Source organism: Castor canadensis, chromosome 10 (assembly GCF_047511655.1).
Source record: "Castor canadensis chromosome 10, mCasCan1.hap1v2, whole genome shotgun sequence".
NCBI lineage: Eukaryota > Metazoa > Chordata > Mammalia > Rodentia > Castoridae > Castor > Castor canadensis.
The window spans coordinates 106,687,528-106,809,423 of NC_133395.1; the positions used below are offsets into that span (position 1 = coordinate 106,687,528).

At 40.4% G+C, this 121,896-nt stretch overlaps 2 protein-coding genes and 1 pseudogene across 6 annotated transcripts; 2 read left to right on the forward strand and 1 right to left on the reverse strand.

Annotated features, from left to right (window-relative positions):
* The first annotated feature begins 264 nt into the window (after nucleotides 1-264).
* Sgo1 (shugoshin 1) lies at nucleotides 265-17,197 on the forward strand. 5 transcript variants are annotated; one of them, XM_074043833.1, is made up of 9 exons: nucleotides 265-541; nucleotides 2,617-2,698; nucleotides 2,886-3,033; nucleotides 3,117-3,313; nucleotides 8,492-8,568; nucleotides 11,100-11,158; nucleotides 13,049-13,864; nucleotides 15,832-16,018; nucleotides 16,235-17,197. In XM_074043833.1, the coding sequence occupies exons 3-9, from the start codon at nucleotides 2,892-2,894 to the stop codon at nucleotides 16,344-16,346; spliced, it is 1,590 nt and encodes a 529-aa protein (XP_073899934.1). In that variant the 5' UTR covers nucleotides 265-541; nucleotides 2,617-2,698; nucleotides 2,886-2,891; the 3' UTR covers nucleotides 16,347-17,197. The 5 variants fall into 5 exon arrangements, with proteins under 5 accessions (XP_073899934.1, XP_073899932.1, XP_073899931.1 ...); XM_074043831.1 differs by having other exon boundaries at nucleotides 265-432; XM_074043830.1 differs by lacking the exon at nucleotides 2,617-2,698.
* A 3,803-nt stretch (nucleotides 17,198-21,000) lies between these two features.
* Kat2b (lysine acetyltransferase 2B) lies at nucleotides 21,001-114,083 on the reverse strand. Its single transcript, XM_074043829.1, has 18 exons — nucleotides 113,772-114,083; nucleotides 89,666-89,792; nucleotides 75,442-75,587; nucleotides 70,398-70,490; nucleotides 68,232-68,413; nucleotides 58,698-58,889; nucleotides 52,687-52,793; nucleotides 48,293-48,418; nucleotides 45,249-45,385; nucleotides 41,854-42,062; nucleotides 40,751-40,877; nucleotides 36,190-36,300; nucleotides 32,736-32,879; nucleotides 28,501-28,615; nucleotides 26,900-26,936; nucleotides 26,602-26,665; nucleotides 26,413-26,497; nucleotides 21,001-23,086 (listed from the first exon to the last, which is right to left on the reverse strand). The coding sequence occupies exons 1-18, from the start codon at nucleotides 114,066-114,068 to the stop codon at nucleotides 22,893-22,895; spliced, it is 2,493 nt and encodes an 830-aa protein (XP_073899930.1). The 5' UTR covers nucleotides 114,069-114,083; the 3' UTR covers nucleotides 21,001-22,892.
* On the forward strand, nucleotides 56,072-56,476 carry LOC109683216 (small ribosomal subunit protein eS25 pseudogene; annotated as a pseudogene).
* Nucleotides 114,084-121,896: the final 7,813 nt, after the last annotated feature.

Consider the following 121,896-nt stretch of genomic DNA (forward strand, 5'->3'; position numbering starts at 1 on the left):
AGATGGCCCGCTTTCAGTCTATTGAAAGTATATTCTCTTCCTAATAAGTTATCACTTTCACTAAAAAAAATAAAAATAAAAAAAATAAGAAGTTACAGTGGCTCCAAGCAGAAAAGTCCTGGCAGCACCAGAAGCAGCTCCACCCGGAGGCGAAAAGTTGGGACTCAGTGAGGGCATCACCTGACACCGCCTAGTGGGCGGGACTCTGCGTCGTGACGGAGTCTGCGTGGTCGTGTCACATGACCGCCTGCAACCAGCCAATAGGCGTGCGCGGCGGCAAATTTCGAATGTGACGGCGGTAATTACGAGCCACAGAGACAGTTTGGCGGAGCTGAAGGGCCGGGAGCTCCGGGCTAGCGCAGGCTGAATAACTTTGCGGAGTCTTAGGATGTGAGGAGGAAGGCGAGAACTGCGGCAGGAGTGGTGGCCAAGGTACCATTTTGGACGCGCCAGTGGGAGGAGAGTCGCCGGGCCCACTTCCGGTACCCCGTACCTTAGGCATTTCCAGAGTCCTTGCGAGACAAAAGCTGCAGGTTTTCAGGTGTGGAACGGGGGCGGAAGGTTGGTCCTTACTCGGGGTCTCTGTAGCCCTCTAAATTCGGTGGCCAGAAGCCCAAACTGTGCAGTCGGGCTGACCGGGTGCCTCCTTCTCAGCACCGTATCTGCGCATTCCGTGTCCTCCTAAATAAATGGGGATCCGAGCTTCCCACCCTGCAGAATTGTTTGGGTGAAGTGATGTGCAATTAAAGAGTTTACAGTAGTTGGGAGTCAGGATCAACGTCAGGACACAAAAAAGTTCGCAGCTATTCTAAGTGGCCCAGGCCTTTTGCTCCCGTGATTCTCTCGGGCCAGCGACACTGGCCGGTCTAGGACTAGGCCGGACTAGGGCACAGGGCAGGCAGCAAGTAGTGTAGGTTCTTTGCAATAGGGTCCCCTCGCTCGAATGTTATACAGACCGAGATCCTCATCCCACATTTTCACTCCTGCCACACCCCCTGTTCATACCATCCTCCTGGACAAGAAGCAGATTTCTTCTATGAATTTATCTTGCTAACGTGTAATAACGAACACTTTTAGATAAGCCTTTTGTTTTAAACCTTCATTAGTGGCCAGACGCGGGTGTCTTATGTCTGTAATCCTAGCTACTTGGGAGGCTGAGGTCAGGAGGATCCCGTTTGGAGGCCAGCCCAGGCAAATAGTTGGAGAGACCCATCTCCAAAATAACCAAGCAAAATGGACTAGAGGTGTGGTTCAAGCAGTAGAGCGCCTACTTTGTGAGCACTAAGCCCTGAGTTCACAACCCAGTTTCACACCCTCCAAAAAATTAATTACTTAATCTGTATGGCTTCCAAACACTTGTTCAAACTTCAGGAACTTCATTGCAGGTTTCATACAACTCAACTACTATCAGTGCTTTAAGAAGAATAGTTGCATTTGTCCTACTGGAAACCTCCCCAAATTTATATACATGTTGATAGAAATAAAATATTTAAATGAGATCTACCATATCTGTTTTACACCCTAGGCACTACCTAGAAGGAAATAAGAGAAAATACTTAAGAAAATACAAGGTTTAAGAAAATATTTGACTAAGAAGAGATGAAGCTATCCTTTATGGTGAATTGTATGCATAGATTATAGGAAACAAGAATTTGTTTGCAGTTTTAAGGTCCGCAAAGTAGACTCTAGGATGAAAATTGCGCATGGAAAGCAGTTTGGCACACTTACCATGGCATGTTGAACCATGTTAATTTGCACACTGAAAGACTAATTACACTTAGGTTTTAATATACTCAATAGCATAGTTTACTGCGTATTTTGCTGCTTTTGACTACATGTCAAACAACATTTAATGTCCCATTTGTTCATTTCTTAACTTACTTGAAATTAACAGTCTTGAGTTTTAGCATTAACTTTGAGAATACTAGCATGTTTCTCTGCCCAAGTTCCTGCTCTTTCCAGCTCTATAACTGTTACTATCTATTGAAATGGTACATAGTGCTACATGGTTAAAGTGTCTGAGGATCACCTTGACTTTCTTGAGTATGTGTGCTTATCTTAAGTGATACTGGGTTAAAAGTACAATAGAGAGACAAGAAATTGAGTGAACTAATCTAATAAATTAATGATTAAAGGAAAGCTGGAAAGCAAAACCCAGATGTATATATAATTGGTTCTGAACTAATGCTATAAGCCTAAGCACTAAAACTTGACCATAAACATTGTCAAAAACTTAAATAATAATGGAATCAAAATGTAATTATAAGTCAAGTGTGGTGGGTGGCATATACATATAGTCCCAGCTACTCAGGAAGCTGAGGCAGAAGCATTTGTGTCCACGAGTTTAAGACCAACCCAGGTAACATAAGAAGCTCCCATCTCAAAAAATTAAAGTGTAGTATTTCCCATAGTGTCCAGAATATAGTAAGCCCCAATGAGAATTTATTAAAAAATGAATAAGTGACATACGGAATCTGGCTTAGACATTAGTGCTTGATAAAGCTTTCCTATAAAGTGACAGAGGAGGATAAGATTATTCAAAAACATTGATGAGATTTGATAGTTTTTCTTTTTTGTGCCTGATTCTAACATTTTGTTGTTTTTGTTTGTTTTGAGATGGGGATTTCATTATGTTGCTGAGGGTAGCCTCAAATTCATGATCCTTTTGCCTCAGCCTCTGGAGTAGCTGGAATCACAGGTATGCACTCCAGCATTAAACTATTAATGAGATTTTAAAGCTGCAAAATCTAAGTAATTATCAGGTTAGGTATCTCTACCTATTTTGAGATAATTCTACAGTTCATGAACAACTTGTGTTTTCAGTCTTAAACTTTATATTTGATATTATCTCAAGAATAATTATTTTTTTTGGTTTAAATTCATAGGCAGAGATGGCCAAGGAAAGGTGCCAGAAAAAGTCCTTTCAAGATAGTCTTGAAGACATAAAGAAGCGAATGAAAGAGAAAAGAAATAAAAACTTGGCAGAGGCTGGCAAACGCAAGTCCTTCGTAACTGCACCCTGCCAAGTAATCAGTAAGAGAATTTTATGTGATCCCTTCACAACACTTTCTCAGTTTAGATTTAATAACTGGTAAATTTCTTTTATCTTCTTTTAGCCAACACTTCTACATTGCTGAAAAATTACCAAGACAACAACAGAATGTTAGTTTTAGCTTTGGAAAATGAAAAATCCAAACTGAGAGAAACCCAAGACATCATCCTACAGCTGAGAAAACAGTGTTACTACCTGACATGTCAACTATATGCATTGCAAAGAAAACTTACTTCACAACAAACAAAAGAAACTATTCAGGTATTTTCATTACAAAGACTAAATGTCTTAAGGGCAAAAAGTTAACCCGTGAATAAGTACTTCAGATCAATTAATTTTTAAATTAATTTGCCAGTACCTCCGTTATTAGTGAGTTGATTAAGACACCCTTCTTCCAGCCTCCAGCACAGGTTTGCTGGCCAGTTAGAAAGCTTCAAGCAGTCTTGTTCCTGCCTGACTTGGTTCTACTAGTAGAGCGAAACAATGTGCAGAAGAAATAGCTTAGCATTTTGCACTGGTCCCTTTTGAATGCTCAACTAAGTGAGTAAAAGATAAGGCAACTAAAGGTCTGAAAGTGGTAGTTGAGGTAAACTAGTCCAAAATTTAAATGAAGGCTACTTAGGTTTTATGCTTTCTGTGGAGTTTTGTTATATCCACTGAGATTTTATAGGAGCTCTTATTTAGAACATGGAACATTTAAGTGCTTTTTGGGCAATTGTTTTTAACCTACTACTTGGCTAAATAAGGAAGAATACACATAAACTCCCAGAATGTGTAGTAGAAATATCCTGAACATTTTGCTAGCCAGATTTTTAATTTGATTCTGTCTGTGTCCAAGGTCATATGAAAGACACTCAAATGTGATCCTGTCAAGCCAAAATATAATGGTCATAAAGTTTGCTCTAGAATCTTCTCTGTATCTCATTGTTTGATAATCCTAAAAAGAATAATGATGATGAGCCAGTTTCTCCTTCCCTTTTCTCAGATGCTACTGCCAGGGAAATTACATGGGGCAGAGAAAGAAAAGCAGTGGTGAGGGTTGAGTGTTAACAGAACAGTTTTCTTTCTTCCCAGTGGCCATCTGTTTGCTCCACTAGCAAGTTCATTTGCATGGGCACTTAAGCCTAGAACCCAGATAAAAAAGCCAGACCATAGGGGGAATTTGAGAAAGGAATTAAAGTCACCACACTGTTGATAGGAGAGGTCAGTGAATGTTCTTCCTTTCTGGTAACTAAGACAATTCCTTACTTTTTTTTTTTTTTTTTTTTTTCACTAGTTATTTTTTTTTTCTTTTATTATTCATATGTGCATACAAGGCTTGGGTCATTTCTCCCCCCTGCCCCCACATTTCTCCCCCCTGCCCCCACCCCCTCCCTTACCACCCACTCCGCCCCCTCCCTCTCCCCCCACCACTACCCAGCAGAAACTATTTTGCCCTTATTTCTAATTTTGTTGTAGAGAGAGTATAAGCAATAATAGGAAGGAACAAGGGTTTTTGCTGGTTGAGATAAGGATAGCTATACAGGGAGTTGACTCACATTAATTTCCTGTGCGTGTGTGTTACCTTCTAGGTTAATTCTTTTTGATCTAACCTTTTCTCTAGTTCCTGGTCCCCTTTTCCTATTGGCCTCAGTTGCTTTAAGGTATCTGCTTTAGTTTCTCTGCGTTAAGGGCAACAAATGCTAGCTAATTTTTTAGGTGTCTTACCTATCCTCACCCCTCCCTTGTGTGCTCTTGCTTTTATCATGTGCTCAAAGTCCAATCCCATTGTTGTGTTTGCCCTTGATCTAGACAATTCCTTACTTTAACAATGTGCTATATAGACACATATATATAGTATATACGTAATACAGTATAGATGAGAATTGCCTTTATAAAGATTAGATATAACTTTTTCACTTTTCTACATTCCTTCAGAATGTAATCATTTTTTTTCTTCTTGTTCAGTCAACTAGTAGAGGAAAACCATCCCTCCAAAGGCATATGAATCTTCCTGCTCTCTTTCCAAAGTTATTCCTAACATCACACAGAAATGCTATGGAATGAATGTTCAATAGTATAATCACAAAACAATAGGGAGAAAATTCTGTTATTGTAGGCCCTTCAACATTTATCATGATTTTTAAATATTTTTTGAGCAGATGTATTCTCAGCATTTAAAGCATCGGTTTATTTTCTTTCACCTACTTATTGCTTGTCACTCACTCTGAACCATCTACACTTAGGCTTCAATGTTTAAGTCAGTGTTGAAATAACAGGTAAGCTTAAAATGTTTTAATATAAGAATCTTTTTCTTGCCTATTAGTAGTTAGCTTACCAATATTTTCTAATGGTGTTTTGTTCCCTAAGTTTTATAATGCATCCTTTCAATAATACTATGTAGTTAAGTGTTCCTTTCTCCTTTATTTACCTTAAAGAATAATACTATTTTAAAACATTAGCTATTTGATATCAAATTGAAAACTTTCTATACACATTAATTTCTGGTTATTTTATTTCCAGTCAACAGTTTTAGCCTATTCTTTGTAAAGTCAATATTTTATAATTGTTTTACTGCAGGATCTATAGTGATATTTTTCATTCCTAATATTGTTAATTCTTGCCTTTTTTTTTTTTTTTTTCATTTTTCTTTTATTATTCATATGTGCATACAAGGCTTGGGTCATTTCTCCCCCCTGCCCCCACCCCCTCCCTTACCACCCACTCCACCCCCTCCCGCTCCCCCCCTCAATACCCAGCAGAAACTATTTTGCCCTTATCTCTAATTTTGTTGTAGAGAGAGTATAAGCAATAATAGGAAGGAACAAGGGGTTTTGCTGGTTGAGATAAGGATAGCTATACAGGGAGTTGACTCACATTGATTTCCTGTGCGTGGGTGTTACCTTCTAGGTTAATTCTTTTTGATCTAACCTTTTCTCTAGTTCCTGGTCCCCTTTTCCTATTGGCCTCAGTTGCTTTAAGGTATCTGCTTTAGTTTCTCTGCATTAAGGGCAACAAATGCTAGCTAGTTTTTTAGGTGTCTTACCTATCCTCACCCCTCCCTTGTGTGCTCTCGCTTTTATCATGTGCTCATAGTCCAATCCCCTTGTTGTGTTTGCCCTTGATCTAATGTCCACATATGAGGGAGAACATACGATTTTTGGTCTTTGTCAGTCTTGCCGGAGTTTGACTTTTTCAAATAGTCAGTTCTTTGTTTCACTAATTTTCTCATGGTTTTTATTGATTTCTATTGCTTCCTTCCTTCTTGATTTGAGCTCATTTTGCTCTTATTTCTCTAAATTCTTTATGACAGGACAGATTATTGATTTGGAACATTCATCTTTTGGAAATTAATTCATCTCAGCATGGTTTTGTCTACTTGCCATCAGTTTTGACATTATGTTTTAATTTCAGTTATGTGAAATGTTCTATTTTCCTTTAGACATCCACATTGACTCGTGGCTTATTTAGAAGTATAATGTTTCGTTTTCAAGCGTTTGGAAATTTCCTTGCTACCTCTGATTCATTTCCACTTTGATTCCATTTTGGTTAAAAAGCACCCCATAGTTTTTGTTAAATTTGTCAGATTTATTTCATTACACAGGATATAATTTAACTTCATAAATAGTCCATAAGTCCTTGAAAAAAAACATGTATCCTACTGCTGTTGGGAATAATGTTCAACTAAATGTTCATTAAATCCCGTTGGTTAATAGTAGTGTGTGTGTGTACATGTGCCACATATCTGTCTCCTCGTTTCTCTGCTTTTCACAGCAGAATTTAAAACAAAACAAAAATACATTCACTGTCTTCACTTCCTCAGCTTCCATTCACATCTCCAACCACTCTTACGTGACTTCTCTTTCTACCATTCTTTGTGTGTTAAGATCACCAAAACCGCCACACTTCCAAATTCAGTGGTCACTCCTTTTTTGGGGGGCAGTGTTAGGGTTTGAACTGGGCCTACCACTTGATAGGCAGGCACTCTACCACTTGAGCTCCCAGCTGTTTGTTCTTGACCTTGCAGTAACATGCAGCAGAATAGTCTTTTCTTGAAAACTTTTATCTATATCAGACTCCCCTCCTAGTTTTCCTTCTAACTTCCTGACTCTGTCATGTCAGTCTTCTTTGCTGGAAGCTTCTTTATTTTTAAATGCCTGTTGTCTGAGACTCATCCCTTCCCATCACTTTATGTACTGTCAATCTGCTGGCAACTTTGAAATTAATAGCTCAAGACCCACATACACACACAGAGCTACTATTTGATATTGCCATGTAAATATTTAAAAAGCATCTCAAACATACTTTGTACAAAGCACAACTCTTTGCTTTTCCTCTCCCAAACATATTGTGAACTTCTGTCTCCCTCTGTAATTCTTACCCATCTAAGTAAAGGAGCCTACTCACACTCAGGCCAAAACCATAAGAGGTTTCCTCCTCTCATTGTCCTCAATTCCAACCCTTTTATCCTTGTGTACAATTTATTATGGCAAGGCCTTCACCTCTATAGCCATAGCTCTACTCCCAACTAATGTCATATCTTGCTTGATTTGCTGTGATGATCTCCCAAGTCCTTTTACCTTTGGCCCTTTTTAATCCATGCTTCAAACAGTGGCCAAACTGATCTTTTTAAAGTTTATTATTTTACTTCCCTGCTTAGGGTGACTTTCTATCACACAGACTAAATTCCACACTCATGGCTCTCAAGACTCTTCATTATGCAGCCTCCATCTCCCACTATTCTCCATTACTGTGTTTTTCTTAACTTGGTAGGTTTTTCCCTAATCATGAATTCTGTATTTACTATTTTCCACTTCTTTTTCTTCCTCCTGCTCATTCAGTGGCTGACTCCTTTCCATGCTAGATCTCAGATCTAAAAGATCTCTCCAAGGGCTGGTGGAGTGGCGCCAGTAGTAGAGCACCTGCCTAGCCAGCGTGAGGCCCTGAGTTCAAACCCCAGTAACCACTGGGGAAAAAAAAAAAAAAACCTACCTCAATTAGACTCTGACTTCACTGACTCCCCTCTGGTATTTCCTTCTTAGCACTTACCAGTATCTAAAATCATACACAGTAGGCCCTTGTTTCCAAGCCGTTAAGGAAAAACCATGCACGCTCAAGGAACCTACAGTTCAGTACTGTACTACAATTGCTTGATTCATTTTTCCCAAAAATACTGTATCTATCCTTTTTTTTCTTCCTTTCTTTCTCTTTCTTTCCTTCTTCCTTTCTTTTTCTTTCCCTATACTAGAATATAAGATTTAGGAGGGTAGGATTTGATCTACTTTTCAGCTGTCATAATCTCGGTTCCTAGAACTGCGTGGTACCATAGTGAACTGCTAATAAATGTGTATCATTGTTATGAACGTGTATTTCTTCAGTGATATACACTGTAACAGTGTGTTCATACACTTGAGCAACAGTAGGCAGTTTAACTGTTTTCTCGTCTTAATATATTTACAGAACCAAAAAACATGTCCCTCAGGAATACACCCTAATGGTGATGACTACACCAGGGATTTATCTGTGAAGGATTTCCTGTGAGTATCAAATTCATTATTGTGGTTATTAATACCAAGAAAAATTTAATTCTGTGATCCATTTACAAAAGGAGGTTTGTGTCATAAAGTCTGATGCCCTGCTCAGAATATATTTAAGAAAATTTGATGTGTTAAATTCTCTCATAGTAAACCTAGAGCTTTCTTTTTCTCATATTTAGTTACTTTGATTTCTAGAAATAAGAAGCTTCACTTGAATTTTTATGAGGTTTTTGTTGTTGTTTCTTATTTGTTTTTGTTGTGGTGAGCTTTTTTGGCAAGCAGTATTGGGGTTTGAACTCAGCACCTCCTGCTTGTTAGGCAGGTATTCTACCACTTGAGCCATGCCCCCATCTTTTTGGGTTTTTTCTTAATTTTTTCAGATAGTATCTTGCATTTTTTGCCTTAGGCTGACCTCAAACCACAATTCTACCTATGCTTCCCACATAGCTAGGATCACAGGTACAGCCACCACACCCGGCTTATTGATGAAATGGAATCTTGCTAACGTTTTTCCCCAGGCTAACACCAAAACATGATCCTCTTGATCTTTGCCTCTCAAATAACTGGGATTACAGGCATGAGCCATTGTGCCTGTTTGTATTTTGAGACAGGGTCTCACTCTGTTTTCTAAGCTGGCCTTGAATAAATAGCCCACCCTCCTGCCTCATCCACCCCAATTTCTGGTATTATAGGCATGTGCCCCCTTGGGCAGCTCAGAATTTTGTTTATTTCTTTATTTTTGGTACTGGGGTTTGAACTCAAGGCCATGTACTTGGTAGGCAGTTGCTCTACCACTTGAGCCACACCCCCAGCCCTTTTTGCTTTGGTAATTTTTCAGATAACTCTAATCCTTTTTATCTGGATTGACCTTGAACTGCAGTCCTCTCTCCACCTCCCAAGTAGCTGGGATTATAGCTGTAAGCCACTGTGCCCAGCTCAAAATTTTTAAACTTATTTTCTTTCAGTCAGTTTTTTTCCTTTATATTATGTTTTTTGGTCTAAGAAGGATTTATTATTAAAATGATAAAATTTTGGAGTTTTAAAATAATCGTTTTAGGAAAACCTATATAATAAAACATCGTATTGAACATCGCTGTCACACTTTTTCCATCAGACCCCACATAGCCTCTTCTCTTCATCAAATGTATTTTATGTTTGTTTATGAATTACTGAGATATAATTATCTATAGTAAAATGCAAAGATCATAATTACGTAGCTAAATGAGTTTGACTAAGGTATATACCTGTAGAACCCAAATCTCAGTTAAGATGCAGAACATTAAATTGGGCCTGTAATCCCAACACTCAGGAGGCTGCAGCAGGAGCATCATGAGGTTGTGATGGACTACGTATTGTGTCCAGGCCACTCTGGGCTTTATAGCAAGACCCTGTCTCAAAAATAAAAACAAGAAAATACAACATTGCCCTCAGACTAGCCCAGGCTTCCTTAGTCTTGGTGCTGCTAACATTGTGAACCAGGTAATTTCTTTGTCTGCACACTGTGGGATGTTACAGCATTTTTAGCTTCTGCCTACTCAACCCCTCCCCAGTTGTGGAAACCAAAAATGACTCCAAATATTGGCCAATGTCCTCTGGGAAGTATTATCGCCTCAGGTAAGGACTACTGTGATAGACATTCCCCTTCTGTCTGTTCTCACAGAAATAACCACAAATATGATTTCTATCCCCATAGATTACTTTTATTTGGGGAGGGGGGGTAATGAGGCAGGGTATCACTATATTACCTAGGCTGGATTTAGACTCACTATTCTCCTGCCTCAGAGAGGGCTGGGATTATTAGCATGCACCACCACGCCCAGCTTCCATTGATTACTTTTAATCATTACTAGTTTTTAAACTCTTGAATTTTAAGATGTGGAAAAATATCTTATGGGGGAAAAGTTAAGATAAGGTAGTCAAGTTTTTATAAGATTTCTAAAGTAATTATTAGTTACTACTGCTATATGTCCATTACCTAAACCTGTATTTTAATTTTTAATAATCTAGAGTGGAAAATTGTCTATACAGAATAAAGAACAAACTTTCCATAAGAAAACTGCCAGTGACAGGTTGTGAATTTGTCTCATGGGCCAAAGAAGAATGATATTTTTAAAGAAAACGAAGTGTTAAATGATTTCAGAAGAGTTCAGTAGTTGATACCAATAAAGCATTTATTACCAACAAATCACAGATCTGCTAATGATAAAGCAGGCTTTTAAAGAGTTGAGTGACCACACTGCATTAAAAGAAGCGTATCAGTTTGGACTGGCTGTTCCTTCAGGTAATGAAGTGAATTGCGGTGTATGTGCAGGTGGAACTCCTGAGAGTTGAATGTCGGTCCTAACAAACCAGCCTTCTCCATGTAATCAGCAAAAACATTTTTTGTTTTCTTTGATACAGAACAGATCTACTAATCTGAAATGGAATGAAAAAAGAAAAAAATGTAATTTAGGAAAATTTTTTTATTTGATTTTTTTTTTTTTTTTTTACAAAATTACTAAACAAATTTCTATTTTTCATTATTTTCTAAGGCAAGTTCCTCTTGAAGAAACTGACCTTCCAGGACAAGGAGAATCGTTCCAAGTAGAAGGTAATTCAAGTAAAATCTAATTAAGAGCACTGTCTTTGAGAACAAATAACATAATTAAATTTCTCTTAATTCTTTTTTTAACTTTTAAATCTGCTTATCCGGTATTCTGCTCAAAGTGAATCCGTTTGTTTTACATGCTTACAGGCTTAAAATGCATCCATCCTGGGCAGGTGGAGTGGCTGAAGTGGTAGAGTGCCTGCCCAGCAAACATGAGGCCCTGAGTTCAAACCCCAGTGCTGCCAAAAAAAAAAAAAAATTAAAAAAACATGCATCCATCCAAACTAGACCTGGTGTAATCTCAGCCTTCAGGAGGTAGAGGCAGGAGGACCTTGAGTTCAAGGCCAGGCTGGGCTACATAGCAATACCCTATCTCAGAAAACAAATCAAAAATATACACCCATCATTGCCAAAACTACTCAGAAACGTTGGCTATAATGATGACTGCAACTTACTAAACCCTACAAAGTGCTGAGCTCTGAGTTCTGTACTGTACTGTATATACATTGTCTTACCTAAACTAACAACAGCCTCGGAATATAGGTACATTTGGTTCCAGTTTTATATAAACTCAAAGGACTAAGTCATTGAACAAAAAAGTAATCCAGATAGTAACAGGCTCACAAAGCCAGCCCAGGCAGAAAGTTAACATGATCCCATCTCAACAAAAAGCTGGGTATTGTGCTGCGTTTCTATAATCCCAGCTACATGAGAGGCATAGGTAAGAGGACTGAAGTTCAAGACTGGCCCCAGGCAAAAATATGAGACTCTCCAAAAAGTAATTAAAGCAAAAAGGGCTGGCAGAGTGGCTCAAGTGGTATAGTGCCTGCCTAGCAAGCGCAAGGCCTTGAGGTCAAACCCCAGTACCACCAAAAAAGAAAAAAGAAAAACTCCTTAAATTCAGGACTGAACTCCAAAGCTATGCCCTTCTTTTAAATTGATGTCCTAGTTCTAAAATATCAATCCCTCTACTTGTATTAAGCTTGAAGAAGGGATTGTTTGGCTCTGTCCTGTGATGCCCTAGACTGCCTGCGGACTCTGCAGAGTTCCCAACAGCAAGAAGGCCCTTGCCTGAGGCCTCAAGACATGACCCCTCAACCTGGGACTTCCTTGCCTCCGAAACTGCTGAAGACACCAAGATTAACATGATTAAGACAACCTGCAGTTTCGGGCCACTGGAGCTGCACCCGGAAGTCTCCAGTCACCAACTCTTCTTGCTTATTGGTACTCTGCTCCTCCTATCCCTCCCTATAAAGCCCTTCTGCCTACCCGAATCCCTTAAGATTGGCAATGGCCTATCTTTGGTTTGCTACCTTTCCAAATTAATCTTTTTCTTTGCTTTCCCTCCAAAAAAAATAGGATAGTTTTGGATTAAGCAAAACCACATGGACATTCCTAGTTTTCCTATGAGCGCAGGTTGTATTTCTTACCTGAGAGGCCTTCCAGTTATCCAAATCTTCCACACTTTTCAAAGAACAACTCAGCTTCCACTTTCTTATTATGTTTATCCCACTTTGGAATATGAAGTTCTGTTTCTCTGACTCCATACTCCCAGATCTTTTCTTAGTCCTTTATTGTTTTGTTTTTGACTTTTTGGTAGTACTGGGATTTGAACTCCGGACCTTACCAGGCATGTGCTCTACCACTTGAGTCACTCCACCAGCCCTCATCTTGGAATATTTTTAAAAATTAAGATTCTTTCACAGGTCAAATATAAGGCATCAGTTGATCAGTGACAGTAAATAGATGGTGATGCTGTTTTCCAGATTATTTGTGTACAATAAATGTAGGAAAACTGTAGACTGATTTCACTGTACCTTTGACTTCTAAGATTCTTAAAATTCAAATTTCCAAGGTATAAAACCCTTTCTCGTTTATATTTCAAATTTTCAGAGCTAATACCTCCTATTCCTCAAAACTCACTGGGATGTGACTTTGATTCAGGTAGAGCTGAGTCTACTGAGAATGTCTTACCCAGAACAGTATCTGTCCGTCAGCATTTAAAGAAACATTTTAATAGTCAAAGTGAATTTGATCCCGTGGAGGATTTTGAAGCCAGTCATTTGGCAGGGCAGTCTTTTGAACTGGAAAGAATCGGATATGTTGAAAACCCAACTGCCAACATGCATGTGCTTGAAAATGTAGAGCAAAATGTCTGTCGATGGAACAAGCACCAAATTAACTTCTCACCAAGGCTGATTCAGCCAGAAAAGTTTACTAAATCAGAAGTCATTTTAGAGTCCAAACCTGAGCACACTAAAAGTAAATATAAAAATGCACAAAGAAGAAAAAGAGAAGAGAAAAGAAAAGCTAACAGAAGGAGAAAGTCAAAACCTATATTGAAGCATAAAGGGAAGAAAAGTAAAAATAAACAAACTGTTTCACCCCCAAAACTGGGTGAATCTGTCAGTTCCTGTGATGCTTACAATTTTAATTTGGAAGAGGGGGTTCACCTTACTCCTTTCCGACAGAAACCAAGCATTGATTCTAATAGAGAAGAAAACAGCAGCAGATCTGAGGTGAGCATCTGTGAATCCAGCGGCTCTGGAGATGATTCCGATGACCTCTATCTGCCCCCTTGCAAGTACACGCAAAGCCTTACCCGCAGATCAGACCAGAGACCTGTCACCAGACCTCGATCTAAGAGAGCACTAAATTACACACCTGAAAAAGAGGCAGAAGAGTCTCAGCCAACAAAAACCCCTACCAGTAAGTAATGTACTTGTTGGCCTACATTTTAACGTGTATGATACACGATCATTCTTGATGCTTATATATCATCCTTGCCATCTGCTTCTCTGGCAGGGGTTAGGAACTCACCATCTGTCTCTCTGGGGGAACCTGTAGTCTGACTAAATAGTGGGGGGCAGAAGGTGGAAATCACAGTTGCCTTGCTTTGACCTAATTTAAGCAAATCAAAATCTTTTAACAACTATTGTCATGACATAGCATTTTAACTATCAGTAAATGAGACCTCCCAAAGGCAGGGAAGAGGGGTAATTTTGGGGGGAATTTGGTTGAATTATAAGATCTTTTATACACTCAAGTAAAATATCCCCTTGAAAATGAAATCAAACTTTAATCTGGTGATTTGTCATTTTAATGACTTGCTTTACATTTAATATGGTAGGAACCATGATTTAAAATAATTTTTTAGTTAATGAAAGTGGACTAATGAGACCAAGGAAGTTTTTCCTTATTTGATAAGCTTAATATTCTTTTGTAAGACAAATAAAAGCCATAGTTCAAAAAGTCTTGCTTTTCTTAGGTCAAAATGTAGGTATGGTTCAAATATTGGTGACACTGACTGGACCTGCCAACAGATTCTCATCTGGCTTTTAGTACATAGTGAGTTTGTGTCACTCTCAAAATAGTGTCACGTTATTTCATTTGGTCCTCAGAGCAACTCTTGAGTCATCATGCTGATTTTGTTCAGAAGGATAATAAAGTCTAAAAAGCTAAATCAACTTTCCTAGTCAACCAGTTAGACAGTGGTAGCTTGCAGGAGTCTTTTTTTAAAAGATATGCTATAATGATAGAATAAATCAAACAAGATGGCAAGATGTTGATAATTATTGAAGTTGAGTAACTTTGGGTCCGTTATACTACTGTTGCCATCTTTTGTGTAGATTTGAAAATGTCTATAATATAAAGTTTTGAAAAGAAAATAATACTTTCTAAAATAGTTGGGAGACTTACCAGCATCAGCAGTATCTGGAATTTTTTTTAAAATGCAGACTCACAGGTTATATTCCATGCTTTCAATTAGAATTTGCATCTCTGTGGATTTATAAACACATTAAAGTTTAAGAAGCATTATTCTGGAATATAACAACTAAACTGATATTGTTGCTTAGAACTTACTCAAACTGAATGTTGGAATGACTAATGTATGTTTATGGTGCAAAAAAAGACAATTTGAAACTCAGATAACTTTAGAGGACATAGTTGCTTAGTATAGTCATTTCAGTGAAAAGTTAGTATTTCTTGGGATGCAATTTGCTTTTTATATCTATTTAAGATTTTTTGTCTTGCAGTATCCTTACTGTGTGCTGGGTGCCTGCCTCTGATGGTAGATGTCACTCCAACGTACAATAAGTTGGATGTTTATGATAGGTAAAAAACTGACTAACCTTTTTAAAAGTTAGCTTGACTAGAGGGAACACATTTGATCTTGGTTTTCACAGGCCGTGATTTATAATTCTTATTTATTTAATAGAATGACTTTAAGTGGTGATAAACTTGGTATTGGAAAAGCTAGAGAGGCTTCGATGATTTTTTTTTTTCTTTTGGCAGTCCTCGGCACCTCATACTTGCTAGGCAGCCACTCTACCATTGTGCCACACCACAGCCCAAGAGGCTTTGCTAATTGTAAATAGCAAGGTGTGACTAAAATAAAATTTCATAGTTTAAAGTATCTAAGTATGCACAAGATATCAGAAGAGAATGCTAAATTTTAGTAAAATGTCCTATTACTAGTAATTCACATCTACCATAATTAATATTTCAACGTTATCTGGCTTGAAAGGAAAAATACTGAAAATGCTTTTAAAATCTTAATATAAAATGCCTAATTTTGTGTACATTTAGAATATATAACTGAGAACAGTTTTATTGCTGTGATTTTTTTTATTCCCCCCCCTTGGAACCATATTCAGTAAAAGTCATTTTCATAGGTGGACCTCCTGAGGCTCACCAGTCACCTCATTGTAGTCTGAAGGATATCACCAATGTCCCCTCGTATCCTGCAGTGAAAATCAGGAGACTTTCTCTTTCTCCAAAAAGGAATAAAGAAAGCACAACATCTCTGCCTAAGCGCAGATGCACAACCATCGTGAACTATAAGGAACCAACACTAGCTTCGTAAGTATCTGATTTGTAGGGCTCATTAGTAATGACTCACATGGGAAAAGTGAAACCACTGAGCTTTGTTCAGTAATGAGTCTTATTTGAAATAGAAAACTCAACAAAAAACAAAAGTGGGAACACTAAAACCGGCCTGTTTTTATAATAATTTTATGCTGAAGAGTAAGTTAACACTGTTGTAATTGCACCTGACATTTCTTTTTACCCTTTCAGGAAGCTAAGAAGAGGGGACCCTTTTACAGATTTGTGTTTCTTGAATTCTCCTATTTTCAAGCAGAAAAAGGACCGGAGACATTCCAAAAAAAGTACACAGCAAGTGCAATGAATCTTGGATGCTATTTACATTTATCCTACACCTTTTTTTATTGCTCTGTTGAAAATGTGAGGCCATACACAAGTGGATGGATACTGCCATAGGATACTCGGTGGTGGGACCTAGACTGTGAATGTTTCTTCAGAACTACACTTTAATCTTCATGCTGCCTAGACCTCTACGTTTTATTCATAATGTATCTTGGCACCAATATCTTGAAAATTACATAATCTTCTGGCATCTTTTTATTTACATTTTTCCAATAACTAGGGCTACTAGAAATGAAGAACTTCTTAAGACATGATGAAAATGTTTTGAAATTCGTATCATTTTTGAGTAAAGTAGATTCCTTGTCATTCACAGCAAGACACACCGTAAGTTGTGGATTCCTTATGCCAAATTTGGGTTTGGGGGCAGGTTTTGTTTTGTTTTTTGAAATAGGGTCTTCCTATGTGGTCCAGGCTGGTCTCAGCCTCCCCCAGGTGCTGGAATAGCAGGATGCACCACTGTGCCCAAGCAATGTTAACTCCTCAGGAAATGTGTATGGGACCGTGATTAAAAAATCAGGGACTAGGTGATAAGTTACGAACCCCACTTCATATTGTTCAGTGATTCCTCAATAAAATCATGTTATTGTGGGGGTGGGAGGGTTAGCATAGCTCCTTAGTGAATTTATTTAACTCCTTCCTCTTAACACTTGGTGTCAAAAGTGTAAATAGTGAGAGCTTTTATCTATTTCTGATCAGTGAGAGGTAATTAGTTCAGTTCAGAAAGCCTGACATCAATCTATACTTGTATATACCTATTTAAACTTAAATCACTGGTGGTCCATTTTTAAAGAACAATAAAATTTGTCAAAGATACCACTTGTGTATTCCTTCTGTTCCTTAAATATCAGGTAGAGTATCTGGTTGTCTTACTTTCTGATCTTCAATATTCTCATCCTTGGACCTTTCCTCTCCCCTCCCCTTGCTATTCTCTTGTCACAACCAAGAAACTCTTAGCTTCCCTTCCACACTAACATTTCTCTTTTCGAACTTCTCATTGTATAGTGTCCAGGTCAAAAACAGAAACTTTAATTTAGAGCTGGGGTTATAGCTCAGTGGTGGAGAGCTTGCCTGCAAGACCCCAGGTTAAATCCCCAGCACTGCAAAAAAAAAAAAAAAAAAAATATATATATATATATATATATATATATATATACACATAGATAAAATTTTACTAGATGAGACTTCTGATTCATCTCTGTCCTTATGCATTCTGTATTGGTCACACTCAGAATGCTTCTCATCACCCAAAATGTCTGTACAGTCACTGACCTGCACAGCCTATTCTTTCATCACAGTCTTATTTTTCTAATTTTTCAACCACTCCTTTTATACCCATTCTTTTATTTCATGAAAATTCAAGAGGCTATTTTAACTAGGAAAAAGTACCATTCAAAATTCATCTTGTCAGTCACAATAGCCATGTGCCTGTGGTTACCATATTTGCAGACTGTGTACATATAGACCATTTCTGTAATAATGGAAAGTTTAGCCAGACAGGCTATGGACTATGTATGGACCAAGCCCTGCATACTGGCCTGTTTTGGGATAGTTTGCAAGCTAAGAATGTTTAAATATTTAGAATCAATTTTGGTGACAGGATATACTAAGTTTAAACCCCAATGAAGTATCTACATAATATCTCAGTTTTCCATTTGACCTGCAAAGCCAAAAATATTTACTTTCTGGCCTTTTATCAAGTTTCCCAGGTTGGTTGCACAAACCTGTAATCCCGCACTTAGGTGGTAGAGACAGAAGTGTAAGTCGAGCCTAAACTATACCGCAAGACCTTGTCTCAAAGAAGTTTGCCATGTCCTGTTCTAGACCATTGACTGCCTTTACTTTTACAGTACAGATCATTCTCTTCTGACACTTACTGATGTAGCTTTGATCCTCACCCACTGTTCATGCCCCAAGTCAACCATTATCCTAAAAATTGGTGGTTTTGTATTTTTCATGTTTCTGTATTCTTTCTGTAGTTTGTCCATAGACTGTTAAGTATTGTTTTGTGTTCTGACATTTTACATGAGCTTTATTGTGCTTATCTTGCAACTGACTTTGAACACTGTTTTGGGGATTTATCTATGTTAGCAGATGTATTTTCATTGTTGTACAGTAGGACATAAATAAATCATGCTTAGTTAATGCTTCTTTTGAGAGACAGTTTTCTGCCACTTTTTCACTATTTTCAAATTAATGCCGCAGGAGCTAGCCTGTTACCAGAAAGTTCAGACACGTTTTTTAGCAAGGTGTTTCACGACCCTGTCCAACCTCATCCCCAACCTCACAAGAACATCCTACCTCTGCATTCTTACATAACTTCTTCTGTAACAGACTTTAGCCTTAAAAGCTAGCATTTAACTTTCCTAGTTTATTGCAGCATAAAAGCGGTTGAGAAGTTAGCAATTGTGCAAGAAGTGCCTTCTTTAAATAAAGTAAAAGACAAAACAAAGATGAATCTAAAATTTATTCCAACTTCATTTTTATAGAAAAGATGAACAAATGTGGATTCAATGGGCATTTGTTAGTGGGTTCACATACAGTCGTATGGTCACACACAAGGTATTCTGATCTTGGAATCAGAAGTTGGTGTCTAGCATCATAAAGGAAAATGTCAGCCTTTCATTCATCCTGTTCAATAATTATTATTAATAACATGAGTATCAGCTGGAGGTGTAGAGTGTGAGCCTATGTGAAGACCTGCATTTGATCCCCAGCACCACAGAAAAGTAAACAACAATAATAGTAATGGATATAGGAAAAATTTATGTGATTTATAAATAATCATAATACATAAATGTAAAATCTATAAGGAGCAGGTAACAGTGAATACTGGAACTGGAACCAAAAAAGCTTCAGGAAGCCAGGCTCAGTGATGCATGTCTATAATCCCAGCACTAGGAAGGTTAAGGCAGGAGGATCACCTGTTGGAGGCCAACCAGGCTACAAAAGTGAAACCCTGTCTCAAACACACACTCACATATACACAACAACAACAAAGTTCATAGTTTAATGTCCAAAAAAAAAGTGCATAAGTAATTACCTATAAAATTAAGTCCTTACCTATTTTGCAACCTAACAATTTTCTTAGGTGTTTACAAAAAAATAAAAGTGTTTTGATAAAGACCTGTACAAAGTGATTACAGCAGCCTTATGGAAACTACCAAAATGTCTATTAAAGTTGAGTGGACAAACTGTATATTCCAACAATAGAGTACCACTCAGCAGTAAAAAGGAATGCACTACTGACACAGATGAACTGAACTACAAATTGCATGACTCCACTTACATGAAATCAAAGAGCAGATAAAAATGCAGAAGTGGCTGCCCAGAGCAGTGCAGCGGTTCTGACTGAAGACGGAACTTTCCTTCGGTGATAAGAACAGTCTTTAGAGTAATTGATATGCAGGTGAATACAACTGTCAGAATCATCCAACTCAACGTCTAAGATCTGTGTATACGTTAATTAGCTTCAATTTCTAAAAGTGTTCTAAAATGTAGATGGGATGTTGAGTTGTACACAGATTGCAAATGTGGAAGTGTGCTTGACTGTGTTGAGAGTAGAGACAGTTGGCATACTTACCAGCACTCTGGGAAAAGATTTGAATTGCGGCTTGGTTACAAACTTGTATCAATGAGGATATGTTCTACTCAAAAAACAGCTGCTGGCTTTAACCCAACTTAAGGGCCTTATTACAACCCTTTGCCTATTCAATGCTGCTCTGTTGCATATAAAGGCAAATTCCCTGCTCTTAGATGTTTTTTAGCTAAAACTCAATGGCCACCTGTCAGATGCAGAAGACTGGAGGTTGACAGAGAAGAAAAATTCTTCTACTGCTTCCTTAGGAAGATCCAGGACAAAGGGAAGGGACATACAGAAAGTGCAGATGTGAACATGTACAAAATTTGGGAAGATCCTTAGCCTCTAATAAGTTCTCCAAGATTTGTTTTTAAAAACTTCAAACCCAGATAAACTGAAACTGGGAAAGCTTCATTAAATTTCACAGCCACCCAACACACATTATGTCCACAGATACAAATACATGCATAAATTACATGTTTCTCATCTTTTTTTACCTCCTGATCCTGCTGGGGTAGCAAATAGCAGGAAGCCTGACTTTTGTTTTCTTTGCTTTGTTGAAATCATACTGTTTTCAATAATGTATAGCTTTGTCACTCATTGCTAGCTTCCTTTTCCCATAATGTTCTCAGAAAGAAATCACAGTCAGCTACTTAGGAGGCAGAGACTGATTGGGTTGTTTGAGGTTCATGACCAGCCCAGGCAGGAAGTTAGCAAGACCCCATCTCAACAATAAATCTGGGCATGGGAGACTGTATCTGCCATTCCAGCTACATGGGAGGTATGAGTAGAATTGTGGTCCAGGTTGGCCTGGACAAAAAATACAAGACCCTACCTGAAAAATATTTAAAGCAAAAAGGGCTGGGAGCATGGCTCAAAAGGCAGAGTGTCTTCCTAGCAAGTACAAGGCCCAACAGTTCTAAATAACTTCACCAACAGCTTAAGAGCTAAGGATTAAGAATGCAGTTGGTGGCCATACCAGATCATACATATGAACTGTTAACCTCAGGTCACTAGAAGAAGAAAACACAACACCAGATTGGGAGCTTCTCAAAATATAATTTAAAACTATTTTGTACCAGTACAATATATTAATTTTACAAATGTAAAATTTTATGAGCTGTTAAAGCATTTACAAAAACCACACATTCTACTTTAGCTTTATTGCACAATATCTATAAGAAAATATTAATTTTTAAATTAGAAAACATAAAAATGCTTTCAATATAGAAGAGACAATCTGATTTTAAAGACAATACTCTATAAGAATGTCTACCCAGAAAATAACAAACTTTCACAGGATACCAAGCTGGACAGAGGCTTTGGCAAATCCGGTACAAAGCTCTGTTTAAAACCAGTCCAAGATACTTAATCCAAACTCCATCATCATCTTCATTAAAAGCCTACATACCCCTGAAGGTGGTTTCTTACTCTTTAAAAAGCTGAGACATTTTTCAGTGAGTGAGCATTCTGAAAATCTCTTACATATCAAAACAACGCTTCCAACTTAATAGCCATTTTGCAGGTTGTTGGTTTTGTTTTGTTTTTCCTTCATGTGGATTATCTCTGGCAACTATTTTAATGACTATTAGTGATCCATTTTAATTTATCCTGATAGAAAACATAAGTTAAATACATTTTTTAAAACCTCATCCTTTACAAAAATCAGTTTATAAATTTGCATCATATAAATTAGTGTCAAGACCATCAAGATGGTCTTCGTTTGTATGGTTGTATGTGTATCAGTTGGTTTTCCCACAGGTGGGGTGGCAGATGTCCCACTTTTCTATGTAGTGTAATCAGGATATAAACCCAAGTACTTGGAATCCCAAGATAGTTCAGTTAATAAGACTGTGTGACAGGTTTTAGTGCGATCAACCCCGGACCTATATAGCAATATTGGTGTTAAAATACTGACGGCAAACCTTGGTGGGAATTTAATTCGCCTCAGACAATAAACATCAGGAGATGCAAAAGGAAAAATGTTCACACACACATTACTAATGGGGTTGTAGATATAGAAAAGGGAAAAACTCCTCATTCATTAGAACAAGGATTTACCACATTGATAACACGTTTAAAAAACTACAGGTCTTTTCTTATTAAAGCATGTTGACTCAATCGCAAGTGTTTTCAAGTTGATGCCTTTATGGCCTAGGAAGTTATCTTTTTGGAACTTATGGCCTGCATAAGCAAAATCAAATATGCCATCACACCTTTGTGTCAAGAATTATTAAAATAGTGGTCATACAATCACAAGTTTGTTGTAGATAGAATTATCAAAACCCCAGATGATTATATAAAAAGTTTGCATTATTTAGAATCTCTTCCTTAGGAATCAAAGCAGTCGCTGGGTGGAACTGCATTTTTCAGAACTGCTCAAAGCACCTCATCTAGATGAGTGTTTTTAAAAATATATATATATAAAGTCCACAACAAGACTTCAAACATCACATATCTCACCTTTTATGTGCTTTTTATCATGAATCCCTTCCTTAAAGTCCTTCAGAAGAAAATAAAAATACATCTCACATTCCATTAGAAAAAAAATGGAAACATTCACGGTCTCAAAATTTTCTAGATTCCCCCAATCTCGGTGCTATGTACGGCTTCCTCACGTACAGGTTTTGAGGGAACCCCTGCTCATCTATCATGGAATAATCAGCTAATGGACATGCCATAGAAAATTTACATAGTAGCAGTAAATAGATGAAAATCTGTTCCATAAAATAAAAATGTTCTATGACTTCAATTTAAATACATATCTGAAAAACTAAAAGGAGGTTTTCTTGTTTTTCAAAAGTGCTAATTATTATATTTACAAGTCTCTTCAACAAGATTATGTCCAATTCTTTAAAAACAAAAACAAACTAAACCACCTTGCTTTAGGCACACTGCTGATGAGTTTCTAAGAAGCAGAGGGAAAAGATATTACTTGTCAATTAATCCAGCTTCCTTAATTTTGCTGAAGAAGAATTTCTCCAGAATATTGGCACATTTGTAGTATTCACTCTCAGGGGCGTTGTACTCTTTGCAATTGGTAAAGACTCGCTGTAAATCTGCCATAAATAATTTCTTAGACACGTAGTACCTATTCTTGAGGCGTTCACTCATGGTTTTCAGATCTGCACAGGAAAAAAAAAATACTAGTAATCTTTGACTCTTCTTAAGTACTAGGTGACAAAAGTAAGACTAGTAAAGAAATCTATGTTGTTGGTTTGATTACATTATTATCCCAGTCTTTAAGAGAAATTCTCATGATCAAGTAAAACAGTTCTTAAATCTTACTTCATTCTTTTGAGAGGTTTTTTTTTTTCTTTTTTAAACATAAAACCACAGCAATTTTAACATTAAAGGGACCATTATTGGTCATCTGGCCCAATCCCCTATTAAGCACATGGAAGCTAAGTAGATTAGCAATGGCTAAGTATACTAAACAGACTATTGTTAGCTATTCATTCAGAATTATACAGAAGAGGCTCTATCTTCATGGAATAGAGCAGGTGGAACATTTGTATTGAGTCATTTAATTTTAATTTCAATTAAAGCAATCAGACTGAGTTTGTTTCCCTAAATTCGCAATTGTTTCTGGAATTATCTATAGAATAAAGTAGAGAAAATGATCATAAATATACCAGTGACTTGCACATAACATAGTAAAAATGAATTTTGTTTCATGCTCCATTAATAAGATTAAAATGACCAACTTTACTTAAGAATATTTTTCTAAAGTAAATAAGCTCTGTGAGACTTGTAAAAAAACATTTTCCAATATAGCTACTTGCTTTATATTGTATTCCACAAGTGAAACTTCTAAGAATACAATGGAGTTTCTTCAATCCCCACTCTGAAGACCAATTTAAAGAAATCCATGCAGACTAGATGTGAACATTTGGGAGCCTGTTTATCTTAAAGTCTGGTTCAATTATTGAAAATTATAATTGTAGGGCTAGCAAAGTGACTCAAGTGGTAGAGCACCTGCCTAGCCCTGAATTCAAACCCCAGTACCACCAAAAAAAAAAAAAAATTATAGAAACTGCATGGAAAGAGTCAAAACTGCTAAAGAAATACTTCTGATTATCTATACCTCAAATTCCTAGTATATTATCAAATTTTCCAAGGGAAAGAAATTTACAACCAAATACACAGGCATTCTCACTTAACAAACTTAGTAATCTATGTACAACATCCCTAAGTGGGAAAAAATTCATTTGCATCATAATCTTAAATCCACCACAAAACACCAAAGAAGAAAGCAGAAAATATGTTTCTGCTTATCTCTTATTAAAATCTCTATCTCTGTGACAGTGTTATATCTGGGAGTTCAACTTTCAGTTTTTCATTCTTCTCTAACTGAAAAATTTTATTGAGGGAAAAATCTAAAAGTCTGAAGATAAACAAAGATTCAGCAAATCCTCCACTAAATATCTCAACCAAGTGTAACTACGCATATTAACATGTTCTCTTGCTTAAGGAAGAAAGAACTAAAACTGTGCCTCCTTAAATAAAATCAGTTGGTTACATCCCTTCTACCTCAATACCTAATACTTAGGATATACTGTCCACTATATTTATAATGTTTAGAAGGAAGAAACATGGAGTGGAAAATATCCACAACCAAAGTCATGAGAAAAAAAGGGCAAAAAAAGAATAAAATATAACATAGAAAAGCTGATGCAAAAGCTTTTCAAATTTTTTTGGGGGGGATGAGGAGTTGGTAAGAAGAGACAGGGAAAGCGCAAAAGGCAGCAGACACAAGGCTAGAATTACAGAAGTAATTAGAACTTCCTGACCATATGAGGGGCAGGACTATCGTTTTGCTCAGCATATATAAGGATCTCAAGGAAAAAATATGATTCCTGCACTAAAAAGCATCATTTTCAATTTTGATTTTGTCTGGCACACATCTCAGCCATCACTGGCCTTGTCCTATGGGGTCAATTTTCTCTTCATAATCAGCAACTGGAGAAACTCAAACCCTTCTCAGACTACAGCAAGAAACTTTCCTGAAGCAGAATGAGCTCAAGTGGTAGAACACCTGCCTAGCAAGTACAAGACCCCAAGTTCAAACTCCAGTACCTCCAAAAATGAAAAACTTAGTATTATCAGTATTTGCTGAAAATATGATAATACCAAAATAAATAAATTCTTTAAAAAAAAAATGAGGCCAAGAGTAGGTTATGAAAGACAGGATCCCCTATACATACTACTGCAGGTTTTTATAGAGTACATGTTGACAGGGGCTGAAAGGAAATTACTCTCCCCAAACTCGCACAACTTCCTATGAGAACATCCCAAAAGAAGCTGAGATAGGGCTGGAAGGATAGCTCAGTGGTAACAAACACGTAGTTGATATGGTCCAGAGAATGAGGATGAAAAACCAGTTAACTTAAGGTTGGAAATGAACACAAAGTGTTTTTAATGTATTTTTCATATAGTGGGAAAAACTGATTGCTAAATCACCCTTCCATTCAGAATTCTAGACTGAGTCAAACCTTCCTTTGGTTTTCTTGCACAAAAAAATATAGTAGCAAGACAAAGAGAAGAGGGAAAGAAAAGCATATAGAGGTATAAGAAGTACTGGCCACCGAAATCATACAACAATACATGACACTGGTGTGGAAATGGATGCCACAGGAAATATATGTAAGTAACCAAGTCACCAAGGAACTGATGGATCTCCTTCATTCTTGCTTTCACATCTTAACTTGTGACAACGTAGAAAAGCAACAGAAGACTCTAGCTCTTGTTTCAGCTAGTTGTCATCTCTGCACATTGCCCAACTGGTTTAATTTGGGGCATTCTCAACTGATTCAATTAATCATTTTAGCAGAGCACAGGCACAGCATCAAAGTCTTCAGTTCTGCATTTCTGAAGGCACCTTTTTTGGTTTTTGGATGAGGTCAGTGGTAACATTTAACAATATCCGTCAAAAGCTTTGGAAAAACCAAGAACTTACATTAACTGCAGTTTTCCCCTCTGAAAGTACAGCGGTAAAGCAGTTTAATCTACCTTCTTTCACATTACCTTTAAAATTCTTAAAAGGAATAGCTATTCATTTAAGATAAACAGATACATCAAAATGACAGCACTGGTATCTTTCTATTTGTAACCAAGCAGGAAAATATAAGCAAGGTTATATCCTTGCCAGTTTCTATCCATACCTAGAGCTGTCTGAAGTTCACCTGGAATCTGTGTCTCGTGTGTTGAGTATGCAAGAGCCCTAAAAGACAGCTGTGGAATGCCTCTAATGAGAAGTGCCACCCACCTCCCCTTTGTCATTCTACTCTGGCATCACAGCCTATCTACAGGTTCAGGGACCCCACCACCTGCCACATATTTCCTATCCTACCACAGAGCCGACCAAATCAACCTAAGTACCCGTTTATCTTCCACACCACCATCCAGAGAGTTTTTTTAATCTATACTTAAGAAAGTTTAATGGCATTACCCATGGGGAACCTTATAACTTCATAATATCCGGGAGCTTCTGTTCTCTTCACAGGTTCCATGAAGGGCCAAGCACTTTGATGGCTCTTGGGTAGAGAAAAAAGTGTAAGGTATCTAATATGGAAATTCCATGTGGGAAACCATTTCAAAATATTTGCATGAAGTAAACAAACAAACAAAAAACACCCACTTTCACTTGCTGAAGGATGCTCTTGAGTGTGCTGTAAAGCTGGTCAGGGTCTTTGGGTTCTTTACTTGAAAAGAGCGAACAACAAGGAGCAAAGATTAGTTTTTACCCTCTTGCCAGCTGATTCCTATTCAGTTCATTCTTACAAAAACCTAAAATTGGAACCATTCCAGAACTTATAAAAATTGAAACCCACCAACTGTGTGTATCGTCAGTTACAGTCAGTTTGCCCTTTTTTCCTCTAAGTGGCTGGCAGGGGAGAAATCACTTCCATTAGCATTCTCTGGCCCATCCTACTTACCTTTTCTCTTTTCCACTCGGTTTCCAGCCTGTCTCTCCTATATGTCAACAAAATTAAACACTAAATGAGAACTGCTTTTGGTCAAGAGAGTAACATACTTAATAGTTATGAAGAGCATAATAAATTAAAGCCATGCCTCAATAAAAGTCTATTTGGGGAACACGCTGAAATTAATACTATTTATTTACTTTCTTACACAGCTCACAATACAAAACATTTCCCAGACTGACTACTATAGAGTAGTGTTTTAAAAGCCAGAACTCCATCTTTTCAGAGGAAAACATCCAGTACCATACTTTTTAAAGTGAAGTTGTTGTAATTACCATGTGAAAGAATGAAGCTATCATTTTAAGTGAGAACAAACTGTTCTGGTCTCTACTTTATTTGCTTATACTGGGAGATGGTTCAATGTAGAAAAGCTGTAGTGTGAGAAATCTACACTTGATTTCCTGCTCACTCTTTGCAAGCTAATTTACCCTAAGTAAATCACTTAACCTCTTACCTCTCAGCTTATCAATCATAATACAGAAACCCAAAACATAGGTGATATTATCCCTTTAAGATTAGTTGATGTATGCTTTATTTTTAAAAAAAATAGAATACCTAGCATAAGAAAGCATTCGATGATATGCTAGCTACTGTGCTGTTAACAGGAATAATACAAGAAAGTAGGTTGAGCAGTAGAAGTGAAACCTGTTGTAGAGAAGATGCAATGAGGTACTTATCTTGCCCAAATAACATCTTGGTTTTTCTGGAGAATTTTGTTTTATTTTCTTTAGTTATAATCCTCAATATACTTATGAGAAGCTGGATTTGGACCACATAAAATGGATAAATAATATTTAATAACTTTTGATCTACAAAAACAGCTATTTTGGATAGTTTAACCCACTATGACTCATTTCTAGCATACAGACAAGAACTCTTAGGAAAACTACTGTAAAATAAGGAACTTGAAGAAAATTATAGGGTTTCCATCACATATGGCAAATAATCTTAATTGAAATTTTAGGAAACTAATTATTCAAGCATAGATCTATGCGGGTTGCAAGCATGACAACAGTAAGACTTGGTCCAAACAGGGAGCTGTATGAGGAAAGCAAAACTGGACTGGTTCTCATTCTGACCCACTATGTGCTATGTGCCATTTAACGCTGAATGACATAATCATTCTGAGATCCATTTCCCCATTTCGAATATAAAGTTCTACCATTTTCCATGTTACATATGGTAGTGCCTATACTGTGCCACAAATGGTGGGTATAATAACAATAACAAGAAGGCATTCTCTTTGATGTGTCTGAATTGGGAGGAAGAAGAAAAGACTTTGAAAAGACAGTATTTGTGACTTTGATTTTTGTTTTTTAGATAGGGTCTGACTGTATAGTCCAGACTGGCCATAAATTCACAGTCCTCCTGCCTCAGTCTCCCAAGTGCTAGAATTACAGATGTGCACCACCATGCCCAGCTTACTGCCTTCTTAAAAGATCATGCAAATGGAGATAGGAAGGACAATAAATAATAAACCTTTTCAAATTACTTCAAACACATCTCATGGCATTACCGAAAGGTTTTGCTTTTTAAAAAAGGTCTATACATACTAATTCCAGGAATGCTTTCTATAGGAATCTGTCGAACTCCGTCTTTAAAGCATGAAAGTCCAGGGTACACTTTTCGAATCTGGGCCTGTTTTCGTTCTATCAGCTTTTTAATTATCTGTAAAGCACAAGAGGAAAATGCACTTGATGAAAGAAGTCTGTGCAGCAACACAGTTCAAGTCAGCCAACCCAAGGGAACGTTTTCCCAGCAGCAAGTCTTCTTTTAAAGAAACAAAATGGGAGGAAAAGATGAATGCTATTTAGCAGCTGAGAAATGAAAACATTCTTTTATACTACACCCATTTAGTGATGTGAAACGACATGTCCTTCATCTAGAAAAGTAGTGTTAGGGAAGGAGACTGGGATGAAGCGGGGGGGGGGGGGGGGGGGGGGGGGGGGGGAGGAAGGAAAAGAGGATAGAAGGGAGAATGGGCATGATCCAACCATGATAAATGCATGTGTGGAAGTGTCACAGTGACACCCACTGATCTGGACTTTCAATATGTGTCAATTATAATCTGAAACATTTAAAAACCCAGTAAAGCCAATGCTAAGAGAACCCATTGCCCCTGAGGCCCACTTGTCATTACTGGCTTAAGAGCCAATTACTTTGCCCTTATTTCTGAGGAGCCTCTGCCAGGTGACAGGAGAGCGGCCCTGAGCCCAGTCAGAGTACAGAACTTCTTCACATCCCAGACTGGAGGGACAGATGAAAAGGCCTCAAAAAGTCCCAAAGTCCTGGAACATTTACAGCCTTCCTATTTATTTAAAATTCTCAAGGTGGAGCTCAGTCTATGCTGCCTGCACCAAAGTGCTATGCATGAAGTACACACTATGACCAACACAGCCAGGGCTGATTCAGGAATTGTGAGGTATTTTCTTTATTTTATAAAATAATTCTGCTTTACTTTTTTTTTTTTAATCTGGGGGGAATTTTTTTGGTGGTTCCGGGTATTTTATAAAATCATCCTAATGCAACTAAGGTAACTAATTCCAAGGCACTGAAGCTTTCCTTTGAAACCAAAACACCAACACTCGGCAGGATAGGGCAGGAGGATGGTAAGATCAAGGCCACCCTATCCCAAATAAATTAACTAGTTAAATCAAAACAAAAACAAAACCCCTCAAAAGATACCGTCCTCTGCTTTGTGAGCACCTGCTTTGCAAGTGCAAAGTACTGAGTTCAAACCCTAGTCCCACCAAAAAAATTACCTTCCTGAAATGGACATCACAACTGAATTTTGAAAAAGAAAAACAGTAGAAGTCACTGAGTTCACAACAGAAAACAAGAAAATTCTAGTTCTTAACTGCTTTATTCCACACATATGGCTGGTAATTACTGTAGCATGAATATGCAATCCTAACAATTAAACAGAGAACTTCATAAAATGAATGGGACTAGTAGAAGTATATTCCTGGTATAACTTGGCCAATACTGTCCAATAAGAAATATATATAATGTAAGCCAACTATGTTAACTTAAATTTCTCTAGTAAACCAAATTTTTAAAGGTTAAAAAGCGAGCAGCTGAAATTTATTTTAATAAAACATCTCACTTAACTCACTCTACTGTATGCAAAATATTATTGCAATATAGTCAATAGGGAATAATGAATAGACATTGTACATTCCTTTACTCATAATGAGTCTACAGAAATTGGTGTGTTTTATGCTGACAGTACTAGTCACACAGCAAATTCTCACTAGCCACATGTGGCTAGTGGCTACCACTTTGAGCAGGGCTGACCTAGGTGCCCTTATTTACAATTAAGTACAAGTCAGTCTCTCTCTCCCTCTCTCTCTCCCTTTCTGTTGTGTATGTGTGCGCGTGTGTATTGCTGAGAATCTAACCCGGGCCTTGTTCATACTAGGAAAATAGTCTACCACTGAATTATACTCCACTCCTTGGGTTTCTTTGGTTTTTGTGTTTTGTTCTGTTGTCAACTGGGATTTGAACTCAGGGCTTCACATTTGCAAAGCAGGTCCTCTACACTTGAGCCACACCTCCAGTCCATTTTGCTTTGATTATTTTGTACATGGGTTCTCCTGAACTATTTGCCCAGGTACTCTTGATCCACAATCCTCCTGCTCTCAGCCTCCCAAGTAGCTAGTATTACAGGTGTAAGCTGGGCTCCTGGTCCAGACCTTGGTATTTTGAAACAGGGTCTAGCTATGAAGCCAAGGTTGACCTTAAACTCATGATCCTTCAGCCACTGTCTCTCAAGTGCTAGGGTTACAAGAGTTCACTACCATGCTCAGCTTACTCAAGAGGTTTTTCACAGTTAAGTTTTGGATTTTAGAGCATTTGAGATTTTGAATTTTCAGATGAGGATTGCTCAAAGGGTAAAGTCAATGCAAGTATTCCAAAATATGAAATACTTTTTCATCATAAGCATTTCAGATAAGGGATATTCAACCTGTCTGTACATCCAAACATTTTGTAATGGTGACTTCAGATCTCTTTTAAAAGAACTAGGTTAACAGCCCCAAACCTCCATCTACCACTCAATGATATGTGTGAGAAAAGACTACAGGCAAAGAGGGAGGGTGAAGAGAGAGGAAGAAGGGGGCTGAGAGAGGAGAGACAGAAAAGGGAGGGAGCCTTGTCCTCTTAAAAGTTGACTGCTTCCTTAGCCATCTAAAATAACTCTGGGCTCTGACTTTCCCTTAGGTAGGAAGCACAGATCAGATTTGTCACCAATGCAAATTTGCAGACTCTGCCAGGGGGATCCTGCGGTCGGCTATGGGGGGTGGGGGGGATTAACTCGTGTTGGGGGTAGAGAGAGGATGGGAGGAGTGAGGAAAGAGCAGCTGACAGCACAGGGAGAGCTCTAGTTGGCCTGCAGCCTCTACCACTAAACAATATGCTCAGCATCAAGCCCAGCTCAGCAAGCCCCAGCGAACAATGAGGAAAGGCAGCTCTTCAGAGGAAGCAGGGAGAGAGGAGGAGCCTGACTTGTTTTATTAATTATTCCCATAACTCTGTTTGGAATTTTCTCTCAGTCTGATTATCTTTGACCAAGAAGCAAAAACAAAAAAGTTGTTTTTATTCTCTAATTTAAACCCAAACACCTTTTGCTCCTTCTGTGGAAGCATAAGAACAAGTCTGAGCCACTTTAAGTCAAAGAGGAAAAAAACTCAATGTATCAGATACTGTAAGGAGCTTCATGGTTGTAACCTGTCAGGTGGGCAACACCTGACAATGACTAATTGGGATTAAGGAGGTTAGTAGAAGCCAGAAAACAAAGATGGGTATAAAACAGAAGTCTTTGTCTAGTGATTTGTTAGAGAACAGTACATTGCACAGCTGCAAACTCTTAGGTTTCTGAACTCCATTAAAGTCTTGGTCCTGGGCTTAACCCACAGGTTCATTCACTTAATAAGCATCCTTTGTAGACTCCCCAGTTACAGTCTTTTTATGTCGTTTTTTATTTTTAGTTCTTCCTTTGGGAAATTTAAAATTACTATGTACTCAAACCTACCAACCCAATATCAGATAAGTCAATACTCAGAAGGAGATGCTTTTGAAACTTGCAATGTCAACTAAATGCTAATATACACTAGATAAACACCTATGTAAGATGAGTAATTAAAACTGAAACACAGGTGGGTCAAACCAGTGCTAGAGAAGGATCTGGAGCAGAGGCCGAACAGGTTTAACTTGCATGTGTGGGGATGAAGGGTCTGGGTAATGGCCAAGCAAGAGGTTTGAGCCTCAGCAATTGCTGTTAAGGGAATTCACTTTGGATAAAAAAAGAAGAGAAGATTGAGAAGGATGACTAAGGCCAGAACATAAAAGGCTTTGGAAGGTGACATTAAAATATGTCACTGTAGGCCAGGTGCCAGTGGCTCACACCTGTAATCCTAGCTACTCAGGGGGCAAAGATTATAAGAATCACAGTTGGAAGGCAGCCCAGGCTCTCAAAATTAACCAACACACACAAAAAAGAGCTGCGGAGTGGCTCAAGTGGTAGAGTACTGCCTAGCAAGTGTGAGGTCCTGAGTTCAAACCCCAGTACTGACCTCCCCTCAAATATATATAATTGTACACTACACATTTTGTATCTTACACCAATTTAACAAGTACTGGTCCTTTTAGGAATGGTGACCTAAAAAGGAGAGAGAGGACTCACAGTGAACTGAGAGTACATCAGTATACCCAAACACACAAACCCAGTGAAATTCACCCCAATCCAACCAAGGCAAGTCTGGAAAGGAACCTGAGCAGACCCTCTTACCTCCTTCTGCTTTTTAATGATGACAGAGAATTCCGTGTATGGTATTCGTGGATTTAGCTCACATCCCATTAAAGTGGCTCCTTCATAGTCTTTGATGTAGCCAACATATTTGGTTTTAGGTATTTTAATTTCTTTGGAGAAACCCTACAATGCAAATCAATTCATTCATATAGACACCACACAAACATATCTACTGAGTGCTGTATGGATCAGGACATGAAAAGCAAAATTATTAGAAATCAAAAAGTGCAAGTAGGAAACCAGACAGTATTTAAAAAGTGACCCTAATAAGACATAAATTTAAAAATTTCAGGGCTGGAAGTGTGGCTCAAGTGGTAGAGCTCTTGTCTAGCAAGTGCAAGGCCCTGAGTTCAAACTCCAATAATACCCAAAAAAAGTTGCAAATGGCAAAGGGTACTAATTGAAAATTAGGTTTAATTTTGCATACGATTATATAATAAACATAACTGATCTAATGTTTTGCAGAGTAGTAAGGGGGTCCTTAGGGTTCTTAACAATTAATAGCCAGCACACATCTAAATTCTGAAAGGACTGCTTGTCAAAAACACAGCAATAAGAACCTGGATACTGAAGAAATGAGATCCCTTGTTTTCAGATGAAAACCTTCCAGACTGTCACACTGTGCAGCTGTTTCCATGCCATTTGGGGGTTTTGATACATTCACTTGCACACTTTAAGTTGTGGCCACAGAGTATTGCTGGTGATATACTCCAAACTACAAATAATGCTTATAATATAAACATAATTTTCCTTAACATGTCTATTTCAGTTATTTGGAGAAAATTACTTGGCCTTCACAACTATCCCCAGTGGCTTCCTGCCTCACTTTTCAGCAAAAACTTATTTTCCAAGTAATTATAGCTATCATCCTCACAGAGGAGGACAGAGAAGTGTTTTAAGATCTGTAGCTGTTTTGTGCTTTGCAATATAGCTACAGCCTAGAAAAGTCAATGTTCAACCCCCTAGTAAACACTCCCATTGAGTTTTGGGGTTTGTTGGGGGGTTTTTTTGCTTTTTGTTTTTTGTCTTGGGGTTTGAACTCAGGGCTTCACATTTGGCAAGGCAGATGTGCTCTACCACTTGAGCCATGCCTCCAGCCCTCCACTGAGTTTTCTTTTCTTTCCTTTTTTAATTTTTGGCAGTACTGGGGTTTGAACTCAGGAACTTATGCTTGCTAAGAAGGTGCTCCACCACGTGAGCCACTGCACCAGCCCCCCACTAAGTTTTCTTTTTCTTTTATTTAGAGACTCTCTTATTTATTCTCTTTTATCATTTATGTTTCAGATAGTTAATATGATTTTTTTTATTGTACTGTGGGTATGTTGTGCATTTACAAAAGTCTTACAATATATCATAGTTGAATTCACCCTCTGTCATTCTCCTCTACCCCCTTCCCCCATTACACTGAATTTTCTTAAGTGAGTTTTATCATGAAAATCTCAAACCCATCCCAAAGAACTAAAAGGAAATGGGAGACTAATTATCTGCCATCACAAGAGGAAAAGAAGTTAATAGATTACATGTAATTAAATCCTTTAAATTATATAGATTAAAAATAAAAGGCTATAACTGGGTATGATGGTGCACATCTGTAATCCCAGCATTTGGGAGAATGAAACAGAAAGGTTAAGAGTTAAAGGTTGGGTGGGGGGGAGGGGGAGGAAGTAGGGGTGCAGGGGGAGAAATGGCCCAAACAATGTATGCATATGTAATAATATTATAATTTTTAAAAAGTTAAAGGCCAAGCATAGACTATATAGCGAAACCTTATCCAAAAACATAAATAACTTTTTATTTAAAAAAAAAAAGAACACATGCAATGTTGAAATATAAAAGATTAACATAATTATATATAAATATTTCTCATAAATCAATGTAAAACTATGTTTTAATACAAAAAGAGACAAATGTAATAAATTCATAATCAAGAAAGTCACTAAATAATCAAAAGGATCAATAAACATGGAAAACTAAATCAAACCTCACAATGACCAAATAAATTCAAACAAATACAATTTGTTATCTGGAAAAGGATAATTTTAAATAAATGTTTTTAAATTATCCATGCCTTTCTGGAGTTTCCTTATATGTTATGCTGGCAAAAGTAGAAACTGTTACAGTATTTGCCAATATATAACAAAAACCCTAAAAACTCCTGAATTCTACCTCAAGACATTTATTCTAAGCAAACTGCCATTAACGAAAGCAAAACATGCACACAAACATGTTTGTTACCTATATACAAGCAGCACCGGAATATCCCAAAATATTTCAAAATACGGTTTTGGTTAAACAAATTAAGAAAACCCCAGCAAAACAAAATTATATGAAAGAGGATCATAAGGTTAAGTGAAAAGGTAAGCAACTATACACAGTGGGAGCCTATTTATATGTATGTGCACACACATGCATACAGAAAAAGCATTAGAAGAGTACATAACAAAGTATTAACAGTAAATTTCTCTGAGCTGAAGAATTATAAGACTTTTCCTTCATTCTTTACCACATTTTCTAAAATTTCTACAATGGCTATATAATAGTTACATAGTTAGAAAAGAAAATTTAAAATGTTTAGCAATTATAAATCACTATTAAAAATAATACACAACCAAAGAAAACTCCTCATAAAAGTGAGCAGAAAGCTTCTAATAAGAGTAATAAAATGACCGGGCAAGGGTACACACCAATAATTCCATCACTCAGGAGGTTGAGGCAGGAAGAGTGCAAGATCAAGGCCAGCATGAGCTATATAGCAAGATGCTGTCCCAGAAAACTGAACAAGTGTCACTACTCAAGTGACAGTCAAGCTCCTGGCCTGTTCTATGCTACAAGAGCAGGATTATCCACAATCTTCTATAAACTTCAGGACTTCTTCTCTCCTATCATAAATGGAAGCCATTGCTGCCTATGGAGCTCATGACTTGAAACTGAAACCCCAGTACTGGCAATAATAATAATAATAATAATAAATAAATGGAAGCCATCCAGAAACTGAATTTCCTTTATTCATGGAGAACTCTATATTCCCAGGACTAGGAATTTCTCCTTAGTCTAGGGATATCATATTTTAGAGTGTCTAGCTGGGTGCTGGTGGCTCATGCCTGTAATCCAGCTACTCAGAAGGCAGAGATCAGGAGGATCATGGTTCAAAGACAACCCAGGCAAATTAAGTTCCATGAGACCTTATCTCAAAAAACCCTTCCCAAAAATAGGGCTGATTGAGTGGCTCAAGATAAAGGCCCTGAGTTCAAGTCCCAACACCTCAAGAAAAAAAAAGAATGTCTAGATGCAATATTATACTTCACCTATGGTTGATATTCACTCATTCACTCAGCAAGTAGTCATTTAGCACTTACTAGGTTATACCCTTTAATCTCGTCTAACGCTTATTTCTAGTGTAAGGCTTGCTCACAAAATAAATGTGGGAACCTACCTGTTTCTTGAAGTATCCAATTGCATACTCATCTGCATAAGTGAGAAAGTTCAGGATGTCGTGTTTGATATGATATTCCTTCAAATGATTCATCAAGTGTGTTCCATAGCCCTAGCCAGGAGTATTCAGACAAATATATTAGATTCTGTAGAAAAAGCATTCCTACAAACTTGTGCTTTGATCTATCTTACCAACAAGAGCCTTTCCTGAAGGAAAAAGTATAATATTAACAACCCTTTCTTGGATTTATGAACTTTGAAAATGAGCTACAGAACTAAAAATTCAAAATTCTTGCTTTGAGATAAAAATCATTACTGGAAAATACAAGTATCTGCCTAGAAAGTGTGAGCCCTGAGTTCAAACCCCAATATCAAATAATAATAATTAAAAAAAAAAAACAGTGAATAAGTTAAATAAATCAGTGGTTTAAATATTTTTAAAAATGCAATAAATTTTATCAGCAGCTACATACAAAGTTTAGAGAAAATCTAAAAACTTAATGTGATTACTTCAGAACCTCATAAAAAGAGACAAAGATTAAATACAAATATCCATAGAGAATATCTTCACATAAAAGAACCCCAGCATGCTCACAAGTATGATCTCTCGGAATCATAGCACCTTGAGGGGAAGATCTTTAGCGCAGTCATTTAGTCTAACTCCCTATTTCAGGTAAAACTAGAAGTCCTTTACTATCATTAAAAAACAGACAATCTGGCCACATGTGGTAGGGCACATGCTTATGCATGTGCATATAGGAGGTAGAGGGAGGAGGATTAAGAGTTCAAGGGCAGCCAGGTGCTGGTGCCTCATACCTGTCTGTAATCCTAACTACTTGGGAGGCTGAAGGTTTGAAGCCAGCCCGGGCAAACAGTTCACAAAACCCCATCTCCAAAAAAACCAGAGCAACATGGACTGGCTCAGGTGGTAGAGTACCTGCTTTGCAAGTGTGAAGCCCTGAGTTCAAACCTCAGTCCCACCAAAAAAAAAAAAAAAAAACAGAATTCAAGGGCAGCTTGATAGTGAGATTCTGTCTCAAAAAACCAAGGACCAGCCAAGTGCTGGTGGCTCACACCTATAATCCTAGCTACTCAGAAGCCAGAGATCAGGAAGATCAGTTCAAAGCCAGCCCCAGGCAAATAGTTCACAAGACCCTATCTTGAAAAAACCCAACACACCCACACACACACACAAAAAAAAAGGGCTCAGTATGTAGCTTGGTGGTACAGTGCCTGCATAGCAAGGCCCTGGGTTCCACCCCAACACTGAAAAAAAAGGTAGATGTATCTGCTAATCTCCAATGTCAGGCAATCCCTTGTCCACTTATTTGGGGCACTGCATAGTTGGGAAATTCTTTCTCAGATTCACCTGAGATCTGGTACCCCATTTCCACATTTTGACCTTAGGCCTACTCTTAGTTACAAAGCCTCATTTCTGCTTTTAACAGCTCTTCCAACCCTGAAGATTATATTCCTCCAGCCATGCCCACCTCTGCCCACCAAGTCCCAAGCGAAGCATCATCCAGGCTACAGTCCTTCCTTGCATGGCACCTTTTCCAGGACTTTCTCCAATTTGACAATGCTTTTCTAAAGCATGGATGCTAGGACCGTAATGATAAGGTGGTGCCCTGTCTTCTAAATAAGAGGACAGGACATCACCCCTCCAATTATTCTTCCACTGATGTTCCTCATGGGCACTTTGGCTTTTTCCAGTGTGAGTTTGTTGCTTTTTTGTGGGGATAGGGGTTGAGATAGGGTCTCACTATGGAGTTCAGGCTGGCCTGGAACTCAAGATACTCCTGCCTCCATCTCCAGAGTGCTGAGATACAGGCATGAGCCACTAACACTGTGAATTTGAATAAAACTTAGATAAAAGAAAAATGAAATCTCTCTCCCTGCATGAAGAGAAGAAAATGGGAAGAAAACATAAACACATAATTACAATGTTCAATATGGTAGTAAACAGCCTCACACGGCTATCAAACAAGTGAAATGTGACTATAAGTATAAAATACAGACCAGGAAAGAAAATTCTTATTATTCATACTTATCACATGTTGGTATAAAGAGTATAACATTTCACTTGTTTGTTTTTACTCTTTATAATATACTACTAGAAAAATTTAAATTACATGTGACTTGCACTTGAGTCTCTCACTATTATTTCTATTCTGCAGCACTGATACAAAGCAATGTGTTTGTAAGCTACCACAGTGAAAAAGTCCATAAAATAATTAAGGGGGTGGAAGGAGAGGGACAGAAGATGTTCAAGGTGTGAAAGAATTTGACAAATGGAAAACATGGGAAGGCCAGGCGTAGCTGTACATGCCTATAATCCAACTACTTGGGAATTGGAAATGGGAGGGTTGTGGTCAGAGGCTGGCCCCAGGCAAAACCAAGACCCTATATGAAAAACAAATTGAAGCAAAAAGGACACGGACTTGGCTCAAGTAGTAGAGCACCTGACTAGCAACCACAAGGCCCTGGAGGTCAAACCATAAAGAAAGAAAAGTTGGGTGAGGAGGGGAGAAGAGGAGGGAGGGAGGGAGGGAGAGAGAGAGAGAGAGAGAGAGAGAGAGACACTTACAAGAAAAAAAAATATATTTTCTAGTCCCTACTGAGTTTGTGATGTTTGGCCACCTTCCCTCAACTCCTTAGAAAATTACATGGTTTGGAGAAAAAAAAATAAATTGCCCTTCTGGGAAGTAATAAGCAAAGCATCCAATTCATATTAAATACCTTCAGTTTCCCTCTAGTGTCCCTGAAAGTGCCCAAGTCAATCTTAATCAACCTTTCCAACCAAGGTGCTTGGTATTGCTACCTTAGAAAACAAAATTTATAGACTGTGTGTGGTGGTGCACACTTGAAAGAAAAAAAATGAAACAAAAATTATAAAATCTCTCTGAAATTAAAAACCTGAAGGCTTACTTTCTAGGTCCTCTCTCTGTGAACAGTTAAAGAAAAATTTTCCTTTAAGTTAAGTCATAAGTCTGGACATTTAGAAACATCTGAATATCTGGACATTTCTCACTTTGGCTAGGGGGGAAATGATGAAGATAGCAATAGCATCATCTAAAGACATTATTGTCAGAATTCCTTGAAAAAGCACCAGAGAATAGTTTCCAGCAAGTTTGCTTCTTTACTTTCCCCAGACAGAATGGTGAAGGTAAGAGTGTTGAATTATATCTGCCCTTTGATGCTCGGTGCTCAGAGTCAAAGATAAAAAGCTCCACTCATGCTCTATGAGAATAAATACACTACAGCAACTATCACTGGCAGTGACCAGAGAGGAAAGCTATTAGTGAAAGCAAAAGGACCCAACACTGACTACACTCATATGCAGAGAATGAGCTCTTCCTGTGACTCATTTTTTATTTTTGCAAATGGCGTAGCTTCTTTGAGGCTGAAGTGATGTCCATAGTCCTGCAATGCCCAACAAAGGTCACGTGTGCCTCTGAGCACTTGAAATGTGATTAGTCCAAATTGAGACGTGTAAAATATATGCTTGATTTCAAAGACTTAAATACAAAACAAAGAATGCAAATGCCTCAATAATTCCTAACACTGAATACTGAGTAAAATAAAATATTTTAAAATTTTAATCAACTATTTCCACTTTTTTTTTTAATGTAGCTTCTAGAAATTTTAATGGCTCATATATGAGTCACATATACTGCAAGCTACAATATACTTCTATTGAACAACCATGATAGTTTTTCATATTTAAACAATATAAATATAAACATAACCTTAGGGCTCCTAAATACCAAGTGCATAATCTAAGGATAAATTTCTGGTTCCCCTTTCCTAAGAGCAGCAGAGTAGAATATGCCAATCTTGCCAAATGAGAGTCTGGGTTATTCCAGTCAGACAAACTTTAACAACAAAAAAGTGAGGGAAAAAAACCACCAGGAAGGAAGGGATGGATCCATGCCAAAGATAAGGGTAAAGATACATGAGCAATATGGGGGGAAAAAACTCAGATGCATTTCAAATCCTCCATGAAGACTACTTCACTCAAATTCTCCATGACTTCCGTTATAGAATTTCTTAAAGTCTTGTTCTCTCTTAGGGACAAGGCCAGAAGAATTTCTCTCAAACCACCTAAACCATATTCCTAATCCATACCAACCACATGCTTTCTGGTGGTCCAGAGCCACCAGTTATGTTTGTGTGACTGTATGTATGTGTTGTGTAAGTTAAAAATGAACACTGAAATTTACTTTTCAAATCTCCTTCATTGTACTTCAGTTGCACATTGGGTTGTGCAGTATCCCTGCAATTTACCTGAAGATCCAGCAAAGCCTTGGTGCAACTCTACCTGTTGGTAACAGGGTCAGTTTACCTTCCACACACATATACACACGCATATGTGCATGCACACATACACACATACATACATACATACATACACGCACACACGCAAGTGAGTGGTCTCCTCAGAAAGTCCTGAATTCTACTTAACTTCTCTGGACACAACAACAGAGAGACATTCAAAAACTTTGAAGCTTTAATGAGAAGCCCCACTTTTGCTTTTCTTTTAAGACCTAGATTTCACTTACCTTGACTTGCTCATTTGAGGTTACAGCACAGAAAACAATCTCTGTGAATCCTTGGGATGGGAACATACGGAAACAGATACCACCAATAACACGGCCATCTTTAATTAAAGCAAGGGTTTTGTGTTTCCTGAAAGAATAAGATTATGTCAAAGTTTTACCTGTCATAGTTGTATAAATACACTTTGGGGAATGTTCCTTATTAAGTAACCAAGAAGGGGGATGAGTCTTGAGTTTCTACAGAACTTCTGTCAACCTAGACCATCCATTTACCTGGGCTTTTTACAGCAAGCCTTGTGACTGCACAAGACTTCATTAGAACAAACTACACATCACTGACAAGGGTCTGAGGTCTACAAGCAGAAGCATGGAGGACTCTGGAACTGGTACACCCAATGCCCAGAGACCCTTGATAGGGATCAAGAGGAAAGCTCAAAGTCATGTGGCATACAATTCTTGTATGAAGAATTGTTTGAGTAAGAAGTTTATTCTTATCAAAAACATTACAGAAACATTATGGAAACAAAATCCATACGAACAACCTTTCTCTTTGTGTAAAGCATCACTCTTGAATTGTCGTGTGCATGGATCATGGATCACAGTACATATAGACTGTTAAGTTAAAACATATCCAATAAGAGCAGTTTGGGGCAGGGTGTTGTTGCTGTTGGTTCTTATGACTTTTTTAAGCAATGGATTTCCAAAACTAACTATCTTATATCCCAAAAATTTCCCCAGTGTTCACACACCTGGGCAACAATGGCTCCAGGTAAGACACTAAAAACTAAGAATCTGTTGCCTACAAAAAGGCGGTACATCTTCCTGGTGTTTATATTCTCTCATTGCTAAAATGAATGAACCAGAGGAAAACCACCAGCAATTTAAAATATAAAGCTTCATTAATATTAACAAGAACATCTACAAATTGTTGGAAAAGATAATCCTAGTGCTTTCTTGATGTGAAAATTAGCTTGATGTAGCTCTGCATCCATAGTGTGACAGGAGACAATAGGATTCTGTGGGTGGCAAGGCTGGCTTTCACTATGTAAGTAGTTCCTCCTTCGTTTATTTAACATGGAATTAAGGCAGAGCAAAACTCAGCTTACGGGTCAAAGACAAGCCGTGTGATGTACTCTTTAGGCATTCGGGGCAGCTGATGAGAGAACACATTCTGTAGGCCGACCAGCCACATCAGGATCTTCTTGTTTGGTTTCTGGTTCAGGGAATTGCCGACCACATGAAATTCAATTACACCCCTTCGCTCTTCCAGCCTTGCCGCCTCATCCCTGGCTGAATGTGCTGACAGAAAATTGGTCTGGAATACAGAAGACAGGAAAAGATTACACAGCTATTCTCCTAACACACAGGAGCTGGGACACATCAAAGCCTCTCTTCTTTCCAATTAAGATACACATTTGGGGATTTTCAGGATTCTAAACACATGCACATACAGCACATGTGCACGCACACCCCTTCAATCTTCCCTGCCCCTGTCAAGTTATTAAGATAAAATAGAAAAGGAAGGTAAAGCACTGTGAGAAATCTGAGTAGCACACAGATACATGCAGGAGGTATCAGCAGACTTTTCTGTAAGACGCTGGATAGATAATACTTTTTTTTTTTTTTTTTGATTCATAAGGCTCTGACTTTACTCCATAGCTACTGTAGTACAAAAGCAGATGTTGACACCATATTAAAGAATAAATGTAGGAGTGTTTCAATAAAACTTTATTTAAAACGCAAAACAAAACAGAGCCGATCAGTTTTGGCCTGTGGGCCAGTTTGCGAATACCTTGTTTGAAGGGATCTCATCCATTTTTTGAGGGGGGATGGGGCTGGGGTTTGAACTCAGGGCTTCACACTTGCAAAGCAAGCGCTCTACCACTTAAGCCACACCTCCAGTCCATGATGGAATCTCATGAAGTATCTGCCCAGGTTGGCCTCAAATCACCATCCTCGTAATGTCAGACTCCCAAATAGCTAGAATTGCAGGCATGAGCCACCCACATCCAGCTCTACTTAACCTCTAAAAGACCCAAATTCTCCTTATGAGCCAAAGAGTAGCAGTCATGTTTATATTCTTAGCACCTCTTTTTGGAGGCCAGTTTTCTTTCCAGAGGCGTATCTGTTGACCCACACTTAAGCACAGCTGGCAGCACAACAGGGAGCCAGTACTTGATATTCCCCATCTTATTTAATCCACCCTACAGTACAGGGAAATGTTCCAAGAACAGCTCTTCAGGGAGGAAAAGTCCTAACTGGTAACAATTGCTCATTTCATTGGTCTATAGCTGGTTGACCAGGTGACCAGGTCACACTACCACAATATTTCACAACCAGTTTACAAAACCCCTGAAAATTTAAGCTTTCTTTTGTGCGCCAGCACAAGCCAACTCAGCACACTTCAAAACCCACTTAACAAATTTTGAAATGACTGGCTGCATTCCCACTTTATAGCTGAAAGAAACTAAGCTCATCTAATCTATAAAGGCACTAAATCCCTAAATGATATGAATACAAAAGGAGCTACAGTTTTAAGTCTCCACAGACTAGATAGCTAGAAGGAACTGGAAAGGTCAATTTACGATGAGATTTTTTTTTCCTCTTTTTTTTCTTTTTTTTTGGTGGTGCTCAGGCAAACACTCTACTACTGAACTATATCCTTAGGCCATGATATATTTCTATTGCAACATTCCAGCTCTCTGAATTATCCTCCAGGTCATAAAATAAATACTTAAGAAAATATGGCAAATTAAAAATTAATACTTTAGTTTACCAGAGCCACACTAAACAGATACAAAAAGTTGTTTAGAAAATAATATCCAGAGGCTGGTGAAGTGGCTCAAACAGTAAGAGCACCTACCTAGCAAGCATGAGGCCCAGAGTTCAAATACCAGGGCTGCAAAAAATAATAATAATAATAATAATAACAGTAATAGTAATAATAATATCCAGGCCCTTTCTTCATTTCCTGGAAGCTGTAAGAAATGTCTTAAACCACCTCTTAGATGGTAAGTCACCAGTACTTTTACCAAAAACGCTTCATTTTAATCTATCTAATAACTGGTAAGCAAGTAAACAGATCCAAATAGAAATTATTCAAAACTAGTGACTAAGACTCATCAACAATAGCAGCACTGCCAAATACCAAAAACAGGCTGGACAATTGTTTTAAAGAAGACAAAAGAGGCTGCGAACGTTGCTGCACTTGCCTACTATATGCAAGGCCCTGTGTTCAATTCCTAACATCACAAAAAATTGTATTAAAAAGGGGGCCACTAGGACTGGAGGCATAGCTCAAGCAGTAGAGGGCCTGCATAACAATCGCAAGCCCTGAGTTCAAACACCTGAGTACTGCCAAAAAAAAAAATAAATAAAAGAGAGGGCTCTTCAACAAAATTAGAAATAAGGGCAAAATAGTTTCTGCTGGGTATTGAGGGGGGTGGGGGGTAGAGGGAGGGGGCAGAGTGAGTGGTAAGGGAGGGGGTGGGGGCAGGGGGGAGCAATGACCCAAGCATTGTATGTACATATGAATAATAAAAAAATAAAAATTTTTAAAAAAAGGGAGAGGGTAAAGTAATGAAGAAATAAAAACAATATGCAATGTTCTATCCCTAATTATTCCTTCAACAACAGCAATAAATGTTATAAAGGATACAATCTGATTGGATGGGAAATTCCATCACACATATAGGTTGTATAGTATGCCAGAGTCAGAAACTTTTCAATAGAAGGTCAGATAGATGATCCCCTGTCTCAGTCATTCAAATCTGCTATTGTATGCAAAGGCAGCCAGAGATAAATATGTTTTTATAGGAATGTAGTCACAAGCTAAGCATTATGGAACATGCCTATAATCCCAGCTACTCGGGAGTATAAGGTGACACAAACCTTTTGAGCCCACCAGTTTGAGCCCAACCTGCACAACAAATTGAGACCCTGCCTCAAAAAACAATAATAATAATAATAATAATTAGTTACAAAAATAGTGCAGATCCAGCTTATAGGCTGTAGTTTGCCAAGCCTATGTTAGAAAATATTGTAGCCATGCTAAATTTTCTAAGAGTGCTAACTGCATTGTAATTACACAGGAGAATAGCCTCACTCTTAGGTGATACATGTAAAAAGAGTTAGGGGTGAAGCACTATGACATCTATGTTTAACTCTGAAATAGTTCTAAATGGTTCACAAGACAGAAAGGGAAAGAAGAAAGTTAATTGTTACATAATGTAAACAACTACTGAATCTGGAGGTTAAAGTCTTTTGCGACATTGATGAGGGATTGAATTATTTGTATGTGGCCATGTAATGTCATATTCACCAAGGAGATCACCTCTTCACCAGCCATTCCTGCCCTCCGCACCTTGACCAATAGGTTACACATAAACCCGGGCAGCACGCTAACTCTCTGCTGAGAGCAGAGCACTCCATTTCTGAAAGCTGGAGTGGCCAGGAGACCAGAAGGGGCCTCCCAGCTGGCTGCCCAGTCTGCCCTGCTGACCTCTGGCCCAAGCATCGTTGCAGGGTCTGTGATGGTGGACATGACCTCGTTGATCAATTCCATTGGAATATCCCCCATAACTCGGGGTCTCTTGGCCTCCTCCACAACATGAGACTCATTCATTTTCCTCTTCTCTCCTGTGACGATCAAAACAAAAGGAAAACAACGGATGGTTTTAAACAGAAAACACATGACAGGTGATCCAGCTAATTTTCTAATAGCACTGATGGGCATGGAGATCACCCCCCTCTTTACCAGGGAAAAGGGTGGGAATGGAAGGTGGGAAAGAGAAGGGAGGAGGTCACAGTAACTGCCAATCCCAGATCCATTTTGAATTATTTTCTATGCTAATTAACCTGCTATATAAGTTATTAAAGCATGTTTCCTCACCTGCAAAGGCAAAGGCTGGTTCTAGTTATTATTATTTAGTAACTTTACAACTGTCCATTTGATACCAAAAGGTAGAAAGGTTTTGAAACTTGCTTTAAGGCCTAACATAATATCTTTTTCTCACAAATCTGCAGTGTCTTTGTGGAAATAATGAGTATTTTCCAATTTTGAGAAGCAATAATCTCTATAAACCCTTTAGTCAAGCTGGTTCACCATGTTTTTAGGGCTTCTAGATCTAGATATTTTTGTCTGCCTTGTCTATGGATTGCTCAGAGATGTTTGTAACAGCCTTCAACTGTTGACTGAATTATTTCTCCTTTTAGTTCTGCTAATTCCCCCACACACAAACATAGAATCATGTCCATGTATGTATATTAGGTTTATTTAGCTTCATATGTATTTGAAATATACTAGTGAATTATTTTTAATAAACAAAATGGTGAATTAAATTTTTTCATCACAAAATGACCCACTTATTACTCACAATGCCTTGTGTGTGTATGTGACTTAAAATACCTCACAAAGTAAGCAGGGTTCCTGGCCTACAAAGTACATATATTCAACATGCCACATACTGGGAAGGTCCTGCGAAAGCAGAGGACTTTCTCTCACTTTACTCATGAAAAAGACATGGTGGCTTTTTCTCCTTTGTTTTTCATACTTGGGTTTTCTCAGATTTTTACTTTTATAACATGTATTTATTTTTGTAATTAAATTTTTGAAATTTCACTGGGTGCCTGTGGCTCACACCTATGATCCTAGCTGCTTGGGAGGTTGAGATCGGGAGGATCATGGTTCAAGACCACCTGGGCAAATAATCCTTGACACCCTCATGTCCAAAAAATATCCAGAGCAAAATGGTCTGGAGGTGTGGTTCAAGCAGTAGAGCATCATCTGCTCTGTAAGCACAAAGTCCTGAATTTTTTTTTAATTTCTAGATGTAGCTGACAGAGTGACTCAAGTGCTAGAGCACCTGGCTATCAAGTATGAGGCCCTGAGTTCAAGCCCCTGCATCAACAACAAAAAATTTCTAGATGTAATCTACTTCTCAGGTATTAACCCTACCAAGCATACTTCCATATAGCATTCTCACTAACTTAGTTTAAAAGAAACAATGTAGTGCAAAGTACTTCATTTACAGAAAGTGCTTTCCATAAATGTGTTATATTACTTACTAAATGGCTTTGGTTGAGCGTGTAACTATATTAACTACTTTGTTGTTGTTTTTAGAGATAAGTAAAAATGTTTTCAGACATTACCAAGAGTAATGCAACAAGTCATTTTATAGCAGAGGATTATATCTCTAAGGACCCAAACCTGATAGACTAAACATGTTACAAGAAAACATCAAAGTTTGCATCAAGCTCACTGGCAGAGACTCCATTGGTCAGTGATACCTGCCTTAGAAGTGGGAGAAAAAAATGGCACAAGCCAAATATTTGGTATTCATCAAAGGGCCTCTTCTCTCCCTTTTTCATAGGACTTCTTTTATTTTAAAAGTCATATCCAAGATTTGTTTGATGTCAAGTCTATGGACAGAAAGGCAACCTTCAAAACATTATGCAAAACACTTCTAGGGTTAAAAGATGGTTTTGCCCATATGGGAGATTAACTTAGTGACCAAACACTTTACCTTCCTGCTGCCCACATTCTTTGCGATAAGACTTTGCAGTTTTTCCTATAAAAGGAGTTGACCACATCTCTCCACTTCTTCAGCCCTTTGATTCTGAGTTCAATCATGTGACTTGCTTTGGATACCATAATGAGACAAGGATTCTTGGCTCCAGAAGACTGAACATTTTTGCTTGTTCCCTGAGGCTTCTGCCACTGTCACAAGAAGGACATGCTCTCTGAAGCCCAGTGGTCTCAGGAGGAGGATGAGAAATGTGTGGGGAGCTGCCACTTAAGTGCCAAAACCAAATCAAGCCCAAAACAGAGGCCCCAGACCATGGGTAGCCTCGTGAGTAAGCCTAGCCAGGACTGAGTGAGACTAGCTGAACTGCCAACTGCCAGAAGACACCAAGTAAGTGAGCTATGACAATAACAATAAGTTATTATGGTTTTAAAACTGAATTCTGGCTAGTGGAGTGGCTCAAGTGGTAGAAAGCCTGCCTAGCAAGCATAAGGACCTATGTTCAAGCCCCAGTACTGCCAAAAAAAGAAAAAGCCCTCACACAATGTCTTAGACTAGTGTTTCACCATCAGGGTACAATGCTTACATAACTAACATAGAAAATTAATCTCACACCTCCTATGCTACTTTGCTAGGCAATGGTGGCTCATGCCTATAATCTTAGCTACTCAGGAGACAGAAAGCAGGAAGACTGAGGTTCAAAGCTGGCCTGGCAAACAGTATGCAACACCCTATCTTGGAAAAAAAAAAAATCGCCAAAAAGGGCTGGTGGAGCAGCTCAAGGTGTAAGCCTTGAGTTTAAACCCCAGTACCAAAAAAAAAAAAAAAAAAAAACCCTGCATTCTGGGTTGATTTGTTACACAGCAATAACTAACCAGTATAGGCCAAAGCCTAACAGAAAATTATTTCCAGCCATTAAAATCCTAGATATGCACAATCTGTCTTTGGTATAAATCTACCTTTGCCACAGTGGAGCCCCTAGGGCAAGTCACAGCCTTCAGTTACCCCTGTAAGAGCTTACCTGGGTTTGCCTCAAGCCCAGAAGAGGCTTTGCAGGCAGGACTGGTGCTCCCTCCATTTGGCTGCTCAATGGAAGATGAGTTTCCATTGTATGAAACTGTTCCAGCTACAGGAGGGGGACTGATAACTGCCCCAAGAAAAGGAAAAGACGGCATTAGATCACTCCTTTCTTAGCCAACAAGGAACCAAGTACACATGAGACCATCCTATTACTGCCAACACCACAAAAACAGGGCATCAAGACAAAAAAAGACAATAATGGAATGTAACTCAATGAGTATAATAAAGATATTCTGAGTCCACATTAATAAAATAATACCTAAATAAATAAGGAGAAGGCAAAGTTCTCTCTTACAGAAGAACACTAACAAATAAGAAAAGAAGGTTAGAAGTTAGCCCAAAAAAAAATCACCATTTGATAGCAGTCATGTAATAACCAATAAATTAAACTTTATGAGTACCAATTTTTTTTTTGAGATACGGTCTCACTATGTAGTCCAGGTTAGCCTTGACCTCATGATCCTCATGCCTCCACCTTCTGAGTACTGGGATTATAGGAATATGGCACCATGCCTGGCTTGTGAATACAATTTTGATGAAGGCAGGATACAAAGGTACTTTTTGACTACAAAAAGAGAAGTAGTTATATTTCAGTGGACAGAGCCAGTGGATACCATCTTAATCAAGTAATCAAACCCAATAGCAGTGACAGCTGTATTCCTGCAGCTCCTACAGTGACGGGAAAATTGCTATAAATTGCCTTACGGAGACAAAAGGTAAAAACAGAAGCCAGCCTATAGATCAGATAACAATAGCATACCACGTTACAGTGGCTCATTTTTAATAACCACACTGCTCACGCCCATTTAAGTCAGTAAGTGGAGCTTAATGTTCACACTTGAAGCTAATTTATGAGAAAATATGTAATGTTGGAGGACAGGAATTATACAGAGAGGCAGAAAGCTGAGCTTTGTGGCATATACATGTAATCCCAACCCTTAGGAGGTTGGGGTAGAAAGATCCTGAGTTGAGATCAACCTGGGCATATGGAGACCTTGTCTCAAAAAGAAAAAAAAAAACACTGTACAATTAATATGTGCTAATAAAAAATGTGGAAAAAAAGAATGGGTAGGAGGGGGACAATAATCAGTATAGCAAAATGTTAATAATTGGTAAATTTGGAATTTCTTTATCCTAGTCCTATGACTCTTCAGTATGAAGAGTATTTCCAAGTAAGTTTTGTTAGATTTTTGAAAGCCGTTAAACACAGTAGTATGCCTCTTTACTAGGTGTGCCGATTCGTAGCTGAGTCTCGTTAACACTGGTCACACAGTGCACAGCACAGATACCTAGAAAGAGTGTGTGTTCCCATGCAGTCACCATTCATTCTTCAGAGAACATTCCCAGCAGCCAAGAAGGTAACAGACTAAGTAAACCAACCAACCCACTGCACATCTAACTGAATAGCAAATGGCATGTGAAGAGTCAAAATAAAGCCAGGTAGTGGCATCTGTCATTCCATCTACTCAGGTGGCTGAGGAAGGAGGATCACGTCAGCCCAACAGCTCAAGACCATGTCTCAAAAAAAAAAAAAAAATGGAATCAGAAAACACTAAAGTGTCATGCTATCTGTTTTTTTCTCCCAGAACATAGGTCTTCTGAATTTCAAGTACATTGGAGTGGTTCTAAACAAAGAGGAAGCTCTGGTGATTCAGAAGACATTTGAGTATTGTGCAAAACTTTAAAGCCATCATTATGAATGTCGTTTCTCACAGCTGCATGAAGGTGCAGACATGCCAATTGAGAACATGGCAACATGCTTCCTCCCCTAAAGAGAATACATTGCAATTACAGCAGGAAAGAAAAGATAGCTCCCTTCTGACAGCCACAGGTAAGACTGAAGAGTACCATCCAGCTTCACTGGGGATAACCTGAGCCATAAAATAAACATTTCCACAGAGTCTCTCTCTTCTTTATTCTGCACTATGGGAGAGAACTTGTGGCCAGAAGTTGAGCAGACAGGGAGGACTTTGAGCAGGCAACAGTCAAAGTGAGTTTTCAGTCAGGAAAGTTCTTTCCAGAGCTCCTTCATAAGAGAACTAAGTTGACCCTGTTGAACAACTTTGACATCTCTGCCTGAGGGAGAAACAGCACTTCATTCATTACCTCCCCCTGCCTGCGGTGCACCTTAGTGTTCACCACAACAAAGAACATAGTACTCTGGCTCCTAATGTCCTATGGGAGTTAGGAATTAGACAGAACTGGGAGTGAAACCCGGTGTCATCCCTTAGAAGTTCTGATCTGGGAAACTTGTGACTCTTCTTCAAGTTCCTATTTTCCCAACTATGTAAAAGAGGTAACCAGTTTCCCAAGGTTTGTGAGAAGACTTAAAGACATAAAGCAATTTTCACAGACAAGCACTGAATAAAAATATCAATTATTATTGTGGTAAAACTGAGTTTCTGATCATCCAAGAGTTGCATTAGTAGAGAAAAGATATATTGAATAATAAGTGGGATTAGGATAATGTAAGATGTGTATTAAATGACACAGCAGTTCCCAAATGCTGCACAGGTTGCAGTGTAGCTCAGTGGTAGAGCACCTGCCTAGCCTGCACAAAGCCATGAGTTTGCAAGAAGAAGGACTCAAATGTTGTTAAACATTAGAATCATCTGGGGAGCCTTTAAAAGTCCCAATGTCCAGGCAACAACCCAAGGAAATAACATCACATGCTCTTGGGATAGCAAGATTTACATTCATAATCAGTATATTAAAATCATCATTGATGGTTCCATTGTGCAGCCGTGTTTGACAATCAACATACATTCAAGATCTAATGAAAGTCTGGAAGGAAGGAGACCCAGTCCTTGCCAGGGGAAAAGTGAGGGAAGAGTATGCAGGAGGGATGCCATTTGAAAGCTAGAGAAGAGCAGGACAAAGATCGAATGAATAGCAAAGTAGAGAAAGAAAGCAATGCAGGGGATGTGTCCAGTAACCACAGAGCATATGTACAATAAATACTGACTGGGCAGATCTGCAGGGAGCAGGTAGTATGTACAGATAAGCCTTAGAACACCACAGGTTTTGAACCAGAGAAACATGAAATTATGACTTGGATGAAACAAAAATGACACAAAGATATTTTGACATGTTTTGGTAACAATAATTCAAACAAAAATGTTTTGACCCAAATCAAAATACCTCATTCCCTAAGCACTCAGCATTGTAGGGATTTAATTACATTTATATCCAAACTGAAGTGCTGGATTTAAAAAAGAAATTAAAGAGCCTTCTCAAATGCATTTTGGTAACTAAAAATCATCAGATTCAAAAGCCATATACTACATGATTTCTTCCACCCAACATTCTGGAAAAGACAAAACTAGAGGAACAAAAATCAGGTCAGTGTTTACCAGGGCTGGGGTAGGACAATGGATGCACCACAAACGAGTACAAGGGACTTTTTCCAGAGCGTTGCAACTGTTCCATAATTTGATGGTAGTGATGGTTACCCAACTGTACATGTTTGTCAAAACTCAAGGTGCACTAAAAATGCTGAACTTTATGTAAATCATACCTCAAATTTTTTAAAGCAAGAATAAAATTACACTCACAAGCCCATATACTAACAACGAGCTAGAATTCTAAAAAAAACCTGGACATCAAAGTCCAGCAGACAGTCATTCCCCACAGCCAGACATCAACCAATGTTCTGGACTTTTTTGCCAAACTTCTTCATTGAGTTTTCCTAGTGTCAAAGGTAGGAATCCAGATCCCCTTTCTGGGATCACTGACACCAAAAGGGTATCAGTCTTCCTTCCTCACAAATGCCAACTGACACCAGAGCCAAGTGAAGATAATGGCTGGAATACCCTGGCCCTGGAGAGAAGTACCTCACATCCTGAGACCCAGGACCACCCTCTTCCACTCACTATCCCACCATTATCCTGCTGATAAATTAATACATAAAACAGAATCATAGATTTAAAAGCCAGAGTGGGACTTCATTCCTACCATATCTAGCCAGTGACTGGGACTGTAAATATCTTCAAAAAGACCCAACATCTGACTACAAAGTTCAGCTGTCTGGTATTTTACACCTCCCATTAAATTGCAATGTGCAAGCTAAGCCTTCCTGTAGTTATTCTTGTTATATCTATTTGGTTTGCACCTGCACTCCTTATCAACAAAGACACAGTTGTGAGATTTTGGTTTGTACCCGCTTTCTCCTCGTTAATAGGGATGCAAATGCAAGATTTGTCAATGTTTACTTTTTTGTTGGGTCTAGTCTTCAGTTTCCTAATGAAAAACACAAATAAATGCAGAGTGAGCTGCAACGAACACTTCAGGTTGGCTGTTCTGGTTGCTCTCTGATTTATGTAAAAAGAAATTTACCTGTTTGGATTCCTAGCTGGCTAGTTCTGGAAGAGGCTGAGAGAAAATCCTGATCCCAGATGGGAGAGTTTTGACTATACACTTCTTCTTCCAACATGGACAGAAATCTAGACAGAAAAACAGAACCAATAATAAAATTTTTTTAAAAAACCACTAATGTATAACTAGAGCAAAAAAGCCTAATCACCTTTGGTAATCCCTTTAACATCAAGGTGTCATCTTCAACTCAAAAATGAACTAGAGACCTCTTATGAGTCAAGTGGTGATTCACTTGGGCAGCCTTATTCTATTCAAACACAGAAATGCTAACACTGCATAGCTTGATGCAAGACAGGACACACAGTGAGAATGCATTGGTCTTTGACTCAGAGCAAAATTTCAGGTCTCACAGTCACCACAAAAATTGTCTAATATTCATTAAGTGCCTTCTTTGAGCCTAACCTGCTTTAGGAACTTCTAATTAAATCCTCACATCAACCCTGTTTATCACACATCTGTACATAGCTCTTACTATGATAGGCAGCGTTGTAAGTGGCTGATGTACATTAATTCACTCGATATTTATAGTGACATTATGAAACAGAATCCACTACTATGTGCATTTTACAGATGAAAAAAACTAAGGCACAGAGACAAATAATTGGCCCAAATTCCTACAAATACAAAATAGCAAGGCCAGACTTGGGACCCATTAGTGAGTCATTACTATGCTAACTTCTCTCTATGTTATAAACCAAACAGATGTCAAGTTTTGGAGGCCCACGGAAATCACTAAAATCAGGAACCAGACAAGGATGCCCACTATCTCCACTCCTATTCAACATAGTACTGGAATTCCTAGCCAGAGCAATTAGGCAAGAAGAAGGAATAAAAGGAATACAAATAGGTAAAGAAACTGTCAAAATATCCCTATTTGCAGACGACATGATCCTATACCTTAAAGACCCAAAAAACTCTACTCAGAAGCTTCTAGACATCATCAATAGCTATAGCAAGGTAGCAGGATATAAAATCAACATAGAAAAATCATTAGCATTTCTATACACTAACAATGAGCAAACGGAAAAAGAATGTATGAAAACAATTCCATTTACAATAGCCTCAAACAAAATCAAATACCTAGGTGTAAACCTAACAAAAGATGTGAAAGACCTCTACAAGGAAAACTATACACTTCTGAAGAAAGAGATTGAGGAAGACTATAGAAAGTGGAGAGATCTCCCATGCTCATGGATTGGTAGAATCAACAGAGTAAAAATGTCGATACTCCCAAAAGTAATCTACATGTTTAATGCAATTCCCATCAAAATTCCAATGACATTCATTAAAGAGACTGAAAAATCTACTGTTAAATTTATATGGAAACACAAGAGGCCACGAACAGCCAAGGCAATACTCAGTCAAAAGAACAATGCAGGAGGTATCACGATACCTGACTTCAAACTATATTACAAAGCAATAACAATAAAAATAGCATGGTACTGGCACAAAAACAGACATGAAGACCAGTGGAACAGAATAGAGGATCCAGATATGAAGCCACACAACTATAAACAACTTGTCTTTGACAAAGGAGCTAAAAATATACGATGGAGAAATAGCAGCCTCTTCAACAAAAACTGCTGGGAAAACTGGTTAGCAGTCTGCAAAAAACTGAAACTAGATCCATGTATATCACCCTATACCAAGATTAACTCAAAATGGATCAAGGATCTTAATATCAGACCCCAAACTCTTAAGTTGATACAAGAAAGAGTAGGAAATACTCTGGAGTTAGTAGGTATAGGTAAGAACTTTCTCAACGAAACCCCAGCAGCACAGCAACTAAGAGATAGCATAGATAAATGGGACCTCATAAAACTAAAAAGCTTCTGTTCATCAAAAGAAATGGTCTCTAAACTGAAAAGAACACCCACAGAGTGGGAGAAAATATTTGCCAACTATACATCAGACAAAGGACTGATAACCAGAATATATAGGGAACTTAAAAAACTAAATTCTCCCAAAACTAATGAACCAATAAAGAAATGGGCACGTGAACTAAACAGAACTTTCTCAAAAGAAGAAATTCAAATGGCCAGAAAACACATGAAAAAATGCTCACCATCTCTAGCAATAAAGGAAATGCAAATTAAAACCACGCTAAGATTCCACCTCACCCCTGTTAGAATAGCCATCATCAGCAACACCACCAACAACAGGTGTTGGCGAGGATGCGGGGGAAAAAGGAACCCTCTTACACTGTTGGTGGGAATGTAGACTAGTACAACCACTCTGGAAAAAAATTTGGAGGCTACTTAAAAAGCTGGACATCGATCTACCATTTGATCCATCAATACTACTCTTGGGGATATACCCAAAAGACTGTTACTCCAGAGGCACCTGCACATCCATGTTTATTGCGGCACTATTCACAATAGCCAAGTTATGGAAACAGCCAAGATGCCCCACCACTGACGAATGGATTAAGAAAATGTGGTATCTATACACAATGGAATTTTATGCAGCCATGAAGAAGAACGAAATGTTATCATTCGCTGGTAAATGGATGGAATTGGAGAACATCATTCTGAGTGAGGTTAGCCTGGCTCAAAAAACCAAAAATCGTATGTTCTCCCTCATTTGTGGACATTAGATCAAGGGCAAACACAACAAGGGGATTGGACTATGAGCACATGATAAAAGCGAGAGCACACAAGGAAGGGGTGAGGATAGGTAAGACACCTAAAAAACTAGCTAGCATTTGTTGCCCTTAACGCAGAGAAACTAAAGGAGATACCTTAAAGCAACTGAGGCCAATAGGAAAAGGGGAACAGGTACTAGAGAAAAGGTTAGATCAAAAAGAATTAACCTAGAAGGTAACACCCACGCACAGGAAATCAATGTGAGTCAATGCCCTGTATAGCTATCCTTATCTCAACCAGCAAAAACCCTTGTTCCTTCCTATTATTGCTTATACTCTCTCTACAACAAAATTAGAAATAAGGGCAAAATATTTTCTGCTGGGTATTCGTGGGGGGGGGAGAAGGAGGGGGCGGAGTGGGTGGTAAGGGAGGGGGTGGGGGCAGGGGGGAGAAATGAACCAAGCCTTGTATGCACATATGAATAATAAAAGAAAAATGAAAAAAAAAAATACCCATCCCAAAGACATACAACTACCGAGAATATAAATATCTAAAAGTAGCTCAGCTCAGGATATTGAGGCTATAGGTGTTCTTTTTTCTTCTTTTTACTCTCTAAAATAGAATGTAGAATGAAATACAGATACTAAAAGCCAAATGTGGTAGTATGTGCCTATAATCCCAGCACTCAAGAGGCTATGGTAGCTTTTTGCCCAACATCTTAGGGAGGCTGCGGTGGTCACTGCTGCTCTCCCAGCTTGGAGATGCCACCCAAGGACAACAAGAAGAATAAAGACACCATAAAGTCAGCCAAGAAGGACAAAGACCCAGTAAACAAATTTGGGGGCAAGGCCAAAAAAAAGAAGTAGTCCAAAGGCAAAGTTCGGGACAAAGCCATTTACGACAAACTGTATAAAGAAGTTCCCAACTATAAGCTTCTAACTCCAGCTGTGGTCTCTGAGAGGCTGAAGATTCGGGATTCTCTGGCCAGGAGCTCCTTGGTAAAGGACTTATCAAATTGGTTTCAAAGCACAGAGCTCAAGTAATTTATACAAGAAATACTAAGGGTGGAGATGCTCTAGCTGCTGGTGAAGATGCATGAACAGATCCAGCCAACTGTACATTTGGAGAAATAAAACTTTGTTAAATCAAAAAAAAAAAAAAAAAAAAAAAAAGAGGCTATGGCAGAAAGATGGCAAGTTCAAGGCCAGCCTGGGCTAATAACGATATCCTGTCTCAAACAAACAAATAACAACAAAATGAAATACAAATACTAAACTTAAAAAAAAAAAAAACAAACTTCCAAACAATAGGTAGATGAGAAGAAAGGCAGAAGCTAAAGCCAGTGGAAGATACAAGGTAAGAGTGTGAACCTGCAAATGCATCAGAAAACCAGAGAGACCCCACAGGATACCCGGGAGCCAGTCCTGGCTCTCACTCTAAGACGGGGCCTGGCTCTCAAATAGCACTGCAGACCTCATTTTGTATGATTCTGCTGTCAAAATGGTAGGTATAAATCCCCAACAGCCTCAAATGTTGTCATATTCCATGAAAAGGGATTTAAAAGGAGAAGTGGGTGGTAGTTTTACCCTACCATTAGTAACAGAAGAAAAGAAAGCCACACTGATTTTTTTACCTCAACAGCATGAGCATGCCAGAACTATGGGCTGAAGGAACAAAACACACTATAATTAGCAAATATCTGCAAGAAGCAAAATGAATTTGCTAAGGAACAAAAATTGTTACTATACAAAGTAATTAAAATTTCTCTTTTACCACCATAATGGGTATATATATAGTGTGTTGGGGGACAGGAGGATCCCTCTTTGTCCTTTGACCCTTGGCATAGAGACAGAACGACATCTATCATTTGAAAACAGAAACATTATGTATATGACAAATGTAATGGGGAAATAAGTATGAGGTTTAGCAAAAGACTCTTAGATCAGTTAAATGGTGGCACTGAATAGAGGAGCATGCCCAGAAATCCAAACACATTTTTAGGGTCCCCTATAAGCTGCAGTATAAGTGCCTTGAAGTCTTCCACCCTGGAGTACACCAAAATGTTCAGGTCATGCCTCAGTCTCCTATACTGGTTTACTTAGGAAAAAAACCAAAAAATTGATAATGAGGCTATGAGGATATTTATACAAATACTGTGTGTCCAGCTAAAGCCCATGAGAGTCACCCATGACCTCCTCCATTGAAGCTCTGGGACTTGGGTTACACTGCCAAGACATTTTCAGATAACTTCTATCAAAAACCCTTTTTCGTTGCTGTTTGGAACCAACTTATTTTTCTGAGGATTAAAATCATCTTTCCTGAGGCACAAACTGGGTCATCCAATAATGGCATGTTAATAATAAAAATCTACTTTCTGGGATAGGGGTGCAGCTCAGTGGTAGAGTGCTTGCCTAGCATGGGCAAGGTTCTAAATTCCATTCCCAGCACTGAAAATTCAAAAAATAAAAAAAATCTAGTTTCTCTATGTTTCTCAACTATCTGCAACCACAGAATACAATTCCCTTCTCTGATAAGTCTATTCCCAAAACCAGCAGTCCTCAGTGGGATGAGGAAAGAAGGCTCTGTCACAACTAGAGAGCTTTTTAAGTTATGCTGTCTTCCTCCTCCACCAAGCATCTCATTCATGTTTTTACTGACATTTACCCTCAAATCATAGATGCACGCTCAGCCCCTCTCACCAACAGCTAACCTCTTAGCTTAAATTTTTCAAAATTTTCTTCCCAAATATCATTTCCAAAGCCAACAGTACAACACATCAATTTCCTATTGCTTTATTTCCCTCACTTGAAAACATTAAAAAGGTTATGGATGTCTTGGCATTCTGGCAGGACAACATGCAAGGGGCACAGAATATGTATGCTCTGCAAGAAACTGAGTACAGGGATAGAAAAGCCAGGATGCAGGAGCCTCTACTCAGGGCCAGTCCTGCTCTTGTAGTCTAGTTTCCAAACAGTAAAAGGGGCAGGGCTGGGTGAGGCAATGTGGTTCACCTGTGCTTAAAGAGGGCTAGAGAACGAGGATGCACAGCATCTACCCATTCTCCCAATGCCCCTTTAGCTTCCTGGTAGCTGAATAGACAAAACAAAATGGCAGTGGTGACCCATTACATGAAAGTCAAAGACAACAACCCAGGTGTGTGGGAGGGGCATGCTAAAAGAGCAATGATTGTAGAAACACAAGATCAAGCTAACAAAGGCTGGAAAACACCCAAGAAGATTCACAAAGTAAGTGAGGGTCCTTTCTCCCTCCTCCCTGGGATGCTTTTTCTAAATCTTTCCTGACTTTGTAATTTATTCAGGCTTTTGTGTGTATTTAGCATACTCAAGTTCTTGGATGAAACAAACCAGCAAGAGCTCTTTTCCTTACTTGGGGAAATGTGTGAGGATTAGAGTTCGTTTCTCAAGAGGCAGTTTGTCTTTTTCCTGTCTTGCTTGTTCCAGGAGTTGTCGCCTCATAATGGTGAAGACAGAGCGAAGCAGTGTTCTCCCAAACACCTTGGTGGTTTCGTACCGAGGTAGACTGTCACAGAACTGTGGCACGTTGCAATAACACAGCCACCTGTAACAAGGAAATAAGCACCATCAATATACCAAAACCCCAGGTTGTCTGAAATACCCAATTATGGTGACTCTCAATAAAACTTACCATATCAAGAGAAACTAGACCTGCATATGACAAGCAAGAGTATCACAATCACCTAGTGAACATGAGGATTAGGTTAACCTGCCCTGCCACCTGAAAAATTCTTTTTCTTTTTTTTTTTTTTGAGTTTGAACTCATGGTTTTGTGCTTGCAAAGGGCACTCCACCACTTGAGCCACACCACCAGCCCCACTTGGGGTCAATTCTGTTAGAAACATCCTGTTCTGCAATATCATGCAGTGACTCCTGAAGTCAAACCCCTGCTTTACCAGTTAACTAGCTACGTAACTTTGGAAATTTTCATTCTGTTATCCAGTCCCTACTTCCTTATCTAACAGAACAGGAACAACCATTAAAGAAACTTCGCTGGGTTCTCTGAGCACTAAATGAGATATCATGTGTAAAGGACAGTGTAATTTGAGTTTCTGCCATATTAAGTGGAGTTTTAAGTAAAGAACATGAAGGAGAAGCTCAGGATATCCCTTTGGGGAAAGAATCAGAATCCTGTCATCTAGTCCTATGTGAAATGTAAGATTTCTTTAGAATGCCTACACAGCATTCATGTATCACAGAAGCTATGGTGGGAAGATAAAGATCATTAAAACTGTTCAAAACTCAGCTGAAATGCAGGAAATAATAAGATTCCACTGTCTGTCGCCTTGGTATGCTTTGCAACGGCTCAGACTCAATATCAAAAATAAACTTTAGCATTGCACAGGACTGGAGAAGAGCCCACACCAGAGAGAAGCCAGGGTTTTCTTGAGATCTGACCACAGGTCCAGAGTATGTAGGCAACACAGGCCATCTGATTTAGAAAGCTCCTTCACTGAAACTAGAGAATGAAAGACTTTAAAAAATGACACTCCTCACCCTTTCTGTCTTTTCATTTTTTGTGTCTCCAAGAGACACAAAGTCTAAAATTCCCTGGACCCAGAAACATGCACCTAACATGTAACAGTGGGAGTCACAGACAGTGGCACCAAACCAGCGAAACTGTGTCAAAAAGATTTGTACAGATTCATATTCCTTGATAGTAGATCCAAATCACTCTCTTCTAGTACACTGATGCTTTCCAAAAATTACAACTTCTCCCTTAATAAAGTAGGGACACTACCCACCTGTAGTAACAGGGAGCTCTCAGTGAACTTGAACAGTATTAATTTGCACCCTATTTGCCCTGGGGGTGGTGATGGTGGAGGTGGTGATACTTCACCACTGGGGAAGAAAACCTTTTTTTTTTTAGTTCTGCCTAGATTCATAATCAATCTTAAAACCCTGCCAGTACTTTTATTTCTTCTCTCAACTTTTCTCTTTTAATAACTAATGCCCGAGGATCATTTTATAATACTGAAATGGGCATCGTTAAGTGTTATGTTACATCCTGTCAGTGGTCTTGGTAGCAAAAAAAAAAAAACTAGAAAGAGTATTACTTTATTTTGTCATTCAGAAGCTCACCAACTACTACAAAGTCAATCTTTGTTAAACGTTAATCTGTGGTCACTGTATGAAGTTGAAAGAATATCTAGGTCTAGGAGAGGCCAGCTCCCAAATAACTCATTATGAAACTACAAATCTGAGTTAAACAGTCACAAATCTTAATAATCAGAAGTTCAACATCACGTGACTTTGTTTATGCCAAGACTGTTTTAAGATTTAACATTACGAAATGGAATGAAATGTGTGCAATCTTAAGTGGTGTAGACTGGTCTATTCAATAAAGTGCTCTACAACAATGTAATTCTATGCCGTGCTGTATAACACAGTAGCCAGAGCAACATGTAACTGCTGAGCACTGGACTTGAAAAGTAGCCAGTACAACTGAAGGGCTTACTTATTAACTTTATTTAATCAACTTCAATTTTACTGTTCAATGGCAGCAATGTAAAATATTTTTCCATTAAGCACAACTTCATTGTTTGAGTAGCACTCCTTCTGCTCAGGTTTAACTGTATGAAATTTAGTGACTGAATTAAGACAGTACCAAAAAAAAAAAAAGCCTAGAAATATATTCCTAATAACATCTACCATTGATTATATGGACAGGCCGCAATACTTCTGATACATTGAATAAAATGAAACATGTTAAAATTAATTTCTCTTATTTATTTATTTACTTTTTTTTTTTTTTTTTTTTTGAGATAGGGTCTTGCCTACCTAGGCTGGCCTGAAATTCACAATCCTCCTGCCTCTCCCTAGAGCTGGGATTTCAGGTTTGCACCACCACGCCCATTCTTTATTCTTTTTTAGTGTAGCAACTAGAAAACATACATTCGCATGTGTGCCTCACATCTGTATCTACTGGGCAGTTCTGATTTTGAGTCTAAAATTTCCATTTAGTGGTGGCAGAGAGTGGCTCAAGTGGTAAAGCACCTACCTAGCAAGCATGAGGCCCTGAGTTTAAACCCAAGTACCACCAAACAAACAAACAAAAAAAAACAGAACAATACAATTTCCATTTGAGGCATAGATAACTGGGACTTTAAGACTAATGGTTACCTTGGAAGTAACAGGTATAGGCAAGGACTTCCTCAACAGAACCCCAGCAGCTCAGCAACTAAGAGAAAGTATGGGACTACAAAATATTAAAAAGCTTTTGCACAACAAAAGCAATGATCTCTAAAGGGAAGAGACCACCCACAGAGTGGGAGAAAACATTTGCCAGCTATACATCAAAGGACTGATAACTAGAATGTACAGGGAGCTCAAAAAACTAAACTCTCCCAAAATCAATGAACCAATAAAGAAATGGGCAACTGAACTAAACAGGACTTTTTCAAAAGAAGAAATTCAAACGGCCAAAAAACACATGGAAAAAAATGCTAACCATCTCTGGGCATAAAGGAAATGCAAATCAAAAACACACTAAGATTCTACCTCACCCGTTAGAATAGCTATCATCAAAAATACCACCAACAATAGGTGTTGGTGAGGATGTGGGGAAAAAGGAACCCTTATACACTGCTGGTGGGAATGCAAGCTAGTGCAACCACTCTGAAAAACCATATGGAGACTTCTTAAAAAACTAATCATAGATCTGCCATTTGATCCAGCAATCCCACTCTTGGGGATATACCCAAAAGAATGCGACTCAGGTTACTCCAGAGGCACCTGCACACCCATGTTTATTGTAGCACTATTCACAATAGCCAAGTTATATGGAAACAGCCAAGATGCCCCACTACTGACGAAGGGATTAAGAAAATGGTATTTAGACACAATGGAATTTAACTAGGCCATGAAGAATGATTCGCAAGTAAATGGATGGAACTTGAGAACATCATCCTGAGTGAGGTTAGCCAGGCTCAGAAGACCAAAAATCGTATGTTCTCCCTCATGTGCGGACTTTAGATCTAGGGCAAAGGCAGTAATGTTGTTGGACTTGGGTCACATGCTAAGGGGAGAGCACATATGGGAGGAAAGGGGATAGATAGGAAACCCAAAACTTAAAAGTGTTTGATGTGCCCACTGCAGAGGAGCTAATACAGTAACCTTAAAATGACAGAGGTCAATTTGGGAAGGTGACTGGGAAGTAGTGAAGAGGTCAGGTAGAGATGCATCAATTCGGGTTGTAATACACTTGTGCATGGAAGCAATGCTAGGAATCTCTCTGTATAGCTATCCTTATCTCAACTAGCAAAAACGCTAAGTCTTTCTTATCATTGCTTATGTCTTCTCGTCAACAAAATTGGGAAAAAGGGCAGAACAGGTTCTGCCAGAAAGAGGTGGGGGGCAGGGGGAGAGGGCAGGGGCAGGGGGGAGAAATGGCCCAAACAGTGTATGCACATATGAATATATGAATAAAGAAAAAAATGAATGTCAGGAGTGTAAAACTGGTTCTGTTTAGGGGTGGGAACTAGTGGGAGGGGAGAGGTGAAATGAGAGGGTAAAGGGAAGGGTGAATATGACCAAAGTGCTTTATACACCTGTATGAAAACAGAATAATGAGAGCTGTTAAATTGTTTAAAATGGGGGGAGAGGTAAGTAAGAGTTAACAGAGGGTATGAATTTGACCAAAGTATATTAAATACATATATGGGAACATCAGAATGGAACCCCTTTATACAAAAATTAAAAAAATTCCAGAGCATAAAAAAAAAAAAGACTAATGGTATTTCTTTTACAGAGATGATACACATAAATATTATCATCCAAAAGTAAGTAATATGTCATTCAATCTTCCCAGGGTAAGGCAACAGCATAGATTGTTACTATCCAGTAAAAAAATTTCAAATAACAGATTCCCATTCACTTCCTCTAGCGTTATCTCATAGATTTCAATTTATGCTTTTCAGTTTTACTTTTACTTGTAAGATTAATCTTACTTTACAATCTAGATAGTCTACAGCAGATAAAGAGACTGAGTCAATATGCATGTGCAGGTGATATTTTATTTTAATAAACTGTCATGGTGTTGCATGCAGTGACAGAAAGAAGGAAAACAGGCACATAAAGACACACATATTACTCCAAAGACTTACTCACAGGAAAAGATTTTTACCTAAATGATTGATTTCAGGTCTCCTAGAAAGAAACAAAATGACAGTTCCTTCCATTTTGCATGTCTAATAGAGATGGCGCAGGTATGCTATTTGCTGATTGTTCAAGTAACTCAGATTTGTTACACCATCATGAGACTGTGCAACTTTCTTTAAAATGTGAGAATTGAAAACTTTGAATTCAGAAGACCATGTTGTTCCTATGCTTGTTGCCCTAAAAATTCAGTTTCCAGAAATTAAGTGGACTCACATAGTTCCCCAGAACTAAAGCAGAGTTACTACAGACAAAGTCACCCAAATCTGAAGTCTGAAATACTTCCAAATCTGAAACTTTCCATTTTCAGTTTAGGATGCTCAACTTTAAATTTTATGCAAGCATTCCAAAATCCATGACACTCAAAAAATCTGAAACACTTCTAGTTAAAGCATTTTGAATAAGAGATACTGGGCTAGAAGCATTGGCTGAAATTCTAGAGCAACTGCCTGGAAAGCGCAAGGTCCTGAATTCAAATGCTAGTACTGCAAACAAACAAGCAAGCAAACAAAAACTTGGATAAAGGATACTGAAGCATTACTGGAGTCCACACTAGGAGCTAGCTCTTCTGCCTCCAAGACCATGTGGGAAATTTCCCGTGCTTCCTGGCAAATACTTTTCTAGACTCATTATGAATACTCAGTATGTGTGGTGCCAGGATCTGCTTCACATAACAATGGCTACATAAAACTGTTTCCCCAAATCAAGCTAATTATATCTACTTGCTCTGTATTCTCATGAAACATCTCCCCAGTGTGGAGCTATAAACTTTTAACTTTCAGAAGTTCCACACAACTCAGAATCTAACACTACCTGCCACAGTCCTTTTGCAGATTTTGTTGGTCCAGATGAATTTTAATAAGCCATATTCTTCTGACACTTTCTTTTCAGGTTATTTCTTCAAGAAATAATAATGGTCACCACCATGAAATTCAAGAACTTCAAAATATTTTGCTCAGATTTTTTTTTTTCCTAAAATCCCACTGATTTCTGGGAATGTATATGTAATGCCTAGTTAATTTACATTTTCAAAGATTTATTTTTTTTCTCTTTATTCATAACAGTAATTTAAGCTGCTCTGTTCAGTATGCTTTTGGGTTTTTTTGGGTTTTTTGTTTTTTAATTGGATAAAGGTTCACTGGTTAGCTTGGTAATGAACACCAGTCTTTTCCACAGAGAATCGGATTTCACCCTATTTTCATGCTAATGATGTGCTCCACAGTCCTGGGCCCTTTTGTTCTACTTGCTACAGTGCTGCAAATTACAAGCTGAACCACCACTGAGATCCTAAGGTTCTCTTACACATCAAGATAAAGCCTGCCGGTGCCTACTGCCTATAGTATTAACCATTTTTGAGACAATTAGTATCAGTGAGGCACCACGCTGTGGTGGTATGTGGTTCTGTACATTTCCAAATGTGGTCATAGCAGAGAAGTTTTATTCTGAAACCTGACATATTCTCTTAATTTGCACAGGTTTTTAATCTGACTTCCCTTTCTTCAGCAACATGGTGTGATGGGGAAGCAGCAACCTTCATTTCCTTATTTATTATTTATTATTAACAGAGACTCTTGGTCTACCCTGCACCCAGAAATCAGCAGGTTTCAGAACTCATCAGGGCATATTCATTTCAGTTTCTGTCAGTGGCTTCTCTCCACCATTGTCTGATTCCATCCCTCAGCTGTTGGCTCAGGATGCTGGGCTATAAAGGACTCTTCTGCTGTCTTTCTTCCCCTATTATCTTAGCTTCTAAAGTGATATTCAAATAATTATCCAGTGCTCATTCAGAGTCCAGTTTCTATTTTTGTTATTCCCTAAGTAATTGTAAGGGCCACTTATTTCATAGTTAATTCCTAAATGTTGCCTTGTATTTTTATCATATTTCCTATAAGACAGTAATGTCTGCTGTGCTATTTCACATTTAATTCTCTTTTTTCTTGATGAAACGATTACTTGTTTAGAGTTGGAAATGTATTCATAAGTTTGCTTTGACCAAGATTCAGCCTCGTCAATTGTTCACAGATGGCATTAAAAGATATATATATTTTTGAGAGACTTAACTAACTCAACTTATTATAAACAACAGTTATCTATTACAACTATCTTATATATTATAAGTATAATAATATAGAACTACTGTTAATGTAAAACCCTGAAATGAAAGATATAAAAATAAAGATCTCTTGCTGGGCACTGGTGGCTATTGCCTGTAATCCTAGCTACTCAGGAGGCAGAGATAAGAAGGATCATAGCTTGAAGCCAGCCCAGGCAAATAGTTTGTGAGACCCTATCTCAAAAAAAAAAAAAAAAAAAAAAATCACAAAAAAGAGCTGGTGGAATGACTCAAGGTGTATGCCCTGAGTTCAAAACCTAGCACCAAAAAAAAAAAAAAAAAAGATCTCATAAATAAAAAATGATTTGGAGAAATCTATAAACATCAGTTCTTAAGTAAAAACATTTACAATTTAAATTGTAGATATGGTAAAAGGAGGTGAAGGAGAAGGAAAGAGGTATTACTATGACTAATACTAATAGTAATAATAACAATAATTTAAAAAAGGTCAAAGCTGGGGATGGCAACCCAGGCCCATAATCCCAGTATTTGGGAAGCTGAGGCAGGAGATCATGAGTTCAAGGGCAGCCTGGGCTACAAAAAAACAAAAAACAAAAAAAGAAAGAAAGAAGAACAACAACAACAAAAAAAACCAGAATGGATAATCCTGGTCTCTGTTACTTAAATGAAAATAGAAAATAAATGTAAGTCATTATATATATATATGGCACACATTTAAGATGTGCAAAGGTAATTCTCTCATTCTCTAGCTCATAAGCAGTAAAATTACTTTCCCACTTTAGAAAACAATGTATGTTCAGTCCAAGAATATTTTCAGAATTTGTGCATCTACCAATAGAAAAATTGTTAGGTAAATTATGGTTCATCAACTCAATGATTTATAGTGAAATTTGTGAAATGCGTGATATGATGTTAAATGGTGGAACAAAATGAATTTGAAAATCAGCATTTTCCTTCATTATAACTAACGTAAAATACTTATTTTTAAGAAGCAAAGACTAGGAATGGAAGTACAAGTCAGTGGCAGAGGACATGATCAGCACACAAGGCTCTGGGTTTCAGCCCAACACCACCAAAACAAAAAATAAAAGTAAAGGAATGAAGACTAGACGATAACACATTTAATAATATCACTTCCATCATGGTGTTAGGATAGGACTAAAGTAAGCTTTCCTTGAAAAATAAATTCTTAACTCCATAATACTCGTTGCATTTCTTTTTGATTTGAAGGCTCTATATATTAGTTGTTATAGTTACTCAGCAATGTTCAATAGAAATAAAACACAAGACATACATGTATTTTAAACTTACCCGTAGCCACACTGAAAAAGAAAAAGAAGGCTGAGCATGTTAGTGCATGCTTGTAACCTCAGCTACTTGGAAGCTGGAGGTGAGAGGATATTATGGTCTGAGGCTGGCCCCAGACAAAAGCTTGGGACCCTATCTAAAAATGAAACTAAAGCAAAAAGAGCTAGGACTGAGGATCAAGTGGTAGAGTGCTTGCCTAGCAAGGGCAAGGCCCTGGGTTCAAACTCCAATGCTTCCAAAAAAAAGAAAAAAAGTAAAAAGAAACAGATGATGGCTGGAGGCATGGCTCAAGAGGTTACACACCTGCCTAGCAAGGAGAAAGCACTGAAGTATCCAAAACACTGTCACTTGTGCATTTAATCAATATAAAAAATAGTATCTACTGAGACTAGTGATGTAACTCAGTGATAGAGGGCTTGTTTAGCAGGTGCAAGATCCTGGGTTCCATCCCCAGCACCATAGATAGACAGACAGACAGCTAGCTGTAAAACTTTTAAACTATTCAGAAGCCATTTCAAGCCTTGCAGTGATGGTTCACACCTGTAATCCTAGCTACTCAGGAGGTGGAGATCAGGAGGATCATGGTTAGAAACCAGCCCAGGCAAATAGTTCATGAGGCCTTATCTCGAAAAAAACCTTCACCAAAAAATGGTCTGGTGGAGTAGCTCAAAATGTATGCCTCAAGTTCAAATTCCAGTACCACAAAAAAAAAAAAAAAAAAAAAAGCCATTTTAAACTCTTCTTGGTACAATCTTAGAAATCCCAATTCAAGTCATGGTGGTGCACACCTGCCATCTCAACACTCAGGAGGCTGAGGCAGGAGAATCATGAGTTCAAAACTAACTTGGACTATATAGCAAGACTATGTCCAAAAAGGAGGGGGAAGGAGAGGAAAGAGAGAGAAGGGAGAGGAGGAAAAGGAAGAGAAAAAGAGAAGGAGGAGGAGGAAAACAAGAAGGAGGAAGAAGAAAAAAGGAAAAGAAAAAGGAGGAGGAAGCAGTTATGGATGAGTGACTATAATTGAAGTACTTTATATTCATGTATGAAAATTTTAAAAAGAAATACCAAATCACATTAGTCACACTTTGAGTGTTCAATGGGCACACATGGCTGGCAACTCCATCCTGGAAAGTATAGGTCAGGGTGATCTGAATCCCTCACCCCCTAGAATACTGTGATGGTAATGAAAAGTAGTTCACAGGCTAAATTATACAGACATGCATTCTGAGCTGATGGAGTCACCACAACAACTAGGCAACCTTGCACTTGCAGAGACAACTACCAATTCCATGTCTGTAACGTGCTCTATGGAGCCAGGGGAGCAGAGCTTGTTAGTTGTGGGATTACCTTGTGTAGTTTTCCTTGTATCCAGAAATGTCATCATTGGGAGAGCGCAGTCTTCGCTGAGATGGAGCCTCCAGGTGCCAATAGTTGATGCGGTTTAGGAACATCTTGGCTAACTCAACTATTGTTTGCCTTTCTTTTGATGGCAGGTGACTAAATTTATACTGTACAAAGTTATTCACACCCTGAAAAGCAGGAAAGGCAATTTAGTTGTGCAAATATGCAATCACACGAATTCTGGGCACCCACATAACCAGCACCACTGGTAGCTACTAACAAAGGAATAGACATTTTCAATGCACAAAAATGTCTTCCCCTCTCTTAAAAGAAAGCAATGCCCAGAGAGAATCTCGCCTCAGGTCCCAGTGTAGGAAAAGTGACTAGACAGAAAAGGTATGAGAAGTGATTCTATGCCTGCTTCAATTCTGAAGCATTAAAGGAAAAATGAAAACCATGGACTAAAAAGACCAACATCCCTCAGACAAGCCAGACACTGGTGACTCACTCCTGTAATCCTAGCTAGTTGGGAGGCTGAAACTGGGAGGATAGTTATTCGAGGCCAGTCTGGGCAAACAGTTCAAGGAAACCCCATCTCCAAAATAACCAAAGCAAATGAACCAAAGTTTGGCTAGAGCACCTGCTTTGCAAGTATGAAGCCCTGAGTTCGAACCAAACAACAATAATAACAACAATAATAATCTGTTTTGCAACAGAATTCTTGCTGTACTATCAGCATAGCTGCTCACATATAATGTGATTCTTTAGTAAATATGTTTTTCCTTGTGAAAATATTCATCAAAAGGCTACTAACATGTCTTCCACTGGACTAAACTATTAAAATTTAAGCCCACTTTCCAGTCAAGGTGAGGCATTACCTGTAATCCCAGCACTTGGGAGGCTAAGGTAGGAAGATCGAGTTCTAGGCCAGCCTGGGCTACATAGTTAAAACAGTCTCAAATAAATAAATAAATAAATATAACTAAATAAATAAACCCATTTCCACTGAACTGAACCACTAAAATTCAAGCATTTTTCTTCACTCCTTTAGTCTCAGCAAGCATATCAGAAAAAAAAAATCTTACTCAAAGCTTGTGTGCGTTCCAGGAAAAGCTGTGGATTAATTTAACCTTTCTACAGAACACTCCCATTCTCATCTGATTTCATGCAAAAGAATAATAGATTCTTACTCAATAATTTGGAATCAAAATATAATTTATTCTCCCAAAAAATGACTGATAAAAATGCACTGATTTGTAAGGATTCTGGTAGTCAGACTCTTCTTTAGTTAGACTCTCACCAAAAAATTCAGTCCAGGGATTGAGGGTGTGGCTCAAGTGGTAAGAGTGCTTGCCTAGCATGCAGAAAGAGGCCCCGGGCTCAATCTTCAATACCGCAAAAAAAAAAGTCAGTCCAGAGAGTTTTTTTATTTATTTAGTTGAACAAAGAAGTGCTAAAAAGTGATGCTGATTCCAACAACACATAACAGAAAAATGTCTACACATTTAAACAGATTCCCTGGGTTTTCCAGGAATTGTAATACAGCAGAAAGTCCGTTTCTGGGTACAAACTCTCATTTCTTTTTTTTTTACTTTGCTTGTCTTATGTTTTTCACATTACTACTGAATTCCCTCACCTCAATAAGCTTTTTCAGAATGTGCCAAACAAAAGGACAAAGACTTAATTTTAAGACACTAGCCACAAGAAAAGACACATTTCATGTGTCCTTACTAGCTACATGTTCTACTTATTTTCTTCCCCAAACACATAGTGAATTTTAAGTATACAATAACCCTCAAAGGCAAAAGCTAGGCCATTTATTAAATTAGGCATGAACTTGTGATCCACAGAGTCCAAGACAATTTCTATAGACTTGGTGAACATCTCTAAACTGTAGAGGAGATGTAGATAGCAAAGGAAAAGGGAGATTAAAAGGTCTTCAGGCTGGGTACTTGCCCACCACATATAAGGCCCCGGGATAGATCCCCAGCACCACACAAAAACATAAAATAAAAAATCTTCAGGGCTGGTGGAGTGGCTCCAGTGGTAAGAGCGCCTGCCTAGCAAGTGTGCTCAGTGCTGCAAAAAAACAAACAAAAAAAGATGGCAAGTCTGATTGAAAACAAATCTTCAGACTTAAACCAATAGAAAAAAAACTTCTTATCTTTTTACCTGTTCAATACTAGGTTTTTCAAATGGAGGCTTCTTCTCCAAGGAGCCTTCAACCACAGGTTTTCCTCTTTGTAAAATAGACTTTCTCAAGAGCTGCAAAGTATTAAAAAAAAAAAAAAATTAAGTCATCTCTTTCTCTTTCTTTCCTTCTCTCTCTCTCTCTCTCTCTCTCTCTCTCTCCCTCTCACACACACACACACACACACACACACACACACACACACAGAGACTTTAAGGGAAGTCACCATATTCTATTTATCTTAACCATATATAAACAAATCCTTAAATCAAACAGGAAAACGATCAGATAGCACAAATGTACTGTCCTTCCCATAACCAGAGCTGTGAGGAACTAGTCATGACCTGAGCAGCCTAGACCACCCAGTGTGACCACCAGACACCCACCAGGCACCGCTGTCCCACTTCCCCTACTCTTACCCCCCATTTCTGGCTTCCCAGGAACCCTGCACACTGCACAGGCCCATTTAGGCCACTGGGTATGCTGAAGCTCTGGCACTCTGACTTAAGACACCAGGAAGGCCAAGATTCAAATGAGGAAGGGGAGAGGAGCTATCTGTAGCAGCCCTACATCCTATTAAGGGCCTGTGCTAGGACTCCAACCCTTGGGGAAGGAATTCCACAAAGCTCTCCATTGGCAGCTTTGACTGTTGCAGTCTTTTTTCATTTCCCTTCCATCTGTAGACTACAAGCCAAGTGTTCTGGCATCTCAAAGCCCACAAAACAAAAACACTGCTCTAATTCCTGCCACTGGAATTTAAGGCCCTCAGAGAGCAAATAAAGAAAAGGGAACACGGAGCCACTTAACGAGAACTAAGCTGAAAATAAGTCTGATACTGAAATTCTTTAACCTTAGCTTGAATCTTCTGTAAGCTTTTCATGTGAGCCAGCTATGATATGATTACGCATTTATTTAAGTTATATCTTTCACTCATTTTTCCGCTTGCTGATTTTCAACAGAAACAAACCATGGCAACCATTCTCTCAGGAGTTGATGGAAATTGATGAACCCCAGCTTGAAGAATAATCATGGGCCCCCCACAGAGCTGTCATACAAGGACCTCAACTCCTTCTAGTGGTGCTGTGAGTTAGAGTATGCAGCAGTTATTGTATTATAAATAAATAAATTTTTAATAAAGTTAAGCATGTGTATGCATCCCAAAGGCTAGAATATAAAGATTAATCATAAAATTTAAATACAAATAATTCTAGTTGCCTATTTTTTTTTTCTGAGTTAATGGGAACTTGGCTCATTGCAGTTTTCACTTTGGAGGTAAACTGACATGAACTGGTTTCTTCATCTACAAAATGATGGAACTAGGACAGGTAGGCATATGAAAATTTTCATTGGAGGCTGGGATCGTGGCTCGAGTGGTAGAGCGCTTGCCTAGCAAGTGCAAGGCCCTGAGTTAAAACCCGAATACCACCAAAAGAAAAAAGAAAAAAAAAAAACTATGGGCCTGGAAGAGCACTTGCTTAGCAGGCACTGGACCTAGGTTCTATCCCCAGCACAACTCAAAAGAAGAAATTAATAGAAGTACATATTTGCACCTTTACTTTTGCCAGGTAGGACTTTTTGTTTGTTCATTGTGTTTTTATTCTTTTTGGGGGGGTGGAGGGGGGTTCTGAGACAGGGTTTCACTATGTTGCCAGGGCTGGGCTTGAACTCCTCTTGACTCAAGTGATTCTCTTGCTTCAGTCTCCCCAGCAGCTGGCACTGAAGAAATGTGCCACCCTACCCAGCTTCACAACAACCTTTAGATGCAAGTGCTACTATGATCTGTAAGTTACAGATGAGGAAACCAAAGCAGAATAACTTGCCCAAGGTCACATTTGGTTAAGGGATAGAGCTGAGTTTTAAACCCAAGTACTTGGTCCCTGAAGGACATCTGTAGGCACTAGGTCACACTTCAACTTTAGGAAGCAGTTTTCCATTGAGTTTATTTTTGGCCTCCAAAAACGATGTTTTTAGGGCTGGAGGCACGGCTCAAGCAGTAGAGCACCACCTGCCTCACAAGCTGGAAGTCCTTAGTTCAAATCAAAGTACCACCAAAAAAAAAAAAAATTACAAAAAATGAAGTTTTATTTTGGTTTGGTTTTGGCAGCACTGGGACTTGAACTCAGGGCTTGCCACTTGTAAGCGCTCTGCCACTTGAGATGCCCCACCATCCCTTTTCTGTGTTGGGTATTTTCAAGATAAAGTCTCTCAAGAACTATTTGCCCAGGCTGGCTTCAAACCTCCATCCACCCAATTTCTACCTCCTGAGTAGCTAGGATTATAGGTGTGAGCCACTAGCACCTGGCTCAAAAATGAAGTTTTTTGGTTTTGGTTTTTTTTAAATGCTACCAAAATATATAATACATTTTAATTTAACTCTTTACACATGAGACACAGGAACTGCCTTTCAAAAGTTAAGGAATAGATAATTTATAATTCCTCTGATAAACAACTGGAGCCTGATATGGAAGGACATGCTTATAAATCCCATCACTGGAGAGTCTGAGGCAGGAGGATTACAAATTTGAGGCCAGCCTGAGCTCAAAAGAAAGAAACATTGGGGAAGAAGGGAGTACTGAGTATTTTGGACCATGTTCTTAGAGGCAAATACATTTGTACTGTTATTTGAAGATGAAAGAGGAAAGAAACAGGGAGGAAATGAATGTTAAAGGCAGACAGTGCTCTCTGACCTGGCTGGACGTGAACCACAGAGGCTGACAGAATGGAAAGCCTCACACCCCTTCACTTCCAGCAGGGCAAGGGAAGCTGCCAGGAGTTCGGCTCCAAGTAATAGCTGCAGCCATGCAGACCTTGTTTTTCTTCAACTAAGACCTTTTTCCAAAGAAGATCTAAATAGTCAGAGCCTGCCAGGTTCAGTCTGGATGACTCAGGCCTCACAGCCATGTCAACAAGCTGTCACCTGCAGTGGCCAAATGCCTACCAATGGCTGGGGGAATTCAGTTCAAATTCTCTCCCTCTCTATTCTCTCTCTCTCCCTCTCCTTCTCTTTCCCCTTCCGTTCCTTCCTCTCCCTGCCCTTCTTCTTCTCCCCCACCTCCCCTCTCTCTCACTCACTCACACATAACTTTTTTGGAATTAATATTCCAATAATACCCCAAAACTTAAAAAATAGACTTCTCCCTCCCACTGCTATCTCCTATCCACCCAAAACCCTCATTAATAAAATACAAAGCAAAAATTAATAAAAGAAGAGAAAGGAAAATTATAGATCAAATAAGTTAAAATAAAGAAAAAACTGTATAGGAACTAGGCACAGAATTTGCACTGAGATTCCTTATAGCCAAGGCAAAACACAGCACCCAACAGAAAATTTAACTATTATTAGGGCTAGGGGTGTGGCTCAAGTAGTAGTGTACCTGCCTAGAAAACTGAACTATCGCTGTCATATAAAAATAAGCAGAGGACTGGGGATGTAGCCAGTGGTACAGCATTCTCCTGGCATATGTGAGGCCATGGGTTGAACCCCCAGCACTGCAAAAATATTTTTTAAATAAAAACAAGTAGAGCAAAACACCTCTTATTATGAGAGGCAAACTTTGCAGGTATGTGGTACATATCTAAAATACCACTCGGGAGCCAGAAGCAGGAGACAGAGGCTAGCCTGGGCTGCAGAGTGAGACCCAGCCTCAAAACGTAAGTAAAAGGGGCAACTTTTCCTAGCTCCAAATTCTCAGTTCTGTAGTACTCTCTAACATCATATAAGGGTTACACAATACAGTCTCACGCACAATGCCTTCAATAGCAAGTCTGTTGTTTTGTTTTAGTTGTCCTTCTCCTGGCCTCTTTATGAATCTAGTTTTGGCAGTCTGACCTTTTCTGTCCATTCTCAGCACCAACATCCCCCCCCCACACCTGTTAGTCCAGACTGTGAGCAGAAGCTTGAGGAGACACAAATCTGTGGGAAGTGAACAATAGTGACCCAAATGGACTGAAGGGGCAGTTCCCAGGAAAGAGAGCAATAATCCATGACTAGTGTCAGCAAGACACAGATGACAGTGGGTAAGAGACCAAAACAAAGTTAGAAAGTCTTGACTGCTTCCCTTGAAGCCACCCTTCCAATGTCATCTCCTTCTTCTCCCCTTTGCTCACTGGCTCCACCACACTGGCCTCCCTGCTACTGCCACATCAAATCACGCTCACTTGGTGTCCAGAAGGGATGTTTGTTTGTCCCTTGGCCTGGAGGGCTGCCCCCGACCCCGTGACAAGAATGGTTCCTCACTCTCACTTGGGGTTGTGCTCAACTACCATGTCCTCCTGGCAGAGGCTCAGTTAGGGATAACTGAGTCTCCCTCTAGACTGGCCCCACCCACCAACACTCAGGTGCCATTCTGATACCACTTACCCTACACTGTTTCTCCTCCTGTGCTTATCACTACCTACAAACATGTTGCTGACTTGCTGACTGTCTGCCTCTTCTACTGAAATGTAAAGTCCATGATGGGAAGGACTTTGTCTTGTCCACAGAACTCTCCCTAGTACCATAAACAGAGCAGGTGTGCAATAAATATTTGTTCAGTGGATAGAAAGAAATCTATGAGCATAGGGAAATCAAGATATTCAATTGTATCTGGGCATAGCAGCATATACAAGGAATCCCAGAACTTGGGAGGCTGAGGTAGGAAGATTGTGATTTTGAGACCAACCTGGGCTATATTCCAACACCCTGTCTCAATCCCCACACACACACAAAAAAAAAAATTATTCAGTTTTGCATACAAATGTGAAAGGTGTTCAAGGAGAGTCATGTGTCCAAAATATGAGAGGTCATTTTATTTGTTTATGGCAGCACTGGGGCTTGAACTCAGGGCTTCACACTTGTTAGACAGGCACTCTACTTCTTGAGCCACACTCCCAGCCTGGCAGATCATTTTAGAGAATCTGTCGTGAAGAAATGCATGCTTCAGCAAGCCCTGAGCCCAAAAGTCTTCCTGCCTTTGACCTGGCACATGGAGATTGAACACATCTAAACAAAAAAAAGAAGAGCCTTTTAAAATATTAAAAGCTCACCTTGAATAAATAGAAATAAACTTGTTTGGTATCTGCATCTTCTTCCTTGTGCACGCAGGTAAAGAGATACTCCACATCCAGCACTATTCCCAGGAGTCTGTCCATCTCTTCCTCTGACACATTCTCCAGGTGGGAAACATGAGCAGCTTTAAGACCAAAGGACATGGGAGAGATCAGCTGGAAACCACAGATGCTCCCACTCTGAAACAGAAGGTTCTCTCTCGTGGACTTCTCTTCAACCCCTGAGGCTGCATACTAAATCCACAAGAGAAAATTTCTAAAACCCTATAAGAATTGTGTCTTTTCACAAAATCTACTGAAAATTAGATCACCATGTTGTTGAGCCTTAGCCTCCTCGTCAACACTAAATCTGGGCCAGGAGCTAATGTACTCAAATGATGTGTATTTTAAGGAATGCAACCTATAGCACCAAGAAGGAAATGACAGGGTCATATAAATAAACAGGGTCCATATAAGTAAATTCTCCACCATACCAAGAGGGTTCTATGTGGTCCTGCACTTGGATCATGGATTCACAGGGCTATGGTTCAGAGCTGCAGAAAATCAAGCTCCCTAAAGATTTCATTTTAAATTTCGTGAATAGCTGGGTCAGTCCAGAAAATCCTAACAGTGTGAAAACTGAAGCCCCTTTCCCTCTACCTTTCCAACTGAGATGTAAACTTCAGCATCTTGGAAGCAAAGTCCCAAGGCCTACTGCAGCTCGAGATCCAATGTCCTGTATGTTGAAAACCAAAGCCTGCCTTTCTACTTTCACTCTGTTGACTTATCCATTGACCTTCCTCCCCCATCCTCTTATGGTCTATCTAGCCAAATTCGGTCCATCTTTCAAGGTTTTGACATTTAATCCTCAAACAATCCCATGAAGCATCCATTATTGATTAATCCCAACATACAGCTGAAGAAACAGACCTGGAGAGACTGACTACGTTCACCCAACAAGCAGGGTATAAAAGTGAACAACGTTTGACTCAAATTCAAAAGCACTGACTGATAATCAGCTAGCTGATTCATTTCAAGTCCTTTTGCACTTGAAAAGGGACCTGGGATAAGTCATCCAGACACCACCCACTATGCCAAGAGCTCCTCTGGGTTGGGGCCAGGCCTTGCATTTCTGTTATCTCAGCACCTAGCACTGTGCTTGCCACAAGACAGGAACCAGCACTACAAGAATGATCCTTTTAGGTGTGTCTCTACCAGTATGGGCTTAAAAATGCTCGGATGTAGAAGTGCTTGACTTTTAAGGAGACTAAAATTAGTAGGAAATGGATGGGCTTTTCCTCACCTATTATTTTGTGGGAATGGAACCTAGGGTGTTATACATACTAGGCAGGTGCTCTGCCACTGAGTTATATCCCCAGCCCTTCCTCACCTTTTAAAGGGAGATAGAACTAAAAGTTATTAAGGAATACTTGCTAGGCATCTGCATGAGTCAATTAGGAGAAAAAGCAAAAACAAAACACGCTTACTCTCACCACCCCCTCCTGCCCCTACCCAGTGCTGGGGATGAAACAACTCTATGAATGAGCTGCAACCCCAGCCCCCGGTTATTTGAAACAGGGTTTCACTATGTAGTGAGGCCTGCAACTGGCCTCAAAATCCTGATCTTCCTACCTTAGCCTCCCAAGTACTGGGGTTACAGGCATGCATCACTATACCTTTTAAATAGTTGAAGGGTGGGCTGGGGGCATGGCTCAAGAGGCAGAGCACTTGCCTAGCCATGTACAAGGCCCTGGGTTCATTCCCTAGTACTACAAAAAATAAAATAAAGTAAAACAAGTCAAGACAAAATAAAATAAATAGTTGAAGAGTACTTTCTTGCATTAAAAGTCTTCTTTACTAAGATTAAGAGAAGCATTTCTTTTAGTAATGTGTGACCTTTTTGGCTTACTATGAGTTATTACAGTACAGCTTTGAAGTTAGAATGAGGCACACTTAGGCATGGGTGGAGGTTGACTGGGCACACTTAACCAGAGATAGGTAACACGTCTAATTTTGGTCAGTAGCCCAAAGAGTGAGGAGCAGTGGCTGGATCTGATAGAGATAGGGTAGTCTGAAGCAAGTAGTGTTCTCCTTGGTGGCAGGGAGAACACTATGAGGGTTGTCACTTCAGGCTCGAAATCTCAGTAGCTACAAAGGTAAGAAGGCAAGAGAGCTCAGCTGAATCAAGTGGCTGACTTGTGTGAGGAGGGTAAAGAACTCTGGAGGAGTTAATGATGGGCTCCTTGGCACAAACAGGACGAGCAAGAAGAAGCTACCATGTTGAGAGGGCTGTGTGCAAATCAATCTTACAGCCCAGTTTGCCAAAATGGCAATGCCTGCCTATTGTTAGAAAGTGGGGCTGTGAGTGGGGTTCTGGAAAGACTGGAGTTTGAGAATAAGCTGGCTGGTGATACGAACTTGAAGACAGCAAAATCATGAGGGTTAGTTGGATGTGGTTGGTAGAGCATTCCTCTAGTCTCAGTACTCAGGAGGCGGAGACGGGAGGGTAGAAGGTTCAAAGTCCGTGTGGGCTATATGGACTCTGCCTCAAAACAAAACAAACAGAACGATGAATCCTCTTGCCATTACTAGGGAAGGGAGGAGGATGGGGAAGGGAGATGGTAGGGATGATCTAGCCAATGTACAATGTAAAGTTATTCGGAATTGTCACAGTGACTCCCCCCATACAATGAATATAAAAATGGGAACAAAAAAATAAATAAATATAAGGTACAAAATAATTTTAAAACCTGAGAGTTAGATGCTCAAAGACTGAGTTGAATATGGACTATAAAGGAGCCTTGATCAAAAGTGGTTCATCAGGCCAGACACTGGTGGCTCACACCTGTAATCTTAGCTACTCAGGAGGCAAAGATCAGGAAAGGATCAAGGTTTGAAGCAAGCCTGGGCAAATAGTTCGGAAGATCCTATCTTGAAAATACCCAACACTAAAAAAGGGCTGGTGGAGTGGAGTGGCTCAAGCTGCAGAGTGCCTGTGTAGCAAGCTCAAGATCCTGAGTTCAAACCCTAGTACTGCCCAAAAAAAAAAAAAAAAAAGGTGGTCCATCATCAGTGTCCTTAGAGAGGGGCTGCATTGGAGAGTGAAAATTAGATGTGTCTAGACAACTAAGAGTAGTGACTATTGTTCTCAGGTGACTCTTATTACAGGGAAGCTTCCTTCTCATAGCAATTTGTCCAGACTGTTTTTTTATCCCTTCTCAAGCAGATGGTCCATTCCCTCTGCATTCATCTGCTCTACCCTACCCACTGTTCATTCTAGGAAGTTTAATCCTTCTGTTGTATAATACCTGCCTCTTGCCTCAGTGTACCACCTTCATCCCAGACCTAACTTTTTCCTTCATTCTCAGAAGAGATACCCTCTACTGCTGTAAAAGTTACCACCCATGTTCCAAGCAAGCCTGTCTTTTCCTTCTTTCTAGGACACTCCTGATGGCTCACTGACATTTTCCTCATTCCCGCCTTCCTCCTCCTTTCTACTAGTGTGGGTTAAACACTGGGCTTTTGGGAATGTCAGAGGCAAAGGACCCTCCTTGGGTGTTCCTTCTTAAGCATTCTAAGGTTTATTCAGTCTAGTCTTAAAAATATGTAAGATGAATTACCTACAAGGATAGGGGATGGAACCCTGAGCCTTCTGAAAATAGAAATGTTTACCTTTATTTTCACCAGAGCAGCTCTTTCTAATTCAGAGTTCAGAGTTCATTTGGGTAAAGTGTTCTGTGGCTTAAAAAAGTGAGGCACTAACTTCAAAAATAAATTACAGTTTGTATTCCATGAGTTAAACCCACTACCTTAGAGTGTTTCATATCACGGAGAATCTAAAGGAATTTATGTACCTTGCAACCAACTGCTTTTATAACTTGCCATTGGAAAGAGATTAAAACTTTTAAGACACAAAAGTAATCTTAAAGTATTTCAGCAAATAACTGACAAAAATTTTGACCTAGTTCTCTCCAGAATGAGGTATGTCTCCCAAAGGCTTCAGACTGACCTCAAGGAAACTTTTGCTATCTTAAGAAAACCTGAGTTGGCAAACATTCTGCCTATATAGAAGTCTAATTTTGGGTTTCTTCTAGAAAGTAATAAACCACATATTATATAACCAAATATAAAGTAGTAGATTTGAACATTATTTTAAAATTTTGTTCTGTATTGGGTTTTTAACACTAATTTTACACATCACAAACCTGCGTAATTTTTCTGTGATATAAATTATTTATGTTCATAGAAGCCATTTAACCAATTCCTTTTTCTTTCTTGTTTTTTTTTTTTTTTTTTTTTTGTGGCATTGGAGTTTAAACTCAGGGCCTCATGCTTACTGGGTAGGTACTCTACCATTTGAGCCACTCTGTCAGCCCTTTTCTTGTGTTGGGTATTTTCAAGATAGGGCCTTGAGAACTATTTGCCTGACGCTGGCTTCAAACCACAATCGTCCTGATCTCTGCCTCCCAAGTAGCCAGGATTGCAGGCATGAACCACCTATGCCTGGCTTTTTTTTTTTTTTCTTTTCTTTCTGAGACATAGACTTATCATGAAGCTTGGCCTTGAACTTATTATCTCCTGCCAAAGAGGATCTGCTATTTTAAGCTCTGAAGTGTACTTCCTAATTTAACATGCCCTCAAAAAGTTTGTATCAGGAGAATGGTGAATGGGTGAATTCAAGTATGATATATTTATTATACTGTAATAACCTTTGTAAATGCCACAAAATGTGCTGGTAGGTACCCCTACCCAGCAAACTAATAAGCAAAACTTAAATTTAATTTAAAAAAGAAAATATGAATGAACAAAATAAAGTTTGCATCAAGGTACACTATATCGGTAGTGTGACAGGCTTCCTTCCCTACACTACTTGCTACTGTGGAGAATCATTCTTGGTGACTGACTCAAACTTTCAAAATTAATGTGTCTACTGTTTTGAGTGCATTCATCAGAATGCCCTAGCGGTTGCTTGTGCTTCACGTTACTGACAATTAATACTTATTCTTTGGGTACTGCCCAGCCTCTCTGCTTGCACTTTTTAGGATGTGGGTCTTTTTCTTACTCACTCAAAAGAACATTAGGTGCTAACCTTTAGTCTGTCACAGTCACTGCAAAGGCTTATGGATTATGTTGGGGTTTATGTTTGGTTCATTTGGTTTGATTATGCAGAAATTTTTAATTCTGGAAAAAGTCAAATTTATCTTTGGCATTCCTTTAAGGTCCTTCATAAGTCTTTCCTACATAACCAAAAAAAAATAAAAATGAATTTCCCCTGACTATTTAATGAGTTTGCTTTCAAGATTTAAAATATTCCTCTGTGCAAGTAACAAAAAAAACAAAAAGGCTGAGGAACTGTTCTAGATTAAAGAAGACTAAAGAGACATGACAACTAAATATGTATGCAATTCTAGATTGGATGTTTAATGAGAGGAAAATACACTATAAAGGACATTTCTGGGTCAGCTGATGAAATTAGAATACAAACAGCAAATTAGACACAAGTAATACATTAATGCTAAATTTATTGCAATTGTTAACTGAATATTTTATTTTTAGGAAAGAATAATGTAAAAGAATATCTTTATTTTTAGGAAATACACATTAAAACATTTGGAGGATAAAAGTAGCCAGGTAACGGTGGCTCACACCTATAATCTTAGCTACTTGTGAGGCTAAGATCCAGAGGATCACAGTTCAAGGCCAATCCATGCAATTCAAACCCTAGTTCCACCAAAAAAAAAAAAAAAAAAACCCTCAAGACTAGCCAAGACTACACGACAAAAGCCTGTCTCATAATAACAATAATAATAAAAACAATAATAATTACCCAAGTTGGCCAACCCTTGCCCCATAGAAAAGCCTCCCTCTTCCGGGTAAGCCGCATTCCTTCAGGATGTGTATGTGCACGTGCATGTGTGTGCGTATGTGTGTGTGCGTGCGTGCGTGTGCATGTGTGTGCGTATGTGCGTGTGCGTGCGTGTGTGCGTGCGTGTGCATGTGTGTGCGTATGTGCGTGTGTGTGCGTATGTGTGTGTGCGTGCGTGTGCGTGTGTGTGCGTATGTGCGTGTGCGTGCGTGTGTGCGTGCGTGTGCATGTGTGTGCGTATGTGCGTGTGCGTGCGTGTGCATGTGTGTGCGTATGTGCGTGTGCGCGGGCATGTGTGTAGGGCAGGGTAAAGGAGAGAGAAGGTGCAAGTCAGGCTGAAGGGAGCTCTGGTTTTTCCCATCTCTCTAGGAGGGTGTACCTTGACACCACTCAGTGCTATGTCAGACTTGAAACACCCAAGGCGTCACAGGGTGGCTCACGGTATGCCTGCTGCCAAGAATCACAGTGCAGCTGTTGCCTTGCTGGAAACAGGAAGCTCGCTATCACCATGTGCACTGACCCTTGCTAAGCTCTGGCTCCATGTATCAATGTCCTCCCATGAGGACAGTCTGCCAGTCCTCACATGCCCTGCACTGTGTGTGGCCAGCAACTGGGCAGGAAGCTAACACAGCCTGGCTCCCTTGGACCAGATGCAAAGGGCCCAGGGTCTGCAGGATTTGAAAGCTGATCATATTTTTAAGGTAAAAATGTGGGGATGTAGTAGGACTCTTGGTTCAATTTCCAGCACCAAAAATAAACAAGTAAATAAATAAATAAAAAGATGCAAAAGAAACAGCTTTTCCTCCCTCAATGGGGGACCAGGCACCAAAGGCTCACACCTATAATCCCAGCTACTCAGGAAGCACAGATCAGGATGACTGAGGTTCCTTGCCAGCCCAGACCAAAAAAAAAAAAGGTAAGACCTATCTCAAAATATATACCCAACACAAAAAAGGACTGGTTGAGTGGTTCAAGTGACAGAGTGCCTGCCTAGCAGCAAGCATGAGGCCCTGAGATCAAACCCCAGTACCATGAAAAAAAGAAATACATGGAAGCTGAGGATGATGCTCAAGTGGCAGAGTGCCTGGCTGGCAAGCACAAGACCCTAAGTTCAATTCTAGTACCAGGAAAAAAAAAAATAGATGAAATTCACTTTAATTAACATAATCTGTATCAAAATATTATCACTGTCAGGTACTCCATGTTAAATAAATTTTTATCATTTTACATTCTTTTGCCAAACTAAGTCTCCAAAGCTGGTGTGCCTTTGATACTTGAAGCACATTTCAGTTCAAAGCAGCCACACTTTGAGTGCAACTAGTGCCGACAATGGTGGACAGAGAAAATCAGCTATGAAAATCCCTCTGCTCTTTTGAGCATTATTGAATTCAATGACTATTTATCAATGAGGGAATAAACCAATTATACCCAAGGAATTAAATATATTCTCCACTAGAGAAAAAGTCAGCCCTTAAGCACAGTGCAGAAAAACAGGTACACAATTACAATTACGTAAGATGAAACATTATACCAGGGCTCTGAGAAGGCCTTTGTTCCCTTTACAAAGCTCTAGAGTTGCCCAGCCTTGGAGGATGAGCAGGGTTCCCTGACAGAAAATGAAGGAAAGACACTGCAGGTCGTGTAAGAAACAGATGTGAGTGAAAGTTTAAAGAACCTTCAGAAAACACCTGGAAGGTATAGAGGCCTCCAATGATCCTCCATGTCCAGCTGAAGACTAGACTTGAAGGATAATGGGAAACTGAGAGGGGCAAGGCAGGACAGTGAAATCACATTCCCTTGCTGCTTTCTGGGAAAGCTGTGTGTGCAAAGGTAGAAACAGCAGTAAGGGACGAGATAATGAGGAAATGCCTGAATTCAGACAGTGCTAGAGGGAAGATCATGGGAGGAAGAATCAATAGAATTTCATAACCACAGGAAGGACTACAGAAGTAATTAACACACCAAGTGAGCAGGAAAATTACCACCACTATTATCCCTTTACCTCCTGCTGTACCAGACATAGCTCCCCAATTACCCTAAAGCCTACATCTAGAAGGTTACATCACACAAGAGAGGATACCCAGCTAAGAAGAGAACCTGACCTGATTCAGGTGGCTGTGTCAATGTGCTATGCTGGGTCAAGTATTTATGCCACATTTGGTCTCTGTAGAGCACCTATATAAATGGGAATTGAGGGGCAATAAAATATGCTACGGTCAAAGACAATGTGTTGAGCCAAATAATCTGCCTAAATGACTCAAATGTTTGAAACAGTTCATGAGAAACATACTGACATTCTGTCTATGATACTCAAGAAATAAGTTCGAGGGCTGGAAAGTGGCTCCAACTGGTAGAATGCCTGCCTAGGAAGCATGAGGTCCTAACTTCAAATTCCAAGACAGCCAAAAAAAAGAAAGAAAGAAGCTATAGGTCTGGTGTGGAAGCTCACAGGAAGCACACTTAGGAGGGTCGTAGTCCAAGCTGGCCTTTTCGGGAACTTACCAGAAAAATAATTAAAGCAAAAAAGGGCTGGAGGTGTGGCTCAAGGGGTAGAGTAATTGCTCAAACCCCAATATTGGGAAAAAGAGAAAGGGGAGGGAGGGAGGAGCTCTAGTGTAATTGTTAAAACTACCTCTTTTCTTTCCTTAGAAGGAGTCAACCACTGGGCTGGTGGAGTGGCTCAAGTGGAAGAGTGCCTGACTAACAAGTGTGAGGCCCTGAATTCAAACCCCAGTATGGCAAAAAATAAAAAAAAAGAAAGACCCAACTCACACACACATATAGCACATATAGGATGGCATTGACTGTGATGACAAAAATGATTAAAAAATACTGCCTTGTAAATCCATAAAAATTATCACTAGTCAAATTTAACCCACAGTATGTCCTAACACAGTTCAGAACAGTGCACTCACTCCAAAACAACATAAAATCCAGTTGCATTTTCATCACATGGTTCATTTCCTGCTTTCTTGGTCTTAAAAACAGGTTTCTATTTAAATACACAGCCCCAAAAGAAGATTTTAATCAATGCAGAAACAAAACAAATGTTATAGCCAACTGAATGTTTGGTCGAATATCAAATCATTTCTGAGAATAGGCTAGAATTTCCTAAGCCAACATTATCCAATAGAAATATATTATGTGTTACATGTCATTTTAAATTTTCCATTTAAAGAAAAAAACAGGTGAGACCCTATCTTGAAAAAATCCATCACAAAAAAGGGCTGGTAGAGTGAGTGGCTCAAGTACCACTCCAGTGGTACTATTCCAGTACAGCAAAATAAATAAAATAAACAGGTGAAATCAATACAATATTTTACTATCCTAACATCCAAAGTATTATATCAACATGTAAACATACAAAAAATATTAATGAGGCATTTTGTGTTCTGTTTTGTATACTGGATCTTCAAAAACTGGGGTGAACTTTTTTTGGTAGGGTTTGAACTCAGGGCTCTGAAGTTGCAAAGCAGGCACTCTACTTGTTGAGTCACATCTCTAGTCCATTTTGTACTGGTTATTTTGGAGATGGGGGTCTCACAAACTATTTTCCTGTGCTAGCCTCAAACCCCAGTCCTCCAGATCTCAGCTCCCCCCAACACTCCTCCATCCCAAGATTAGAAGCATGAGTCACTGGCACCCAGCTACTGGTGTGTGTTTTACACTTACTGCACATCTCAATTTGGACAAACCCCACTTTGTGGGCTCATTGATCCCACGTGATTAGTGGCTGCTGGATCATACAATACAGGTCTACACCAACCATTTCACTGTGTAGATGAAGGTACTCAACTGCAAAGAGATTAAGCGATTTGGTAAACTGTGAGGCTGGGCCCAGAATTCTTGCTCCCTAACTCTCAATGGAATGTTCTCTCCACTTAAGCAGACTATCTCACACTTGTGTGTGATCCACACAGAGGAGTATCAAAATTATGACAGGTCATGGATGTCTGGGGTGATGCCTGGGTTGAAAGTAACTGTCAAGAGACCACACAGAACCAGAGCTCACTGTCAAAAAATGTGTAAAGTTGAGGAGAAAAATATACATGGTCTAATCAATATAACTAACAAGCTGGAATGTTCTGTTTTGACAAGTTCAGGAACATTACATATGGATGTGTGTATACAAGGATGAGTTTCCAAATTACCCATGCTCAGAAGCGACTGTGAATACAGAACAGTGTACACCAAAAGAAATATGCTTGAGAATTCAGGTTAGCATGAGTCCTAACACAATTCCCTTTACCACAACCTCTGCTTTATTGGTAACAACTAAGAAGTAATCTGGAGCCAGGCACCTGTGGTTCGTGCCTATAATCCTAGCTAGTTGGGAGGCTGAGATTGGGAGGATTGCGGTTCCAGGCCAGCCTGGGCAAATAGTTCATAAAACACCACCTCCAATCAACTTTGCTCGGTTATTTTGGCTTAAGTGGTAGAGCACCTGTTTGCAAGTGTGAAGCCCTGAGTTCAAACCCCAGTCCCATCAAAAAACAACAACAAAAAAAAAAACAGGAAGTAATCTGCATGACTAAGGTAAGATAAAATGTGTACAAATTACTTGAAATACTCAGGCAAAAAAATGAGGGGTAGGGAGAAAAGAGAAGTTAAATCAAACAAAATTAACAAATGCTAATAATCCTTAAAGTTGAGTGGTGGGTACAAGGCAGTAACTATCTGTTCTACCTTTCCACGTTTGAAACATTCCATATTAAAGTGTTTTTAAAAGCAGGGAGAGTGGGAAAGGTTTTCTAGAGCCCATCCACTACAACTAATAAACTAGCATCCCATGAGCTGGGGTATGGTTCAAATACTAGAGTGCTTATCTAGCAACAGCAATACCCTGAGTTCAAACCCCAGCACAAGAAAAAATAAAAAAACAAACTAATTAAAAACCAGCATTCCAGCAATGATCCCAGGAGTCTTGAAAATGTGCAGACATTTCAGTTTTAAGAAAACAGACCAGAGTCAAGCACCCACAGCTCACGGATATAATCCCAGCTACTCAGGAGGCAAAGATGAGGAGGATCGAGGTCTGAAGTCAGCCCAAACAAATACTTTGAGACCCTGTCTCAAAAATATCCAACACAAAAAAAGGCTGGCAGAGTGATTCAAATAGTAAAGCACCTACTTAACAAGCATGTGGCCTTCAGTTCAAACCTCAGCACTGAAAAGAAATAAAGGGGAAAAGGAAAGGAAAGGAAAGAAAAAAGAAAAAGAGAAGAAAGCAACTAGGGCTGGGGGTGTAGCCAAGTGGGAGGGTGTGTGCATAGCAGGCTCAGGGCTCTGAGCCCCAACACACACACACACACACACACAACAAGGCAGGCTTAAAGAATAGGGGGAAATAAGGAAGAAAGGAAAGAGGTGGGGAAAATATTGTCACAACATCTATAATCAGTAATCTGAGAAAATCATGTCAGCAGGCCTTTTCTGATCATATATATTATATGTGTGAGCCAGGCACAGTGGTACATGCCCATAATCCCAGCACGTGGGAGGCTAAGACGGGAGAATCATGAGTTAGAGGCCAGCCTAGGCTACATAGTGAGATTCATCAAATAATAATAAATTATTATTATAACAATAAATGTTTGTGATAAAACATCAAATAGATTTGGTTTTTGTCTCTAGTTCCTGTCACAGGAATTTTCTAGGTGGTATCTTTTATGATTAATAATAAGCCCATTTTGATTGTATTAGACTTTAAGCTAATTAGACTTAAGGTGGGGCCCCAAGGTTTCCAGAAAGACCAAATGATTAGAGCATTAGAAGACTGGAACTCTCCAAGAGAGGTGGTGATAGGAGGGAGTTGTGAAGATTGACGTCCATTAAAAACTGTTAAATAGAGCTGGCAGAGTGGCTCAAGTAGTAGACTGCCTGCCTAGCAAGTATGAGGCCCTGAGTTCAAACCCCAATACCACAAAAAAATAAAAGAGTTAATTATTTGCTGGGTACAAGTAGCTCACGTCTTAATTCAAGCTACTCAGGGGCAAAGATCAGGAGGATCAGCAAGCATGAAACCTTGAGTTCAAACACCAGTCCCACCAAAAATAAAAAAAGTAAAAAAAAAAAAAAAGATCAGGAGGATCAAGAATCCAGGTTCAAAAATACCCATCACAAAAAGGGCTGGCATTGTGGTTCAAGAGGCAAGAGCACCTGCCAAGCAAGCATGAGGCCCTGAGTTCAAACCCCAGTGCTGCCAAAAAAAAAAAAAAAAAAAAAGTTAAACAATACAGACACTGTTGGCTCACATCCATAATCCTAGCTACTTAGGAGGTGAAATCAAGAGGGCTGAAGTTCAAAGTCAGCCCAGGCAAATAGTTGGAAAGACCCCATCTCCAAAATAACCAGAGCCAAATGGACTGCAGGAGTGGCTCAAGAGTTAGAGAACCTGCTTTCTGAGCGTGAAGCCCTGAGTTCAAACCCTAGTCCTACCAAAAAAAATAAAATAAATCTCTTAAACAGAGAGCTAGATGTGGTGGTACACAGCTGTAATACTAGCTGTTGGGAGGATTTTGAGGCCAGTGAGACTCTGTCAAAAAAAAAAAAAAAGGGGTGTAAGGCCCTGGGTTTGATCCCCAACACTACCAGGAGGGGAAAAAGTATTTTTTTTTTCATCCTTCATTCTTCATTAAGTATTGGCACATAATGGCATTTTGTTTTTAAAGCTTATTAAGAAATATAAAAGGAAACAGAGTTGGCTGGTTTTTGTCACAGTTTGTGCCTTGCGCCATTCATGTGTGTTTACATGCACAGAATGAGACATTCTGCACAGCTAGGAAAAAAAGAAGATCCTGTTTTTAAATATTAATTGGTGTGGGACAATGAGATTTCCCAATCTTGAGCCCAATTTTTTTGGTCCCATAATTCCTAAGTGATTCTAAAGAAAATTCAGTCCCCTCACTCACAGATGGAGTAAAAATGGTAAATTATAAGCAAACATAGTCTGGAACTTGTAGAGTCCTTCCTTTACACTGGCTACTTGAAAAAAAAAAAAACCATAGCTCAGAGTCAGGTGGGAGCCTGTAACATGGCTACTTGGGAAGCTGAGGCAAAGACACTAGGAATGCTTAGAGCCCATGTTTAACGCCACGCCTGGACAACACAGACCTCACCTCAAAAAAAGAAAGGAAGGAAGAGAGGTAGGGAGGAAGGAAGATGGAAAGGAAAAGGAAGAAAATACAAGTACCAAAGTACTCTTCAGCTGAGTACAAAATAAAACTTAAGACTCAACCTAACAGCCTTGGAGGCTGGCACTGCACCATTTAAATCAGCAGGAAACTCTAGAGAGAAAGATGGCAAAAGGAGCCACCCACTTACAAAGGTCTGGTGAAAGAAGCAAGATCCTTAGTGAGTGTGCATGTGCTTGCAACACTGGACTAAACTGGATTTACTGTCCTTGGGGGATTTGGATAAAATGAAGATGGGAAAGTGAGAATAATCTTCCAACATCTTTTCCAAACAGGAACTTTAACAACTAAAAAAAACTGATTTCCTGTCAACTCTCACCTTCTCAAACAAAATACAATTTCAAAACATTTTTTTGTCCATACCTGTAATCCCAATAGCGAGGAGGCTAAGCCAAAAGGATCAAAAGTTTAAGGGCAGCCTAGTCTGCAAGACTTGTTAAAAAAAATAATAATAAATAGTTATCCATCCTAACTGGGCATCAGTGGCTCACACCTATAATCCTAGCTACTCAGGAGGCAGACATCAGGAGGATCACAGTTCGAAGCCAACCTGGGAAAACAGTTCACAACACTCTGTCTCGGGAAAAAAAAAAAAAAAAAAAAAAAAAACACAAAAAGGGCTGATGAGTAGCTCAAGATGTAGACCCTGAGTTCAAACCCCAGTACCTCAAAAAAAAAAGAAAAAAAAAATCCAAACTATTATTAGAAATACTGAGTCCTATTGAATAACTGCAGCAAAGTCTATCTTGCCATAGCCATGTCCATGAAAGTTCATCAGAGAATCAAAATAATAATAATTTTATTGTTAAACAAATCTTTAGTTTTTGAGGTTTCAACCCTGGGGTCAAAGTCCTCCAGGCCCCCACCAGAACAAATCAGAACATGTAAAACATTATTTGTTCCAAATAGCTCAGTTGTTATGTTTCATCTTATGGGAAATCCCTCAGTCCAACCCAGCTCTTGTGGGAAGGGGGAAAAGACTAAGAGCCAACAAACACAGGTTTTGTCACTCAATGAAGCCCTCCCCAGCAAACTCACTGGACTAGAAAGAATTGCTGCTGGCCTCCTAAAGAGCATTCACATTTGGCTCACCCCAGAACTCAGTAAATCAGGACAGTCAGACAACAGTGAACTTGCTAGTTTCCTCAAAGATCTAGGAACTCACCAAGGGCATGGCTACAACTCCGACAGGATTCCGTCAGACTGACAATAATGTGCTCCAAATCGGCTCTGGGGGGAGTGGGAGAGGGATTGGGGTTTTTCCAGCCATTACATTTACAGGACTCCTCAGCCTGAAAAAGGAATAAAGAGAATTCTGTGACAGGCAGTCATAGACTGATTGTTTTACATGAAAACAATATGCACTACTGATATGACAGCAACCTCCACCCCCACCCTGCTTCAATTGTGTCATTTTCTATAGATGCAAGAAAAACAACAGAGAAAAGGCATTTGGTTTTTTGTTTTCTCTTGTTTTCTTCTGGATGTAATCTTCGTGCTGTAGTTCAGACGGTGACCAACACACTTTGCTACCACTGCCCCCAGTGGGTCATGGAGTGCTTGGTCAATTTCTAAAGAGAGTCCATCACAAATACTTCCCAAAACAATGAGCCACATTCCTGAGATCCCACAAACACAGTTGCAGCCTACACTAAGATTGAGTCTTGCAGGCTCCAAGACTCCAACTGCAATTCTGCCTCACAGACCAGAAGGGAAACCCATGGACCTGGAGACATGAGAATCTCAGGAGCTGAGATGGGGTATGCCCAGCTGAACACACACTCACAAGGCTCCTCCAAGCCTTTTGTGGGCCCCCACATTTAGAAATCATGAGGTATGTGATTTCTACCTGTGTATTTTGCAGGTTTCCTATACTGGAATACTATATTATTTTAGCAATATTTGATAGAAATCTTCCTTAACACTGTCCACATATTCTTCACATTGCCTAACTTTGTAGAAAAGAATGGACATGACTTGGCCTCTTTTGCTGTGACCAGGGCTATGAAAGGGAAGGTACACATGGAAAGATTATTTTCTCTACCAGGGTATCACACTGTGGACTTCAAGGACTCCTAAGGCTTGCACTGAATGATCCCTGTCCTCTCCCTGCTATATTTGACTACATCACTCTATGTTATTTACTGCTTCAAATCTGCTGTGGCCAGGAGAACAGGAAATACACTGTTAGAATAGCACATGACACAGATTCATTCTAGGTAAAAGCCTTCTTATGTACACTGCCCAATACTGTGGCCATTAACCACAAGTGGAAATGCACCAAATATGCAAAATTCCTAATAAGACGTAGGTGACTAATACAAAAACAAAAGGTAAGCTGGGTACTGGTGGCTCACACCTATAATTCTAGCTACTTGGGAGACTGAAATCAGAAAGATGGTGATTTGAGGCCGGCCCAGGCAAACAGTTTGTGAGACTTCCATCTCCAAAATAACCACAACAAAATGGACAGGAGTTGTGAATCAAGGGGTAGAGTAACTGCTTTGCAAGTGCAAAGCCCTGAGTTCCAACTCCAGTCCCAGCAAAAAAAGAATTTAAAGATCCCAAGCCAGACGTGGTGATATAGACCTATAATTCCAATAGTCAGGAGGCTGAGGCAGGAGGATCACAAGTTCAAGGCCATGGGCCACCCAGTGAGACCCCTGTCTCAAAATAACAGTAATAACAATAATAATACTTCAAGGACCCAAAACTTTTCACCCTTGGGGTTGTTTACAAAAGCATCCTTGCTAACTGAAATTCAAGCATGCAAACAAGCTTTTAGTTCTTGGAGAAGACAATACAGACTGAGAGATATGGATCATAACTTCAGTATTGCAATAGACTTGGTGCCACTGGCCCAGGAAAAAAAGCTTATACCCCTTCTTGCCTTAACATGACAGAGAATAACAGCCGTGTTCATTTAGGGGCTCATAAACAGGTGAGTCACCAACCTCATGGCAGGGAGATTTATAATAATAATGTCATACATTTCTCCTACTAAATTAAACAGCAACATCCCAAACGTTAGCCCCACTTATTTAAGCAATTGTGATAGAGTACTTAATAAATTCTACCACACAATAAATACCAACCCTTAAAAATGCAACTGAGTTTCTGGGTTCAATTCCCAGAACTGTGAAAAATAGCAAACGAACAAAGATTTTTTTCTTGAAAAACTAGCTGATTTTGCTTCCCTGCTGAATTTTGTGATCCTGGTCATTTTTACAAAGTTAATTTTGATTTCTTTTGTTCAGAACAAGGGAGACTTTTTCCAAATATGTAAAAAAAAAAAAAGTCCTGAAAACTAAGGAGGATGAGGGAGAGAGAAAAAGGCAGAACACTGGGAAATGCAACAGTTCTGTCAGCCCCACAGCACTCCCCAATGTGTGGCAGCCAGCCAGCAGAAAGTGGGTCCTTGAAAAGTGGTGATCAACACTGAGATGTTTGGGCTCCAGGTGTGGCTCATGTGGTAGAGTGTCTGCCTAGTAAGCACAAAGCCCTGAGTTCAAATCCCATATCCCCCCCAAAAAAAAAAAATCCAAACAGATGCTAACAACAAAAATGCAAACATCTCACTAAGAAGACTTTTATACTGCAGTCAATCTTTACCTATACTTGTACTGCCCATACCACCCCTCGAGGTATAATTCTGCTTTACTATGTTCTTCATGGTTCTTTCACTCCATCTGGGGCTGTATCCTAATCTTAAACATGGTACCCAAACCAATGAACACCTCAACAACCCCAACCACCAGTCACACTTTGGTACCCTGACCCAGGTCTGCTAAAGGGGTTCCAGAACATCCTTGTCCTCAGACAATACCAGTATGACGACTGCTTCACTTTGTGACAACTATAGTCCTGCTGGTCCAACCACAGAAAGGCCATATTCTCAGCAGCTGTCTCTGCCTGAACCTAATCAACTCTCAACTGTCCTGACAGAGTACAAGACTCTGGACCCTGAGTAACCCATTGCCCCTGTCAGCAGGAAGAAGTCAGGCTAGTCTCACCAACCATTCCCTCGAGGGAGAATATTAGTGTACACATATAGGTAGGAATGAGCAAGAATAGGAAAGTGCTGGAGGCCTCAGACTCCATTCTAAAATCCCCAGATGGCCCACACCTTGGACCAATGATTGACATGACAGCCCTATTTCCTCCCATGGAGCTCACCCACTCCCTATATCCAGGCTAAAGGAGAAGGAGAAAGAGGATCAAATGCATCCATGCATGCCTTCCCACACCCAGGCAGCCTCTGTGCAGGGCCAAGTCATTTCGGGAGGGCCCTCAGTTTGCAGACCTAGTAGCCCCACCCCAATACCTTCCAGGCAGTCAATCTTTACCTGAACTGCCCATCTCATCCTAGGTATATTTCTGCCTTCTCAATAACTCATTCTTTACTATGGAAAAACAATTCTTTGATGCTGATTATATATTGCAATGCCAGTATTTTGGAGTATTAGGTATAATAAAACATTAAAATCTGCTTCTATCTCTCCCCCCTCTCTCTGCCTCCCTCTCTCTCTCTCTCTTTCTCTCTCTCTCTCTCTCTGTCTTTCTCTCTCTGTTTTGCAGTTCTGGGGATCTGCCCAGGGCCTCACACATGCTAAGCAAGAACCTACCACTGAGCTGCACCCCAGCCCTATCATTTCTTTCATGTTGTCCAGTGAGCTGAAGAGTGACCCCAGAATTCACCAATTTGGACACAGAGACATAGACAAACTGAGACGTAGACCAGGTGAAGATGGAAGCAGCAACTGAAGTAATGCACCTACAAGCCAAAGAAAGCCAAGGATTGCCAAGAGATACCAGATGCTAGAAAGGGACAAGGAAGGCTTCTTCCCACCAGCCTTTAAAAGGAGTGTGGCCGTGATGACACTCTGGCCTCCAAAACAGTGAACAAAGAAGCTGTTGTTTTAAGTACGTATTTTGTGGCAATTTGTTATGGTAGCCCTTTGAAACTAATGCATGGAGCTACTAGAAAACGTTAAATTACCTATGTGGCTCGCAGCACATTCCTGTCTTCACTATGAGCCTTAATAGTTTAAGCATAAAATAGTCTCAGTATCCCAAAATGGTAAAAGATATGCCCCACTGAGATAGTTGGGGGTCCCTTGAGTTTTGCTCATTTGTGTTAGAATTTCTTTTGCAGAATATGAAAAGCACTTCCTGTACTTATACATGCCCATGAACACCTAGCAACCCAAGTACACAAAATGTGTGTGGGACTCATCACAAATCTGCTAAAGAGCCCAAGTAAGTCCTTTAAAAAACAGCCAATGCCATTCTCCTGACTGCCAACAAAGCATTTTCTGCCACGTGGTCTGAGCTACTGCTACCATGCCCTCTATTTCAGCCTTCATCTCCCCTCCCATGTGTTCCAGCAGAGTCACTGCTCTTTGAGATAAGAGGTCTCCCTTCAAAACACCTTTCCCATATCTCTCAGTAATTAGGCATGACAGCTGCTGTCTAGGCGAACTCCTAAGGGGCTTAGGCTTGCTGAAGGACAACCTTTTAGGGAGTGCACTGCCAAGCTAATTACTGCAGCAACTAGCAACCTGGGCACAAGGAGGGGACAGCAGCCCAGATGATGTCATCTCCCCCAAGAGCAAGTCTTTGCAGAAGTGACAGAATCAAGAAGGAAGAAAAGGCCACAGCACTACTCTCTGTAAGCCTGGGATAAAAATGTCTTTGTCCCAACAGGACCCAGGGATAGAGACAAACTGAATCTAACAGATTTTCTTCCAATATGCAAAAGCCAGGATTGATAGTTAGAAGGGAACCAAGCTCAGTAAACAAGTGTTCACAGCCCAGATTACAGACAGAGAAGGGGAGCGGGAGGCTGGAGGTTCACTCAGTGTTAATATGTGAAATGGGTGTGTCACTATTGGGTGACATCCAGGGAAAGAGGAGAGAGCCATACTGGCCAGCAGGATTCTGTCACACCTAAAATACGGGAAAATAATGTTTGCTGAAAAACTTAAGTCAATGTCAGGAGTGTCCCACAACAAGAAAATCAGTGACGTAAAATCATGAATCCAACATTGACTAACACCTACCTTGAGAAAAGTATCTGAGTAAGTACAAAGAAGGGATGAATTACTCCCACTACCCATACAGGCAAAGCCAAGGCTCTAGGTGTTTGAGGCTACCCAGTCCACCTTGCAGCATAGAGCATGTCCAGGCAAGTAACTGGCCGGGAGGTGCTCACTCTACTTAACTAAGTGTTAAGTTGGACAAACGCAGAATGCTTAAAAATCAAGAACCAAATCCATAACTGCACAACCACTAGGACATCTATGATCAAAAGCCAAACAAAAAATTACCAAAGATGTGAAAAAGGGAATCCTCATACACTGTTGGTGGGTATATAAAACACTGGAAAACAGTTGACCCTGCCCTTCCTTCCTTCCTCCTTTCCTCCCTCTCTCTTCCACTTTCTTTTTTTTGGCTGCACTAGGGTTTGAACTCAGGGCCTCACACTTGCGAGGCAGGCACTCTTACCACTTGAGCCACTCTACCAGTCCTCTCTTTCACTTTCTATCTCTTCCTTTCTTCTCTCCTTCCCTTCCTTCTTTCATTTCTTCCTTGTTTTCTTTCTCCCTTCCTTTCTTTCCCCATTTCTCCCTCCCTCTCTCCATCTCTTTCTCTTTCTGTCCCTTCCTCCCTTCCTTCCTTCCTTCCTTCTGCCCACCCTCCTTCCCTTTCCTTCCTTTCTTTTTCATTTCGTTTCTTTCACACAAGGTCTCCCTATGTAGCCCAGCTGGCCTGGGAATCAAGATCCTCCTGCCTCGGTGATATTTTCTTAAAAAATTAAACATAGCCAGGCACTGGTAGCTCACGCCTGTAATCCTAGCTATTTAGGAGGCAAAGATCAGGTGGATCACAGTTCAAAGTCAGCATGGGCAAATAGTTTACAAGACCCTATATCAAAAAAACCCATCACTAAAAAGGGCTGGTGGAGTGGCTCAAGGTGTAGGCCTGAGTTCAAACCCCAGTACCACAAAAAAAAAAAAAAAAAAAAAAGTTAAACACAGGCCAATGAACTAGAATAAAGAGCTCCAAAATGATTTTTGACAAGGATGCTAAAACCATTCAGTGAGGAAAGGATAGTCTTTTCAACAAATTGTGGAGGAAAAACAATGTCTACATGCAAAAGAATAAAAATTAACTCAAAATAAAATCAAATCACTCATCCTAAAAATTAAAGCTATAAACCTCTTAGAAGAGAACACAGGGGAAAAGCTACATGACACTGAATTTGACAATAATATCATAGATCTGTCACCAGATCTGGGTGTGGGGGTGAACTCCTGTAATCCCAGCACTCCTGAGGTTAAAGCAGAAAGAGTGCCAGTTCAAAACCATCTTTGGCTATATATAGAAAGACTGCTTCAAAGGTGGGGAGAAAAATACAAAAGAAAATATATTGAAATGTATGAAAAATTTAAAATTCTACGTACAGAAGAACATCGTAGTGTTGCCCAGGTAATCCACATAACAGAAAAAATATTTGCAGATCATATATTTGATAAGGAATTAATATCCAGAATGTATAAAGAACTTGTACAACTTAACAACAAAAACAAATGACCCAATTAAGAAACAGGTACCACAAAAAAAGGAAAGGGGGGAAGATATAAAAATTGCTAACACGAAAACTATAGGGCACAGCATCGTTGATCATCATGGAAATGCAAATGATGAGCACAGTGAGATTCTACCTCTCCCCTACTAGCATGATTACAAGAAGAAAAACAGAAAATAACTGTTGGCAAGGATACAGAGAAACTGGAAGCCTTGTGTGTTGCAGGTGGGAATTTTGTAAAATGGTGCAGCTGCTGTGGAGAACAGAATGGCAGTTCCTCAAAATGGAATTACCATGCAATCCAGGAATTCCAGTACTGGTCAATACCCACAAGAATTAAAGCAGGTGGGCTTCAGGTGTAGCTCAGTAGTATGGCACTTGCCTAGCATGTACACGGTTCAAGCCTCAGCAATGAAAAAAAAAAGTTACAGCAGGACATAGAAAAGATGTTTGTCCACAGGCTCAAACAGTACAATAGCAGAAAGACACATGCATGGATTAATAAAACATGGTATACACATACCATGAAATACTATTTGAAAAAACAGACATTATTTAACCTTTCTTTTCCTTTCTTTTTAAGAAAGGAAATTCTGACACATGCCACAACATGAAACTTGAGGGTATCACGCTAAGTAAAATAAGCCAGTCACAAGAGGACAAACATCACATAACTCCACTTATATGAGGTGCCTACAGTAGGCAAATTCTTAATAGTGGTTGTGAGGGGTTGGAAGAGTTGAATTTCTCTGTCACCGAACTATATACTTAAAAATGATCCAGATGGTCAATTTTAAGTCACACGTATTTACCACAAGTTATAAAAGTAACAAGTTTTAAGTTAATCATAAATTTATCTACTCAAGAGAAACAAAAATATACACCCACACAAAGACCTGCACACATATGTCTCAGCAACAAAGTTGGAAAGAACCAAAATGTCCACCAACTTGTTAATGCATAAACACAAAGTGACATATTCATATAATGGAATATTACTTGGCAATAAAAAAGAATGAAGTACTAGTAAAATGTGGGTGAATCTCAAACACATTATTCTCATAAAGCCATAAAAACATCATAGTGTTACCCAGATGATATGTTATCACATACCATATGATTCCATTTACATGAGTACCCAGAAAGGCAAACAGAGGAGACAGAAAGTAGGGCTGGAGGGGTAGGAACAATGCTGACTATAAATAAACACCAAGATCTTTTCAGGTGAAACCAAAGAGTAGGTTGTGCTGATGATCATATAACTCGATCACCTTCCTAAAAATTATACCTCAATAAACAGGTGTGGTAGGGTGTGGTAGGGTGCCTGTCTAACAAGGTTAAGGCTCTGAGTTCAAACAGCTTGGTGGGGTGGTACACACCTGCAATCCCAGCACTCAGGAGGCTGAGGCAGGAGAAACTGAGTTCAAGGCCAGCCTGGGCTACCTAATGAATTAGAGGTTAGGTGGACTACATAAAGAGACCCTGTCTCTAAAAACCACAAAATAAAAATACAATAAATGGAAAGGCAAGAATTACCAGTAACAAAATTTCACTTCAAAACTTGGTTTGTGGGCTGGAAGTGTGGCTCAAGAGGTAGACCACCTGCTTTGTAAGTGAGAAGCCCTGAGTACAAACCCCAGTCCCACCAAAAAAAAATTGGTTTGCAAAATTTCCTCAAAATGTATCCCAGAATTGTGGCTTTTCTCCTCACAAATTAAGGAGCTACTACTTAAAAAAACTACTACTTAACAAGCAACTACTAAAGAAGAAAAAATAAGACCAACACATAAGGGCTCTGCCCAAAACTCCATCCTTTTCTGACCTAAAAAAGCAAAAGCTACATTGGTACACCTCTCATGTCAGAATTGTCTGGGTTGAAATTAAGTCAATGATAGGAAGAAGTCATTAAAGTAGGTTGCCCTGTTTTCAAAATTAGTGGTGAGTTTGAAACAATTAAACCTTGCTGCTAATTATAAAGACCAGAAGTGCTAGTTAGTGTTCACTGTGTGCTCTCCTTCTAAATGCCTCTGACTTGCTCACATCCAACATTCTCATCCTGTCACACATTAGAATCTCAAATGAATTTCTGTTTAGAAAATGTACTTCTCTCTTTGAATTGCAGTATAAAAACCATGACACAGGCTGGGTGCCAGTGGCTCATGCCTGTAATCTTAGCTACTCAGGAGGAAGAGATCAGGAGAACCATGGTTCATTCAAAGCCAGCCCGGCAAATAGTTCCCAAGACCCTACCTCAAAAATACCAAGCATAAAACAAGGCTGGCAAAATGGCTCAAGTGATAGAATGCCTGCCTAGCAAGTTTAAGGCTCTGAGATCAAACGCCATCAAAACCCAGTTAAAAAAAAAAAAAAAAAAAAAACATGAACAGCCCCAGGACAGTGGGGGAAGAAGGCTTTCTGGAAACAGAGTGAGGCTGGGGATGAGGGAGGATTGTGGGGAAAGCATTGGAATTTTTATGTAGTGCCACTGTGATTTTTCCTCTTATACTATGTTACATGTATTATTTTGAAAAAGACCTTTTAATCCCATTTTAAAACAATAACTCTATGCAGGTACAATTGAGGCAAAAGTTCTCTCTGTTGGAAGTGAGTGTTTTAAAATAAAGACACTGATGTAATTTGGAGCACAGCTTCTAAAACTTTAACATGCTCAGGAATTACCTGGAAGTCTGGGAATGTCCCTAGGTCTGTGGTGGAACCTCGGATTCTGTATCTCTAACAGGTTCCCTGATGAGGACCAGTCTTGGAGTAGCAAAGTTTGAAAGGACACAGTCACCTGAAGGGGTGGACCCCACTCCCAGCTCTCAGGATTAACTTTAGCTTTTCATATATGCAGATTAAGTGTAAATAGGTAAGTAATCCTTTCTGGGACTTTTCACTCTTTTTCTTCACAGTGTGACAATCCTTACAGTTCACACAGCTGTACACAGAAGGCCAGGAAACTATCATAAAGCTATGACTTAAAACTGGGATTGTTTAAATATGGGAATTGTGGCACTAGTTAAAAAAAAAAGAGAGAGGGCTGGCGGAGCAGCTCAAGTAATAGAGCACCAGCCTCCCAAGCACGTGAGGCCCTAAGTTCAAACCCCAGTACTGCCAAAATTTTGGAAACAGAACTGGAAGGGAAGAGAAATCACCAGTAAGGGAGTAAATCATTAGCAGTAACATCTCTGAAGACCTTAATTAATGGTGCCATTTTGATCTGGAAAGCCACAAAAAAAACCACAAAAACAAATATTGAAAGATACAGAAGAATGGAAACCATATCATAAGAAAATGACCCAGGGCCAAACAACCCAGGTATAAACACCTCATTCAAATGTTTCTCTCTCCTTGGCCACTCCAACATTAATCAACAGAAAAATCTTTGGGGCTGGAGGTGTAGCTTAGTGGTGGAGTCCTTGCCTAGCACATGTAAAGCCCTGGACTCCATCCCCCAGCATCACACTAAAAAGAGAGAGAAAAAAAAAAACCTTGGTGACACCCCTGTCTAGAAGTCCTTGTGCCTATGCTGCAGCTGAAATAAGAACTCCCTGCCTTTGCTAAATAATTAGATCTGCCTGAGTCAGAGGCCTGAACCCTCAAGGCAGTGTCTCAGGTACTAGAGTGACTTGAGTACCTATCAAAAGCTGAAAAGTTGACCAGAACCTTCATCACATCTGAGATACCGCTACAGGGCCACCTAAGCACTACCCCTCAAGAAGAGGTCCTGAGTCTACACTGGTGCGCTGGAACATTAAATCCAAGACACAGTGTAGCCCAGGCTGGCCTTAAACTTATGATTCTCCTGCCTCAGACTCCCAAGTAGATTTCTTTTAATTTTATACACACATACACACACATTCCCAGACTTTATCTGAACTGGCCAACTCAGCCAGTTCAGTCTTCCACCCAGTGGAAGTACTTACCAAGCTGCACTGTTGGCAATGAGCAGCTCAGACAACCAACTGACTGACAGAATGTTAGCTCTGTCTGTTGGTTTGGCACCCAGTCAACTGGGATGAGGAAATTAATACCTTACTTGTGGTTTCTTTGGACAGCTCACGTTCTCATGGTATCAGTCATTATCTGGGCTGATGACTCTCAAGTCCTCATAACCAGCCCAACCTGAAAAGCAGAACTTCCAGCCCACATTCCCACCTGCCTACACTGCCCAGAAGTTCTACACTAAGGCTTGCCCTCAGCTCCAACACCCCACTTCATGGCATTACCCTTCTCCCACCTATCCAGGCTCAATACAACTGCATTCAGTGCCTTGCAAGGCCATCTCATTCCTCTTCCAAAGAATCTCAGATTTATACCTTCTCCATTCTCACAGCCAGGGCCCTCCTTCAGACCCTATCTGCAGTTAGAAGAAACACTTTCCTCTCCCAATACTTGCTTGCACTCCTAACCCACCATCTAATAGCATTCTACTCAAAATCTCACTTCCAGGACAATGTAAGCAGGTTCTTTTCAAGATAACTGCAGTCAAAATCATCTTATTTCCCTCCCAACAACCCTGTAGGACAAGAAATTCAATGCTTTGAGAAGGGTGTGGCTGACCTGAATTCACCTAACCTGCCAAAGAAAAGAGCAAGGAGCCAAGATGAATACCTAGAACTCCTCTCTGGAACTCTAAAATATCTTGTGCCTCCTACTCTCCCATTTCTTTTTTTTGGTGGTGCTAAGGATCAAACCCAAGGCCTTTCAGGAGCTACATTCCCAGTCTTCCTCCTACTTCTTAAAAGGCAAAGACACTATTATCAAATGGATTCTGTTCCAAAATTTCTACCATTTTAAAACCTTCAATCAACTTGATTCCCCACCCCAACTCAGTAGATCCTATTTTCCACTATTTTTCTTTGTTTTCCTCTAATTTGGCCAGTCTCTTTTTAAGATCAACAATAACTTTTCTGGTGGTATTGGGGTTTGAATTCAAGGCCTTCAAGTGCTGTACCTTGAGCCATACCTCCAGCCGTTTTTGCTTTAAATAGTTTTTCAGATAAGAGTCTCAAACAGAGATCCTCCTGCTGATGCCTCCTGTGTAGTTGGGATCACAGGCATGTACCATGCCTGGGCCTCAATAATTATTATTGAGCAATGTTTTAACTATGATAGTAGCTCATATTTACTGAACATTTCAAATGTTCCAGATTCTATACCAAACTGCTAAAATGCAGTATCTCATTTTATCAACAGTACAACCTTCACTATTAACAGACATACCTGGTGTAGCCACCCCAGAAAAGCACTGTTCATTCTCACCCACCCCAAACCTGCTGCTCTACTGGCCTTCTCCATCTCAGTAAATAGAGCTACCATCCTTTCAATTACTCAGGGCAACAATGTGAAGATTTCCATAATTTCTGTCTTTTCCTTACTCCCTCCCCTCATGACAATTATCATTGCCTCTCCCCCAAAATAGAGCCCAAACTGTCTACTTCTCACTTCTTCCACTTCTACCACCCTGGTGCAAGACGCCGTCTACATGTTCAAGACAATAACTTCCAGGAGCGACCGGCTTCCGGGCTCCGCTGTGCTTCTCTAGCTGTAGCCTTTCCTTTCTCTCTGATAAATCCTACTTTATAAAAAAATAAAAAATAAAAAAACTTCCAGTAACTTCTTTTTCTCCTTCCTTTCATTCCCTTTTTCCCCTCCTTCCTTACTGTTACCACGGTGGTACCTGGCACCATTTTTCATTAGCTTCCCAATCATTACCTACAAAGAAAACCTTCTAGTGTAACATCATTAAAAAACAGTTCTTGGCAGCCAAATGCCAGTGGCTCACACCTGTAATCCTAACTGCTCAGGAGGGGAAGATCAGGAGGATCGAAGTTCAAATCCAGAAAGACCAAGTAGTTCTCAAGACCCTATCTCAAAAATACCCAACACAAAAGAGGACTGGTAGAGTGGCTCAAGTGGTAGAGCACCTACCTAACAAGCATGAGACTCTGAGTTCAAACCCCAGTACCACCAAAAAAACCAGCTCTGACGAAAGCAGTCACAACTACATACCATAAAGCAGGTAAAAGAGATTTACATTTACAGAAATATGAAACAATACTGTCCTCCGGGCCCTCTTTTCTACTCTTTCCCTCATACACTTTCATCTCAGAGCAACCAGAGGAGTTGCTTTAAATGCAAATCTAATTTGAACCCATTGAAAGTAGCCACAATGTCCACAAGGGATAAAGGGTATACAAACTGTGGCTGTTCACACAGTGGCCACTGCTAATGCATGCTTTATGACATGGATGAATCTCAAAAAAAAATCCTCCACTGAATGAGAGAACAGCATGTTCTTTCATTTAGATCCATTTCCATGAAATTCTGAAATGGCAAAGCTAACCTACAGTGACACAAGTCAGATCAGTGGTGGCTTCTAAGGGACAGAAATTTGAAAGGCAAGGAAGGAGCAGGAGGGAATTTGCTAGGGTGAGAGAAATGTTCTGGGTCTAAACATGTATCTGTCAAAACTGATCAACTGCTGGGCACAGGTGGCTCCCACCTGTAATCCTAGCTACTCAGGAGGCAGAGACTAGGAGGATGGTGGTTCGAAGCTAGCCTGGGCAAATAGTTGGAGAGACCCTACCTCGAAAACACCCAACACAAAAAAGAACTGGAGGAGTGACTAAAGTGATACAGAGCCTCCCTAGCAAGCATGAGGCCCTGAGTTCACTGCCAAAAAAACAAACAACTAATAAACAAACAAACAAAAAAAAGTGATCAACTAAAGATCTCCACATTTCACTGTGTGAAGATTATACTTCAAGGCTCTGCCCCAAATTCATCTCCTCCATCTCAAATCCTGTCCTCACCACTCTTGCCCACTTCCACCTAGCCACATGGGTCTCCTGACAGCCCTTGACCAGGCCAAGGCATTTCTGGCCTCAGGGTCTTTGCTGTGGGTTATTATTCAGACCTCACCCTTGTCCCACCTGCAGAGGCCTTTCTGGACACAAGTCTCAAAAAACCTCCCCAGGCACTCTCATTAACTTCTCTGTTTGCATTCTCTGTGTGGCACTCGCCACATTCTGTTATTTTCTTATTTACTGCCTGCTTCTGCTACCAGAAAGCAAGTTCTGCAAGAGTATGGACCCATCTGTCACTACATCTCCCGCATCAAACTCAATGCCTGGCACGTTAAATAACGATTTGTTGAATGAACAGAAAAGATGACATTGTCACTATCTCCAATTTACAGCTATGAAAACTGAATCTGGAAAAGGGGAAGGAACCTCCCCAAGATCACACAGTTAGAAAGCAACACAGTAGAATCCCAACCTTGGCCCATGTTCTAAACCATCCTGAGGTCCACTCCCTCCACCTGAGCTGGATTGGGCCTCTCTCCTGCAGTTCCACCTGCCCCTGGCTCTCGATGTTTTCTCTCTGCATGAATCTTACACTTGCTGATTCACTTTAATTTTTCTTTCTTCCATAGCTGTTTCCCCAGCAAGACATGGGGCTTCTTGTGGCTTTCGCCACCTTTTGCACATGTAGCACAGAGCTGGGCCTAGGCACCTAAACAATATGTGTTCCCTTGAAGGTGAGATGACTCAGGTAGTCCAGTGGGTATGTGCAAATCCTAGGTTACATGACTCATTTCGCTATTTCCAAGTACACTGACCTTGGCTTCCTTGGCATTCTGCCATCCAGTTTCAACACTAGCTTGTTAAAGCTGATGCAAATTAGCACTGCCACTGTCAGTCACTGTGATATTACTCAGGTCTGTCCCTGTTCTTCTGGAATCTCCTGCATACCATGCAAGCCTCCCAGAAGGCAGCCAAAGCATGCAATGAATGGGGACTGATTAGATGTTGTGGAATTTAATAGATGCACCCCACATATCTTGCCCTGAGGTCACTGCAGAGATTACACTAAACCTCCTCCTGAGATTAGGTGGTGTATCATTCCAAGTGGATCATTAGTGACATTATTCACACACTTTCCCAAAATAAATGTATTCATCTCCTGATTAAAAAATAATAAGCCAGGCACCGGTGGCTCATGCCTATAACTCAAGTTACTTGGGAGGCTGAGATGGAGAGGATCACAGTTTGAGATTAACCTGGGCAAACAGTTCATGAGACCCCCCATCTCCAAAATAACCAAAGTACACTGGAGGTGTGGCACAAATGACAGAGTGCCTGTTTTGCAAGTGCAAAGCCCCAAGTTGAAACCTGAGTCCTACCAAACAAATACAAAGATCTGCCATGAGGTCAAGTGTGGTAGTGCGCATGTATAGTCCTATCACTCAGGAGGATCTTGGAAGATCTCAAGTTAAAAAAAAAAAAAGCCTGCCATGAGCTAAGAGACCTGCATTTCATTTGAGTACAGACAGATGTTCCAGTCCCAGCCAACAGCTCCTCTGCATGGCTACTTATTAAACCTCCCCAAGCCTCAGATTCCTCATCTTTAAAATGGGATTTCCACCAGGCGTTGGTGGCTCATGCCTGTAATCCTAGCTACTCAGGAGGCAGAGATCAGGTGATCACAGTTTGAAACCAGCCCAGGCAAATAGTTAGAGAGACCTTATTGGGGGGGGAGGGAACTCATCATTTAAAAAAGCTGGTAGAGTGGCTCAAGAGATAAGAGTGCCTGCATAGCCAGAGTGAGGCCCTAAGTTCAAATCCCATGCTGCCAAAACAGAAGTATAGAGTGATGGATGGAGAGCTACTATTTTAGATGAGGGCAGGTGAGGGAAGTAAGAAAATCTTCCCTGGCATTTGAGAACAGACCAGGAATATTTGAGAATAAGACACAGAACAGAAAAGTGTGCAAAACAGAAGGTAATCGCAGGGACAACTTGATGCCAGACATGAAAGTGACTCAAAATATAAAGGATTTGACTCTATTTCCATTATAACTGAGTAAGAAGTCTACACGGGAGCAACCCAAGCAGAACTCTTCTAAAGCAGCCCATGAAATCAAAATGTTAATTAACTAAGTAACAGCAATAGGTATAACATCCCATAAGTGTGTAAGAAAATTCAATGACAAAAATCCCATGTGGTTAAATATAGCAGTTACAGAAAAGATTGATGTATACATTAAATCATAAATCATCTTACATTCAATACTAGCTTTCAGTGGTGTAGTTGTTATGAAAAAACTGTGAGGTGCTGTATGATAATCTGTGCTTCTCTCCGCCATCCCTGGGGGAAAATGGCATTAAAAGTGACCTCAGCATGAGCTCTGGATAATGTAGGGACAGAGGTTCGCTTTCCAACATCTCCATCTACTAGGCCAATGCCCCAGACATGCCATCACCAGTTTCTGTACTGGATTCTAGCCAGCATTCCTCAAAAGCTACCATCATTCCCAACACTGTAGTTCTCCACAGCTTGTGGAACACAATGTGTAATGATTCTAGTCATCTTCCAGAATCCAGGCAGTGACAGCAGGACTTCACGTGACATTTACCATTTAAGGACTCACCACCACAGACTCCAGGGAAAAGGAACTGTGCAGCTGCACATTCCGCCAGCTGTGACATCATCAGCCCGACGGACCCCCACCTCCCAACCACGGCCTCCCTATCATCCGTTCCCATCTACAACTACCGGGCCAAGCACACCTTGATGTCTTGTCTACATTCCTGCCTTCTAGGGTCTTCCCAACACAACAGAGTATCAAACTCCCCTTCTTTCTTACCAAAGACTTTATGAAAATCCATTCTATGAAAGCTGTCCACATCCATTGATTTTCATCCTGAAAATAGCTGGTAATTTTTAACTCGTCTTGTAATTTGGAAACATGTGTCTTTACAGACTAGTGCTACGCACAACATGGATGCATCTCACAGACATGATGTTGAAAGAAACCAGACACAATGTGTTCATGCCATATGATTCCACTTATGTGAAGTTTAAGAACAGACAAAAGGAATCTCTGGTAATAGAAGCAAGATATAAGGGTTACCAGGAGTGGAGAGGGGACACGAGGGAACTCTGGAAAAGTCCTACACTTTATCTGGGGAGCAGCTGCACAGACGTACACATACTTAAGAATTACTTCTGCTATTAACCTATGATTTGAACATTCTATTGTATGTATAATAAACTTCAATGTTTGTTTGTTTTTTTTTAATTACTTTCCTTTTGATTGTACTGAAACAGTGCTAAGCGTAGTTTTATGCAGAGCTGTTTGGGGACCTTTAAAGTTTGGAGACAGTCCATTTCTTACCTTCCTGACACATTTGGCACCTCTTTCAGCCTGAATAGGAATCCCTTTCATCTTCTCTCAACTGGGAATTCTACTGGGATAGCACCACAGTCATCGGTCTTGACTGTCACCTTTAAGACAATCAAGACCATGAATATGTCTGTCCAGGCCAGTAATAAAGAATGCTTACTTTGTTTACTTTATGGCCTGCACAGTAAGTATCAAGGGACTAGGGAAGCCTTTGAACACACCTCTCAACAGGAGGACAATAAGTGTCAAATGTGATCAGAATGCCTCAAACAAATGAAACCCTCCCCGGAAAGCATCTGGAAGAGAGGGACCCCTGCACCCCATGAGAAAGTTTTGGAGAAGACAGACTGGTGCCCAGAAAAGGCTCTCCCTCCATGGGCAGTACTTTCTTGAGAAATTTGTAGCCTGAGGAAGTCACTTTACCTCTGTAAGTGTCACTTCCCTGCTAGTAAAATGTCCTCCCTTACCTTCCTCTTACTCAAGGTAGAAGAATCAACTGACATGTGACCCAACACTTTGGTAAAACATGAACTGCGTTTTAAGAATAAAAATAGATGTTTCTGAAATATTCCTGTACCAAGAACTTTCACAGAATTAAATCTGGCCAATATGTACAAGCAACTGAGTTTAAATCTGCAGGGTGGTTAAAACCCAAAAAAAAAAAAAAAAAAACCTTACATAGTGCTGCATCATAAATCACTGTGTGCAAGTACACACTTCCTAAAACCAAAAAGTCCTCAGCAGATTTTGCTCTGTTTTGCCCTGTAAAGTACTTTCTCAGTTACATAAAACTACAAATTGCAATCTGAAGCTTTTGCAGGCGCAGATTTCAAACTTCTCTGAAAATTTGAGAACAGAATTAAATTTGGTTATATTTCTCTCCAAATTTTTGTTTCAAACCTGCCCAGTGAAACATTTCTCTGTGTGCTTGGCTCCACCATACTTACAGCCCTTTAAAGAAGTCATCACATATGAAACAACTGTATGCTATAGGTTTATGTAGCTAAAGACTACTTCCCTCAGAAAATATTTTTCTAATTTGGTTTTGGTTTGCAAACCAACAATCAATTGATATAAAATATCAAGGTAAAAAGTTAGTAACAAGGGACTGGGAATATAGTTCAGTGGTAGGAGGGCTTGTCTAGTTTGTGCAAGGTCCTGGGTTCCACCCACAGCACTGCTAAAAGAAAAGAGAGGAGAGGGAGGGACAGAGGGACAGAGGGAGGAAGGAAGGAAGGAAGGAAATTGGCAGGAAGAAACTTTTAGAGGGAATGAAAGTTACACAGTTTGATTATAATGACAGATACAAAACTATATATTTACTCAAGGCACTGCAGACATACAGTTGGTGAATTTTATGATCTATAAATTATACCACAATAAAGCTATTTTAAAAATAGACCCATGATTCACAAAGTGAGATTTTTCAGGTTTCAAGTGATATTCAAATATGAGAAGCATTCATTTTTTCCTATCCTGCAAAGGCATTGATGATACAATTTTCTTCCAAAGCAGAGTTTCTCAATTTTTGTACTATTGACATTTTGGACCAGGTAACTCCTTGTTCTGGGAAGCTGTCTTCCTGTGCATTATGAAGTGTCTAACAACATCCCTTTACCCTCTCTCCTCCCGAATGCAATGACAGAAAATGTCTGCAGACACGGTCAAATGTCCCAGGGGACCAAGTAGCTTCTGGATGAGAAGATTCTCTGCTTTACAAGCTGACAGTTGAAAAAGAAAGTTGCTCTCACCAGCAGGAGGGGGAAGGGGGTCAGGAGAGGGTGGTGAGGGGTTGAATGTGATCAGAGTTCACTACATACATGTATGAAAATGTGACAATGAAACCATTAATGGGCTAGGGGCATGGCTCAATAGGTAGAATGCTGCCCTGCATGTGCAAGGCCCTGGGTTCAATCCCCAGCAAAGAGGGAGAAGAGGAGAAGAGGATGGGGAGGGGAAGGGAGGAGAGGACAAGGGAGGGGAGGGGAGAGGAGGGAAGGACAAGGGAGGGGAGGGGAGAGGAGGAGAGGACAGGGGAGGGGAGGGGAAGGGAGGAGGGGGAGGGCAGAGGAGGGGAGGAGAGGAGAGGAAAGGAGGGATCCATCATTTTGTACAATTAGTACACAATGAAAAGGAATGTTGCTCTCAAGTGACTCCTAAACACAAACACATGCATGGGGCTTTCACCAACGGGTAGGTTTGTTCTTGTCACATGCACTAGCCTGCTCCCAAATGAGGACAGTTTTTCCTTTGATGGTAGCACCTGTGCCTCCACTCTCTTCACATTCTATATTGTGTTACTTTTGGGTTATAAACCATTATTTCTTAAATGAAGACTAACTTTTTGTCCTGTGCCCCTGTGACTTTCTACATGTAGCTAGCACTCAGCCCATAATCTACCCAACAGGTGCTCCATAAATGCTTTGTGATCCCCGATCATTATAAATGAATAAAAACCACCTGGCAATTGAGTTTAGCCACCATTAACCCTGCTGCTTATGTTCTAGAAACTTTGTGGACTTTTTGTCTCTTAATGTCAGGGCTGAAGTTATAGTAACCATTTTATACAATCAGTAATGAGGTTCACAAAATCACACAAGTGACAGGGCTGAGGTTCAAGACTCAGTCCTATGTTTTCTTAACTTCCCTACCCTGAGCTGTGAGAACTTACCATGGGCCAGCAGTGTGCTGGGGCCCTAGATAGCCCTTTTTTTGTGTGTGTGCAATATTGGGGCTTGAACTCAGGGCCTTGCTCTTGCTAGGCAGGTGCTCTTCCACTTGAACTATCTGCCAACTATTTTTTGTATTGAGTTTTTTTGAGATAGGGTCTCAAGAACTATTTGCCTGGGCTGGCTTCAGATCTTGACCCTTCTGATCTCTGCCTCTTGAGTAGCTAGGATTACAGGTGTGAGCCGCCATTGCCTGGCAAGGTGGCTCATTTTAAATCCTCAGCTTATGCCATGAGTGGGGAAGAATTATTCCTACAAGGAATGGAGACATGGAACTACATCAAGGAAATGGAGGCAGAGGTGAAGTCCTTGCCCACGGTCACACAGCTGGACATCCTAAAATTTGAACTCACTAGTCTTAACTCTGAAATGCACATTTCCAAACACTAAGACCTACCACCTCCCCTCACATGTAAATGGCCACACTTGGAAGGGTCAGTCAGTGGGTTTTGGATTTAAGTTAGTAGATAAGTTACATTTAATTCAAGATTTGGGTTTGGGCTATTCATACTTTCACTTGAGGTGAATGTATCATCTCACCATCTCAAGGGATACCTAGAAATGCCCTACATGAAAAACCTCCTTCCAACTAAAATTCTGCAGTGACTATCCTAACAGCTAATCATCCTCTCTTCTCTAGTTCATTCCCTTAGTCATCGGCCACAACACACAGAATCTGCTCAGTGGGTCTGAACATGTCAGTCAACCATACTGTAGTGCACACCTGTCTGTAATCCCAATACTTGGGAGGCTGAGGCAGGACAATCACGTAGCCCAACCAGGCTACACAGCAAGACACTCTCTCAAAACAACAATGACAAAAAAAAAAAAAAAAAGAGTATCACGCAATTATAAATCACAAAGTCTCCAGCAAGGGTTTAGGTAATTTCTAATGAGAAGGCTAGACAGGGAGGTAAAGAAAAATCAAGGAATCTGAGATCTGTAGGAAGAGTTGAGATTTAATTTTAGTTTTTAGCTTTTCTTTTTTAAATTTGGGAGGGTTATTTTTGTTTTGTCCACTTTTTTCAGCGTTTTCTTGTACATTGAACCCCTGGTATTTTTTTTTTTCCAGCACTGCTATACCACTGACCTACCTCCCCAGCCCCAGGTAAGTTAATTTTAAAGTGCCCAGAGACGAGCCAAGTGAATAACATGTGCAAAGGTCCTGAGGTGGAAGAGGTTGCTGCACCAGAAGGCCTAAAAATGGGCCAAAGAAAGCAGGCCCCTATGAAGGGCTTTGTGGACCCAGGTAAAAGGAGCAAAAAGACCTGAAGTAGGGGCACAACAGGTCAAATCTACATTCTTACCATCACTCTGGCTGTGTCACAAACACACAAAGTGACTCTGACGAAACCTCAGCCAGGACATAGTTCAAAGAACTCAATCTTGGATCTTGCAAAACAAGCTTTTTTTCTTTCGTTCCTTTTTTTTTGCAGTACCATAATTTGAACTCAGGGCCTATTCCCTTGAACCACTCCATTAGCCCTTTTTTGGGATGGGTTTTTTCGGGGGATGGCCTTTCGGAACTAATCTCTTGTGGCTAGAATTACAGGTGTGAGTTACGGGCGCCCAGCCGCTTTCTTTCTTTCTTTTTTTTTTTTAAATGTACTTATTATTTTAATTTTTATTTTGTCTTTTCTCTGGAGCACAAGGTCCACTCTGGCTGTGAACTAGCTCCCCTATTTTTTCCTTTTTGTCTGTGAAGTTTAAAAGCCAGACCTTTGATCCAGCTTAGGACCTGTTTTTCTGTCAAAAGACCCCAGAAACTACCTCATATCTTTCCAGGTCCCACCTCTTTAACCTCTCTACTTTCTCAACCTGCCAAGAGGCCTGTGGCAAAGATAGAGCAATTTGTCTGCTCTTTGAAACTGGCTCATCTCAAGTGCAGAGACAAGCTGAGAAGGAACAGATTCCCCTCTCACGGCCTTATCAGACCCAGTCAAGCCCATTTTTTTAAAAATCTAAGAGAATGTTACTGACAGTTAAGGGTCCTGGTTTCTCTAGTGCCCACCTGGCCACATACACCCTTCCCCCACCCCAGTGGCCCCAGGCAGTGGAGGCCTGGCTTGGGTTGGCCCAGCTCCAAGTTTTCAGAGCTGCTTTCGGTTTCTCCACTACAAGAAATTTCACCCCACCCCAGCCAGCAGTGCCAAGAGTCCTTAGCTGCCACTGACACTTCCTCCAGGAAGTCACTCTTACCATACTCCTGGCTCCAGCCTGGGAGCTGCCTTGCTTAGGGTCCCTACACCACCCCAAGAAAGTGTTTCTGGGCTTCTTTGTAATTGTCTCACTGCCTTCTCCCTAGGACCCCAACACTTGCATGCATGCAAGTACACACACACACACACACACACACACACAGTCATCTCCAGAAGGACAGATCCTGGTGTCATAGAACCAACACCTAGCACAATGCCTGGCAGCTGGCTGGGAGCGCTCAAAATATTTATTGAATAAATCAGTGACTACAAACTGGCACTTTCATAATCCCAGCACTCAGGAGGTGGAGGCAGGAGAATCATGAGTGCCAGGCCAGCCTGGGCTACACAGTGAAACCCGGTCTTAAAAAAAACAAAAACCTGTCACTTGTTTTCTTTTCCAGTGCTGGAGTTTGAACTCAGGGCCAACACCTTGAGCCACTCCATCAGTCCTTTTTTGTGATGGGTTTTTTTCAAGATAGGGGCTCACAAACTATTTGCCCCGGCTGGCTTCAAACCGTGATCCTCCTAATCTCTGCCTCTGAAGTGAGGCACGGAGGCCCAGCAAAAACCTGTCACTTTCAGAATCTCCCAGCAACAGGAAGAAAGGCCTTTCATAAGAGAGGTTTTCCTTTCCTAGACATTTTCTGAAAGTATGACCAGAAAACACTCAAGTCACAAACTTTAGAAGAGATATTACACCTCACTACTCATGGAAAAATCAAAAAGGTCAATGCAGGACATGTATACACATCGCTTCAGATACAACCAAAACTTTAGGAAACTTTTCAGCTATTACAGCAACAGCAGGCAGCAGAGAGAAGAGGTGCTGCCCATGGGGACCCAATAAACAAAGGAAAAGACAAAGCAGGAACAAAAGCACTGAGCTCACGATGGCTGCAAAATGCCAAGCCCATCAAGTCACTGAACTTGATCTTGACACCGGGCACTGCTCTCCTTCTGTCCACTGAACTCAAGGTTCTCCATTCCTCAGTCTGCACTCTTTATAACCAACTTCTGGGCTTACCCCGTCCTTATCAGGACACTCCCCTCATCGTGGACTCTGCATTAGTTCTTCGGAAATACCAAACATGTAGCATCACTGTCTCAGAGTTTTTGTAGATGAATTCTATTGACCTATTTTTAATTAATTAAGTCTATTAAAGACTAGTAATCTATTTAACGGGTCTGAACTAGGGTCTTGCTACATGGAACATACTCCGAACTAGCACAGCTCTGACTGGGAGTTTGTTAGAAAGGTAGACTCTTGGCCCCATCTGTGACCTCCTGACAGAAAATCAGCATATCAAGTAGCTCCCCAGGTGATCCTTGTGCTAAGTGAAGTGTACGAAATACTGTGCTTGGTCCTACCCATCCAGCACTATTTATTGGCAAGGATGAGGCACACAGTAGGTGCACAACCTAAACACGAGGCTATGGTGTGGGCAAAGGGTAGGCACACACATTCCACAGCCATGAAGAGTTCTATGAAATACTACAGCCAGCATCCCCAGGGAGAGATGTTAATACTCAGCACACCAAAATTCAGAAGTGCCACTGCACGGCAGGACGAAGTGAGAACCTGGGAACCTGACCCCGTTTGCAGGCAGGAGGAATACACAGGAGGTGTGTTAGTGTGCGTGAGCGTGCCTCTTCCCCGCCTCAGCCACAGGCCGCAGGAGCTGACAAGGCCAAGTCCCCGCCCCCCTCAGCTGTCACCCTGTCAAAACAAAGCCACTGCTGACAGCGCAGGGCCAGTCTGCCCGGCGGCCTCGGGCAATCCTGCCACCTCCGGAGCAAAGCTCCATATCTGGCTCTGCAGCTGGGAGCTACGGGGTGCCTAGTACAGGCACGGAGACGGGATGGCAAGAAATGTATCCTCAAACTGAGCAATGCAGGTCGCCGCGCGGGGCTGTCACCCTGCCAAAGCCTGTTTACACCCCAACCAGCTGGGACGGCGCTTTAACTAAACAAGTAATAACACCAATAATGACAGGGCTGTTACCGCACTCCGAGGCCGCCCGGCGCCACAGGACCCTCGCCTAGCCTACCCACCCCGCACGCTCCTCCCCCTTCTCTTTGCCAAAGCGCCAGAAGTCCAGGACTCTTCTCCGCCCTCACTCCTTGAACCCAGCTCCTCCCAGTGGGACCCGGAACAGGTCGATCACAGAAAGGACCGCTCGGATGCCCCTAAAAGATGTTTCCCACGCCTCAACAGTTCCGCCCGCCCAGCACAGCTCCGCTCCGGGGAAAGTGCCTCCGGCGAGCTCCTACACAGCAACAAAGCCCCAGGGTAGCGCGCGAGCTTGGACTCCTTGCAAAGGGAGAATGAAGGGCCTTGCGCCTTGGTGATCCCCCCGCCTCCCCCCTTCTTCCAACCCAACAGGACTCTTATCCGAGAAGAAGCCAATTGCGCGCGGGCGACGGCAGCACTTCCGCGGTGCAGCGGCCCCAGGAGGGAGGCGGGAGGCAGAGGTGGGGGCTGAAGGGGGAGGGGGCCAGGGTCCCCAGCGGGGCCCTGGCCCCCCAGCAGCGAGAGGTCTGCGAGCGCCCGCCTACCTTGCAGGCGGAGTACACTCCGAGTTTCTCCAGTTTCTTGGCCCGCGGAGCGGAGCGCAGCTGAGCCTTCTTCACGGCGATCCGGGCCGAGCCACCGCCTCCCGGTCCTTCGGCCGTGCCCGCCGCAGCCACAGCCGTGGCCGGCCCGCAAGCGCCCGAGCCCGCCGCGGCGGCGGCGGCGGCACACGGGGAGCCCTGCGGGGGTGCGGGCGGCAGCGCGGCGGGTGGGGGCGGCAGCGCCCCGGGCCCGGCCCCTGCCCCGCAGCCGCCCGGCCCGGCCCCTCCAGCCTCGGACATGCCGCCCCGGAGCACGGCAGGAGGCGCCGAGTGTCAGGCGCCGCGGCCGCCGCCAGGGTCTCCCCGCGGGCGCCGGGCGTCGGGAGCGCGAGACCCTCCCCCACGCCCTCCCGCCCCGCGCCCACCCCCCTCCCCGCCCCGCGCGCCCGCCCGCCCGCCCGCCCCGCGCTGCGCCGCGCGCCCCGCTCGCCCCGGCCCGGCCCGCGCGCTGACGGTGGCGGCGGTGGCTGCAGCTGCTCCCCGCCGAGGGAGAGAGAGGGAGGGAGGGAGGGGACTAGCGGCTCCGCGGCCGCCACTGCACACGCCCTCCCCCGGCTCTCCTCCCCGGGGCTCCGCTGCGCGCCCTGGCCTCGGACATGCTCCTCGGGGCGCGGGCCGCCCGGTGCCAGCTCGCAGGGTGTGTGCCGCTCCCGAGGCCCCCACCCCGGCGCCCTGCAGCCAGCGCGCGCCCGCCAGGGGGCGAGGCCGGCCTCGGGGAGTGGGTGACAGTGGCGAGGAGGGTGGGGAAGGGGGCCCGAGGCACCTGCTGGCCGCCCCCCTTGGTCCCTCCCCTTGCCGGCCCGCGATCCCGAGCTGGGGGAGGGAGGCCCTCCCAGCCGTTTGTCCTTCCACTCGGCCCCACCCTCTCCAGTCGGAGGCAACCTTCCTCCACCCTAGCGGGAGCCAGAGAAAAAATAATTTTTTTAAAGTACCCGTCCGTGCTAATCCTTTTCTTTGTTGCTAATTCACCCAAAATGAAGGCGTGCTGTTTTCTGTTTCTCTTTGTAAATACTTTGTGCCAAACTTTTCTTTAAAATTAACAGTGCTTTCTTCCAATAGCAATTTCTGGATCAAATCTGTCAAAAGAGAAAAGATTCTTAAGATTTTCTGTAATTTTTGTTTGAAAGTGCTGTTTGCTAAAAACAACGATGGATTAAAATCATTGCCCAAAACTATGCGCCGTGGGAAAAAGTTTGAATACAACAAATTTGTTAACAGCGTTCCTTTCTGGGTGGTAGGATTAAAATCTTTTTATTTTCTTTTCTATAATGTTAAATCATTTTCAAAACATCATGATAACACCATCATGTCTGTTAACCAAGAAAAAAAATTAGGCAGCATCCAGGAGAATGAATTTTGATTTGGGTTTCAAACTTAACAACAAAAAGCTCAGTGTTTTTAATCTGTCGTTGAAAACTTCTTTTCATCGTTGCTGCTGACAATAGGATGGTGGTTAGTATTATGGAAAACGAGGTTTCAGTTTTGATTGAAAATTGTGCACCGTTGGGTCGGCCTTTCTAAAGCAGGTTTTAAAAGTCCAGCAGTTTCTCAGGACCCTTAACAAAAGCCCTACTATTGCCAAGCAAGTGTCATATGTAATATGGGTCATAAAGTACATAGGAGTAGAGTGTTTGCCTTGCTGTACAGAACTGCTCCAGCCCTACTCAGAGACACCTTAAGGGTTGTGCTTTCCTTGGAAACATTTATCTTCCCATCTTATTTATTGTAGTTAATTTTCCTCTATCCTTCATTCATATTCTCTGTGATACGTAAAAAGGATTGGAAGCTGGTTGCAAGTGGCTTACACCTGTAATCCAAGCTACTTGGGAAGCTGAGATCAGGATACTTGTGGTTCAAGGACAGCCCAGGCAAATAGTTCCTGAGGACCCCTCCACCCCATCTCCAAAATAACCAGAGCAAAAATGGACTGGGGGCATGGCTCAAATGGTAGAGCACCAGCTTTGCAAGCATGAAGGCCTGAGTTCAAACCCCAGTCCCACCAAAAAAAAAGGGGGGGGAGGGTCGGGGGGGATGTCAGAAAGGTTTGTAGATCTAAATAGTGATGTTATACAAAGCAAAAGGAAATGTCCTCCCAATTTCAGCCCAATCTGAAGCTCTGACATGACAGTCTTATCAGGTTGCATTTGGACAGTTAACTTCATATTTCCTTCTTCAACTTACCACTGCTACACTCTCTCCTCTTCTGAAGTGTTTTTACAGATTTCTTGATGTTCTCATTAAAATGCAGTAAATTCTCAGTGGCTATGATTCTCAGATCAGATTTTTTTTTTTTCTTTCAGTACTGGGGCTTGAACTCAGGGCCTACAACTTAAGCCACTCACTAGCCCTTTTTTGGTATGGGTTTTTTCTAGATAGGGTTGCTCTTGAATTATTTGTCCAGGCTGACTTCAAATCTTGATCCTCCTGATCCCTGCCTCCTGAATAATTAGGATTACTGGCACTGGCGTGAGCCACTGGCGCCCAGCAAATTATGTCCTCTTTTTTTTTTTTTTGAGGTACATGCATTGACAAATGGGCAAATGAACACAGATGTGATGAAGTGAGTAAAAAGGCTATGAATGTTGTTTTTGTTGTTTTTTGTGGTCTTGGGGACTGAACCCTAGTCAATGAGCTATTGCCCCTAGCCCATACTGTATTATTCTTTCAACTTTTCCATATGTTTGAAAATTTTTATAACAGAATGTTGGGGGATAACGCAGATTTAATATCAACTCACTTATCACCTCCCCCTCCCAAGCCACCCTCTAATTCAGGAGACAGGCTATTTCCAGAATGTTTTGAGGCAGAAGTAGCCAGCCTCATTTTCATCCTCCCTGAACACCGTCACTGTCTGAATGGTGAATGGCTTGTGACATCTACGGAACATTATTTTTCATTATTTCCCTGCTCAGAGCATCCAGATGACATATTGCCTTAGGCTGAAGGCCCACAATTTCAAGTTCTATTCAAAGTGTGTTGTGAGCACGCAGCAGAGAATTTTCAAGGGCAAAGGATTCAGGTTCGTTGCCTCTTCATAAATCGGGCTGTTGTAAGCATGCACTTCCTATGCACAGAGCACTTTTAAGAAGCGAATACCAGGAAGATAAAAGGCCATGTTTTAGTTTACAAAGTATGCACCACTTACTTAGGTGAAGAAGCCACATTCAGAAAATAACAAAGCTTGGAATCTGGGTAAGGTAGAGAGCAGGTTTACAGGAATTGAAAGTCTAGGCTGCCTGCTGGACCAATGTCAATATTCAGGAGAGGAGAGTTGGTTGGAAGGAATCAGGATTGTTCAAAGGTCATCAATCTTGAGAAGATGGAGGAGGTCAAATTCAAATCTCCATTTTAAGGAGTTAAGGAGCACAAAGGGCTTTTATAGGGAATGAAAATAGGAACAGAGAAGAATGGCTATGTGCTAAGCGGTGTCTTTGTCATCCAGGGCATGTGTCTCTGTGTTCCTTCTCCAGAAGATCCCAATAGATCTTGACTTCCTGGTTAGCTCCTGTCCGTTTTTACTTATGTAGAAATGTACACAACCCATTCTGGAACAATCGACTTTGGGCAAGTTCCTTGGGTTAAGGAAGACTTCTGCTTTTCTTCTACTGGGACATTTCTGTATCGTTTGAATGTTTTCTTTTGTTTTCCAGCCTGATCTGAAATTTGTTGCCCAAGGTGGCTCAGTGATCCTCCTGTTTCAGCCTCCAAAGCAGCTGGGAATACAGCTTCTGTTGTGCTTTTTACAGACTTGTTCCTTTTCTGCAGGTGAAACCTCACAGCAATTTACTTGCTTTGTACTTATGCTAAAGACTAAGGAGGGGCATTTCAAAGGTCCTCAAATAGTCTGGGTTCCATAAGTCTAAAGAAAGATTATTTAGAACCATTTATTTTTTATGTTATTTATTTTTCCAGCTGGACTGAGGGTTGAAACTCAGGCCCTGCCTTTGCTAGGCAGGCGCTCTACCACTTGAGACACTCTGCCAGCTGGCACCCTAGGTAGGGCCTCTCCTTAAGAGTTTAGATGGCAGGCATAAGGGAGGGAACTTAAATCATACAAAAAGGATTAGGGAGGAAATGGGCAAAGGGAGGAGTAGCGAAGGACAACCCTCAAAGAGTGGCCCTGTTAGAGGGTGATCACTGGAAGTTACTTCCACTGAAAGTTACTTGTGGTATCACACTTCTATAGATTGTACAAAGAATGACCTTACAGAGTGATGATGGCTCACTCCTGTAATCCTGGCTACTCTGGAGGCAGAGATCAGGAGGCTCAAATTTGCTAGACCCTATCTCAGAAATACCCAATACACACACAAACCACACACACAAAAGGCTGGTAGAGTGGCTTAAGTGGTAGAACACCTGCCTAGCAAGTGTGAGGCCCTGAGTTCAAACTCCAGTTCCACCAAAAAAAAAAAAAATGGCCTTTACATAAATATAATGACATACTGTTGAATGAACCCAAATACAATGACTGTTTATGCTAAAAACAAATATAGGCACAGTTCTGTTTGTTCAACAAATGCATATAAAATGCAAATAGGCCGGGCACCTGTAATCCTAGCTACTTGGGAGACTGAGCAGGAGGATCATGGTTCAAGGCCAGGTAAACAGTCTGCAAGATCCCATCTCTAAAATAACCACAGCAAAATGGACTGGAGGTGTGGCTTAAGCAGTAGAGCACCTGCTTTGCAAGCATGAAATCTGAGTTCAAACTTCAGTCCTCCCCCCAAAAAACCATGCAAATGGAAGAGAAAGATTTACAGCTGAGCACAGTGGTTCACACCTGTAATCGTAGCACTAAGGAGGCTGAGGCAAGAGGATCTGGAGTTCAAGACCAGCCTGGGCTACATAGTGAGACCCTGTGCCAAAAACAAAAAATAAATTAGTTGCCTTTTCCTGGGCACCCTTGAGAAAAACTTATTTTTGTGTTTCCAGCTCCCAACACATAAGTAAGTTTCAATATTACTGGTCATTTCAAACCTGAAAAACAATCCGTTCACTTCTGTCTCTGCAGATATCACCTCTTGCCCAGTCAACAAGCAATACTTTCCTAACTGGTCTTGTTACCCTGTCCCAATCATGTCCTGCCTGCTTGACCTGCCTGAATTTCTGCCTTGCTCTAATCTCATTTATCTTTAAGGATCCCTGTCAACCAAAAGTCCCTCTTTGGGTAGCCAAAACCTATTAGATCTAAGATGTCTGCCACAAGGACACAAGATGACTTGACTTCTAACTTTATCATAATCTTATCTGCATTTTAACTGACACGCCCTCCAGCACCATGACAGTTGACAATTGCCTTGACAACCACTGAAAAGAATTATAAAAGGAATAAAAAGAGGTGGCACACAAATTGCCAAAAGTAAAAAAAAAAAAAAAGTCATTATCATTTCTCCCCTTCATTGGTCTGCCCCCTCTTTTTCTTTTACTCTGTATACATAACCTACCCCCCCCACACACACAACATGAAGAAGTTAATTTACCAGTCTGTCTCCTACTTTTTTTTTTTAGGTGGTAGTAGAGTTTGAACTCAGGGCTTCACACTTGCTAAGCAGGATCTTTACAGCTTGAGCCACACTCTCAGCCCCTTATTGCTGTGGTTGTTTGGAGATAGTCCCTTTCCCCTCGCTGGCCTCCAACTTCGGTCCTCCAAATATCAGCCTCCCAAGTACCTAAGATTATAGGAGTGAGCCACTGGTACCCAGCTATTCTTGACAAAGAGTAAGTCTCCATAATTCTGACAGGAAAAGACCCAGTTTGCGGTTAAAGGAAGTCCTAAGTCTCTCTGCTTTAACCCTTGCTCTACCATAATTTCTTCTCCAAAGTACAGTTTCAACACTGTAAATGCAGGCCAGTTACCAGTAGCTTCGGTTCAAGGCCAGCCTGGGCAAACAGTTCTCTAGACCCCATCTCCAAATAACCAGAGCAAAATGGACTGGAGGTGATCAAAGTCCTGAGTTCAAACCCCAATCCCACCAAAAACAAATAGAACTGTATTTGCAAACATGACTCTCACAACACTCTGCTTGAAAACCTGAAATCTCTTTCCCTAATATTTATTTATTTTCTTTTCCTAATATTTAAAATATAATCTCAACTCTATAACATGAGGTTACATAACAGGAAGTTGAAAAGGCCCACCACGCCCCATCTTCCTCCCCAGTCACTGCAAATAGGTCCTGGTTTACAGTGGTTTGACTTGTGATTTTTCTACTTTCCTGAGGTGTGTAAGTGTACCCAAAAAGGCATTCTGCTTTTCACTTTCAGTGCAGTATTGAATAACTTGCACAGACTATTCAACTCTTCATTGTAAAATAGGCTTTGTGTTAGATGATTTTTGCCCACTGGTAGGCTAATCTAAGTGTTCTGAACATGCTTAAGGTATCTAGATTTAGCTATGGTATTCAGTAACTTAGGTGTATGAAGTGCATTTCTCAATTTACAAGGTTTTCTGCTTATAATGAGTTTATCTGGAACACAAATCCACTGCAAACCAAGGAGTATTGAAGTGTATAGACACTTCAATCTTATTCAGGAAGTTCCTTCCCACCTAGGGCCATTTGCATTTGCTGTGTGGTGTAGGCACCTTCCACCAGGCAGTATGGCTGGCCCCTATTTACCTACTGTTTCTTGCTCAGAAATATCTAAGAAAAGTGAGTTGTGACCTCTACCAGTTTGTTTTGTTTTGTATTGTTTTTGTTTTTGATGGTACTGGGGGCCTTGTGTTTTCTAGACAAGTGCTCTACTGCTTGAGCCATTCCACCAGCTCTTTTTCTGTGTTGGATATGAGGCAAGATAGACAGATGAGAAGACAGGGAAATTATATTTTAATCAATATTTAAAGGGCCAGACTCTGACATTGGAACAAGGAGAGCCAGAGCAGCTGGACTTCTCCCATCTTTTACATACTATATTACAGAAATAGAGAGACAAAGAGGAGCTAGCTACCTTCTTCTGCTTTCCTCTTTGAGATGTTAAGGAGCTGCAAGGATCCTTGGATGGATAGAGAAATAATCAAGTCTAGAAAAGGGAAGTTCTAAAGCATCCTATTGTCTCTGATTTAGGGTGTGATTTGGGAGGATGATCCTCCATGTCAGACATCTCAGTGACCTAGACCCATTATATTTGACCAAGTGTATTTCCTCAGCTCTCCAGTATAAAACTAGGAGTTGGGGACCACTATCTTGAGTCTTTGCTCCCACTTCCTGTGGGGAACAGGAGATGTTTCTCTCTCTCTTTCTCTCCCCTTATCCTGTTATATACTAAAATATACTATACTTATCCTGTTATACTAAAATAAATACTTGCTAAAACTTTTCACTTTGTGAGATTCCTTGTTGTGAGACACTTTGAAATGCTTTTCTTTCTTTCTTTTTATTTTTTAAAAATGAATAAGATTTTATTAAAAGGCTGATATTTTCCTCCACCTGAAATGCTTTTCAGTGTTTGTGGATCTCAAGGACCTGAGACTTTTTGTGGAAACTGGGAAGCTGTGAGAACCCCCTCATCCATCCTCCAGTGACCTTTATCCAGATAGGATCGTTTACCTTTTTGCCTAGGCTGGCTTCAAACTGGGATCCTCTTCACCTCTGCTTCCTGGGTTGCTAGGATTACTAGCATGAGACACCAGCACCTGGCTCTATCTACTAGGTTTTTTTGTTTTGTTTTGTTTTGTTTTGTTTTTTGACTTATTCTTTCCTCACAAGCCCATACAACTTCTATAATTCATCAATAATCCTGACACCCACAATGAACTGAAATAATCTCTTCTGAAGGAACACACTCCAGGGCACAGACCAAATATCCACATGTTCCTCAGCCCATGACAGACATCCTCCCTGGCACAGACACCCTACTTTTAGAAATAGTGGCTAGACATGAATGTCAAACTAAAACATGGGAGGCATATGGAGCTCCCTGGATCACTTTTCATTAGAGAAAGTGACTGTAATTATTGGACATTAATCTTAGGGTTGTTATTTATTTATTTATTTATTTTTTACCTGTTTTGTTTTGTTGGTTTTTTGGTTGTTTGGTTAGTTGTTTGTTTGGTTGTACCAGGGTTTGA

What these genes read in the sequence shown, in the direction of transcription:
- Sgo1 (XM_074043833.1), top strand. Translation starts at nt 2,892, where the DNA reads ATGGCCAAGGAAAGGTGCCAGAAAAAGTCCTTTCAAGATAGTCTTGAA. An exon ending in TGCACCCTGCCAAGTAATCA is followed by an intron (nt 3,034 to 3,116) that starts GTAAGAGAATTT and finishes ATCTTCTTTTAG; the next exon opens with CCAACACTTCTACATTGCTG. An exon ending in TTATCTGTGAAGGATTTCCT is followed by an intron (nt 8,569 to 11,099) that starts GTGAGTATCAAA and finishes TTATTTTCTAAG; the next exon opens with GCAAGTTCCTCTTGAAGAAA.
- Kat2b (XM_074043829.1), bottom strand. Translation starts at nt 114,068, where the DNA reads ATGTCCGAGGCTGGAGGGGCCGGGCCGGGCGGCTGCGGGGCAGGGGCC. An exon ending in TGGGCTTGAGGCAAACCCAG is followed by an intron (nt 45,386 to 48,292) that starts GTAAGCTCTTAC and finishes TGATCGTCACAG; the next exon opens with GAGAGAAGAGGAAAATGAAT. An exon ending in CCTCAAATGAGCAAGTCAAG is followed by an intron (nt 36,301 to 40,750) that starts GTAAGTGAAATC and finishes ACTCCTGGCTAG; the next exon opens with GGCTATGGAACACACTTGAT.